This window comes from Aedes albopictus, chromosome 1 (genome assembly GCF_035046485.1).
Source record: "Aedes albopictus strain Foshan chromosome 1, AalbF5, whole genome shotgun sequence".
NCBI classification, from domain to species: Eukaryota; Metazoa; Arthropoda; class Insecta; order Diptera; family Culicidae; genus Aedes; species Aedes albopictus.
Window position 1 is genome coordinate 239,854,353 of NC_085136.1, and position 144,179 is coordinate 239,998,531.

Consider the following 144,179-nt stretch of genomic DNA (forward strand, 5'->3'; position numbering starts at 1 on the left):
CCAACCAAATACATGTTGAATACAAAGGACTGCAATTAGAAAAAAATAAATAAAAAGTCTACTCAAGAACATCTATTTTTATGAGCTCTACGGAAAAGTTTCGGAATGTATTTGATAAAAGTAATGATTGACCCTAGCAAGCCACTGCGATAGATGGATGACCCTTTACCCCAGTTTCATATACTAGGCGCCCCTCCGCCTTATACCAAAAATGCCAAAAACCCCTCCTTTTACGCCTTTTCTGTGCACGTCCCTGGACCCTAGTAATGATTGGACTAATGGCCTATGGCGGAACCACTGTGGAATGAGGACTACTAGGGCAACGAGGAAGTAAATTTAGAAGAAAACCATCGTGGGAAACCAAGACTATTCCAGCATCTGGACGACGTGGGAACCAAGATTTCGCCAAAACGAATCCTGCGTGGATCCTTTTGTAACCCGAATACAGCCATCAAGAAATCATCAAAACCCGGAAGCTGAATATCAATCTCGACCCGAAAATGCATGGTTCGGGTATCCAGAGAATTCAAAACTAGGTTGTGAATCTCGCCTTCAATTGACGACCAGTCACTGTTTACTTTAATTACCCCGGATACCAAATCCCCGTCTGTAAGTCCCAACATCAATCATTAGAAGACATCATTGTCATATCTCCTTTTGGCCAAATGGATGGAATTCACAGCTATCGACGAACTGCACTGTTTATGCTAAAGACATCGTTTTCTGATAGTAACTGAAGAGGGGTAAAGGAATTCCACCTGAATAAGTTCTCCACGAGAATCGACGAAGCTGCCATCAACCCCACACTGGGACAACATCAGTCCACCCTAAACACGGACAAAACTCCAAACAGGATTCTATTGTGCAGCCCGGACGAGCTCGTATGAGAGGTTAATCTCATTTGCGTCCCACGGCCAACACCAGTTCTCGAGAGTCATCCGACCGGTACAAGAAGACGTGGAGCGCAGCGAGCTAGGCGGGTCGACCAAGGAGGACGATCTGCGGACCCGTCGCAGAGTGCGGAACTGGAGACAAACAGCCATGGATCGAGTGGAATGGAGACGGCCACTATGTACAGCAGAGGCCAACCCGGCCTTAGCCTGATCGGTGAGTATGAGTCCCACGGCCAACACCGTCACTGTCATATCTGGAAATTCATGTCCACGACTTTCAACCAGTTGCCCCGGTTCACTAAAACTAGCGCTAACATATACCAGTCGGTAGGACCCAATTGTCGCGGTCGGACTTGCCTCTCCTGAACGGAAAGCTCCCGGATCTATGAAATCAGCTTGGAGCAGTCATGCAAAAGATCCTCAGCTAAACGATGATGGCGATGGCAATGGACAACACCGAACATGGTGCTGTCGAATCAGCAATACCAGAGGAAAATGTATCGTCGGCACCGCATGTAACAACAACATGGCGATACTGAGTCATGGCTCTCCCAGCAAAACACAGGGATAACCTATAGTGAAAACACTTGCGCCGATCTACAACAATACCTGCTGGCTCAGCTTGCGCAGAAGCCGGTGTATTACCTTCCCACCTACTCACCGGTTGTTTGTCACATAACACAGAAGACACCTTCTTTAATACTATTTTTGGAGAACATAAGATCGACCCTCGAGATTACCGGTATCGCGTTTGGCATTGACAAATGTCGGTCAATCCATCTTCGCTGGGGTCAAGTAGTGAACGCCAGCTGTTTCCGGCCAGCAGGAGATTCTGAAGATGGTTTGAAGGTGAAGCGTACGAACACCTCGGCTTCTTGCAACTTAGAGGTATTCGCCACACAGCGATCAAGGAGGAACTGCAGAACAAGTTCTTGCATCGTGCCAACTGTGTTCTGAGAAGCTTTCTGTCAACCGCCAATCAGGTGAAGGCGATCAACACGTTTGCTGTGCCCCTGTTGACCTACAGTTTAGGAGTGGTAAAGTGGGCCAAGACTGACCTCGAGGCGCTATAACGAGCCGTACGACTGGCGTTCACCAAGCACCGAATGCGCCACCCAAAGCCTTCCATCGAGAGAGTCACCATGTCACGAGCAGTATGAAGGAGAAGGCGTCTCTGGTATCCAGGGGCTATATGCTTCCCAGATCCAGCAGCTGCGGGAGTTTTTCGCGGAACCGCATGAAATGTATCGCACTGGGAAATTGATTCCGGTTACAGCGCCTTGCATCTGGCACAGGAAGATTACTAGCTGAACTGCAACTTCAAGACCGTAGACGTTTGCCGGGGACCATGGCGCAAGTGGTCACACGTTCACTTCAAGTGGATCATCATGGCGTTCGATCCCGGCCCCGGCACTTACAATTTCTCGTCAGCAGCTCTTCCACACGAGAGCAGCTGTCGCTGACCCTCTTGTGAGCTAGCTAATAGTTCTAACGGACTCAATTCATAATGGGCAATAATTACCCCAATGCACAAGGAGGGTTAAAGCCAAGGTTAAAGCACAACGTGGTCGAAACATTTGTACCCTACCACAAGAACTAGCCTCTTCACAGCATGTCTGCAGCGCAGATTACTTACCTGGAATGTGCCTTCCGATGTTCCAATCAATACGAATTCAGCAAGTTTCACTGCACAATGTCATTCACATTCACTCAAATTCAACCTTCGCCCGATTCCGTTTTGATTCGAATCACTTCCTTCGTCAAAAGTTTCCGTATTTCACTATCCTGCCCGGTTGCTCTCCGTTTCCACATTACAGTGCTGCGTATCTGGTGCGGTGTGTCTGCTGCGTATCTGTACCAGAATTGTCGCACAGCTCTTCTCGGCAGATGAATGCCCACAGTTCAGCTTCAGCCGGTGAATTAACGCTGCTCCAGGTTTCCGGCGGGTCTTATAAATAGTAATCCGTCGCTGCGGGAATTTGAGGCTACCAACGCACAACAATAGTTTATCCACAGACAAACAGACGTTATTGCGATGAAAAATATTGCGCCACGAAAAGATATACATCCAAGGCTCATTGGGCTGTGTTTTACAAAGCGTTCCCTTGTTGAGCGGACATGGTGTGATGGTTAGAACACTTGACTACCACGCCGAGGACCTGGGATCGAATCCCACTCCCGACAGACTCACAAAATGTGAGTTCTTCCTTCGGAAGAGAAGTAAAGCGTGGGTCCCGAGATGAACTAGCCTAGGGTTGAAAATCTCGTTAATAAAGATAAAAAAAGCATTCCCTAGGTGGCGGTAGTGAACAAACGTCAAACAGGAGCAAAAGCGATTCTAGCACTTCGATCGAGTCATTGACGAACTGCAGAGTATTGCATTGAACCGTTGAAAATATGAACGATGCGAATTGAGGAGAGTACAGTGGTAGAGTGAAACATTTGTTTGTCTATGGTTTATCAGTAATTTATTCGCTAAAACATTTTTTGACAGTGTGAGACGTAGGGAAGGCACGGTACTGTGACAACAGACCTTGAACTACCTCATGTACCATCTTCGTCACTCTTGTTGTTTCAAATGCCGTGGGTGGCGCCCTTTTGGGATAGGTAAGTATGTGCATTCTATGAGATAGTGGATGCTTGCTTTGTTAATACATGATAAGGGTTTCCATAAAACGTGGAGCACTTGTTTTGGCTTAAATGATCACATCTGGATATACAGAGGAAACCATGAGTTGATCTGAGCTAACTGATATGATTTCGTTGTAGGTACGTGAGATAACGCATGATTGCTTAGATATCGTTCTGGTGATAATGAATCATGATCTGAATCAGATTGTAACAAACACACATCCAATCCAAATCCTATTTAAATTCAATCCAAATCAAATCCAAATCCGATCCACATCCAAATCCAATCCAAATCCAACCCAAATCCAATTCAAATCCAATCCAAATCCAATCCAAATCCAATCCAAATCCAATCCAAATCCAATCCAAATCCAATCCAAATCCAATCCAAAACCAATCCAAATCCAATCCAAATCCAATCCAAATCCATTCCAAATCCAATCCAAATCCAATCCAAATCCAATCCAAATCCAATCCAAATCCAATCCAAATCTATTCCAAATCCAATCCAAATCCAATCCAAATCCAATCCAAATCCAATCCAAATCCAATCCAAATCCAATCCAAATCCAATCCAAATCCAATCCAAATCCAATCCAAATCCAATCCAAATCCAAATCCAATCCAAATCCAATCCAAATCCAATCCAAATCCAATCCAAATCCAATCCAAATCCAATCCAAATCCAATCCAAATCCAATCCAAATCCAATCCAAATCCAATCCAAATCCAATCCAATCCAAATCCAATCCAAATCCAATCCAAATCCAATCCAAATCCAATCAAAACCAATTGAAATCCAATCCAAATCCAATCCAAATCCAATCCAAATCCAATCCAAATCCAATCCAAATCCAATCCAAATCCAATCCAAATCCAATCCAAATCCAATCCAAATCCAATCCAAATCCAAATCCAATCCAAATCCAATCCAAATCCAATCCAAATCCAATCCAAATCCAATCCAAATCCAATCCAAATCCAATCCAAATCCAATCCAAATCCAATCCAATCCAAATCCAATCCAAATCCAATCCAAATCCAATCCAAATCCAATCAAAATCCAATTGAAATCCAATCCAAATCCAATCCAAATCCAATCCAAATCCAATCCAAATCCAATCCAAATCCAATCCAAATCCAATCCAAATCCAATCCAAATCCAATCCAAATCCAATCCAAATCCAATCCAAATCCAATCCAAATCCAATCCAAATCCAATCCAAATCCAATCCAAATCCAATCCAAATCCAATCCAAATCCAATCCAAATCCAATCCAAATCCAATCCAAATCCAATCCAAATCCAATCCAAATCCAATCCAAATCCAATCCAAATCCAATCCAAATCCAATCCAAATCCAATCCAAATCCAATCCAAATCCAATCCAAATCCAATCCAAATCCAATCCAAATCCAATCCAAATCCAATCCAAATCCAATCCAAATCCAATCCAAATCCAATCCAAATCCAATCCAAATCCAATCCAAATCCAATCCAAATCCAATCCAAATCCAATCCAAATCCAATCCAAATCCAATCCAAATCCAATCCAAATCCAATCCAAATCCAATCCAAATCCAATCCAAATCCAATCCAAATCCAATCCAAATCCAATCCAAATCCAATCCAAATCCAATCCAAATCCAATCCAAATCCAATCCAAATCCAATCCAAATCCAATCCAAATCCAATCCAAATCCAATCCAAATCCAATCCAAATCCAATCCAAATCCAATCCAAATCCAATCCAAATCCAATCCAATCCAAATCCAATCCAAATCCAATCCAAATCCAATCCAAATCCAATCCAAATCCAATCCAAATCCAATCCAAATCCAATCCAAATCCAATCCAAATCCAATCCAAATCCAATCCAAATCCAATCCAAATCCAATCCAAATCCAATCCAAATCCAATCCAAATCCAATCCAAATCCAATCCAAATCCAATCCAAATCCAATCCAAATCCAATCCAAATCCAATCCAAATCCAATCCAAATCCAATCCAAATCCAATCCAAATCCAATCCAAATCCAATCCAAATCCAATCCAAATCCAATCCAAATCCAATCCAAATCCAATCCAAATCCAATCCAAATCCAATCCAAATCCAATCCAAATCCAATCCAAATCCAATCCAAATCCAATCCAAATCCAATCCAAATCCAAATCCAATCCAAATCCAATCCAAATCCAATCCAAATCCAATCCAAATCCAATCCAAATCCAATCCAAATCCAATCCAAATCCAATCCAAATCAAATCCAATCCAATCCAATCCAAATCCAATCCAAATCCAATCCAAATCCAATCCAAATCCAATCCAATCCAATCCAAATCCAAACCAAATCCAATCCAAATCCAATCCAAATCCAATCCAAATCCAATCCAAATCCAATCCAAATCCAATCCAAATCCAATCCAAATCCAATCCAAATCCAATCCAAATCCAATCCAAATCCAATCCAAATCCAATCCAAATCCAATCCAAATCCAATCCAAATCCAATCCAAATCCAATCCAAATCCAATCCAAATCCAATCCAAATCCAATCCAAATCCAATCCAAATCCAATCCAATCCAACCAAATCAAATCCAAATCCAATCCAAATCCAATCAAAATCCTATTGAAATCCAATCCAAATCCAATCCAAATCCAATCCAAATCCAATCCAAATCCAATCCAAATCAATCCAAATCCAATCCAAATCCAATCCAAATCCAATCCAAATCCAATCCAAATCCAATCCAAATCCAATCCAAATCCAATCCAAATCCAATCCAAATCCAATCCAAATCCAATCCAAATCCAATCCAAATCCAATCCAAATCCAATCCAAATCCAATCCAAATCCAATCCAAATCCAATCCAAATCCAATCCAAATCCAATCCAAATCCAATCCAAATCCAATCCAAATCCAATCCAAATCCAATCCAAATCCAATCCAAATCCAATCCAAATCCAATCCAAATCCAATCCAAATCCAATCCAAATCCAATCCAAATCCAATCCAAATCCAATCCAAATCCAATCCAAATCCAATCCAAATCCAATCCAAATCCAATCCAAATCCAATCCAAATCCAATCCAAATCCAATCAAATCCAATCCAAATCCAATCCAAATCCAATCCAAATCCAATCCAAATCCAATCCAAATCCAATCCAAATCCAATCCAAATCCAATCCAAATCCAATCCAAATCCAATCCAAATCCAATCCAAATCCAATCCAAATCCAATCCAAATCCAATCCAAATCCAATCCAAATCCAATCCAAATCCAATCCAAATCCAATCCAAATCCAATCCAAATCCAATCCAAATCCAATCCAAATCCAATCCAAATCCAATCCAAATCCAATCCAAATCCAATCCAAATCCAATCCAAATCCAATCCAAATCCAATCCAAATCCAATCCAAATCCAATCCAAATCCAATCCAAATCCAATCCAAATCCAATCCAAATCCAATCCAAATCCAATCCAAATCCAATCCAAATCCAATCCAAATCCAATCCAAATCCAATCCAAATCCAATCCAAATCCAATCCAAATCCAATCCAAATCCAATCCAAATCCAATCCAAATCCAATCCAAATCCAATCCAAATCCAATCCAAATCCAATCCAAATCCAATCCAAATCCAATCCAAATCCAATCCAAATCCAATCCAAATCCAATCCAAATCCAATCCAAATCCAATCCAAATCCAATCCAAATCCAATCCAAATCCAATCCAAATCCAATCCAAATCCAATCCAAATCCAATCCAAATCCAATCCAAATCCAATCCAAATCCAATCCAAATCCAATCCAAATCCAATCCAAATCCAATCCAAATCCAATCCAAATCCAATCCAAATCCAATCCAAATCCAATCCAAATCCAATCCAAATCCAATCCAAATCCAATCCAAATCCAATCCAAATCCAATCCAAATCCAATCCAAATCCAATCCAAATCCAATCCAAATCCAATCCAAATCCAATCCAAATCCAATCCAAATCCAATCCAAATCCAATCCAAATCCAATCCAAATCCAATCCAAATCCAATCCAAATCCAATCCAAATCCAATCCAAATCCAATCCAAATCCAATCCAAATCTATTCCAAGTCCAATTCAATTCGATTTTTTGTTGTTTCCTAATTAGAGGAATAAAATATGTACCCTCATGCATTTCTTTGAATTCCAAATTGCAGGGGAATTTAAGAATTGCGCTCAGTTTTGAATAACAGCCCAAAAACATTCTTCTCTTCCCCAATCTATTTGCGGCCACAGTGAGGAATGAAGTACCGGAAAATATGAAATGGTGAATAGCTTACATCCCATCGCTCTGTTCGAGAAAGCTGATGTTTTTCACTTGATAGGGCACACATCAACGTCGACTAAGAACGTGAAGCTTGTGCATCACTGCTGCTGGAAAGAAATTGTATATGATTTAGCTCGTCGCTCTTTCTGGAACGTCTCTTATAGCAGGTAAGACGAAACCTAACCCTAGAGAAAGCTGAACATCGTCGTCATGCTTCGATAGCATCATCATCGACGTTCGACTTAATTCAATGGGATGGGTTTGAAGCCTGCCGGTTTTCCACTAAAGATGGTAATAAATTGAGCAGGATGAAGTTATCTCGGCTGTAGCCTGCCTGGGCGAGGTGTTGAGTTGCTTGCTCCATTATGTTGCCTCGAAGGCGGAATCGAAAGCAGGGAATGTGATATGTTCGACGAAAGCCGGCATATATGAAACCCAAGACACGGGTACGTCAAGAGTTGGAAAACATGTTTTATTCTAAAAAGGGGATATGCATTCTTACATAAGTTTTCTTGTTTGATTGCATGATAGGAGTCGTCACTCACCATCATCGATGGAAATTCGGATCCTTAACCTGGGTTTTGCGATTATTTCAATATCCTTAAACTCGATTTACGTCTTATCACAGTCTTTTGTGTTCTACATATTGTTACGGCTTAATAAACATAGGCTCATTAAATAATGATCTGCGGCACACACTTACATGGCTAATGGGCTACCCCTAGTAGCGGTTTAGGTTTTATCATTGCTCTTGCGATCAAAGAAACTGCTTCAAAACCACGATAAAACCTCGAATGTTACTCGGAAGTAGCCGTAGAGGCGAAGGCGGAGACTCACGTTCGGACTTCTTTCAGCTCGCTAACTTCCTCAGGTACCAGTCGGTTAGAGTCTGCAGCGGTTGGTTCAGCACTGGGAACACTGGACGGAACTTCGACGGGCACCGACATGTTGACGATGAAGACCGCCGGCTCCAGAGGAGACTTTTTCTCGTGGATCGACTCCAGGCTGGGCTCGAAGGCCGGGTTGTCCAGAGGAATCTTTTTGAAAGCACTGGGACAGTTTTTGGGGCGAATGTCTGGGTTGTTGACGTAACGGCGGGCCTTACCGGGTAGCATTCGACTCAGTCGGTACACTGCCGGATGGAGGAGCTTGTGGTCGTAGGCGTCGTCCCGGTGCCGGGTTAGGTAGCTGACCAGGGTACCGATGATGACAGTCAGGAAGGTGCCGATCAAGCTGTAGTACATGTACGAGATGGAGTACAGGGTTTCCGGGAATTGAGGAGTACGCGCGATATGCTCTTCCAGAGGTCCGTCTAAGTAGGAGAAGTTCGATTCAACCTCAAGGGGCGTGTTGGCGAGAAGCCACGATTTGGATGGTTTGACGATGCCAGCCGAGAAGGTTTCGTTTGTGCAGCCCTGTGGACAACAAAGATGGGTTAGAGAAGTTGTGGAAAACGCTTCGAAGTAACTACTTAGACTTACCTCAACGGAGGTGGGCAGCAGTACGGTCTCCTTATCGACGGTAAGGCTTCCAAACGTAATCCAAAGTGTAACGATATGGGACACTATCATTCCGGAGGCAGCTCCCTTCCAGTTGGCAACCGGGACAAGCATGGCTAACAGAAATACTCCCAGCAGTGGTCCAGATGTAGCCGAGGTCATCAACATACTGCTCTCGATCACTCCGGACAGAAGACCCACAGCGAACCCGACGCCCATGACCATAACTCCGTACACGGATCCGATGAATTTGATGATCGTCAACTGCTGTTTGTCGCTGATTCCCTTGAAGCGTGGCAGCGGCGACAGGAAATCCTCCCAAGTAACGGTCGCCAGCGAGTTCAGGTTGGACACGTTCAAGCTCAAAGCGCCGTTGAACAGCGATGCCATAAACAGTCCCAGCACTCCGGGTAGATAGCTGAACTTGTCCTCTACGAAGAACGGTAGAATTTCGTCCATCTTGTTGATGTAGCCTCCGGCCATCGGGTCACACTGAGCGTACACCGCGTACACTCCCATGCCGACGATCCAGGCCAACGAGAACAGCGTGATCACCACCGGAATGTTACTCATCAGGGTTCGGCGGACCTCTTTGAAAGTGCTCATGCTTAGATAGCGCTGGACGAAGTTCTGCTGACAGCCAAAGATGCTCAACGACATGAAGAGCTGTCCCAGCCAAGCCGAAGTGGTGTCCACACGGATCGTGAAGTCTCCGGTGAAGTTGAAGAAGTTCAAGCGGCCTAGCGAGGGTGAGAGATTGGATTAACACATTTAAAGACAGTTGAGAAATTCAGACTCACCATTTTCAGCCGGGACCGTGAAAATCTTATCGAAACCTCCAACGTTGATCATGGACTGGATGATTATGGCTATCGAGATCAGGATCATGGTAACTCCCTGGATAACGTCAGCCATGATGGCGGCCTTCAGCCCTCCCAGCAGGTTGAAGATGATACTGATAGCGGAGATCCCAAGCAGCGAAGCCCAGTAGGGAATTCCGATGACCGTATTCAGTGCCACCGTTGGAGTGTATACCGTTACGCCGAGATTCAGTAGGGATCGGATCACGTAGGTTCCCGACGCTAGACAGCGAACCAGGCGGCTGTTGAATCTGTTCAAATGATAGTGATCGTTACAAGTCTCCATGTTTCGATAGAGTTACCGAAAAAACCTCACCTCAAATCCAGATACTGGTAAACGGACGTAACACCCAAGTTAAAGTACACCGGGATGAACACGAAGCACACGATCGGATAGGCCGTCACCATCCCGTACAGGGTTTCCCACATGGCCGACCCCCGGTAGAACAGTTCACTCGGGTAGCCCAGGAACGATCGGACGCCGAGCGTTCCGCGCGCGATCGACAGCATCATGGCGCCCATCGAGATCGTGCCCAGGCCGAAAACATAGTCCGCCTTGGTTTTTTCCTTCTTGCCGAAAAATCGTCCCCACAGGGGCACCAGCGTCGAGAAGATAATGAACACTACGAACACGCCGTAGTCCCACAGCAGATCCATAAAGGTACGTGCCATCTGAAAGGAAAAGAAGAAATGGAAGATGAGTGGTTAGTCATTGATTTGATTGTGGAATTCACTAATTAGGTATAGGAACATGTTAAGATGGTAGCTGATTTGAATACATATTCTATAGCTAAGTGGCGTCGGCGAGCCTCCTCAAAATATCAAGACTCTGACCACAGAGAAGAATTGCATTTGTTCAGAATTTTTCCACAATACATTCTTTGAATATCGCACGACTGTTGCAATCAAAGGCAAATAATGGCATTTTGTCAAAAATATTTGAAGCTTGAGAAGATTCTTGTGATAATCATGAGAGGATTCTAACGCGAATCCTGAGAGGATTCTGACGATAACCCTGACAAGATTTTGACGAGAAAAGTGATAGTAGTTTGGCAACAAAGGAAGAGAATCCTGAAATGATTCTAACGAGAATCCTGAAATGATTCTAACGAGAATCCTGAGGATTCTGACGAGAATCCTGCAAGGATTCTGACGAGAATCCTGCAAGGATTCTGACGAGAATCCTGCAAGGATTCTGACGAGAATCCTGCAAGGATTCTGACGAGAATCCTGCAAGGATTCTGACGAGAATCCTGCAAGGATTCTGACGAGAATCCTGCAAGGATTCTGACGAGAATCCTGCAAGGATTCTGACGAGAATCCTGCAAGGATTCTGACGAGAATCCTGCAAGGATTCTGACGAGAATCCTGCAAGGATTCTGACGAGAATCCTGCAAGGATTCTGACGAGAATCCTGCAAGGATTCTGACGAGAATCCTGCAAGGATTCTGACGAGAATCCTGCAAGGATTCTGACGAGAATCCTGCAAGGATTCTGACGAGAATCCTGCAAGGATTCTGACGAGAATCCTGCAAGGATTCTGACGAGAATCCTGCAAGGATTCTGACGAGAATCCTGCAAGGATTCTGACGAGAATTCTGCAAGGATTCTGACGAGAATCCTGCAAGGATTCTGACGAGAATCCTGCAAGGATTCTGACGAGAATTCTGCAAGGATTCTGACGAGAATCCTGCAAGGATTCTGACGAGAATCCTGCAAGGATTCTGACGAGAATCCTGCAAGGATTCTGACGAGAATCCTGCAAGGATTCTGACGAGAATCCTGCAAGGATTCTGACGAGAATCCTGCAAGGATTCTACGAGAATCCTGCAAGGATTCTACGAGAATCCTGCAAGGATTCTGACGAGAATCCTGCAAGGATTCTGACGAGAATCCTGCAAGGATTCTGACGAGAATCCTGCAAGGATTCTGACGAGAATCCTGCAAGGATTCTGACGAGAATCCTGCAAGGATTCTGACGAGAATCCTGCAAGGATTCTGACGAGAATCCTGCAAGGATTCTGACGAGAATCCTGCAAGGATTCTGACGAGAATCCTGCAAGGATTCTGACGAGAATCCTGCAAGGATTCTGACGAGAATCCTGCAAGGATTCTGACGAGAATCCTGCAAGGATTCTGACGAGAATCCTGCAAGGATTCTGACGAGAATCCTGCAAGGATTCTGACGAGAATCCTGCAAGGATTCTGACGAGAATCCTGCAAGGATTCTGACGAGAATCCTGCAAGGATTCTGACGAGAATCCTGCAAGGATTCTGACGAGAATCCTGCAAGGATTCTGACGAGAATCCTGCAAGGATTCTGACGAGAATCCTGCAAGGATTCTGACGAGAATCCTGCAAGGATTCTGACGAGAATCCTGAAAGGATTCTGACGAGAATCCTGAAAGGATTCTGACGAGAATCCTGAAAGGATTCTGACGAGAATCCTGAAGGGATTCTGACGAGAATCCTGAAAGGATTCTGACGAGAATCCTGAAAGGATTCTGACGAGAATCCTGAAAGGATTCTGACGAGAATCCTGAAAGGATTCTGACGAGAATCCTGAGAGGATTCTGACGAGAATCCTGAGAGGATTCTGACGAGAATCCTGAAAGGATTCTGACGAGAATCCTGAAAGGATTCTGACGAGAATCCTGAAAGGATTCTGACGAGAATCCTGGAAGGATTCTGACGAGAATCCTGGAAGGATTCTGACGAGAATCCTGGAAGGATTCCGACGAGAATCCTGAATGGATTCTGACGAGAATCCTGTAAGAATTCTGACGAGAATCCTGCAAGGATACTGACGAGAATCCTGAAGGGATTCTGACGAGAATCCTGAAGGGATTCTGACGAGAATCCTGTAAGGATTCTGACGAGAATCCTGAAAGGAATCTGACGAGAATCTTGAAAGGATTCTGACGAGAATCCTGAAAGGATTCTGACGTGAACCCTGAAAGGATTCTGACGAGAACCCTGAAAGGATTCTGACGAGAACCCTGAAAGGATTCTGACGAGAATCCTGAAAGGATTCTGACGAGAATCCTGAAAGGATTCTGACGAGAATCCTGAAAGGATTCTGACGAGAATCCTGAAAGGATTCTGACGAGAATCCTGAAAGGATTCTGACGAGAATCCTGAAAGGATTCTGACGAGAATCCTGAAAGGATTCTGACGAGAATCCTGAAAGGATTCTGACGAGAATCCTGAAAGGATTCTGACGAGAATCCTGAAAGGATTCTGACGAGAATCCTGAAAGGATTCTGACGAGAATCCTGAAAGGATTCTGACGAGAATCCTGAAAGGATTCTGACGAGAATCCTGAAAGGATTCTGACGAGAATCCTGAAAGGATTCTGACGAGAATCCTGAAAGGATTCTGACGAGAATCCTGAAAGGATTCTGACGAGAATCCTGAAAGGATTCTGACGAGAATCCTGAAAGGATTCTGACGAGAATCCTGAAAGGATTCTGACGAGAATCCTGAAAGGATTCTGACGAGAATCCTGAAAGGATTCTGACGAGAATCCTGGAAGGATTCTGACGAGAATCCTGAAAGGATTCTGACGAGAATCCTGAAAGGATTCTGACGAGAATCCTGAAAGGATTCTGACGAGAATCCTGAAAGGATTCTGACGAGAATCCTGAAAGGATTCTGACGAGAATCCTGAAAGGATTCTGACGAGAATCCTGATGGATTCTGGCGAGAATCCTGATGGATTCTGACGAGAATCCTGAAAGGATTCTGACGAGAATCCTGAAAGGATTCTGACGAGAATCCTGAAAGGATTCTGACGAGAATCCTGAAAGGATTCTGACGAGAATCCTGAAAGGATTCTGACGAGAATCCTGAAAGGATTCTGACGAGAATCCTGAAAGGATTCTGACGAGAATCCTGAAAGGATTCTGACGAGAATCCTGAAAGGATTCTGACGAGAATCCTGAAAGGATTCTGACGAGAATCCTGAAAGGATTCTGACGAGAATCCTGAAAGGATTCTGACGAGAATCCTGAAAGGATTCTGACGAGAATCCTGAAAGGATTCTGACGAGAATCCTGGAAGGATTCTGACGAGAATCCTGGAAGGATTCTGACGAGAATCCTGGAAGGATTCTGACGAGAATCCTGGAAGGATTCTGACGAGAATCCTGAATGGATTCTGACGAGAATCCTGTAAGAATTCTGACGAGAATCCTGAAAGGATACTGACGAGAATCCTGAAGGGATTCTGACGAGAATCCTGAAGGGATTCTGACGAGAATCCTGAAGGGATTCTGACGAGAATCCTGAAGGGATTCTGACGAGAATCCTGAAGGGATTCTGACGAAAATCCTGAAGGGATTCTGACGAGAATCCTGAAGGGATTCTGACGAGAATCCTGAAGGGATTCTGACGAGAATCCTGAAGGGATTCTGACGAAAATCCTGAGAGGATTTTGACGAGAATCCTGAAGGATTCTAACGAGAATCCTGAAGGATTCTAACGAGAATCCTGAAGGGATTCCGTTGAGAATCCTGAAGCGATTCTGACGAAAACCCTGAAGGGATTTTGACGAAAATCCTGAAGGAATTCTGACGAGAATCCTGAAGGGGTTCTGACGAAAATCCTGAAGGGATTCTGACGAGAATCCTGAAGGGATTCTGACGAGAATCCTGAAGGGATTCTGACGAGAATCCTGAAGGGATTCTGACGAGAATCCTGAAGGGATTCTGACGAGAATCCTGAAGGGATTCTGACGAGAATCCTGAAGGGATTCTGACGAGAATCCTGAAGGGATTCTGACGAGAATCCTGAAGGGATTCTGACGAGAATCCTGAAGGGATTCTGACGAGAAACCTGAAGGGATTCTGACGAGAATCCTGAAGGGATTCTGACGAGAATCCTGAAGGGATTCTGACGAGAATCCTGAAGGGATTCTGACGAGAATCCTGAAGGGATTCTGACGAGAATCCTGAAGGGATTCTGACGAGAATCCTGAAGGGATTCTGACGAGAATCCTGAAGCGATTCTGACGAGAATCCTGAAAGGATTCTGACGAGAATTCTGAAGGGATTCGACGAGAATCCTGAAGAGATTCAGACGAGAATCCTGAAGGGATTCTGACGAGATTCCTGAAGGGATTCAGATGAGAATCCTGAAGGGATTCTGACGAGAATCCTGAAGGGATTCTGACGAGAATCCTGAAGGGATTCTGACGAGAATCCTGAAAGGATTCTGACGAGAATCCTGAAGGGATTCTGACGAGAATCCTGAAGGGATTATGACGAGAATCCTGAAGGGATTCTGACGAGAATCCTGAAGGGATTCTGACGAGAATCCTGAAGGGATTCTGACGAGAATCCTGAAGGAATTCTGACGAGAATCCTGAAGGGATTCTGACGAGAATCCTGAAGGGATTCTGACGAGAATCCTGAAGGGATTCTGACGAGAATCCTGAAGGGATTCTGACGAGAATCCTGAAGGGATTCTGACGAGAATCCTGAAGGGATTCTGACGAGAATCCTGAAGGGATTCTGACGAGAATCCTGAAGGGATTCTGACGAGAATCCTGAAGGGATTATGATGAGACTCCTGAAAGGATTCTGACGAGAATCCTGTAAGGATTCTGTCGGGAATCCTGTAAGGATTCTGTCGACAATCCTGTAAGGATTCTGAAGGCATTCTGACGAGAATCCTGAAGGGATTCTGACGAGAATCCTGCAGGGATTCTGACGAGAATCCTGAAGGGATTCTGACGAGAATCCTGAAGGGATTCTGACAAGAATCCTGAAGGGATTCTGACGAGAATCCTGAAGGGATTCTGGCGAGAATCCTGAAGGGATTCTGACGAGAATCCTGAAGGGATTCTGACGAGAATCCTGAAGGGATTTTGACGAGAATCCTGAAGGGATTCTGACGAGAATCCTGAAGGGATTCTGACGAGAATCCTGAAGGGATTCTGAAGAGAATTCTGAAGGGATTCTGACGAGAATCCTGAAGGGATTCTGACGAGAATCCTGAAGGGATTCTGACGAGAATCCTGAAGGGATTCTGACGAGAATCCTGAAGGGATTCTGACGAGAATCCTGAAGGGATTCTGACGAGAATCCTGAAGGGATTCTGACGAGAATCCTGAAGGGATTATGAAGAGACTCCTGTAAGGATTCTGACGAGAATCCTGTAAGGATTCTGTCGAGAATCCTGTAAGGATTCTGTCGAGAATCCTGTAAGGATTCTGTCGAGAATCCTGTAAGGATTCTGTCGAGAATCCTGTAAGGATTCTGTCGAGAATCCTGTAAGGATTCTGTCGAGAATCCTGTAAGGATTCTGTCGAGAATCCTGTAAGGATTCTGTCGAGAATCCTGTAAGGATTCTGTCGAGAATCCTGTAAGGATTCTGTCGAGAATCCTGTAAGGATTCTGTCGAGAATCCTGTAAGGATTCTGTCGAGAATCCTGTAAGGATTCTGTCGAGAATCCTGTAAGGATTCTGTTGAGAATCCTGTAAGGATTCTGTCGAGAATCCTGTAAGGATTCTGTCGAGAATCCTGTAAGGATTCTGTCGAGAATCCTGTAAGGATTCTGTCGAGAATCCTGTAAGGATTCTGTCGAGAATCCTGTAAGGATTCTGTCGAGAATCCTGTAAGGATTCTGTCGAGAATCCTGTAAGGATTCTGTCGAGAATCCTGTAAGGATTCTGTCGAGAATCCTGTAAGGATTCTGTCGAGAATCCTGTAAGGATTCTGTCGAGAATCCTGTAAGGATTCTGTCGAGAATCCTGTAAGGATTCTGTCGAGAATCCTGTAAGGATTCTGTCGAGAATCCTGTAAGGATTCTGTCGAGAATCCTGTAAGGATTCTGTCGAGAATCCTGTAAGGATTCTGTCGAGAATCCTGTAAGAATTCTGTCGAGAATCCTGTAAGGATTCTGTCGAGAATCCTGTGAGGATTCTGTCGAGAATCCTGTAAGGATTCTGACGAGAATCCTGTAAGGATTCTGACGAGAATCCTGTAAGGATTCTGACGAGAATCCTGTAAGGATTCTGACGAGAATCCTGTAAGGGGCTGTCCATAAACCACGTGGTCATTTTTTTGGGACTTTTCAATCCCCCCCCCCCCCCCCCGCGTGGTCATTAGTCCATACAAAAAATTTTATTTGTCCATACAAAATGTGGCCGAAACCCCCCCCCCTCCCCCTTATGACCACGTGGTTTATGGACAGCCCCTAAGGATTCTGACGAGAATCCTGTAAGGTTTCTGACGAGAATCCTGTAAGGATTCTGACGAGAATCCTGTAAGGATTCTGATGAGATTCTCCTCCAATGAAGCAGCTTCACACTGACAACCTCGTCATGGTGCTAGCTCTCACTGATGCTTGTTAAGTGAAAGACACGCAAGGGGAATAACACTTAACTATATTCACACCCCACAGTTATTACATATATCAATCATGTTAAACAATGCTAAAATATCAACTTTTGATTCTTGTTAAGTGGAATCTTTTCTAAAAGTTCCCCAATCAAAGCAAGCGCGATCGGTTATACTGCGAATCGACCAAACGCGGAGAAAACCGGTTAGGTTTGGTGCTTCGCTAACGTTTCCGAACCCCTAGCGGCAAACCCAGTAAACATGTGCCCAAAAAAGAAGCGCGAAAACAACGACAGCCAAACGGTTCATTCGGTAGACGAAAAGTGAGTCACGCAGACGCGCGGTGCCTGCCGCGTCTACCTATTTCGCTGACGTTGCTGCGCAACGCGGACGGCTGGGGAAACCTGTTTAACCGGCGTGCTCTTATCAACAAAATACGGCCCGGCATTGGTGGCGCTTCCACAGCAATAAAGCCATCAACCAGTCAGTGGGGTAGCTATTTGAACGAATAGAATAGAATAGATGGTTGCACGAGTGAGTGATATGGATATCAGACGTAGTTCACTCGGCGGCGCGGCGGTAGGCGTTGATTGATTCTGATTGACGAACATAAGGCATGGAAACAGATCGCACGTGGTGGCGTGGCGACAGATGGTGGGATTACGTCTGCGCTACTGATCTACGCGCTGCGCTGGCTGCTACCGTTCGATTATTTTATAGATATTCATTTATGAGCAAACCAGTTAGTATGGTAATGGAGTTGATCCCACGTCACAAGAGCTATTGAACTCTTGACTCCGGCTGTCGTCGGTATAGAACTCAGAACAAAGCTTGGAAGGTGCGATGATCTAAGATCATTATCTCCCGGAGATGCCAGCGATAACCGAAGAGTCACATTTGCAGGGCTCGTTACTCACTCATCTTCCGTCCTATCTCGCTAGTGGCGACACACGGGTGTAATCATTGCATAATAATTACACAGTCATTATCACGGGCTTCTAATTGTTTGTTTTTGAAACGAATGATTACACATTTCTGCAACTGCAAACGCTGCTGTTGGAAGGAACCGCGCAGCAGTATGAATGTCTAATCAACGCACTCTCGCCAGTGTGCAGTGTGCGGAGCGGACCATTATCAAGAGACGGAAGGAGCCGGACCTGGACCGATCGCCGGAGTATTGGCGGTTGTGCACACGGTAGTAGTGCCCGGCCGATAATGGTGATGAACTTGGGACGACTGTTTAGAAGAAAAAAAAACAACTTTATCGGCTGAAGTGTGTGGATGTGGAAGGGCGGTACACAGCTGCCTATTAGGAGAAACTTTGTTCAGAACAAAGAAAGCGACGCTACGCGGTCCGGTGGCGTCAAACGTGACTGTATGTACTGACATCAGTTAGGTAAGCTTGAAAGGGCAATCGAACGGGACAGTTCAAGAGGGCCTTTGGAAGCATGCCTACACGATGGCAACGCTGCCGATGAAGCGTTGTTGTTTTCATAGTGGATGTGGTGACAGATTAGTAGCCATTTCATGTTTACGTTTTTTGCTCTATGAATTTATCTGATTAGAGCTTGTTTTGTTGTACTAATGAAGTGGGATGTTTTCCCCATTGATTTGTACTGTTTTGTTTCGGATGGACGCGGAGATAGAGAGCACTGATACGGGATTGGCATGTGTTGTGTTAGTCCATGGTATTCGAGATCGAGCTATAGGATTGTTTAGAGTTGTTCTGGTCTCCTTTACGACACATCCCAGCTGGGACATAGCCTGTTTCTCAACTTCAAATCTTTTACCGAAACCTGCGAGCTTTGATATCAATGATAATGTTGCATATTGTAAATCGTGTGACAGGCAAGAAGAAATTCTATTCCCAAGGATTTCAGGGAAATGCAATCGCATACGCAACTCTACAAAACTAATACTCATTCCTGACATCAACTCTGTTCCTGGCACATCTGTAGAGCTGAAGAGGCTCTAGCGTGTGCAGCTTTTTCTTCTTTTTTTCTCATTCACTCTCGTTAATAATCTCATAAAAGAGAAAGTGGTAGAGCACTGGTCCCCTCTTTTATCTCGCTCTTTCTAGTGTTTATCAAAGAAAATAAACGAGAAAAAAGAAAAAGGTTGTCGAATTAGTATGCTTCCCCATCCCTTATGGTGAAAATATCTTTCCTCGGCCTAGTCCTTGGTTCATTCCAAGATTTTGTGACTTCAAGTTGAAAACGGTATAACTAGACCTCGAACGGCTTGGATTGCGCTCGACCGCAAGGCAAGAAGAAAGAAAGTAGGCGAATAGGTAAAACACGATAAATCCAGTAAAAGCTGCTGCGGCTAGAACGAAACGGAAATATCCGGATCACAAACATGAAATTCACCCAAGCCCAAAAGCATAGAACTGTTGACGATGGAGAGAAAGCTGCTCAACTATTGCTGAAGTTTTGTATTTAGTAATTATGACGGATAGCTCGACGTTGGTATATGAACTGAAAGGGCATGTCTGCGTGGCTGATGGTCAACTTTATGATTAGCCGAAATACCGGTTCTAACAATTTGAACACAAAACCCGGATACATGGATATTGGCTAACGGCAACTCATAATGGACCCCCGATTGGACTGGAAAAGGAACAAGAGCCACATATCAATATCCTCGTGCTCATCATTCTATCAAGGACAGGGTAGAAAAGTGACAGCAGCGCAGAAGCAACCAGTTCGACATAGTAGAATTAGAATAGAATACATTTAGGCGCTTTACCAAGTGTAAGTGCCAATTGGAATCGCTCACGGAAAATCGTGATAGACCCGTCCCTACTGCGTGTCTCCATATCACGATGATGATTGAAAAGATGGAACAGTTAGCTGATCACTGATCAGTTACGTGAAGCATTGTCATCACAAGGGATATATGTACCAGCACTGTATATCGCTAATTCCTGATTCTGGTTTTGTATCTGCAAATGTTCGAGACTGGAAGGCAGTTTTTAAAAATATGCACTCAAATGGGCTTACCTCTCATCAACGTTCTGTCTGATACATGGTTATTAGCATGGTTCAAAAAATCGTTTTTGCTCCACACCGCTTATTTGATTCGTAACCAGATAATAAGCCTTCTCCCAAAAAATAAGCTGATTTGGTTGAAAATTGAGAGTACACATGCACAAGCCCTTCGAAGTTTGTATGGGAATTACTTTGGAAAATGGAAGTTTTTTATTCAATTGGCCGTAGCATTTCCCCAAGTGGCCTAGAGTGTTTGTTGACCCTTGGTACTTCTAGGCTACTCTATCAGCTACAACTTTGCCGAAGACCACATTCAAATCGGATGCCTCATTAATTTGTTATCGACCAGACGAACAATCAGCATATCTCCCGTGGAATCAATTGGTAAACATTCAAACATTTCCATCAATACAATTCAGCTCTACCACAACTCAAACACCCGATTTGGAGAGTGGAAAAGTGTAGTACTACCTTCACTTCTATCAGAAGCGCAGTAGGCAGGGGAAACCATCCGGGACGTTGTGCCCCAACCCGTCGAAAGTCTTGTTGAAGACCTGTGGGTGTGAATAATAATTAGTGACATTCCCCTTGTGTGTCCGTCCCCCAATAAGCATCGGTGACAGCAAGCATCATGACGACACAGTCAGTGTATTGCTGCCTCATTGAGGAGTGGAGCATTGGCAGAGTAAGTCGCCTGCCTTGCGAGGTCCCGTATCATGCCAAGTGATTCTACCTACCCTCAAATTAACTGCAAGAAATAATTATGCACTCCTGGCAGGATCGCCAATGTGATGCAACTTACTGGAACAATCTGTTCCCCACCCATCTTAGCAAACTACAGCAGAATCACTTGGCATGATACGGGACCTCGCAATGCAGGCGACTTGCTCCACCAAAGTTCCACTCCTCAAAGAGACAGCAATACACTGACTGTGTCGTCATGATGCTTGCTATCACCGATGCTTACTGGGGGACAGACACACAAGGGGAATGTCACTAATCATTATTCACACCCCACAAAACCATCTTCCACAACAGCAAATGTCGAAACAATTCAGGATTAATCACCTCCTATCAAATCTCCCAACTCATAAGGCCGATCCAAGGGGAATGACGTATCCTTTTCTAACTGGAAAGTTCGCATTTATCCTTTCCTAACCGCTGCTAACTGAGTAGCAGTTAGACGCGGTTAACGACGGTTAGCAACGGATAAATGCGGATTTTTCCGGTTAACAAGGGAAGTGTCATTCCCCCTGGACCGATCCTATCCTGAACCCAGCCATAGCAAACCCCAAAGGATTGGAATACCTTGGAACGTTACGTTACGTTGAATCTGTCTATCTACGTACAACATAACCTTAACCCGAGCAGAGGAGAATATCAAATTAATAACTACGAAAAAACGTAAACTGTTTTTATATCTTGGTTTGTTATCTTTATCTTATCAAAGTGTTACTTCTCCATAACATCTTTTGTTGGACAATCTTATTTTGTTATGAGCACGGTATTGGTTTATATTCATTGAATAATATTTAAATGATATGTTTTGTTGTAAAACAAATTTAGTTATTGTTGCAAATGGCAACACTCGGAAAGGGGGAGTTCTTCCGTAATTATAAAGCTCAGCCCAATTGCGCTCAGGAATGTGGAGATTTATAATTTTCCTGCAATTAGTTCATTGGATGATATAAATTAGTTAACAATTCCATTTTGTGTGTTGATATATAGCTATTAGTTTAGTTCACATTCTGTTTATGCTTTGTGGATATTATCTTGACCTACATCCACATCCACTGCTGAATGCATGCTAGATGTAAGTTTTTATAATAATTTTATGATTCAAGGAACTATAGATATAAGTGTCTATGATATATATGTTGCATGGTTCTAGATATAAGTTCATAAGACATTTTATGAGTATGTCCAGTGAGTGTCTATAGATGTAAGTTTACGAATCATATTGATCTTAAGTTTTAACCTTTTTCAATATATGTACTCACGTTTAGTTCCCCTTGTAATGTTATTTGTATCTGATAGCGGCCGTCAAATAGTTCATGTAAGCTGTAATTAATATCGATTAGCGTTGATATAAATGTTGGAATCGGCCGTGAATCTTACCACATGAGAAAACTTGTTTACATAGGTATAGCTTAACTAATTTATCGAATTCACGTTGTTTGTTGATATAGAACCTAAGTATACATAACAAATATTAAGGAACAGTGTCGTCGGAAGCATAATCTGCATACTCACTAGCATATTAATAGTATTAAGGTTGAAAACTAGCTCAATTTGTGTTCCACTGATAATTAAGAATGCACCACGTTTTACATTTGCCTTTGTTCTCTCTCTATTACTCACCGATCATCGAGGATAACATACCGGTCGAATGACAGTCAACCCATTGTCATCATTGTTAGAGGGTACTGCTGGAAGAGACGCGCGCCGTACGTATATAGTAGGCAACAGTCCCCACAGGTATGTTAACCTGCTGGTTGACTTACTACTAGTCGCGTCTTACGTCCAGCACGGCCAGTTTAGTAACCGGCCTTTCATAAATTGCATTTGGAGTTTTCACCGTTGCAGATCTTATTCGTCCATCCTTACCGATGTTGACCTTGATGACCCTTCCTCTTGGCCAAGAATTTCTTGGCAGATTGGGGTCCACGATGATGACAACGTCGTCAACAGCAATGGGCTTAACGTCTGCAAACCATTTCGTTCGCCGTGTTATTTCCGGCAGATAATCGGATAGCCATCGCTTCCAAAATTGGGCTGCTAAGGCATGAGACATCCTCCAGTTCTGCTTCAACAGCGCCCCGTCGTCGTCTAAGGGAACCAAGGGTTTCGAGCCATTTGATGATCCCAATAAAAAATGGTTCGGCGTTAGAGCAGGAGATGCGTCGTCGTCAATGGGAACATGGGTTAGCGGGCGTGAATTCAACGTATTCTCCACCTCCGTGAGCATATTCCGTAAGACCTCTTCGGTTGGCGTTCTAGTCGGGCAAATAGCCATCAAGTTTCTTTTCAGGCTTCGAATGAGGCGTTCCCAGCCGCCGCCCATATGAGGTGTCAAAGGGGGATTAAATGTCCAGCTGATTTCCGCACTGACGATTTCTTTCGAAATTGATTCTGTATCAACCGTGTGTTGCAACTTTTCGAGTAAGCGGCTTGGCCCAACAAAGTTTGTTCCTCGATCGCTTCTAATTGTTCTTGGAACACCTCGTCGAGACCTGTCGAGACATGAAGTTTCTTAGTGCGATGATACAGGAATCGGTGCTTAAGGAATTTGCCAACTCCACGTGCACTGCTCGAGTTGTAAGGCAAATACAGTCGGACCTCCATGAGTCGATGTTCCTTGACTCGATATCGATTCATGGAGGTAATTTTTTCCATACTGAAAAATAATTTCTTGGCTACTGTGATGGTCCCCCCAAAAAACTTCCCAAAGGATTTTTGTTCTACTACTCGATATTTCCTTGAGTCGATGGTCCCTTCAATATCGACTCATGGAGGTTTTACTGTAACTAACATTCCCCATCTTTTCTCTCGCCTTCTTCCAATTGCGACTTCCATGGGTCCGAAGAAGTCAACACCCACATGGGTAAAGGGTGGTGCAAACGTTGCTAGTCTTTCGGGTGGTAGATCAGCCATCATAGGGGGCTGTGGAACTGATCTTTCGTTCTTGCATTTTTGGCAGTTATTTCGTACTGTTCTGTAACGGCTACGGAGGTGGGAAATGACGAACTTTTGACGGATTTCGTTTATTATGGCTTCGTGGTTCTGGTGATTGAACTTTTTGTGATAGTGGGTGATTAACAAGGTGGTCACGGGGTGATGGCTTGGTAAGATCACTGGTTTTTTCGTTTCGTCGGTTATATACTGACAAGCTGTTAGACGACTCCGCATGCGCATCACTCCGCGATCGTCCATCCATGGTGACAATTTGAACAGACGACTGGTTTTTGGCAGTGGATTCGACTGGCTTTCGCTGCAAGCCTTATTCAAAAGCAGTACTTCATCAGCATAATCATCCCGCTGAGCTTGACGGAATAGAAGTCCTTCGGCATGATACAGCTCTTGCATAGTCAGTGGCCCTGTTGTTGTTGTCTGCTTCTTTGCTTTGAGGCGGCAGTTTGTGGTGAAACGGTGAACGAAGGCGATCACGTTGTGAAGCCTTCTCCAGCTCGAGAAGGTCGTCACATCGATCAAAGGATCAAGGTGTGTATGATGGGCGAGAAAACAATGTCGTAGCTCATTGTCCGTTGGAGGGCATTTGACTATAGGGGATGGCCATTCAGATTCACATCGATATAGGAAACTGGGACCAACGAACCACCTTGATTCTGGTGAGAGATCTGGTTGCGACTGCCATTTAGTTCCATCGTCCGCTACGTTTTGTTTTGATGGTACCCAGTACCAGTCCTTAATGCCCGACGTATCGAGGATTTCGCTAACTCGAAAAGCCACAAACGCGCTGTATCGTCGATGGTCTGAGCTAATCCAGCTTAGGACGTCGCGGGAGTCCGTCCAGTAGTACCGCTGGTTGATTTGATAGGAGAGAGTATCTGCGACGGTTTGAGCTAACCTAGCTCCAATTAAGGCTGACTGGAGTTCTAAACGAGGTATTGAGTGGTATTTCAGCGGGGCTACTATTGTTTTTGCTGCTGCTAACGTACATACAACTGTACCGTTGAATGAGAAGCGAAGAAATGTTGTCGCTGCCATGCCAGTTTCGCTAGCATCTACGAAGGTATGTAGTTGTACCACACAAGAGTCAGGAGTCTCCACCGACCGAAACCAGCGTGGGATTTTGACACTCTCCACTTGTGGCAGCACTTGTAACCATTTGCGCCATTTTTCGAACAGTGTATCCTCAATCTTCTCATCCCATTGAGTACCACATCGCCATACTTCTTGCAAGAGTACCTTCAGATACATAAGGAAGTGCGCTATAAGACCCAGAGGGTCGAAAATAGACATAAGGATTTGAAGCATCTGACGTTTGGTTGGCCGTAAGTTTCCCGTCAGAAGATCTGGTTCGTAGCGATCCCATCGGATTTTGTAGACGAAGGTATCGGAAGCGGTACACCACCACATCCCCAATACTTTTTCGGTGGCCATGGGGCTTGTGGATAAATCCATACTTTTTTCCTCGGTGATGTCTTCATGAAGCGCCCGAAGAACTTGCGGCGAATTACTCACCCAGTTGCGTATTTCGAATCCACCAGAGGAGTGTATTTGACGTATCTCTCTTGCAAGTCGGGTGGCGTGTTCCGGTGTGTCTGTGCTAAACATCGCGTCATCGACGTAGTGTTTGTTCACGATGATGTCCACTGCCTCTGGGAATGCAGAAACAAATCGTTCAGCGTTGACGTTTTTTATGTATTGTGCGCATGCTGGTGAACAGTTAGCCCCAAACGTCATGACATTCATTACGTAGACCTGCGGTTCGTTGTTTTCGCCTTTCCAGAAGAACCTTTGGCACTGTTGATCCTCTTCGTTGATGAGAACCTGATGATACATTTCTCTGATGTCGCCGGTGACGCCCACAGCATGCTCACGAAATTTGAGTAAGATAGCAAATAACGAACATAGTTGGTCCGGACCCGTGATAAGAGCTGAGTAAGTACCAGACACGCAAATAGTGGTTGCTTAACTCCTGGTTCGTAAGTTTGCGAATGTAGTCCTTTGCCTGATATTCCGACATTTTGTTTTGAAGTGTGGTTGCTAGCTCGAAATCGTTCTGCATTCGTTTTTCGAGACTAAAGTATCGACGTAGTGTCATCTCCTTATTGTCTGGTAAGCGAGTTCCGTCGTGCCGCCACAGTAGTCCAGTTTCGTACTGCTTCCCGTTGAACAGGTAAACAGGGTGGATATCGTTGAATCATCTGCTCCATGTCGAATGACTGATACGGCAGCATAAGCTCCTCGACTGTACGAACTCCACTCAACTGGAATTTCTGCGCATTGGTGTGTGTTCCAGTGATATGTAAATCCACTACGCGTGAATTCTTTTCGCAACGCTCAGTACCACCCGTCCATCGTAGCCCAAGAGGTGTTACGGGGCCGGAAAGACCGAGCTTATCGGCTAGTTCCTGATCTAACAACGTCATCGCAGATCCTTCATCCAAGAAGGCATAAGTTTGGACGGATGCACTCTTCCCATGCAGGATTACGGGCAAGTATCGAAACAGAACTGCATTATTGGCTGATTCGTGTGTATTGCATCCTTGCATAGAGTTGGAATCTTGCGGAGTCCTTGTTGTTTTCGTCGCTGGTGGGGTGGTAGGAATGCTCTGCTGCGATTTTTTGGCGTTATGTAGAAGCTCATGATGATAGTATGTGCATCCATTTATGCCGCACGGTTTCGGTTCACATCTACCTTCATGTTGTTGCAGACAAGTACGCCACAGACCGAGATCTCTCACTGCAGCCCACTTTGAGTCACGCGATAGCTCCAGAAACTTTTTGCAGTTGACGGTGGATTTGCAGCCTTTCTTGCATACCAGACACAGTATATCATCGGTTGATGAACACCCTGAAGATGCTTCGTTGGTCATCGTTTGAGTATGAAGAAACATGCTCGTCCTTTTGGAGGAACGAAGATCACCTTTTGGCTCTGGAATCATAGGCGGAACTGCAAGAGTGCTGGCTGCTTCAGCAAGTGCGTATAGCCAATTACCAAAGGTCGCCATGTTGACCCTCGGCACTGTCTGGCGATAGCGGGCCCAGTCGAGTCTTATTGTCGGTGGTAGCTTATTGATCAGTTGGTGAAGAAGCGACACATTATACATGTAGTCGTCCAAGCCGCATGCATCGACAGTTGCGCAGAAATTCTGAACATTTACAGCCAAGTCAAGTTTATCATCCTTCACCGGTGGGATTGCGTTAATCTTGACAATCAACGAATGCACAATTGCTTCGGGTTGGCCGAATAGCAATCTAAGTGTATCCATTACTCCTGGTACATTAGAAGGGTGCATCAACCGGCTTTTCACCGCTTCATAGGCTTTTCCTTTTAGACTTTTCTGAAGTCGTATCACGTTCTCCTCGTTTGAATAGCCGCACATTGTGGTAGAGCTATTGAACATCGAAAGGAAAATAGGCCATTCCTCTGGGCTTCCCGCGAACGTTGGGAGATCCTTGGGTACTACCTGCCTTGCTGCTAGATGACTTCTCGTGAGCGAGCAGGGATCCTCTCCCACTGAGGTCTGGCATGTCAAATGCTGATGACGTGACGGAACAGAGGGCTCGCAAAATGCGTCGTAGTGGTGATGATCCAATGCATTATGGCGGCGATCGATTGATCTGTCGAAAGGTGGAGCCCGTTCATTGCAACTTCTTCCAGATGGAACGGTCGACGCGTGCCGCAAGCTGCCGGCCACGGATTCGGAAACTATGACTGGAGGACTTCGATCGCCGTACAGAGGCGTGCTATTCGGAATATGCCGATGCTGGATGTGATTCAGAGAGAGATGACTCGACTCCGGTTCATGAACAGGAATACTGATGGTGGAATGTCCTTTGGGGTTGAAGGATTGCGTAGCGCCTTCTTAATTGCATTCGTCCTGTAGAGCGTCGTTAACGTTGTTGACCCACCTTCCTACTCGGCTCCCGGCGTCGCTGCAGGTCGTTTCCGTTCTGATAGACATCTGTTCTAGCAACCTGTACTTCTGCTTCAAGTAGTCTCGGAACTTGACAGCCTCCGCTTCCTCAAACGCGCGTTCTTCTTCCAATTTCATCAACTGTAGCTTGAGCAATGACTGGGATGACTTTGATGATCGTGATCTGCTACCGGAGTGGCTGGACCGAGCATCGGTTGCGGGCTGGATTACTACGAGAGGGATGTTCGGCGTCTTCACTTGCTGGGATTGCGGATCCGTTGCTGGAGTGATTTCTGCTGGCGTTGTTGACGTGAGGTTGAACTTGTTGATCGGGTTTCCTTGGCGGAGTGGCATTTCAGGCAAACCCAACTATGTTCTTTAACTTCCTCAGTGACACCCACACATGTAAAGTGTGACCACTTGTCACACTCATCACACTGCACCATAGCTTCTGTATCACACATTCCGCAAGCTTCACATTTATCACCACTTTGAGTTTCCTGCTGACCCGTTGTGACCACCAAAACCACACTATCATTATTGTTCATATTCTTCTTTTCATCACCTTTTGGCTTCGCACCTTTTCTACCGACATTGTCGGAATTACCACGGCCTGACATTACTATCAACGTATGCTTAAACGAAAATTATAACTTGTTGCAAATGGCAACACTCGGAAAGGGGGAGTTCTTCCGTAATTATAAAGCTCAGCCCAATTGCGCTCAGGAATGTGGAGATTTATAATTTTCCTGCAATTAGTTCATTGGATGATATAAATTAGTTAACAATTCCAATTTGTGTGTTGATATATAGCTATTAGTTTAGTTCACATTCTGTTTATGATTTGTGGATATTATCTTGACCTACATCCACATCCACTGCTGAATGCATGCTAGATGTAAGTTTTTATAATAATTTTATGATTCAAGGAACTATAGATATAAGTGTCTATGATATATATGTTGCATGGTTCTAGATATAAGTTCATAAGACATTTTATGAGTATGTCCAGTGAGTGTCTATAGATGTAAGTTTACGAATCATATTGATCTTAAGTTTTAACCTTTTTCAATATATGTACTCACGTTTAGTTCCCCTTGTAATGTTATTTGTATCTGATAGCGGCCGTCAAATAGTTCATGTAAGCTGTAATTAATATCGATTAGCGTTGATATAAATGTTGGAATCGGCCGTGAATCTTACCACATGAGAAAACTTGTTTACATAGGTATAGCTTAACTAATTTATCGAATTCACGTTGTTTGTTGATATAGAACCTAAGTATACATAACAAATATTAAGGAACAGTGTCGTCGGAAGCATAATCTGCATACTCACTAGCATATTAATAGTATTAAGGTTGAAAACTAGCTCAATTTGTGTTCCACTGATAATTAAGAATGCACCACGTTTTACATTTGCCTTTGTTCTCTCTCTATTACTCACCGATCATCGAGGACAACATACCGGTCGAATGACAGTCAACCCATTGTCATCATTGTTAGAGGGTACTGCTGGAAGAGACGCGCGCCGTACGTATATAGTAGGCAACAGTTATTATTGAACTATAGAGTGAGCATAAATATTTAATTATCAATACCACAACGATAACAAGTTTTGAAATCAAAACTACATCATTAGATTTACCTTGTTTTCAGCATTTCGTGATGGGGAGCTTATGCATAATTTCTCATCTGTTCACCTTCCTCTTCTCTCTGGCCGTACAACCTAATTGGTAGCATATCAGCTTCTCAGCTTAATGTTTTATAGAGTCAACATTGATCAGCGGAGATGAGCGACCCGTATCCAAAACAACATGATTTCACGATTCCTACAACGCCAACGAGCCATTTTACAAGATGTTTTCAGATCAGTGGTAAAATTCCAGAAGGAACTTATTGAAAGGTTTCTTAGAAAAATACCATAAATTTCTGGGGAAATTCAAAAAAATGGGTCGATTATAGGGAGAGGGGGGTACTCTGTCTGCCTCATGGCATTTACCATAATTAATATTAAACATGAGGTGCATTATTATAGTTCAGGCATATTAAAGAAATTTTGTTTAACTTAATTACACAAGTTTACAAAATAAAACGAAAGTCGTGAACTTCTGTTAACGACCAAAATTTTTGAAGCACAATTTAGTGCTGATTTCGAAACCGACCTTCAAAAAATTTTAAGTAGAACAGTTTTTGAGTTTTAGCTCAATATCGAGTTTTGTAACTTTTCAAAATATGTAATTTACTAAAATTTAAATAAATTGCGTTTTGTTCAACCAATTTTAAATCTTTTTCCATAAATTAAAAGCTGAATACAATACCATTCGATCATCTGAATACAGGTTTTGCGTCAGATTGATGAAATTCAAGATATTGGCGAGTTTTGGGGACGATCTTCTTAAATTTTAGCAAAATTCACAAAATTTTTTGAAGAAATGTATTTTTTTCAATAAGAAAAAACTAACTTAAAAATTCTTTCTCGACGTTTATTTGACATATCATGTGTAGGCGAGTTACAGTAAAAATTTCAGCTCAATCGGAGCATTGATTACGGAGAATGAGATGTTTGAAGTGAGCGACTTTGCTTAAAAATAGAACAAAAATCGATTTAAAATCATCAACCTTGTATGGAAAGTCGAAAAAATTTCCGCTCCACTGTAATTTTTTTCCTTCGCGTTTTCGAACTCAGGGCATGATTCTACACCAAAAATGATCATCAGCTTACCGAGTTCAAAAATGCTGTAAACTAGTGTTATCATTATTGTAATCATAACTCATTTTGTTATTAAATTATTATCAATAACTTCGATACATCAAAATTTGTTATTGATTTTTTTTATATTCATTATTATTAAGTTGTTATTGAAACCAACAAAACATGTTATCAAATTGGTCTTCCAGAAACATTTTTTTGTTATGATTTTTGTTATTTTGCCGCTTATAACAGACAAGTTTATAACATAATATATTATGCTAATAACATGAAAATAACTGATTCCATTGTTCAGTCATTTTGCCAAAATAACGCATTTTATTATGGAATTGTTATTTCCTTCTGCTCGGGAACAATCAGGAGCTGATCGGTAAGATCAGTGGTGCTCAAACTGCGGCCCGCGGGCCGCTTGCGGCCCTCGAAGCTTTTGAATGCGGCCCACACAGTTCATTGAAAAAAAGTAACTGATAGGTAAAAATGTTGATAAATATTGTAGCAATGCTCAATGTTATGAAAATATTTACTTTAATTTATGATAATTTTAATTTTAAATGACAATATGAAAAGTTTACAATATTTTTAATGATTCATGAAAAAGTTTTGAAACTTTAATTTATACGAGTTTGTACTAGTCTTTACGGTGGGAAATTTAGTATATTTCTTATCATTATTTTGAAACATTTAGTCTTATCAAAATAAGAACGTAAGAACATAAGAAGTATAAACAAACTCCAAATTCCAGTTCTTTCAAAAATGTACTCCACAAAACCTTAAGTAATGGCACAAATCCTTGCAATTAGTGGGATGTAATAAGTTTGAACAAACACTTTGATCAATTTTGTTTGTAACATAAAATTAGCACCAAAATGTGCTGTGATGTGATGTTACATTTTGAAAAGGTTTGACAGTGAAGTAGCAAACGATTCGCTGCTTCAAATGAATCAAATCATACTTCTTTTAAATTCACAAATGAATTGAATGCTCAATGTTCAACACGCTTGCAATGGTTAAACTGAGATCTTTGTGGCATAACTATTGAAGTGCAAGAAAAACTTGCTGGGACAAAAGTTAGTAATCGAATGTTATTTTTCATACAAAGTGCACTACTTTGCAACCTTGTATCTCAGCGTAAAGTGGTGTAAAAGTTACAGAAGGTGGTTCAAAGACAAATTTTTGATTTTCGTATACCAAAAATGCATTTGATTTCATTATTTTTACTCTGCGGCCCGCGGCTCTGATGCAAAGTCTCAAATTGGCCCGTGGTATGCTTTAACCTGAGCACCACTGGGTAAGATGAACCATCTATTACGATCGAGTCACCGTTCTTGTTCTACGGGACTTCAATGAGGTTCATGAAGTTTGGAGTGGGCTGTAGACAACGATCTGCTTGTGCTGAGCGGTGGGTCTCCAAAACATTACCATAATACAACGCAACGGGTTCCCTTACATCTATTGATGTCTCTTTTGCTTCCAATTCACTGGCATCTAAACTGTTGTGGTACTGTGAAGATGACCTACATACATGGGAGTGATCATTTTCGCATTTACATAACAACCCAGAATCCAAACACCAAACTTGTTATAAGCAAATGCTGGCTTTACAAAGATGCTGACTGGGAAAAATTTAGATAGAGTAGATAATATCTCAGAAAGTTCCAGCCGATATTAGTCATATCACTAGGAACATATTTGGAGCAGCATTGAAATCGATACACAGAAAAAAAGGCGTACAGGGTAAGAAAAGCCAGATTTGGTGGAATCAAAACGTTGCAGGAGTGGGAAAGCGTAGAAAAGCTCTGAGAAGACTACGTAAAATGCGCGACGATGATCCAGCAAAAGAAGAAGCGAAACTACAATTCTACACTGGAAAATGTGTAGCTAGAAGAGAAGTAGAAGTAGCCAATGCGAAGTCCTGGGATAACTTCAAGGAGATACTTTCAAGCACCTCTTCAACATCCGAGCTGTGGCAAAATTTTAATCGCTGAAACAATTGAAAAAAGGTCGGCCTAGTCATCGATCAAAAGCTCTGCACCTGCACCAATACAGCAAAAATTTCAGACAAATTCGCTGAATTGTTCGCCGCAAACTTTGCAACAGCCCAGAAGAATTTCGAAGATTATTATTATTACTATTAATTAACGACACTTTACCATTATTGTGGCATTCGTGTCAATGAATTTCGAAGAGGAAAGCTGCAATTTGAAGGAACAACAACTGACCTGGAAAGCAACGATTAAGCTCCACTCAATGATGATTTTTTCATCCAGGAACTATTCCGTGCCTTGGAGAGCACAAAAGGAAAATCGGTGGTACCGGCGACCGCCACGGTACAACGCGCAGAATTTCGAGGCAGCGTTGCCAGACGAGGGCGAGCTAGATGTGGCCCCTCGAGAGGACTGCTGAAGAACAGTAAAAGCAGCCATTAACGACACAGCCGAGAGCACCATCGGATACGTGGAAAAAAATCGACGAAACGAATTGTTCGACGAGGAGTGTAGAGCGGATTTGGAGTAGAAGACCGCAGCACGGGCGGTAATGCTGCAGCAAAAAACCCGGCAGAACGTGGAACGTTACAAACAGAAGCGGAAACAGAAGACCCGCCTCTTTCGGGAGAAAAAGCGCCGTCAGGAAGAAGTGCGAGGGAGTTGAGCTGCTAAGCCGTTCCCATGAATCACGGAAGTTGTACGAGAAACTCAACGCATCCGGCAACGGCTTTATACCGCGAGCCGAAATATGCAGGGATGAGGACGGAGGCCTTTTGACGGACTGCAAAACGGTGAGTCGAAAAGGAGAGCGTCCAACATAGCTCTGGTCCTCACAAGTTCCTACCTCATGCTTCCACGAGTCAAGCGATCACAAAGACCGCCAGCTAAGAGTTGTGTGCTTAGCTGGTAGTGCAGCCTGGGCACTGTTGTACTTATGACTTCAGCTAGATTGAGGAAATACGTCTCGAGCTTCTGTTCTCCAAGGAGGTCCGGTCAAACAACGTCTGTTCTGGCGTCCAGCGGCTGAGTATGAAATGCTCCTCCACCGGAAGCTAGGTGGCAACCCCAGTACGGTGGATAGGGAACCTTAGGCCAACAACCTACTGTTTCCGAAATCCAAAAAACGTTACAGAAACAACGGACAAGAATTGGAACTTGGAATGTATTAACCCTAGCTCAGCAGGGTAAACTGGCACAACTAGACAATAAGCCATGCCGTACGAAGCTTAAGATCCTAGGACTGAGCGAAGTCCGTTGGCCGAACTTTGGAAAACACAGATTAGCGTCGGTTCAAATTCTGCTATACTCTGGCCTACGAGGTGAAAACGCTCCTCGCCACCGTGGAGTTGGTTTCCTGCGCAGTGCTCATGAAGTGGGAACCTATTAATGAGGGAATAATTGTAGCCATATTCAGAACACGGGTTCGAAATCTTACCATGATCCAATATTACGCACCAACCGATGCTGCCGAATAAGATAAAGGTAAACAGAACTTTAAAAGTCAACTGAATGCTTTCATGGACATGATTCCGAAAGGTGATATCAACATCCTCATGGGCGACTTCAACGCGAAGGTTGGTTCCGACAACTCGGACTATGAGCACGTCATGGGACGCCAGGGTCTCGGAGAAATGAGCGAAAACGGAGAGCTGTTTGCAGAGGTTTCTGGCAACAATGACATGGTGATTGGGGGATCGCTCTTTCCTCATCCACAAGTGCACAAAGTGACATGGGTTTCCCGTGATGGCGTCACGGAAAATCAAATCGACCACATCTGCATCAGCCGAAAATGGAGACGGAGCCTTCTTGATGGGCGGAACAAACGTAGCGCCGACATAGCGTCTGACCATCATCTCCTAATCGGCAAGATCCGACTGCGCATTACCAGGATCCAGCGACAGGAGGAGAAAATCGGGCGCCGGTTCAACGCACGCCGACTGGAAGACGCTGCGGTGAAAAGGTCCTTCGTCGAGGAGCTAGAGAACCGTGCTGCGAATATCCCAGTAGGTGGAAGCGTAGAAGATCAATGGAGCGCCATCAAGAACGCCGTCATCGCCACCGTCGAGAATAATTTGTGTAAACTACGCACCCGAAGAAAGCTGTGGATCACAGATGATACCTGGAGGTAGATAGAGGAGCGTGAAAGCCAAAGCCGCGACAGAGCGAGCAAAAACACGAGGAGCCAAAGCCGTAGCCCGTCAGCGCTATTCAGCTCTCGAGAGGGAAGTGGAACGCTCGTGTAGACGGGACAAAAGAGCGTGGGCGGACTCCCTAGTCGACGAAGGCAAGAAAGCCGCAAACACAGGCGACATCCGTCTCCTCTACGATGTTTCACGTCGCCTCAGTGGGACTAAGATGAATGCTACGATGCCAGTGAAAGACCCGTGTTAACACCGAAGCTCCATCCGTGCAGGAGATAGAAGCAGCCATCCGTAGCATGAAATCGAACAGGGCCCCAGGGGTCGATCGCCTATCAGCTGAGATGCTCAAAGCTGACCCCGTAGTATCCACACAACTACTGCATCAATTATTCTGCAACATATGGGAAACCGCCACATTTCTGGCCAACTGGATGCAAGGTGTCTAAGTAAAGGTACCCAAAAAGGGTGATCTGACTGTATGCGATAATTGGCGGGGCATCATGTTACTGTGTATCGTTCTCAAAGTCCTCTGCAAAGTGATCCTTAACCGGATTCAGGAGAAGATTGACGCAACTCTCCGACGGCAGCAAGCAGGATTCCGTGCCGGACGATCCTGTGTGGACCATATTGTCACGCTCCGTATTACTCTGGAGTAAATCAATGAATTCCAAGAGTCTCTCTACCTGGTGTTCATTGATTACGAAAAAGCATTCGACCGACTCAATCACGGAAACATGTGGGAAGTCCTCAGGCGCAAGGGTCTCCCAGAAAAAAATCATCGGCCTCATTGAAGCACAGTACAGGGCATTTTCACGCGGAATACTGCACGGTGTTTTGTCGGATCCCATCCGGGTCGTTGCTGGATTGAGGCAAAGATGTATACTATCACTGCTACTGTTCCTAATCGTAATCGACGAGATCCTAGTTGCTGCGATTGATCGTGACTCAAATCGTGGATTGCTGTGGCAGCCCATTACCATGGAGCACCTAGATGACTTCGAATTGGCTGATGACTTTGCTCTCCTAGCTCAACGGCGCTCTGATATGCAGAGCAAGCTCGATGATCTTGCCAATCGCTCCTCAGCGGCAGGTCTTACCATCAACGTCAACAAGACCAAATCGTTGGATGTAAACACGGTCAATCCTTTCAGCTTTATGGTAGCTGGGCAATCAGTGGAGAATGTTAAAAGTTTCCAATATCTTGGTAGCCAAATGGCGGCCGATGGCGGCACCAAGATCGACATAGGTGCAAGGATCAAGAAGGCAAGGGCTGCTTTTGCGTGTTTAAAAAATGCATGAAAAAACAACCAGATCAGTCGACACACCAAAATCCGAATTTTTAACTCGAACGTGAAATCTGTGCTGCTATATGCCAGTGAAACCTGGTGTGTATCACTCTGCGCAGGGGTGGAAACGAAATTTGCAAGCAAGCGTTAGATTGGAATCCAGAAGGACATCGCAGCAGAGCAGGCCCAGAGGCTCATGGCAGCGCAGCCTCAACAACGAAATCAAGCAAGTCGACAGAAATCTGAACATGCCACAGGTCAAGGCGATGGCTGGCAATCGCCCAGGATGGAAATCTTTCAATTCGGCCCTCTGCACCACCGTGGGCGCCCAGGACTGAAAGTAGTAAGTAGTAGAACTTATCAAATACCCTTGACTTCCTTGGGTATAGAGCATGGCAGAACGGCGCCACCGCAACAAAGTCTGCTTCTCATCTCAGTGTTCCACACGCAATTCCACGGTTATTAAATAAGACCTTCCTCTGTCAATAACTATTTTGCCTTCGTAGTGGCGTGGCAGGTACGAAGGTATTGTATGCCCAAGGATATTTCAATACGAAAAGTTCCTGAACACTTCCAGTTAATAACTGTGTAAGTGCTCTTAGAATACTAACAGGTCATCCTTTCGTCACTAATCACACTTTTTTATTCGTAACTCTTGCAACTTCTTTCACTACTATGAGATGTAAACATGTTTAACTCCTAATTCACATTTATTTATCCAAAAGCGACCTAATTCCAAAGTTTTCAATCACACTACTTATTTACTCTTCACAGCTCACAACACCCCCGAATGGATGATTCACCGCGGAGGTCGCGTGGTCTTCATTCGTAAACTTCGTAAACATCCTTGCACTAACTCACCGTCACCATTGCTGTGTACCCTGAATCCCTGAATCACTTCCAGCTCGCGTCCAGAACCGTACGTCCCAGACAAAGATTCAAATTTTTGCCAACCACGCGTTAAACGGCCGCCCGTATACTATGCCGAACCTGGCCAAATTCAGTCCATTTAATAGCGTTTAGCGGCGAACCGCGAAAAGTCTGTCCCGCATGACGAAGATGCGAGGAGCATGATGCCAAACGTTGGCCATATTTGCGGATCTCGTTCACGGCTTGGTAGGTATACTTACAAATCCTCCCGAAGACGTTGTTGTTGGCAGAGGAGGCGCCATTTCTTTCTGCGCACGCGTCAAGTGCTGCTACAGATTCACGACTGGTGCTTGCGTAAGATTTGAGGGGTTTCCCGGTGAAAAACAAAAGGCAGGTTTTGCTCACAGAATGTCGGGGACAATTTGGCCGGATAACATATCTCACTAAGGTCGACCTTCACCTTTACGGGCTAGAGGCGAACAACAGATCTTAACTGTCTTGAAAGGTCACTTGAATGCAATACGTTGAGAAAAACTGCGACCGAACTTTGACCGTTGAACGACTTGGTATCCTGGAGATCACGGATCGCGACGCGAAAATCACTCGACCCGAATATGCGGAACTCTACACGATAGCTTCCGTTGGGCAACCTGTTCGCTTGGTCTGACCGACGATCAATGAAGAGCGGGAAACTTCGCAGTTCAGCATTGGCCTCATTCAGCCCAATCTCATCATCAGCAGACGGACGGGGATGATCCGGTTCGTGCTGGGCAATGGGAACACATACCTGCATGTTCAGTTTAGTCGGCGTGCTCTCTCCCGATTCGACCCACACACTAGTATCTAAGTAGTTCTAGTTCTAACGAATGGTGCACGCCGCCGAACCGGCCCTTCAGTGGGATAGTACCTATCAACTAGTAGTTGGTCTTGGTAGGCATAGGTACCAGACCGTGATGGAGACTAATAGCTATCCAAACAAAATCGCCAACTGCGAGGTGACGGTGATTAGTGGAATTCTGTCATCAACCTACAAAACCATCTGCTATCGGGAAAGCGGGACAAAATGCGCTTTTGGTTTCTAGCTCATGATGTTTGATGTTTTTGTTCTTTTGTTGAAATGGTTAAAAGTTTACGAACCTTCTATGTATTGGATAATGCCAAGAATACGGCGCTAGAGTTTTATCATTGAAATATTTTGTCCATGAAATATTTCAACCGCTACAGCGCATTTGTTCCGCAAAAACGCATCTCCTTCCGCTTCCCCGCAAATACCAGTCACTCGGTAAACACCAACGGAGATAATACTGGGTGACAGATTGAATAATGTACCAACAGTACACCGTGTACATACCTTCCTGCCGCTTAGGGAAGCGAACAGACGGGATACAGATGACCTTTTTTGCGAATTTTCCCCTAATCGAGCTAATTTTATTGTTGCAAATGTCGTGTACAAAAGTACACCGTCTCGTCGGTCGATCGGTCGTTCAACGTACCAACCGGGTTGCTAATGACAGGGCATCACTACACAACAACGCCAACCATCGGTTTGATTCGTTCACATATTATTTGGTAGGTAGCCCAGTCAGTAACGACGGCGCGTCGGCAGTGAGGGCACGTGCTTCTGACGGATGTTCATCGCCGAGGAAGGACGTCACCGTTGTTGTCGCCGATGGGCGGTGATTTTTCACACTTTCAATCATTAGCGAACAATTTGGAATTGAGATCAATGGGATTACTGATATTTTATGATTTAACGATTTTTTTATGGTCTGCGTTTTTTGTCTGGAAATGAATGATCTGAAAACTAATATGTTAGTTTTTGTGACAACCCGTTTAAAACAGCGCATGGGCTGAAAAAAATGGTTGTAGTTTATACACCGATATAGTCATCTGGTTTGGTGATCATAATCTTTGAAGCGAAAATTGACGCCTGTTACGTCAAAATGCAGTCGAATGAAATTCGGAGTAGCAGGCGTGGTGATTCCTCCCAATGTTAAACAACATGCACGAAAGACCATCACCTTGCCGTAACCCTCCGCGAGATTCGAAGGAACCCGAGAGTGTCCCTGATACTCGAACTACACACATCCCTTGATCCATCGTCGCCTTGATAATCCGTACTCGTGCATAATTTGCCATAGCTGGTCTCGATCGATTGTATCATACGCCGATTTAAAATCTATGAACAAATTACGTGTGGGAACGTTGTATTCGCCGCATTTTTTGCAACGCTTGTCGGATGGCGATTTTCTGGTTCATTGTCGCCCGTTCACCCATGAATCCAGCCTGATTTTGCCCCACGAACTGTCTTACAATCGATGATAGACTGCGGAATAAAATGTAAGTGAGTATCTTGTAGGCGGAGCACAGTAGTAGTATCACACGATGGTTCCCGCAATCCCACTTTTGTAGATGAGACTCACGATACATTCCATTCATTCCTTCGGTAATACTTCCTCCTCCCAAATCTTGGTACCAGTGTAGTGCTCTCACCAGGGCTTCTCCACCGTATTTTAGAAGCTCGCTTGGTAGTTGATCTGCTCCAGCGGCTTTGTTGTTTTTCAACCGGCCAACTTCCTCCTCAATCTCTTGGAGGTCAGGTGCCGGAAGTCTTTCGTCCTGTGCACATACTCCTAGATCTGTTACCACGTCACCTTCGGTACTTGCAACGTCGCCATTGAGGTGCTCATCGTAGTGCTGCCGCCACCTCTCGACCACCTCACACTCGTTCGTGAGAAGATTCCCGTCATTGTCTCGGCGTATTTCGGCTTGTGGCACAAAGCCTCTGCGCGAGCGGTTCAGCTTCTCGTAGAACTTCCATGTGTCCTTAGCGCGGTACAGCTCTTCCATCGTTTCACGATCTCGTTCTTCCTGCTGGCGCTTCTTCCTCCTGAAGACTGAGTTCTGCCTGTTACGCGCCTGTCGTTTCTGTTATTCCAGTCGTTTCTGTGATTCGGAGTCACGAAGCCTAGTGCCGTAGCCGAGGTACTATCTATGGCGGATCGGATGTCCCTTCAGCCGTCTTCAAGTGTAACTACGCCAAGCTGCTCTTCCGTTGGTGGGGCCACTGCTAACTGCTGCGCGTAGTCTTGAGCCACTTCTACGTTACGCATCTGCTTGATGTTGAGCCGCGGCGTTCGATTTCGAGGCATGGTAATAACCGTAGAAAGTTTTGAGCGCATGCATACAGCGACTAGGTAGTGATTCGAATCTATATTCGCACAGCTGTATGTGCTGCGGACATTGGTTATATCCGAGAAGAATTTACCGTCGATAGAACGTGACCGATTTGGTTTTCTTTGGTTAAATAGTCGAGTGATCTCCAGGTGGCTTTTTGGATATCTTTGCGGGGGAAGGAAGTGCTTCGGATTACCATACCACGGGAGGCTGCAAAGTTCACGCATCGCTGGCCGTTATCATTCGATACGGCGTGCAGGCTGTTTCGCCCGATTACCGGTCTGTACATTTCCTCCCTTCCCACCTGCGCGTTCATGTCGCCGACAACGATTTTCACGTCACGCGGCGAGCAACCATCGTATGTTTGCTCTAACTGCGCGTAGAACACTTCTTTCTCGTCATCAGGTCTTCCTCCGTGTGGGCAGTGCACGTTGATGATGCTGTAGTTGGAGAAACAGCCCTTATCGTTCAACTTGCACATCTTTGCGTTGATCGGCTGCCGATCACACGTTGTCGCATCTCGCCCAACACTCTAAATCCTGTTCCCAGCTAATTGGTGGTGCCACAGCTTTGATAGAAGGTAGTTGCTCGATTCCCGCTTTTCCACCTTTCTGTCCAGCCCAACAAAGTTCCTGCAACGCCACAATGTCGAAGTTGCGGGTAATTCGTCGTAGATTATCCGGTCACATGCTGCGAAGCCAAGTGACTTGCAATTCCATGATCCAAGTTTCCAGTCGTAGTCCTTTTTTCGTTGCGTTGGTCTTTGCCGATTGTATCGAGTCGTATTTTCTCCTATGTTATTCGTAATGGGGATTTTCAAGGGTGGCTTATTGGGCCTACACCAAAACTTCTGTCAAAGTTCGAGCGTTCCAACCAACACTGGGACGACCACGCTGATAAGGCTACCACCTTGAATCTAGCTGGGCATGATGCAGCTCTACTTCTTCAGCCGCTGGATGCCCGAACAAACACTGTTTGAGCCGCACCTCTTTGGTGAACATGCGCTTGGGACGCACTTCCTCAATCTAGCTGAAGTCAGAAGGACAACAGTGTCCAGGCTGCCCAAACAGCTCAGCACACAACTCTTAGCTGGCGGTTTTTGCACCGATTGACCCGTGGAAGCATAAGGTAGGGACTTATGAGGACCAGAGCTATGCTGGATGCTCTCCTTATCGACTCACTATTTTAAAGCCCTGATATTCTACTTATACATTGTGAAGATGAGAAAAGTTTTGATGGTGAAGATCTCTGTTTCCAAATTTGATAAAATCAGTGAAAATAGATGAAAATACAAGTAATTCAACATCCTTATTGTAGCTAAACAGCCTGTAAGAGGTTACTCTTACCCTTCTTAACTGCTCTTACTCTGCTGTACTTGGAAATCCACATTGGGTAGCTGGATAGCTTTCAAAGCATCTTATGACGGAACTTCCTTTAAATGGATGTAGGAAAAGTGTTCTGGTGTAAAAGTGTTGCTGGTACTGTTTGGTATTAAAACCTCCATATAGGGGAAATTACCTATTCTCGGCCGTTTTGTTCACTTCGTCTTTGGGGGTTTTTTGAAACCTCTTGAATTCAGAATTGGTCTCAAATCCTTCCCAACTAAGCTGAATTATGTGGCCAAGTTTCAGGCAATTTGGCTGACAAAAAACCCCCATGACGAAGAGAACAAACCTGCCGATAATACCCATTGTCACCCTAGGTGCTGAGTTACTTAAATAGATATCAAGGTTGCAAAGCAGTTGGCTAGGTAAGTAGCTAGGAGATTTTAAGGTTAAGTTATGCAGTGTTTCAGAGGGGTTTACGGGCTTGGCTGCCGGAATCCAAAGATTGCTACCATAATGGCCACCTTCAAATTTATCGATATTTTCGAAAGCACAAAATTGATTATTGTACAGACAAAAACGACTAAAAATAGTGCTTGTTGCTTTCTTGCCCACTCGCAAAAAACATCAAGAAACATTTTCAGCACGCTTTACTTGACTCCAGATTTGAGCCTCCGAAAATGTGATGGACAATATTTAGAAAGTGGATACAGGGAGTTTCACGGATATTTCAGAGGCGTTTCAAGGCATTTCAGAGGGGTTATCAGGGATATCAGAGGTTTTCACAACTTTAGGGGGTTGAAAATGCTTTTAACAGCAATTCCAAAGCGTTTCAAGGTATCTCAGGTGGATTCAGAAGCTTTCTTAGGAGTTGCCAGAGATTTTAGGATGAGAGGACTTTCACGTTAGTTTAAGGGAGGCTTCAGGGTGTTAAAGAGGCGTTATGATGCATTTCGGAAAATGTTTCCGGAGGTTCTAGAGGGCTTCACAGGCTTCCAGCTAAGGTTTCTGGGGGTTTCTAGAGTTTTTAATTCGTTCCAGGTGGTTTTAGAGGAATTCATAAGTATTTTATGGGGCTTCACAGGCTTTCAGGTGAGCTCAAGGAAGAATTTCAGGGAATTTCAAGGCATTTCAGATCGTGTCAGGTGGTTTCAAACGAATTCCAGTTACATTTGTAAATTTGTTTACTTACACTCATGGGAGTTCTTGGAGATCTTCAGACAGACACTAAACGCACCACTTGATTACACATACACAAAATCCCTTATTTGCACGATTTTTTACGCGATTGTCTCGAAGTTACCCGACTTTCACTCAGTTGTGGCTGTTTGCAAAAAGCAAATTGCATAAAAAAAAATTCCTTCGGATTTTTTTTGCGCGATTTCTTGAAAATACGCGACAGTTTTTGGTGCGATTCTTTTTTTTTGCGTGCTCGCATCCATCGCGTAAAACCAAAATTTAGTGTAGAAATTTTTTTGTGAATCCTTGAATAGTCTCGAAGGACGCGGTTCTCGTTATCTCCTCCAGTCCAGAGCAGCTCAAGTAGTGTTAGCTTAGCTTAGCTTAGCTTAGACTGACTGCACACATCTATGGTTGCTATTCCGTGATTGACCCGAACCAATGACAGTTGCACAATGAATCAACTGAATAATTGACTGGGAGTGGTCAATATTCTCACTGTGCACGCTTCAGAGACTCTCTTTAACGGTACAATAACGGCGCCGGCCACGTCCTTGCAGTCAGGTTGGAAGAGGGAAGGAATATTAGTAACAACCTTTGTTAAGTGAAGGCCCGCGTTTACCGCTGCGACTCCACCAAAGGCTGCAGGAAGGAGTGTTTGTTAGTGGGAAAGGTATCGTTGGGTCTGGATTCACTTTGATAAGTAATATGACCTTCGTGTCATGCTGGTTGCCGCGCTATTGTTTGCTTTACGCGGAAAGCAAACAATCGACCACCCGCGTCAGGTAGTCGCTTAATATTTACTGCAAACGACGCGACAAAATATGCAATCTAACACACTATTATTCGCTTCACACGGAAAGCAAACAATCGATCACCCACGTCAGGTGGTCACTTAATATTTCGAATCGAACCGCGGAAGCTAGTCACCAAATATTTAACTGCAAATGACACGACCGAACATGCAAGCTGACGCACTTCATGTGAGAAGCAAACAACTGATCACCCACGTCAGGTGATCATTCAGTGTTGCTACAAAAAACGCGACACAACGAAATGCTCATTTCCGAATAGGGAAAAAGAAAAATCGAACCGAAGCAAAAGCGCGCGACATCGGCACCCGGACGAAATCCCATTACACACTCTCCAGAGCAGCTCAAGTAGTGTTGTAGAAAAACGCATGCAGAGCAGATCACCGAACTGTCTGATGGTACTTGAGTGGACATATTGTAATGCATTCCACCATGAACATCGTGCAGGGTGTAGTAATCGAATCTGACTCCATTGGCGTCGAAGAAAAACGGGTCTAACATGGACAGGGGTATCTCACTCACCAACCGGCTTTATGAATCGATTCGCGAAACGGGGTAACAAAACCAGAGCTGTACAGAAATCGATACTTTTTGTCTCTCAACGACTATGGAGTAGTATGACATGCACTAAATACTAAGGATACGGGTAATGCCACAAAAGATCAAAATACTGGTCGTAGTGGCTCACCCGAACAGAAAAAAAAACAAGAATTTAAACCACAGGGAGTATTCGCAGTGCGCCGAATCAAGAAAGGGGTAATGAAATATTCCTTCTATTGTACTTATCGATCGGTGATACAGTACAGTATCCTTCACTGATGATATTTGTGGATTCTACGGTCGTTCCTGGAAACAAACATGAGTTTGACTACACTGTTCTATAACGCACCATGTCCCTGAAGGAGAAAAATGCCACAATGAGCCCTAATGTCTTCTTTATAAAGTCTAATATCAATGCATGGCTGTCCTAAATATATGGAAAAATACAAAATGCAGCAGTTGAAAGCAGCCATGGTTTAAATCACTCATTTCCTGAATGCCAGGGATTTAAAATAGCAAAAGAACGCCAACCACCCAATATAAAATCGAGTTCATCAAGCAAAGTCTCACGAACCGAGTGAATTGGGTTCATCGGTGGATAAGTCCATAGACGAGTGCTCATCACTGGCGTAGTTCACTCGAAAATGTTGACGCTACAGCGGGATACACTTCCACCATCGGCACTAAGCACATCTTTTGGATATTGCCTAATTTGGATTGGATTGTTCTCACTTTGCCCTTTTACCTCCACACACGGCGTTCTGGTCGAACAGCAGCTGTGTAAATCCATTGGGTTGCACAGTGGTGCGTTGCTGAACAAAAGCCAGCCAAAACCTTTTACCCAAAACTCTCAAAAACATATGAAAATCATGAAATCTATCGCAAGTTTTCGCAAAATAAATCATACACCAATCGAAAGCACTGGTCTTAGGCTTACAAAATCGCACAACCACATCGCGGGCGCGCACGTCCTACTATAGTTTTAGATCAATTTTGACTCAAAAATGGGTAATTTTCAAGAACATCGAAGGATAACTCATTTTTAGGCAGCTTTTTCACAACTTAAATGCCATACAGATGATCTTCACATATCTACGAACAAAGCCTTCAAAGCAACTATTATAGTTCATGCGTTTATTAAAGCACGGGACACTGGCATAGCTGTGAATAAACATTATAGATTTTGTATGAAGGCCTTAAACCATAGTCCGTTCAGGAGGCTGTCAAAAATTCAAATTTCAATGAATCGATCTGAAATTTTGGATTTCTACAGTTGAAATATTCAGGGATCTGACAAATATATTATATCTACGTGAAAAGTATTAGGTTTCGACCGCCCTCGCACCACTGTGGGTTGTAGATCCCAAGTTTTACCGAAAGTTTGCCGGCATTAGCCGAATACCATACAAGCTTTCTTGATTCTGAGTTCAATATGAGGTGTTCAGGAAAGCTTGGAATCAAGAATGACTCCAACGTACTTTACCTGTGCGGCCACATTGATTTCAGCATCAAAGAGGCGCAAAGGTTGAACGCTTTTTCGGTTTCGACTATGCGTGAAAGGAACACTAGATGTTTTATTCGGATTTACCGAAAAGCCATATTGTTGACACTAACCCTCAACTACCTATTACAAAACTGCACAAAAGAGGAGGTAAGACTCCCCCTTGGGAGCATCCACAAACACTCGGTTGTTTACTAATCGCTGCTGGAAATAATGTCGAATAGAGTTTTCGGGTTTTGGGCATTTTTTGCATCAAATTAGGAATCTGCGGCGCGAAAGGCACATTGTCGAAAGCACCTTGATGTAAATAAAGTCACATTGCGAATCGAGAAGGTAAGTCTATAAGTTCACATGAAGAGGAATTTTAACCAGATTATCACGGATGTGATGATCGCCAATATGTTCCAAGCACTTTAGAAAAAAAAAAGTTGAAACTGATGGGTCTAAAATGCTTTGTTTCTTCATGCAATAGCTGAACCATAGTTTATGCCGTAAAGATACTGTTTCAAGAATTCCTGAATAAACTCTAAGTGAACTTGAACTTATATAAAAAAAATCTGTCAAGCCCCTGATCAGTATAAATAATATACATACATCGTACTAGACAGCGGCTTTGGAAATTATATCACACTTCACACATGCCCTCAATTATTACGCACTCGAGTTATCTTTGAGAACCAATCTACAGTCAGTCAGTATAAATGCCTAACATTCAGAAATCAGTACAAAATGTTACACAATAATCAACGAGCAAATTGCTCTTGTTCCAAATGTATGTTACAATCATTTTCAACTCGTCTGTAACACACTATCTTCATCATCTGACGTTTCATTCACTAAGAAACAATCGAACTACTACAATAATGGTTGACGCGGTCATCGCCATCGTTGATACCTGCCCAAGTACCTACTTATGTAGGTACATCAACTATACTAGCAACGAGCAGTTCCTATTTTCAGCGTAGCGCATCGAATAAAAAAATCGCGCGAGTAAACTTGACCGTGACAGTGAATTGCACACTAGATACTCGGAACCTCTGTCAATGGCTTTGCGAGAGACAAGAAAATATTCTCACAAGATAGATACCAACATTCAACGATTTCCACTAATTAGATGCCCACATCAATTGCAGTGGCGGCCGACTATTGGAATCTTGGTAGGATGTGGGGCAATCAGGGTGGGACAATGTGCTTCGTTAGTTGCAACGATTGATGAGAAATTAGTTCCCAAGTATTGTCAGCTGAATCATTCTGTACAGGTGAACATATTCATTTTTGCGAATATGTCAAAACCAAAAAATGACTCCTTCTTTTGCTCCCAAACTATAACCCGTTAAATAGTCATTGACGGTGACACGTGAATTTCTTCGTATCCCACTCTCTCTGCAGCACACCCACGCCCTCACACGAACCACTAAATCAGTACAACATCTCGTTAAACTCAATTACCAGCATTTTGATGTGCCCTTCCGTTAGCTCCGGAATCCAGACAGCAGTTACACCAACTATTGTGGAGGTTTTTTTTCCGACCACCACTACTGGGATTCACCGCTTGCAACGCCAAAGAACGTTTCCACTAGGTACTGTTTGGTCCTAATAATTCGACGCACCGAACCGTATTTGCTGCTACTGCTGCGCGCGCGCCCGCCGGTAGTTGATCTACTAGAAAGCTGACAGGGTAGAATAATGGACCGCGCGCGGACCGATAGTGATCTGCACTGACTGTGACTAGCGAGCTAGCGGCGAGCGAGCGAGCGGGCGGCGATGATAGATGGTGATATAATGTGGACAACTAGCGTCACTACTTAGTGTGCAATGTGTGTAGCAGCAGCAGGTTCGTATCACATATTTAGCACTCTGATGGGTTGTATAATTAAACGGTGGTAATGAGGGGAGGGTTTCATATGAGGAACCTCCTGTATTGTGATGATGATGATGTGCTCCATTTCGTGACTGTTTTTGGTGTAATCACGGAATAAACAGGAACCACTAAAATTGATTTCTTTTGCGATATTTCTCGCGCCGTCATGGGAAATACAATCGAATAAACAATTTTTTTCTAAGCAATAAATAATCTGCTCATCCCCAAGCGGGAAGCTCAGGTAGCGTATAGTTGGGGACTGCCACAAACAGCCATCGAAGGAGACAGGACTTCACCCACTAAACCATTTTCATTGCCACCAAGCCCTACGTCTTTTAGGGACCACCAATTTAGAAGGCATTGCTTCGGAGAGGGGCTAGTGCACATCGCAACATCAAGGTTAGCAGCGTAGCCTTTCAGAAACATCGATGAAACGCTCTGACGAAGGACATTTAAGTTATGTGTTGGCGTATTGCCAGTTTTCAGGAAGGCCGTACCACTCTCTTTGTCCTCGAAATGTGGACAGGGTCTATATAACCTCCTGAATGCTTAGGTCCTACTAGTTATTACACAACAGGACTTGCCGACATCTGTCCCGACTTTACCAGGAATCCCTTTTCATCAGCAGGCGCAGATCCAACCCAATAGACCGACGCAACTTAGGTAGGAGCCTAAGATTCTTTCCTAAGCGAACTATATCCGCACATCAGTGTGGACTTCCGACCTTTGGCATCGGGAGGTTACCGAACACCGACACATATCAGGTATCAGGTATCAGAAGGCCGACTCCAGAGGCACGTTATCCTCCATTTGGGGCATTTGTGCCATCGCCAAAATAACAGCCTATTTCATCATCTACCTGAGGGAAAAGGAAGGAAAAAGGATTTGGATGGGGATAGGGACAGAGAGGAAAATAGGGAAAATACCCTGGAAGAGGGTACTAACGCACGAGCGTACCACAATGGGTTCAAACATCGCCCTGAAAAGGGCACTGTAATGACGCATAAAGCGAAAGAGAGCCTATAGCTCTTTACCACAGCGGGTTAAGAACAACAGAATATCCTGAAGATTCAGGTTTCTGAAGTCAGTTTCACTTAATAAGTGTTTCCCTAGTACTCGGAAACGCAGTTGCGCAAAAACTGGACAGTAACATATCAAATGATACGAAGTTCCATAATCGGATTCTCAGCTATCACATGCAAATGAATCAGCTTGCTGAATATTCGCCATGTGATAGCTGAGTCGGCAGTGGCCAGTCAATGCTTTGACCAGCATGCTGCAATTCTGCTTTGACAGATTTGTAAGATACTTCGCCACCCTTGGAGATGGCTCAGTACAATACAATTTGGTTTGACGACATGACTCCAAACTATTCCAGTATTGTCTGTGTTGAGTGGCAGCCCAGGTGTGAATCTGAAGCTTTACCCAACACTTGGGTATCGGAATAGCTGGCTCAGGGCCAATGAGGTCATGTGATGCCCCAGTGCGAGCTAACACATCAGCCAATTCATTTCCAGCGATGGAAGAATGGCCTGGTACCCATACAAGGTGAACAGCGTTTGCTGAATTCAGCTCCTCGATTTGAGTTCGACAAGTGATAACTACCTTCGACCTAGAGTTGGCCGAAGCAAGTGCTCTAATAGCAGCCTGGCTATCTGAACAGAAGTATATTACTTTGCTCATTACGTGCTGCTGAAGTGCTGATTGCACTCCGCACATAAGAGCAAAGATTTCGGCCTGAAAAACGGTGCAGTGTCTACCAAGTGAGTAAGACTGATACAGCCTTAGCTCACGAGAATAAACACCAGCACCTGCTCGACCTTCGAGAAGGGAGCCATCAGTGTAATATTCGATGCCGTCTGAAATACTTCTCTCCAGATAACCAGATGTCCACTCTTCCCGGGAAGGGAATTTCGTGGAAAATGTCCTATGTGGAAAATTACAAGCAATTGTAAGATCACTTGGAGCAAGAACAATTTTGTCCCAATCCACCAAAATTGAAAACAACGAGGTGTGTGTTGAACTGCGGTTTACAGAAGTTTCCTCTAGTAGACCGAGTACCCGTAGCCGGTAAGTGCAAGAAAGTCCTTCTTGTTTGAGATGAATGTGTAGTGGGGCACCGTCAAAGAGAACTTCAAGCGCGGCCGTGGGAGTTGAAGAGAGCGCTCCAGACATCGCCATTAAGGACATCCTTTGGAGATGGCCTAATTTTGATTGGACTGTTCTTACTTCGGCCTTTTGCCACCACACAAGACATCCATAAGCCGATATTGGCCGAACCACAGTTGTGTAAATCCATTTGATATACTTGGGCTTTAGACCCCAAGTTGTATCAAAAGTACGCCGGCATTGCCCGAAGGCCATACAAGCTTTCTTGATTCTGAACTCAATACGAGGTGTTCAGGAAAGCTTGGAATCAAGAATGACTCCAACGAACTTTACCTGTTCAGTCACATCGATTTCAGAATCAAAGAGACGCAAAGGTCGAACGCCATTACGGTTTCGCCTTTCCGTGAAAAGAAAAATAGATGTTTTACTCGGATTAACCGAAAGGCCATATTGGCGACACCAACCCTCAACTACCTGAAGGGCGTTTTGCATCAGGTCGAAAAGGGTGCTGATGCACATACCAACTAAAAATGTTAGGTAGTCGTCGGCAAAACCATAAGTAGGAAAACCGCTATTATTGAGTTGCCTCAATAGCGTATCTGCTACGAGATTCCACAAAAGCGGTGATAACACTCCCCCTTGGGGGCATCCACAAACACTCAATTTCCTAATCCCTGCTGGACGCAATGTCGAGAAGAGATATCGGTTTTTGAGCATTTCGTGAATCCAATTGGAAATCATTGGAGATATACCATGACTCCGTGCGGCTTCCAATATGGCATCGAAAGGCACGTTGTCAAAGGCACCCTCGATATCTAAGAAAACACCCAGACAAGACTGCTTTTGAGCGAATGCTTTCTCGATATCGTAAACAAACTTGTGTAAAAGAGTCACAGTAGACTTACCAGATTTGTAGGCATGTTGGTTCACATGAAGAGGCACGTTGGCCAGATGAACATCACGGATGTGATGATCCACAATGCGTTCTAAGCATTTCAGAAGAAAAGAGGTCAAACTGATAGGTATGAAACTCTTTGCTTCTTCATACGACGCACGACCCACTTTTGGAATAAACTTTACAGTAATATTCCGCCAGGGTTTGGTAATATACCCTGTAGCAAAACTGCAAACAAGTAGTTTTTTTCAAAATATGTTTGAAATAATCAAATCCCTTCTGAAGTAAAATAGGATAAATCCCATCTGCCCCAGGAGATTTGAAAGGAGCAAAGCTATTAAGCTATTGCGAGCCGACCTGAAAGCCTCCGAACCAGCCGAACGTCGTCTGTTCCAACTCTTTCTACATTTTTTCCTGAGTTTCGCCAGATCAGAGTTCCACCAAGGGGTTCCTCTTGTGGTCTTCACAGACCGTAGAGGGCATGCTTCTTCAAAAGCTTCCATGATGAAGGTCGTTGTAGTATCAACGGCATCATCTAAATCACTTGGAGTGTCAATGGATGGTAAGTATCCATGAAATTTGGCCGCAACCAAATCAGTAAAAACATCCCAGTTTGTTGACCGAGGATTCCTGAAACGCAATGTTTGCGAAGTAACATTTAAATGTTCAAAAAAGATGTAGCGATGGTCAGATAAAGATTCTTCATCTAACACATGCCAATTGGTCAGCTCGTGACTAATTCTGATAGAGCAAACCGTCATATCTAACACTTCCTCTCTAGCAGATACAATGAAGGTTGGGCGGTTGCCTATGGTAAGTAATGCAAGATCTGTACTACTTAAGTACTCCATCAAACTGGAGCCTCTCAAGTTAATGTCTGAGCTGCCCCAGATGATATGGTGAGCATTAGCATCATTGACAACTATAAGCGGAAGGCCTTTTGAAGTACAGTATGCGATGACTTGTTTGAAAGCATCCGTGGAGGATGGTTCATCATGCGGTAAATAAACCGAACAATATAAGTATTTCCTGTTGAGGTTTCCAACAGATACATCAATTGTGATAGCACATACATCTCTGGGGGTTAGTTCAGAGATGAGTGTAGCAACTATTGCGTTGTTGACAAGCACACAGGCTCGAGAAAAACACCTCCTACAAAGCACTAGCCCAAGTGGTACTAGGAGAAAGAGTACAGGTAAGAGCCCTGACGGCAGACGAGACTGCCAATGCAGAAGAGGTCGCAGCCGCACTTAAACAGCAGTGCGAGATGTACCAAGTGCATCGATCCGCCTGCGAAAGGGTCTGGCTGGTCAGTGTGTGCGCTCAGCATATACGAACCGCCAGTGCTTTGAGCAAGGGCATAAGCCCTGAACGTGCAAAGGCCCCGATCGGAGTATGCTTTGCAGGAAGTGCGGAGCAGAAGGTCATATTGTCAGAGAGTGCAACTCGCCACCAAAATGCTTGATTTGCACGGCGACCAAGGGCCACACGACAGTTGCCCCCCCCTATAACTGGAAATGTGTAGTGGATAAGGCTAAGCCAGCGGCGATCTATACAACCGGTCGTTTCCCGATCCAGGAAATAATTTCCAGGTCGCACGAAGGCTTCGCTATAGCGAAAATCAATGAATAAATCTATTACTGTAGTTGTTAGGCCCCCACCCAGGGGGCCGATTCATTAGTTCTCAGTAATGCTATATGTGCTAACAAGCGCACTAATAGGGTTGAGTCCTCTGGTCATCGGTGGAGACTTCAATGCCAAGTCGATCAAGTGGGGTAGCCGATCGACTAACGGGAGAGGTTGGACACTACTTGAAACCATGGCGAGACTGAACGTGGATGTCGCGAACGTAGGTGAAAAAACTACCTACAGCAGGAACGGTTCAAAATGCATCATTGACGTGAACTTCTGGAGCCCGGGTCTAAACCCTAGCTCATACTGGAGGGTTGACGATGGGTAAACGCACAGTGACCACCTGACGGTACGATATAGAGTAGATCATGGAGAAAAGAGGACACAGCTGTTACTGGTAGGTAGGGTAGCACACGTGCTACCAGAACAAAAGACCTCGGCAAGCTTGGCAGAGCAACGGCTTGTCGTGTGAGGCCGGGTTCTACAACAACCTCTTTTCCTGGCTAGCGCGATCTGGAGCACCTCTCTGGTCTCAAGGTCGGCTGGAGTGGAATCTAGTCGGCTAATCAGACCTCGGATATGTGGGTGTATTGGAAAAAGCTAATGAATTACAATTTCAAGATTTATTACCCTAGCAATTACAGAGCTGTGTGAATGAGTGTGTGTGTGTGTGTGTGTGTGTGTGTGTGCGTGTGTGGATTGTGCACTTATTAAATAAATACCTATGGGGCCGGCCGGGAACTGCTGGAGAATTGGCGGGAGCGCTTGGTGGTTACTGGTCTCGATCTGCGGGTTGGACCAGCGACAACTACGGTTGCCTGGCGTAGAGGGGTTACGGCAGAACTCAATGACGTCCGAAACTCGGTGTAATTCGCGGTGTGGGGACACAATGAGGTTATGTCCACTGCCCTATTCGTTCTGGAGCTTCACGGTGGCGGGACTCTCAGCAAGCCCTACGGTATGTCGCGTCGGCCAAGCTCTGCGGGCCACCTCAGCACGTCCGGGAACTCCGGGAAGCCGGTTGTATCCGTAACACCGGACAAAATCGGATTCCGAGTTAAAACTAACGGGTCCTAATATCGGAAAAATGCCGCCTTAGATTTCTACACCACCTCAATTTCTTCACTAATTTATTCCATACCTGATTCTCCTCGTTTAACTCTAAAGCGTATTCACAAACTTTTTCCAAATTATCTCTGAAATTTAACTTTTTCAACAACCTTTAAACGACTTTTTCGAACGAGGGCCTCTCGAGAAATAGGCTGAATCATTCCCTCAACGCTGCCTAATCCCCCTATCGTTCAATAGCCATCTTCTCCTTTTCCCTTTTTCCCTTTTTATTTCTCTTTTTCCACTGAACTATAACTATTTCATTGGTGTTTTTTTTTATTGCACTGTAGTGTGGTGAGTTTGCATGAATAAGTGTAGGGGTATTTTTATGGCATTAGACTAATTTAAATTATTTGAATAAATAACACGAAAACATGCAATGTATATTTTTTTTAACAATAGAATAAACAAATTAACACAAATACACAGACTTACTGTTACAAACGGTAACACAGCCGAGGGTCATCGAGGATGGTTGACCTCACGCTTCGATAGGGCGACATTTATCGAGAGACTGCTTATGAAGAAAAACACCGACGATCTGTCCAGTGAAGATTTAGTCGGAACTCTAAGCCGTGCGTGCGACGCTGCGATGCTTGGGCGCTCACTACCCGGCAATGGATAGAAACCAGTATACTGGTGGTGTCCAAAAATCGCGGAGCTCCGAGAATCTTGCCTAAGAGCAAGGAGAAGGATGCAAAAAGCTCGTACCGATGAGCGTAGAACGAACAGAGGTGAGGTCTACAGGGCGCATAGCTAACCTGGCATCGAACAGAGAGATTAAGACACGAAAACGAGCGTGCGGAAGATGCCTACGACACCCTGGGGAGATGCCTACAGAGTAGTCATGGCCAAAATGAAGGGAGCGTCAGCACCCCCAAAGCGCTCACTCGAGATGCTGCAGAGGACCGTGGACCGTGTTCCTGCGCCACGATATCAGACCATGGGTTGCCATTGTGGGCTGTGAACCGACCAAGGGGAGGTAGCCGCAGCGACGAACAACGAGTTCATCGCAATAGCGAAGTCGCTTAAGGACAAACGTCTTGAAATCCCGCTTCAACAATGCATCAGAACTTCAGACGCACAAATCTCAAGAAGCAAGCTTCAAACAACAGAGCATTTTATTATTCTACTCTTGCTCACTTGTAATAAGCTTAAAATGAGAAACTCAGGTGTGCTGGTTTTGTTTACGAAGAGATTTGTGCCCTCGAAATCGTGAGTTGGTGCCAAAGTCGGCCATTGTGGCGGCCATTTTGGGATTCTAACAAGTCTGTCCTTAAGTTGAACAAGGCTCCGGGTCCGGACGGTATCTGGACAGTAGCCATCAAGGCGGCCATCGAGGCTAGCCCTAACATGTTCAGAATGGCTATGCAGATGTGCCTAGACAGAGGTGAATTTCCGGAGAGGTGGAAAAGGCAAAGATTGGCTTTACTGCCCAAACCCGGGAAGCCACCTGGCCATTCGTCGACAAACGGACCCATCTGCCTTCTGGACACCAGCGGAAAACTGTTAGTAAGGATTATTCTGTCGAGGTTGATGGTCTAACTCAAACTCTAACTGAAATTCGGAAGCCACGTGGAATATACCTGCAAAAGGGCAGGCATGGCGATAATGGCATTGTGAAAGATAATATCAAATAGCTCGGCAATAGTCTCGATCAAGCGTATACGCTTATAAGCTGCTTGCGACAGTATTGGTCCATGGCCACTGCATGGTCGAGTGTGCGATTTAGTAGTCAACCGAAATGTGAAGCTACTCGAGAGCAATGACAGGCTGATGTGCCTTAGGGTTGTATAAGAGGCGCGAGACGGATCACCAGAACATCGTCTATGTTGAAGTGGTAGAGGGAATGGGATTCCTCCTGCAAGATCCAAAAAACCTGCAAGTCATCACTTTCCCACCATTTGATTGAATCGAATCACAACAATAAAAGAGGAGACAACACTTCTGGAGCAACATTTGAAAAGGGCATACAAGCATTGATAAACAATGACTTCACACGTCGCTCCTGAGCCCCCCTCAGCTTATTCTCAAAAACTAAGACCGTTATCAGATAGAGCAAACATCGGTCTTTCGGATAACGGTGTTCGTTTGCGTGGACGGGCTGCTGTTATGCCCTACGGAGCGTTTTAGAAAAAAGACACAAGACCTCTTGGGCCCTTTTCAAATGTTGTTCCAGACTTGTCATTCAACGGGTTCTGGATAATGGATAACAAATTGTTGTAGGTAGGTAGGTAGGTAGAGGTACGTATGACAATCGGGCGTGACTAAACACACCCATCATGTGGCACTAATTACCCCTCATCTGGGTTGTTAAGTGCAAGATCCTAATCAACAACGGATGAGACCGCCGCTGCCACCGCCATGACAGTGAATTTGAGTTTTGATGAGTGATGTCTGTGTCGTTTGTGGAAAACATTGCGATGTAAGTACCGTTGTGGTTCCGATTGTTGATGTATTCTGCATTTTGTCACTAACGTAGGAGAGAAAAGTTTACACATCAAAATCTGGAAGATCGGCACTATAAAGGTTAAAGCCACATTTACAATGAGTCGAATTTGTATACATGTTATATGTTTAACAGTCCGCAATCGAACCCAGAACGGTACCTTCTCGCTTGAGAAAATTAATCCGTTTCGTATTAAGAAATTACCCATCTGCCGGATGTTCTGTTCCCGACTGACTAATTGTTTCAACAGAAGCACCTTGATGAACTACAGGAGCTGGAACGCGCTATCCCACGGAGTGATTCACCGCACCGTCCGCAGAGGGGACGGTCAAATAAAGGAGATGTGAGGTCAAGTGATAAGCGTGAATAATCGTTTGTGCTGTCCCACTAATCACTGGTATTATCTTAAAGTAGGAAAAAGTACAGAGTAGTAATGAAGATGGTCCTTATAACTGACAAAAAATGTTATTTTGATAGCGATACCGACCGAAGGAGCATTTCGGGTTTGAATGGATTGATTTAAAATTTGCTGTATGGTAGAATGATTTCTGCACAGATGTGGACAACAATGTACAATGTACATGATACCGTTTGTTTAAAAGACACTTTTGTCTGCCTAGAGCTAAAAGAGAATTTTCTGGCGGAATCCAGGTGAAGTTTCTTAAATTTTGTCCACATTGTTTAAGAAAATTAAAACACCTACGGTATGAATACCTTTCTTCATGCTATATTCCTACGTTCATAGTCTGTCTGTTTCTGTTTTTTGTAGTTGCCTTTCGGTCATGGCAATAAACCACTGTTGTAAAAGGCCACAATCAACGACCGAAACGTCGAGCAGAATAGTTGAATCATTTGAATATCATGATTGGATTTAAGGGGTCTCCAGTTAGCCTAGTGGTTGAGGCAATGGATCGCCAATCCGAAGACGGAGGGTTCGATTCCCATTCCAGTCCAGAAAATTTTCTCGATTCCCTGGGCAGGGCATAGTGTATCATTGTCCTCGCCTCACAATGTACAAATTCATGCAATGGCAGGCAAAGGAAGCCCTTCAATTAAAAACTGTGGAAGTGCTCAAAGAACACTAAGTTGAAGCAAGGCAAGCCAAGTCCCAGTGGGGACGTAGAGACGTAAAGAAGAATAAGAAGAAGAAGAAAAGGAAGACTGGATTTAAGGAATTCCTTCGAACTGCCTGATAAACAGTGTAAAATATGTGAAAAGCTTCAAAATAACTGGGAGGGCAATTGAATAAACAAGTCCAGCAAAATATGCAGATTTTAGCGTAACGTAATAAATGATCGCTACCTAAGAATAATCGGGATAAAAAATCTCAAGCACTGAAGCGAGCAGCTGCTTCAATCAATCCAGGGGAGGGTGAAGAGTTGACTGCCAGCTAGTTGGATGGCCGCGTATGTTAAATCTTGAATGCCAGTTACAGAGAGGTTACCCTTCAAAATTTTTCGTATAATATACTGTCATGTGTATGTTCAAAAAAATGTGACATTGTAAGAAGTGCTTCGTTGGCGGAAACGAGCCTGGAAGCAATTCGTGAGGACCGATCAACGTCGGATCACAGTGTATATCGTCATATCACCGCCATGTGGAGCACTGCCACACGGTGGTGCGAATAAATAGTAAAGTTCAGTAGTCGTGTATCACTTCTGTTCCGCCGTCCGGGCAATTAAAAGTACACAACGTGGGGCAAGACATCCTGGCCGAAACATGTTTAACCTTCGGTAGTATAACTTGTAGATTCGCCATCTGTTTATTGGTCAAAAGCAGCATAGGAGTCAGTGAACATAAATTTGCTCTAGATGGTGATGTCAGAATATGGTTTTCCGGCGAAACAAATTAGGCTGGTGCGTATGCTGGATGATTCTAAATCAAGTGTTTGGATGACAGATGAAGTGCCTAACTCGTTTGTGACATTCGGTGACCTCCAGTACTTCATTTAGCTCGCCGGTTTGTCACAATCGGTTTGGCTCAGAATGTAATAGATAATAGTTGATACTCTAAGGAATTAATTTGTTAAAAGTGCCTGTAGGGATTGAGGTGGATACCGAGAAAAGAAAGAATAAACAGGACATATAGCATTAGCAGCAAAGATACGCTTCCAGATAAACGAAGCAAACGATCAAGATGAAATGAAACTTCAGTCTTGTGAAGTTTTTCGTACGAGTAGGTTGCGTCATTCGCAATCTTCCTCGTAGGTGCAGAGTTTCGGTCGTCGGAATTGGCTGGACCGGAATGCCACGGTCTCCGTCCGGACACGACAGTGGCTACCTCGATATAATTTAATTGCGATCTCAGCATTCGAGCATTCGAGCACGACAAACTGCCGTTCTGAACGAAGGAATAGTGGTCATCCCATTTCCCATGTATTCGCCCTGAAACTCCCATTCAAACTTCAACTCGTTTGCGCCAGCTCAGTTTTTAATCGAATGAGCTTTAAGGACAAACGTCTTGAAATCCCGCTTCAACAGTGCATCAGAACTTCAGACGCACAAATCTCAAGAAGCAAGCTTCAAACAACAGTGTATTTTATTATTCTGTTCTTTCTCACTCGTAATAAGCTTAAAATAAGAAGATCAGATGCGCTGGTTTTGTTTACGAAAAGATTTGTGCGCTTGAAATTGTGAGTAGGTGCCAACGTCGGCCATTGTGGCGGCCATTTTGGGATTCTAACAAGTCTGTCCTTAAGGTGACTCCCTGTATCACTCCTATTTCAGCACTTCTTTTTCTATTCTTATTTTTAACAATCATCGAACGCAACAGTAGTGGTGTTGCCTTTTTAGGATTTGTTCTATAAACAAACAAACAAAAATAGCACCTCTTTGTTTCGCTTTCACCAATGTAAACATTTCAAGATTAATCATTTAAAAGCAATTCAAGCAGTAGACTACTCTGTTTTGCTAAATAACAATGAAACATGTTCCAATATTACGAAAAACATCGAATTTTATGTGTAATAAGCTAAAAATGATCGAATACTCTTAGTATGCTCCCCCGTTGTTGATGTGTGCAAGCAGCAGCAGTGTTGGCGGACAGTGCGGAGGAGATTTCACAAATAAAAAATGATTTGCTTTTATTACTATCATATGTGATTCAAAGTACAATAATAATCATTCGAAGAATAGTTTTCGATTTTGCGACGTATAATCTATAAATTTGAGTTGACCATTTCAATGATTTTGATTGATTTTATTGATGAATTGGCCCGCAAGATCGACATCACTGCGTTCAATGATCGATGATTGTACGCCGGACGGCACCGTCGCGTCGCGCTGCTGCCGTCGTTGTTGTACTGTGGTGGGTGGTAAACATTGCCATCGAACTCTTGGTGCGGTTGAGACAAATTTAAATAATTTTCAAGTTTGAGTGAAAATAGTTCGAAAGATAATTTTAATTGGAATAGTGTGTTCTATATTTCTTTTCAAAATATCTTGCGTGAAGTGGAGAATTTTAGAGAAAAGGTAAGCGTCGATTTTCTTACGTAAATGTATTAGTGCAATACTGTGTAAAGTTGAATTTGGATGATGATTCTGAAGAAGCCATTTTATGATGACACAAGAAAAGGCCTTAACCGCGTGTTAAATGTGCTCATATCGCCTCCGCTTTAGCATCCTATTCAAAAGCAAATGCGATCGTTTGTTAGTTGAGTAAAAGGCCCCCATGGAACTGTTTGACATTTGTGTGTTAGGGTTAGTCTACTGAGAGTATTTAAAGAATACCTGGGATTCCAAAACTTTCGGGGGAATTGATGAAACATTACCTAAGACCGAGGGGGACGACATAAGTTTTTACAAGCCGAAATATAAAAAAAGCCGAAAAAACGTAAAACCCGCACAAATTTTACCATCTTTCAGTGGTTGTGATAACTTGTATCGTCTCCCTGGCTTACACCGACGGAGATGGTGTGGTACTCGACAATGGACTGAAGTTGCATTATAGCCAACAAGGTACAACGTTTGTATTGGAGGGGCAACTGGGCCTTACACCTTGATCGATCCAGAAAAAAAGGCTCACTAGTCGAATATCTATAAAGAGAAATCGATTAATGCAGTTATGCCCATATGACAGCAAACGCAAGGCATTAAAGTAAGCAAAGCATATGTAAGATTAAGTAAAGATTGTTATACCAGTAAATAAAATAAAAATAAAGTCAATGAAGCTTTTTTCCGGAATGCACCAGTCCCAAAACAAACTGCACCGTGATGGGGCGCCTAAGTGGCTGCTAACTAAGCATCAACCAAAGCCCAGTCATCGTTTGTTACCGCATTGACGACCATTTGCTTAGCAGCTCAAGTTCTTAGCGGGTCGCATTGATAGTGAAAATCGTGCTACAGTTACACATGGTGATAACACTCCACCTTCGTCGTATTGCTGCTGGGAAGCTCCCGGCATCAAATATTTGCCCACTATACCGTAGTTGCGCGCCCCGCAGCAGATATCGTAAATTGCTGCGACGAGTGGGTGCCTCTTTCTAATTTTACGACTTCTGAGTAACTTTCCCAGAGACTGCGACAGTTGACTTTGGACGATTCTGGCTGTCTAGTAGGTGGGTAGTTAGGTACATTCTAGTCGATCACTTCAGCTGAACTGATAACGGGACTGTTGTAGCAGGTGCCAGCCGGTTTCAAATGGCTTCCGAGAGCACGCGTAAACGTGATTGTGGCTTATCAGAGATCTTTTGCCTCCTCCAGAACTTGTTGGTGGATGGATGCAGTGCTGCCATTTGAACGGGTGCACTAACATACATGTTAGCTCCTAGCAGACATTTGCATGATCCATTGTGTAAGTACCTACGGTACCTACAGCTAATTTGACGAAACTTGAATGGCAGCCGGGCGAATACCAAGCATTATGATTTGGCATCGCTGATTCTGGATCTGTTTCTAAAAACGATTAAGTGGCTTGACGTTCACTTGTTGCGTGAACCATCTATAAGCAATCCAACTCACAACTCGATTGATTCGCTTGATTGTTCATCACAAATGTATATTTCAGCGATCGTTTGCAAAATAGGTGACAAATATTTGGTCCAGATCGCCACCCCAACCGTCGAAATCGTGCGTGTTGATCGATTGTCATCACAGCAGTGCTGGCGACTGCTGCTGCTGCGCCATTTGTGCGTCACTTGATCGCGAGATCCGCGCTAATTTGCAGCACATCCAGTGGAAGCTAGTTTTCCAGAAACGTGACCAAGCCCATTAACAACCGGCCTTGTTTTAGCAACAGCAGGAGCAGCAACAGAACAGCTAGATAGGCACGCAGAAGTGCGTCAGGAGCCAGTTGTGGAGAAAAAGATAGCAAGTTATTTCTTTGCATCATTCCGGGCTGTGATCGTGCTTCATTATTTTGAACCTTATTTCGCGAGTTGCAAAAAAAAGCTTTTTACTATCAATGAAGGATTTTTGGGGGAATCCTTTCGAATCTTGTGCTTTATTTGAAGGATTCAACAATTCCGTGCAGGTGCAATATACTCTGAGCCAAAGATAAGGTTATTTATGACAAAGTGAAATAGTTTATCATTTTTGATCATTCCGTTTTCTTATTCGATGAAATGCAAAAGATGATTCGAAAATGTTGGGTTAAAAATCAGAAACGGCGAATCTACGAAGTAAGTTTCGATCGATCATAAACGATCAATTCTGACTATACAGTGACCCCACACCGATGAATCACCTTAATTTTGTACACTATTTATAAATCACTAGTAATCCTACATTATAGAGATCTGCGGAGGCGGCCATTGTGAGCCAATCGTGCAGAGAGAACTGTCAAAGTGTGAGCCAAATGAACATGCTTATCGTTCGTAGGAAGGCGTCGTTTGATCGGTATTGCAATCGGAACTAAATAAATTAAAATTATTTATTTTTAATATCGAGATATTGGCGGCATATGTATGTTTAGTAAAAAGATAAAAATTTATTAATTATGCTTTCAAATGCTCATGCTTATGACGACACTTTTGTTGTTGCACTTGTCGAAAAAACTTCCATTGCTGCTTCTTGCTTCACTTCTGCCGATATGATTAGCGTAACACTTTTGCAATGAATTTCAGATTTCTTCGATTGCTCCGCTATTTCAACAAAATTTTGAAAAAAAATTCTACCATAATTAGAAAATATAAACAAAACAACTTGAACCACAACGAAGTCACGCACAAAGTTTGAACATCTAGCTTTGTAGCAAGTGTTGGCAGCTGTTGTAAACAAAGCAAACAGCGTTGCCGAATCGACGTATGTAACTTCCGCTCATCTCTATGTAGAGGATTTCTATAAATCACCATGTTGGTCAAATGGGTGATCCATAAACTGTGGTCGTTTTTGCCGATTCATAAATTGTGGGGTCACTGTACATGTCAATGGTTGTTCCTCCGTGATTGATCTGAACTGGTACCAATTGCACTGAGATCCAACTGAATAAGGGGCTGGGACATTCCACTTATTCTCAAAGTGCAATTTTAGCAGCTCATGCATATTTGATCAATAACGGCGCCGGCCAAGTCCTTATAGTCAGCTGGGAAGGGAAAGGAATGTTAGAGTGTACTGGTTGTTGCTACTACAGACCGAGAGCACGCTGCGTCCCCACAACCCTGGGGGGGGGGGGGGTTGTTGTTAAACGGACTGGGGTATTTGTTGTTAGACGGAAAGGATGGGAGATCTGGGAGTCACCGTTGGGTCAGTGATGCGATCCATGGATAGGGGTTATTTATAGTGTTCGTGATAGATTGTGTGGTGAATAAGGTGAATAAGGTCAAGCGGCACAGCACGCTTTGGTTGCATAACTTATAGGCGTTATATATACACTGTGCTGTGAGTGGAAGTTGGAAGGGAGGGAAACGACTTTTTTCCAATTCGTTTCTGGTTCTAGCGATGGCTATGAACATATGAATATACATGAGTTGTATATGTAGAGAAGAGAGAACGAGGGAAAGTGGATAGAAAGATACAAAGTAGGATGAAAAGGACGAGCCAGGGATTGAACCCATGACCTTCTGCGTACGAATCAGAAGCGGTAGCCACTAGACCACCAAGCCCGTCGCGAATCTACGAAGTAAGCTTCCGGTGAATAACTGAGAAAGTGTTCGTAGAAGAGTCTTAAAAGTTATACGAAGGTTAAGCTGCAAAGCATGCTTTACGTCCCATTTGGAACGTCACACTAAGAAAAAAATAATAATATAATTCATTTCCGTTTCGTTAATAACTAGTACATCTACCTTAGCTCGAGAAGAACAAAACGTGACACTGTTACAAAAAAAATAATGATTCATACAGGTTATTGTCAATTCCAAAACAACGCGAAAATGAATTTTACCAAAACCTGTTTCACCCGACGGGAGGGAATTTTCGCAATTATCACTGACGACTCAGATGTGCCAGTTAATCAGGTTTTACTGCCATTCAGTTATGATATTATATGAGTACGAATTAAATATGACCAAACACGTCATTGGATGTCATTGTCATAACAGAAGGTCGCAAGCAAACCAGTTTTCAACGGATTGACCTTCAAAAGTAATCCTAAATGGTTTTCTGTTTTGGAAACTTGCGATCAACATTAGAACATTAAAACCTTTCGTTTCCTATAGGACCTCTACTTTCCTATTTTTCCTTATGTTTCTTTCTGGCCACTCCAGTTTCAGTTCTGGCCTGCCTCTCTCCAACTTAGTGTCTTTTGCACACTTTTACCTTACATAAAACTTTTACAGTTATCCAATTCAAGGGCTTGGATGTCTGCTATTGAAAGAAAGGAAAAGAAAGCAAAAGGAGATTGAAGATTGAAAAAACCTTAATCGGTGTTGATGCGATCAAATAATAATTTTTGATGAGATCGCTTTGGTCACAATTTTGTTCTCTTGTGTGTATGAAGACTTTGCACATTTCTTCACTTACACAGCGCAACATTTTTTTGTCTCAAGAGCAAACTTATGTGTCTCCGAAGGATTTTGGGCCGCTGAATCCGAATCCGGGCTCAGATTTGCTCCAACACGTCACAATTTTGAGCTATACCTCAATTTATAGGGCAAAATATGCGATTTTGGGCTTTTTTGACTGCAAGCCATTAAGCATGGAAATATTTTTTTTAAGCAACCAAAAGGTTAAATGGTCAATTAACAACTAAATTAACGACTCATGCAAAATATTTCATTTTACCTAATCAAATTTGATAGATTTAAGCATTTTATGTTAGTATAAAAACTTGCATGCAACTTTTGGAGGGTGACTTGTATGGGAAATATCGTACCTAACATAAATCGCCTAAAACTATCAAATTAGATTTGGTAAAACAACATATTTTGCATGAGTCGTTAATTTAGTTGTTGATTGACCATTTAACCTTTTGGTTGCTTAAAAAAAATATTTTCATGCTTAATAACTTGCAGTCAAAAAAGCCCAAAATCGCATATTTTGCCCTATAAATTGAGGTATAGCTCAAAATTGTGACGTGTTGGAGCAAATCTGAGCCCGGATTCGGATTCAGCGGCCCAAAATCTGTCAGAGACACATAAGTTTGCTCTTGAGACAGACCAAAAGCAAATTTTTGTTACGCTGTGTTATTTATAATTTTACCCAACGTTTATAGGCTGTCAAGAAAGCTACGATTTGATCTATTGCTTAGACATTTATTTTGTTCACTTTTATAATTCCGCTATTTGATGTGCAGCTTGCATGGGTTTTGTTCAATTTTACGTTTGACCACTTCCGGCGGGACACCTGGAACCGATTCCGGTTGTCTCAAATATGGTCTGAGACTAAAGACTAAAAAGCCGAATGCTAATGTGATCTGAGGCTATTTTCTTGCTAACTGTTCGGAAAATTTTTGAGGAAGCCGCGATTTTATGTGTCGCATTCGCATGCATGATTTTGATCCACTTCTATTTAATCACTTTCGATGGAACACCCGCAACCGATTCGGAAATACTATTAAGTACTAGTTTTAGATGAGGCCTGAGACTATTTTCTTGTTGACCGTTCATCAGATTATTAAAAACACCGCTATGGTTTGGTTTCCTTCTATATTTTACCACTTCCGGCGGGCTACTCGTCTCGTAACCAGTTTTGGAACACTACCGGTTCTCCAAAATATGGTCTGAAATTATTTACTGGCTAACCATTTATAATGTTACTGAATAAGTCATTGGTATGTCGCATGTATTGGTTCTCTTTTAAATTTGACCATTTCTGGCGGGACACCTGGAATCCGTTCCGTATCACACTGATAAGGCTTGCGTCTATTTTCTTGCAACTGTTCATCATGTTACCTAAAAAGCCGTGATTTGAGGTATCGCATGTATAGGTTTGGTTTCACTTCCGGCCCGGAACCGGATGCGGATCGCTACCGGTAGTCTCCACAATAGTCTGAGTCTATTTGCTTGCTTACGTTTATTAGGTTATCAAAAAAGCCGTGCTGTGTCTCATGCATGGGTTAGATTGAATTATATGTTTAGCCTCTTTTGGATGGAAACCCCGAAACTATTTTCGGCATTACTGGTAGTCCCTAATGTGGCCTTAGCCTACTTCCTTGATAAGCGGTCATCAAGTTGTCGGAAAAGCCGTGATTTGATGTGCCGCATGCATAAGTTTTGTTCACTTATATATACGGCCACTTCCGGCGGGATACCCGGAACCGGTTCCGAAACACTACCGGTTCAGATATGGTTTGATACTATTGTCTTGTCAGCTTTCATTAGGTTATCAAAAAACGCGCTTCGATATGTCGCATGCATGGTTTTGGTTCACTTTTATATTTGACCACTTCCGGCGGGGCTTCCGGAACCGGTTCAAATATGGTCTGAGACTGTTTTATTGCTAACTGTTCATCAGGTTATCGAAATTGTCGGAATTTGACGTATCGCATGCATATATTTGATTCACTTTTATATATGGCCACTCCCGGTGGGACATCCAGAACCGGTTCCGGAACACTAACGGTTCCGATATGGTCTCAGACTGTTTTCTTGCTAACTGTTCATCAGGTTATCGAAAATGCCGCAGTTTGATGTGTCGCATGCATGGGTTTGGATCACTTTTATATTTGACCATTTTCAGCGGGACATCCGGAACCGGTTCCGGAACACTACCGGTTCAGATATGGTCTGAGATTGTTTTCTTGCTATCTGTTTATCAGGTAATCGAAAATGCCGCAGTTTGATGTGTCGCATGTATGTGTTTTTTTACATTTTTATGCATGACCCCTTCCAAGGGTACTGGTCCGGAGCACCTAAATGGCCATAACTCCGGAACGGCTGGATCGATCCGAACCATTTTCAATAGGAAACAATGGGACCAGATCCCGCGTCGAATGAACCGTCGGTCATTAAAATCGGTTGAGGTTTACTGCCAAAAAGTGATGTGAGTTTTTTTGTACACATACACACATACATACACACACACACACATACACACACACAGACAAAACGGCCTTGCTTTGGCTTAGAGCGTCAGTCGATGAGGCCAAGCAGGAGCACGCGGTCGCGTTGCTGGCTGCGGCAGCGGCGGAACCCGCAAAGGAGAAAGCCTCTAAGCTTACGCAAACGGAGGCCTTCTCCTTCGCGGGTAGTCCGAAGAGTGTGGAAGCGAATGCTCGTGACAAACGTGACAAGCATTCGCAGAAGCGGGCGAGGCAGCCGTCAGGTGAGGAGCTGTCTGGCGGTGCCCGCAAGGCCAGGCGCATAATAACCCCGAAAGCCGGTGGTTATGCCGGAAAGTCGGACCCCAGCCAGGGTTCCCGGAAAGCTGGGAAGGGTGGGCCTGAAAAGGCCGGCCCGTCTCGGATTGATGGGAACAAGGGGTTGCGACCAATGGTGGGCCCTCAGCAGCCACAGAGCAGGGCGGTCCAAGGAGAAGACCCTCCTTGGACAAAGGTGGAGCGGAAGAGGAAGAAGAAGGGGAATCCGCAGGTAGAAGCGCAGGTCGCCAAGCCAAGGCGTAGGAAGGCAGGTGCCAGGCGCGAAAAAGGTGACGCAATCGTCATCAAGACCGAACAGTCGAAATACTCGGACGTCTTGAAGGCGATGAGGTGCGACGCCAAGCTCGAGGGTCTTGGAGCTGACGTACGCAGTATCAGACGTACTCGTACGGGCGAAATGATCCTGGAGCTTAAGCGCCAGAAGGATCACAAGGGCGCCGCCTACAAGAGGCTGGCAGAAGAGGTCCTTGGAGATGGAGTGGAGGTGAGGGCTCTTACGCATGAGGCGACTCTGAAGGTCAAAGACCTAGACGAGATCACCGAAGCGGAAGAGCTCGTCACGGCACTGCGGCAACAGTGCGATGTTCAGGTGGCCGCCACAGCCGTCAGGCTGCGTAAGGGGCCAGCAGGGACACAGATAGCTCTGGTTCAGCTACCTGTGGCGGATGTTAAAAAGTCCGTTAAAGTAGGGAGTATTAAGGTGGGCTGGTGTGTTTGTCACCTGACATTCCACGAGCCACCTGAGGTTTGCTTCAGGTGTCTGGAACCAGGACACAAGTCGTGGGACTGCAAAGGCCCCGACAGGCGCAAACTGTGTAGGCGATGCGGCGCTGAAGGTCATAAGGCCCAAAGCTGCACGAGTCCGCCCATCTGCATGATCTGTACCGGGAAAACCTCGAAAAACAGACATGCGATGGGTGGTCCAGGGTGCCCGGCCTTTAAGAAAGCCGCAGTGAGCAACAAATCACAGTGCAGGTAACGCAGCTGAACCTGAACCACTGTGATGCGGCTCAGCAACTGCTTTGTCAGGCGGTTTCTGAGTGGGAGACGGATATCGCCATCATTTCGGACCCATACCGAGTACCCGCTGGCAACGGCAACTGGGCCTCGGATGGGACCAGGAAAATGGCGGCGATATGGACGACGGGTAAATACCCCGTGCAGGAGTTGGTGTCTACTACCTATGAGGGCTTCGTGGTCGCCAAAGTAAACGGGGTCTTCTTCTGTAGCTGTTATGCGCCTCCGCGGTGGCCGATCGAGCGGTTCACGCAAATGCTGGACCGCTTAACGACCGTGCTAACAGGGCGAAGGCCGGTGGTAATAGCGGGTGACTTTAATGCCTGGGCTGTGGAATGGGGAAGCCGTTTCACGAACCAGCGGGGTCAGATCCTGCTAGAAACACTGGCCATCTTAGATGTCGACTTGGCTAACGTCGGTACCAAGAGTACCTATAGTCGAAATGGAGCGGAGTCAATTATTGACGTGACCTTTTGTAGTCCTGGCCTAACAAGTAGTTCGAACTGGAGAGTAGATGATGGCTACACTCACAGCGACCACCTGGCGGTTCGCTACAGTATCGACTACAACAACAGCAGACAGCGGATAGAAGAAGAGGCGGCTAGGCCAAGGCCAAGCCCTCGTAGGTGGAAGACATCATACTTCGACGAAGAGGTATTTAGGGAAGCGCTCCGCCGTGAGCGAAACTTACTCGGTTTAGACGGCGACGAGCTGGTAGCGGTGCTCTCACGTGCGTGTGATGCGACCATGCCTAGGAGAGTCCACCCTAGAAATGGGAGGCCACCGGCTTACTGGTGGACCGACGCGATTGCGGACCTGCGCCGCGCCTGCCTACGGGCTAGGCGGCGGATGCAGCGAGCACGATCAGAGGAAGAGCGAAACGAACGGCGGGTGGTGTTCGCCGCTGCAAAAGCCGCGCTCAAGACCGAGATAAGAGCAAGCAAGAAGGCCTGCTTTGAGGGTCTCTGTCAGAGTGCCAATACGACCCCGTGGGGTGATGCCTACAGGATCGTTATGGCCAAGACGAGAGGTGTGATGGCTCCTACAGAGCAATCTCCAGAGATGTTGGAGGGGATCATTGGAGGACTTTTTCCGCGTCATGATTCTAGTCCTTGGCCTCCTTTCGTAGGACAGCCGGGGACTGGGGCTGGCGATGAGGAAAGGGTCACCGATGTGGAACTTGCGGGGATAGCTAAGTCCCTTAGCGTAGGTAAGGCCCCAGGTCCGGACGGAGTTCCGAACCTGGCCTTAAAAGTAGCTATTGCAGAAGCTCCCGAGATGTTCAGGTCTGCTATGCAGAAATGCCTGGACGAGGGAGTTTTCCCAGAAGCTTGGAAGAGGCAGAGCCTGGTACTATTGCCAAAGGCGGGGAAACCACCCGGAGACCCGTCGGCATATAGACCAATATGCTTGATTGACACGGCGGGGAAGGTGCTCGAAAAGATCATCCTCAATAGAATGTTGAAGTTCACTGAGGGCGTAAATGGTCTCTCGAGCAACCAGTATGGCTTCCGGAAGGGGAGGTCCACCGTAGACGCTATCTTGTCGGTTACAAAAACCGCCGAGAAAGCACTCGAGCCTAAGAGGAGGGGAATTCGCTTCTGCGGGGTAGTGACTCTGGATGTAAGGAATGCATTTAATAGCGCCAGTTGGGCTGCTATTGCCGATGCGCTCTTGCGTCTGGGGATACCGGAGTACTTGTACAAGATTCTCGGAAGCTACTTCCAGAATCGCGTACTAGTATACGACACGGAGGTGGGTCGGAAGTGCTTTCACATAACCTCAGGAGTCCCGCAAGGTTCCATCCTGGGTCCGGTGTTATGGAATGTCATGTACGACGAGGTGTTGAGGTTAGAGTACCCAGTGGGAGTGGTGATTGTCGGATTTGCCGACGATATTACGCTCGAAGTCTACGGTGAAACGATCGAGGAGGTGAAGTTGACTACCGACCACTCGATCAAGGTTGTGGAGGCGTGGATGCGGTCCAGAAAACTGGAGCTGGCTCACCACAAGACAGAGGTGACGGTTGTTAACAACATGCAGTCGGCGCAGCAGACGGAGATCAGTGTAGGAGAATGCACTATCCTGTCGAAGCGCTCTGTCAAGCACTTGGGCGTGATGATCGACGATAAGCTTACCTTCGGTAGCCACGTCGATTATGCCTGTAAAAGAGCCTCCACAGCTATTGCGGCACTGTCCCGGATGATGTCCAATAGCTCAGCGGTGTACGCCAGTAAGCGCAAGCTTCTGGCTAGTGTTGCTACGTCCATACTTAGGTATGGCGGCCCGGCGTGGGGTACCGCGCTAAGTACTGAATGCTACCGACGGAAGCTGGAAAGTACTTACAGGCTTATGTGTCTGAGGGTTGCAAGCGCGTACCGTACCGTGTCACACGACGCTCTCTGTGTCATTACTGGTATGGTGCCTATCAGCATTCTTATCAGTGAGGACATGGAGTGCTTCGAAATGCGCGGCACAAGAGGCATACGCAAAACTGTCAGGATGGCCTCTATGGTCAAATGGCAGCGCGCGTGGGACAGTTCCACCAAAGGAAGGTGGACCCATAGGTTGATACCGAGGGTAGATAGTTGGATTAATAGGCGCCATGGGGAAGTTTCATTCCACCTGACACAGGTCCTTACAGGTCATGGTTGCTTCCGACAGTATCTACACCGTTTCGGGCATGCGGATTCTCCCGAATGCCCAGTGTGCAATGGTTTAGAGGAAACGGCGGAACACGTGTTGTTCGTGTGCCCGCGTTTTCGCACAATGCGTGACCGCATGCTTGCCACATGCGGGGAGGACACAACTCCGGACAACTTGGTCCAGAGAATGTGTAGGGATGAGATTAGCTGGAATGCCGTTTCAACGGCAATCACCCATATCGTCTGGGAGCTACAGAGGAGGTGGCGCGTGGACTCAGAGAATGGCTAGTCCAGATGCAGTACAAGAGGTGGTCCAGGGGTTCGAAGTCGGCTTCGTAGGTCATACCGGTGCCCTGCGGTCGAGATCGACCCTTACAGCGATTAAGTGGCCGCGGAGAGGAAGTCCCGGTAGCGGTGCTGTCGTGGCGTCGGTCTACTGGGTTGGATCTGAGCCCGCGGTTGGAAAGGGGTCCCCGGCAAGGGTCGGGGTAGGTGAGACCCTGCTGTCTGCAACCTACGGGTGCATCTGATAGGGCCTGAAGGGTAGTGATACCCTTCCTTTGCGGGCAGGTCAGATCGGGTTGCACGTGGGCATCAGTTCTTGATGTCCGCTCAGCAGTAGGGCGCGGGCGGGGTTGACCCTGCCCGCCTTCCGAGGACAAAGGGAGTGGCGAGGACCACTCGGGAAACTGGCTAAGCGCCAGCATGCTACCGTGATGGACTCTCCAGTGCGAGTCATCGATGTTCGTTGCTGCTAGGCTACGGCAGCTAACCTTGAGGGTGCGATATGCACTAGCCCCTCTCTGAAGCAATACCTTCTTGGTGGTTCCGGAGAGACGTAGGGTTTGGCGACCATAGGAATGTGTTTTAGTGGGTCGAGGAGAGAGTAGTCCTGGCTTCTACCGGCATTGTAGAAGACGGCCTCATCCCCACACTACCCTAACCTTCCTGTTAGGGTGTCTGATGAGCAGATTTATCCCCCTATGGTTTAGAAGGAAAAAAAAAAAAAAAAAAACACACACACAGACATCACCTCAATTCGTCGAGCTGAGTTGATTGGTATATGTGACTCGACCCTCCGGGCCTTCTATCAAAAAGTCATTTTTGGAGTGAACATATAGCCTTTCCAGTACACTTAGTGTACGAGAAAGGCAAAAAGGTTCTTCAACACTTACATCCTCAACCCCCATTTAGACAAAAAATTTAAAATTCAAATAGCCGGTTTTCATTTTTCAACCTTCCTTTCAGTCCTGAGCACCCTTGGTGGTGCAGAAGGCCGAATTGAAAGATCCCCATCCTGGGCGATTGTTCGCCATCGCCTTGACCGGTGGCCATGAAATATTTCTGTCGACTTCCTTTGTTTTCTTGTTGAGACTTAACTGCCATGAGCATCTGGGTCTGCCACTGCTGCTATGTCCTGCTGGGTTTCAATCTAACGCTTGCTTGCAGATTTCGTTCCCGCCTCTGCGTAGAGTGTAGCCGACCCACCAAAGTGGAGGTGGGTCCCGAATTTCTGTCACTATCGGCTTTTGATGACATCGACTATAGAGCTCCACATTGGAAATCCAATGGTGAGGCCTCCATGTACGAATTATATACCGCAGGCATCTATTGATGAAGACCTGCAGACGTTAAGTGTTCTCCACTGATACACACCAGGTTTCACTGCCGTACAGTAGCATCGATTTCACGTTCGAGTTAAAAATTGGGGTTTTGGTGCGTTGACTTATCTGATTGTATTTCTATACATTGCTCAAACTTCCAAAGGCTGTAATCGCCTATTTGATCCGTGCACCTATGTCGATCTTGGTGCCATCATCGGCCGTCATTCGTCCAATAAGATATTGTTCGTGCAGTTAAAAATCGGAATGTTTGACACGCGAAAATCGTCACCCAAACCGTGCATAGGACGTACGTCGGGCAGCGTGGGCTGAATAGAGGGCCAGATCCGCTGCCCAGCGCACTACGTCCGACGTTAGGTTTCATGTATGGATTTGGAGAAAACTCTATTGTCGCATGTGAGGAAACTTCGGGTTTCAACCACGACAACAATATTGAAAGCTTACAACATTCTCCACTGCTTGCCCAGCTACCGTAAAGCTGGAAGAGTTGATCGTGTTTACATCCAACGATTGGATCTTGCACAAACCCCACAGCAACCCACGATAAGGAACAGTCGTGTAAAAAATAAAACACTGTTGTGCACGAAAATGCCCTGTACTATGCTTCAATGAGGCCGATGATTTTCTCAGGGACCCCTTTGCACCTGAGGGCTTCCCACACATGTTTTCGTGATTGAGGCGGTCGAAAGCTTGTTCGTAATCAATGGACACCAGATAGGGAGACTCCAGCATGATACGAAGCGTGACAATATGGTCCACACAGGATCGTCCGGCACGAAATCTTGCTTGCTGCTGTCGGAGAGTTGCGTCAATCTTGTCCTGTATCCGGTTAAGAATCACTTTGCAGAGGACTTTGAGAACGATACATAGTAACATGATGCCCCGCCAATTATCGCATACAGTCAGGTCACACTTTTTGGGTACTTTTACTAAGACGCCTTGCATCCAGTCGGCCGGGAAAGTCGCGGTTTCCCATATGTTGCAGAATAATTGATGCAGTAGTTGTGCGGATACTACGGGGTCAAGGGTAATGCGTCGAATCCTTGGCGGATCATGCTGAGGTGTTAATAGCGTGGCCGACACTTGAAAAAGGTTTCCAAAGTGCTCGAACCAGCATTTCAAGTGGTCAGCCGGATCGGTCAATAACTGTATAGACGTGTCTGTCACGGGAATCGTAGCATTCATCTTGGTCCCACTAAGGCGACGTGAGACATCGTAGAGGAGACGGATGTCGCCGGTGTTTGCGACTTTCTCGCCTTCGTCGGCTAGGGAGTGGGATTACCTTATTAATTCCAAACGGAATACTCGGAGAAATTGCCGAAAGAACTTTAAAAGAAGTTTTCTAAGAAATTCTCAAAGGAGTAGCGGGATTAGCGAATTACCACCACCTCAACAGGGCTCCCAACTAACATTTTTGCTGTATAAGAGCTTAATCAACCACTTTCACATAAGCATTTGTTCCATAAGCTCTTATGCAGCTGCTTTTGTTACTTGGGCTTCTAGTTTGGGCACTTTTCCGCTGTAACTCAGTTCATTTTGAACCAATTGAATTAATTTTTGGCACCTATAGTATCTAGCCGTATACGAAATTCAAGTCAATTGTTTTGAAATTTATTGAGTTGTAGCGGAAAAGTACCCAAAGTAGCAGTCACTGCACAAGTGGTTCGGTACCCTACCTGTAACGTTTCCAAACGAATCGCTGAAACTGTTCCAAAGAGTATTAACGTTGAAATTTTTAACGGCATTTCCAAAAAATTGCCAAAGAATTTCCCAAAGGAATTGACATTTTCGAAGAAACGGCAAAACAAGTGTTGTTATCAATTACCGAAAGAGTTTTCAAAGAAATTGCCACAAAAATTGCCAAGGTGTTTCCAAAGAAACTATCGGAATATATCAAAACGAAAGTGCAAATAATATTCCGAAGGGATTTGCTAAGTAGAGATGGAATGCAAAAAGTCAGGTTTACTGGATTAGCTAGGAGTTTCACAATACCCGTTTTTTTTTTTTTTGCTTTTTGGATAAAGTTTCGAACTACTTGGGCACCCGCGTCAATTCCCGGCACCTCACAGCAAAACAAATCAAAATATCACTTGCCGCATATTTTCCAAACGCACTTCCGTAGGTAATCATCTCCAGCAACATTTCCGCAACGGGATCCACAGTCAATGACCTACAATTTCACTCTGAAGTCGCACAAGTGCTCAAAACAAATATTACACGCAGACGAGTGCACTTCGGCAGCACAAAGATGGGTGCCGAAGTGATTCCCCATATGATTTTGCTGGTAGTTCGGCACTGGTGCCGAGGATTGGCACTGGACTAGGTGCAGTAAACTCGTTCAAAATCAACTTTCCGGCAGAAAATCTTCACTACAATCACTGTTAACAACAAGTTCACACCATAAGTTATCTGATTCAGATGGAAGAAGTGGACGAAAACGGTTGTTTCGTTGTGAATTTAGGCAATGAAAAATTTTGTTTACCTGTTATGCCGGAAATAGGGTCGAAAACCCTATGTCTGCTCAAAACAATAATGTCGCCTCGATTCAACACAATGATTTTGTTTGTACAGAAAAAAACAACGAAATCGGTAAATGAATTCCTACTATGCAAGTGCAATGCAACGTCACATTTTCCGTTCATGACTGTACAAACAAGCAATTGCTTAAGTTCTTTGTTGGGCGTGGAGAAGATTTGGATGAATGTGGTCCAATCTGGTTTGCATCTGGATGTTCATGATCAGTCACAAGCTAAACCACAGACGAGACGGTAAACAACTCGGTTGGTTGGCAACAGAGAAATGCTTCAGCGTATGAACAACGAAACTCTTTTCATCGTGAAAAATGATACACTTCATTGTAACGTACCATTCACAGAGGGAAAAACAGAACCCAAAATCGCAACTTTCAGTAGCTACTGGTTTAGAACGACATCAAATAGGGGTTTTGACCCCATTCCCGGCAATAAAAAAATGTAATTTACCTAAATTCACAACGAAACGACCGTTTCCGTCCTCTTCTTCCATCTGAATCAGATACCTTATTGTGTGAACTTGTTGTTAACAGCGATTGTTGTGAAGATTTGCTGCCGGAAAGTTGATTTAAACGAGCTTACTGCACCTAGTCCAGCGCCAATTCCCGGCACCAGTGCCGAACTTTCAGCAAAATCAAATGGGAAATCACTTCGGCACCCATCTTCGTGCTGTCGAAATGCACTCGTCTGCGTGTAATAGTTGTTTTGAGCACTTGTGCGGCTTCAGAGTAAATGTGAATTAACTGCGGATCCCATTGCGGAAATGTGGCGAGAGAAGATTACCTACGGAAGTGCGTTTGGAAAATGTGCAGCAAGTGATATTTCGATTTGTTTTGCTGTGAGGTGCCGGGAATTGGCGTGGGTGCCCAAGTAGTTCGAAACCCTAGCTTCCCACTCTTAAGTACACGCAGAAAAATCTACGGTAAAAATAACCATATTCGAAGTAAATTCAAAAGGAATTTGACATTGTTTTGGCCACAATGATAATGTATGATTGTTTTTACAATTCTGTATGATTGTTTTAACAATCCTGTATTATTGTTCCTCAATCGGAAATCTGACTGAAATAACAATAGTTTCAGGCTTTTGACGAGGATGTCAAGCTTGACATCTACGATATTATGGTACTTTCAAAAATAGTTTTCTTTTACTTTCAATAATATATTTATTAGAAAACAACATGCTTGTTTTTTTTTCTCTGGGTTGTTATTAGTTATATTAAAAAAGAGAAAAAAAAAATCTCATAGAAAAATCAGGAAATCTCCTGATTAATCAAATTTACAACTTTTCACAAGGGTCTTACCTTGTCTAACGCATGCCGCACTAATTCAAATTAATTTTCAATTATGCTTTTCATGTACAACAGCTTTGCATAATTTGAAAGCTATCCATTTTCCAGCATTAGAAAAGTTGTAAATGCTTTTTAAAACAAAACATTCTGCTTGGTTTTACAGAAGTGACCAAGGGATTTATCAGTAAAACTTTTGCATCAAAATACTCTGCTTGATTTTATGTTAATATTGTGGTTTTTACAATCCTATTCGATGCCGAGGGATAGCTCAGTTGAATTGACTTAGAAACAAAGTTGAAATATTTTAGTTTCCACAAGAGTCGCCACAAAACACTGGATTTTTAAATCAAACATAATTTCATATGGATTTTAAATTAGCAAATCTATTTGAAACTATAAGAATTCACATATTTTCAAAAGAATTTCAATGTTTATATTCAACAATCGTTATTTTAGTTTCAATGTGAACGCTTTTCTGTCCGTGTAGAAATTGATAAGAAATCAAATGATGGTGGTCCATGTGATGGTTGATTGTTCACATCACAGAAAAATCCCATTTTGCCCCATTTTCTGATATTATGTACTTCTACAAAAGGCACAATTTACATCACTAAAAATACTCTAAAGTACCTACTACAGTCTTACCCCGATTGTTTGGCATATTTTGATTCGTACCTCACTTATTCGAAATTTGACAAATTGAAATGTGCTTAATTATCACAGCCAGAGATGGGAATGTTCTCATCGTGATGCAACTCACGAGTTAAAACCCAGCATACGGCTAACACATTGTTCCGAGAGTAAGTATGTGAGTTTATTCGCACCCGCCTGCAAAACAAAAAACACTCACGGGTTTTTACACACGAAGAACTAACGTAAGTACGGGAAGTGCATTTAGATGAGGTTTTAAAACTAAATTAAGCAATAATTCATCATAAACTAAAGTTTTGTGTCTCATTGTTTCCAAAAAGATGAACTGCCAGTCGAGTAAATGCAATTTTCATCAAACTGCAAAAACTCAGACCTGCTTCGCGAATCACAAGCAGGTAACGAATTCACGGGTAACGAAGTGCGAACATTCTCGATTCCCTGTTGTTGACGAGAAGGTGTGTTTAACGTTCATTTCTGCTCAGCTGCAATCTTCACCATTTTCCAACCCTGACGCATGCTAGTATACTTCCCTGTCGTAGAGCGATTAATTCTAACTAGGAATAAATAATCTTTTGGTCTTAACATTGCACTTCTAATTCACGTATAGTTTCTTCACTTGACGAGCGGGAGTAATTTATTGAGTACAGTGTCGATCACAGACACAAATCAGGCCAAACATTTCTATAGGTCGTAAGTGCAGATGAGAGGCTCTCTTTAAGTCTCCTTGTTTCGAGTACAACGTACTTGTATTTAAATTTTAAATTTTGATTTACTTCTTGCATTGGAAGGTAGATTAAACAATCCTTTTCCGATCTACACATCACAAATTGTCAAAATGTCCATTGTTCCATCGTAATTATTAAAAGAGAATCGGAACAAAGAAAGCCTCTCTTTTGCAGATTGGACCTTTAGATATGTTTGTCGCCAAATGTAGAGTTCTCCAGAAATTTGGTATTCATTTCTTATTCATGTTCAACTACGACTTATGGATTCCAGAATGATCACTTTTCCCTTATTAGCTAGGACTACTCTAACAAAAACCATTCAGCAGAAAATTCTTGAATGATCTACGTTTGAAAAATGTAACCAACGCAGAAGATAAAGCCATTAACTTGAATATAGTCTAGATATGATAGATACTTAATACATCACTCACTTGTTAAGATTATCCCAAGGCACCAGCTTAGTTGCGAGCCACTTCAAATAATCTAGCACTCGAACAGTTCTGTTCACTAAACAAATGCTCCGCTACTGCTACTTCAGCTTTTCACCGGGCACTTGTCACACGTAAGAACAAAACAAACCGAAATCTTAAACGCGACACGACACTTTCCCAGCTAGGGAACACCTAACAAAACACAAATATTTTCCTACCAACGTCTGAACCGGGAGTTCAAACAAGTAAACCAGCAGCGCACGTCAATTGCGAATACAGGTGTTTTCCGAATTGTACCCCTGGAACGATCTCCCCAATCGCTTATATAGACACCATTCCCGATTTCTGAACAGGCCCTTATCATCTCCATCCCGTGGAAAGCTACCGTGCGCATCAACCATCATCGAATGGCATAAGTGGGTATACCTATCGCAACCACTTCGTAAGTTATGACGTCCTCGCCATCAACTTCGAAGATCGTCGGCTGCCGCCAAAACACCGAAGTCTCGCGAAAAAAGATAAGAAAAGAGTTACCCTTTCCGAATGTCACCAATAATTATCACCGCCCACAATAACGCTGAAGCCGACGACGCAATGGTAGACCGACGAAAGTGATTTACCCCCGCATAGTGGCGACGGCCCGAACACGAAGAGATGCTCCTTCGGCGGCGATGATGGGCGATGAAGGCTCAGTCACTCATTCATAAATTAACTTATACCTACCTACCTGGTCGCACTCAACAGTGTCACGTTCGAAACAGGTGAATGAAAGGCATTCATATTATGGTAGGACGGACAGCGCACAGTCACCCACCTATGCCCAAGTGGAGATCAATTCGACTGATATGGGTTGATATTGATTGCCATTGTGCGGATCTTCCCATCAATCAGGTTTCTTTGCACGCTGTGAACTGATGATGGTTATGCTAACTGATGGACGTTGGAAGGTAGGAAGCTTAGTGTTACAAATGGATTTTGCTTAACTCTCTCCAGCAACCTTGAAGCGGTTTCTCAAGATTCCTTTAGACAGTCTTCCTGCAATCTTTAGAGATTCTGTCATGGATTTCTTCTGAGATTTCTCTAAAGATTCCTTTCAGAATTCTAGCATGGATTTCTTCAGAAATTTCTCTAAGGATTCTTTTATAAAATCATCCATGGTGTGCTACATACATTCCTTCCTCGGAAAATGCTTCACAACTAGCTTCAGAAATGTTTCCTTAGATTTTTTTTAATCATTCGAGAATTCCTACAAAAATTCTTCCAGCTACTACTTACTTCCAGCTACTACTCCTGAGCACCCAGGACTGAATTCAAAGATCTCCATCCTGGGCGATTGCCCGCCACCGCCTTGACCTGCGGCCAGGTCAAATTTCTGTTGGCTTGCTTTATGTCGTTGTTGAGACTGCGCCGCTATGAGCCTGTGGATCTGCCTCTGCTGCGATGTCCTGCTGGGTTCCAATCTAACGCTTGCTTGCCGATTTCGTTTCCGCCCCTGCGTCGTGGCTGATCCACCTCCACTTTCACTCCAGAATTTCTGTCGCTATCTGGTTTTGGTGACATCGACGAATTATGTGCACCATGCACGAATTATATACCGACATCCGTTGATGAAGACCTGCAGCTATTAAGTGTTCTCCACTGATACACACCAGGTTTCACTGGCGTATAGCTGCAAAGATATCACGTTTGAGTTTGCAGCACGTGGAATATGGGATATATCATGATTCGTTCGAGCATTGTGATTTAACGTGTCAACCGGCATCAATAATAAGCAGGATTATTGAGCACCTTAGGCAAAACACACCCACTACCAATGGAAGGAACTTATTAATCAATTTGAATTTTGAGAGACCAGTCTTCATCAGACTACAATTTCAAAAGCTTCATTGTAGCATTGTGATTCATAAGTAACAGATGAAAAATAAAGAATTTCTGGTAATTCAAGTAATCAAAGTTTATCAAAGGGTCATCACGCATTGATGCGTAAGAGAAGACATCAGAAGATATCATTCGTCAGGAGCAACAACAGCAACAACGTAGATCCATTCAGAAGCGGCGAAAATTCCTGACTTTCAGGAGGGAAGAATACATAGAAATGTCAGGATAGGAATCATGGACTATCTTGGAGGGAAAAAGAAAAAAAACAATAGCAAAGGTTGTACGTGCTTGACTTTAGGAGCGGAAGATATGACGGATTAACTAGTGATCGGGTTCAAGGACAGACTTGGAAAGAAGCGAATAAAACAAGGATAGGTATCCTTTGGCAAGTCTTTGAAGTTGGTGCTCAGCGTAAATGGGTTGAACAGCAGCTTCCGCAAAAGCCTTGATGAAAACGGTTCCATTTCTGGTGTAGACGGACATTACACTAAGGTCTTTTTTTACACGGGTAGTTTTTCTGCTTTAACTCGGTCAATTTTGAACCTACCTAGGGTAAGAAATCAAACTTTGAACTAGTCAAATTGTAATCTTAATTTGAACCATTTCGAAATTCATTAAAACGACGTACTTTTTAGGCAAATATTGTCCCGAAAAAGATGTTAAACAGCTTTCCGTAATATAACCTGATAACATGGACTTTAAAAGCATTGAAAAAAGCGTTTTTGTCATGGAAAACAGGCAATTGAAAAATCACTGTGATTCCACCCATTTCCCCCCAGATAAAGCACATTTTCGGTGCACTCGTACAGCTCATGCATTGTATCACACGCAATATGTAAACACGTCAAATGAAAGCTTATTTATCGTAGAATCGATCAACCGAATAATATTCTGCATTATTTGTCATAAAATTATCAAATTTGGGTAATTCTTACTTGGAGAATGTTATCTTAAGTTGAACCATTTGTAATCTAAATTTGAACAAGTAAACGGGGGCGAGCTTCCAGTGTTGGCCTGCAGACTGCGCTAGTGGTTGTTTTGTTTACTCTAGGGGAATGAAAAATTCCAAATTTAGTTTCCAAGTTCCTGAAGAGTTTAGAACATTCTTAGCTGAAATTCCACTGCCTAATGAAAAATAGTTATGGGAATTAGCAGATCCATGTGTTTTTCTATTGTTCAGCACGAAATTGGTTGTTGTGGGAGATGCTCAAGCTGCTGCCGCCAGTAGTTCAAATTAAGATTAAAATTGGTTCAAATTATGATTACGATGGCTCAAATTTAGATTAAAATCATTGTTGACGAATAATCGAATTTTTCAATGAAATTCGGTGCAAATACAAACTTTTTACCACTTAACAGAGAGCTTATACCCGTGGCTTTCATGTACATACGATTTTGCCGTAGTAAATTATTTCCATGTGGGAGAAAAAATCACTCAAAATTTGCACTACTTCGGAAAGCCGCAATTTGGTTCAACTTTTGATTACCTACCCTATCTGAATTTCCGTACACAGGTAGTACTAACCGTGTCTACCTGTGTAAAAATTTTCATGTGAATTGGCTCAAAATTGACCGAGTCAAAGCAGAAAAACTACCCTTGTAAAAAAGAGCTTAGGGGCTGTTCATAAACCACGTAGACCAAAATTTGGCCATCTCAGAACCACCCCCCCCCCCCTCGTAGACTTTTGTCCATACAAAAATTTTGAAATTTGTATGAAGCGTAGACTATGGCCCCTCCTCCCCCCAAAAAGTCTACGTGGTTTATGAACAGCCCCTTAGTGTAGCCTTTTTTCAATTTTATAGCCAATGCCTTGATTTTTCGTGCCTCCTCGGTTATAACGAGAATCTAAGTTGATGAAGATTCGTTTGTTCACGTCGAATCCCAGGTGTGATAGAGAAAGGTCCCGAGATGATAGATACCGATTGTAGAACTCATCTCTTGCAAGCTTGAATGAGAATTGCAGTACGATCGGTGGAGTTGCTCCAGCTGGAATCAGGGTCCTTGCCAAACGTTACGAGTAGATATGCGGAATGCAATCGTGACCGTAGCCCAAAGAACTTGAAATGCTAGTAACGTAGCCCATTAGATCCTCCGCAGCAAGGTAGGGAACTCCGGAAAGCAGCAAATCATTCCTCTTCTCACCGACCAAAATACGTTGCTTGTTGTTGCTAACATCAACACCGATTTCCATTACTGAATCAGATAGGCACCTGATTTCAGATGAACATTCTGATTGGATTTTGCGCACATCGGCACGCAGTGCACCGAGAAAAATTTCTACTCAATGACTGAGTTGGCCTTACTCAGAAATCTAAAAATCCTTTGTTTTCTTACTCAGTTTCGGCTAAAAGTGGGACAACCCATTGGCAATGGGTTGTCCCACTTTTAACGGATACTGAGTAAGAAAACAAAGGATTTTTCGATTTCTGAGTAAGACCAACTCAGTCACTGAGTAGAAATTTTTCCCTGTGTGTGTTTATCTCTGCCTGTAGATCACGTTTACAGCTATCTACTGCAGTTTCAATCTTGGTGTTAGACTAATGTTATCAAACATGTTTTGCATCCTCAGTAAAAACTCGTCCAGTGATTTTACATGTCCATCAGCAGCATCCTCTCTGGAACGTTTCAGTTTCTCTGCTTCGGTCAACACAGGTGTAGACACCGACAGGATTGTTTTGGTTTCACTCGTCATACTCTCTGGTTGTGTGAGATTAGTTTTAGAAACCGCCGACCGAGTGGAACATTGAGTGCCCAGGCTGACTGATGAAAGCTCGAATGAACCAGTGTGATAAGATGGCAGCTAATAGCAACAAAAACTACTATCACCGATTTTGGCAGAATTAATCTGAAGACGACAACCGATTAAACTGCCAACCTTCACTGTCTTCGTCAATAGACGCTACTACCGAACACTACCGAACGACGATGCTTCAGTTTAAATCGGGTTTTAATCGAAAAACGGGACACAGAATCACAGCGCTAGGGGTTTCACTCGCAATTCACGATCATCCCTTCAGAAACTGAATTAGGTAGAGAGACTCTTGGAATTTATTGATTGTGGAAATGTTGCGGTTTCTCATATGTTGCAGAATAAATTATTCCAGCAATTTATGTTAAAAAATAAAAAATTCAGATGTTTTCCAACAGAAATCCTGTATTTTTTTTTAGAACAACTTCCAAATTTTCCTCCAATAAGTAAGGGATTCCTTAGGGACTCATAAAATAATCAAAAAAGTTTCCTTTAGAAATTCTTTCAGGGATTTCTTCAAGAAAATTCTCCAGGGATTGCTTTCGTTCATTTAGGAAGTTTTTCATTGATTTCTTATGAAACTTCACCTGGGATTACTTCAAAATTTCTTCTAGGGTGTCCTTCAGAAAATCCTTCAGGAGGAATCGAAAGTTGTACTAGGAATTTAGGCCCAGGCTAATTTATCACCGCAATCAGAAGTTCTTTCAAAGATTGTTTCACAAATAATTCTTGTCAGCAACTTTAGTTTTCAGAAAATATTGAGAACCGCCTTCAGGAATTCACACAAAGATGTTTTCTTGAGTTCCAGTTGTATTCCTCCATATATTTGCCCAGAAATTCTTCAAGCTGTTCTTTCAGACTTTGCTCCAGTAATATTTTCTTGGAATTTCTACAGCAATTCCAGAGGAAATTTCGCAAGAATATCCTTATAAAAAGTGTTTCAATCAATTTATCTTAGAGTTCCTGCAAGCGTTTCACAAGAAGTTCCTTTCGGTATTTCTCCAGAAAATTCATCAGAAAATTCCCTTAAGTTTTCTTTAGAAATTTCCGTGAGATTCCTTCAAAAAATACCTTCAGGGATTTTCACAAAAATCAGACTGGAGATTTAAAAAAAATATTTGTGGATTCTTTGAGTATTTTCTCCATGAATTCCTTCAGGAAATTTCTTCAGTGACTTCTTCAAAAATACCTTCAGGAGCTCTTTCAGTATTTTAGAGATTCATAATGAATTTCAACAAGCGATTTCTTAAATCGTTATTCCATGGATTTTTACTTCATAAAATTAACCTACCTTAGAAAAATCCTGTAAAAACTCCTTCAAGAGTTCCTAAAGCAAATCATTGAGAAAAAGTTTCAGGGATTCCTACGGATGATCCTTCTAGAGTTTTTCCGGAGCTTCGTTCCTTGACACTTTTCCAGGAATATTCCAAAAAATAATTCTAACAATATCTGCAGGGCGTTCTTCAGCAGTTTTCAGGTATAATTCCTGTTCTTCACAAAAAAAATTCCTTAGTGATTCCTTAAAAATATCCTAAAGGACTTCGGTGTTCAAAAATGTCAGCATAATTTTCACTCATATCTTGATAATTGTACATCTTCAAAGCATTTCTCCCAAGGATTTTCCAGGAGTTCTTTAAGGTATTGTTCCAGAAATTTCTCCTGGGACTCCTATAGAAACTCCTGAAGAGTGTCCTTCAGAAATTACTTCAGGGATTTCCGAGGGAATTTCCTCGGAAGCTCTTCCAGAAATTCCTTAAGAAATTGCTCCATAAATCAAAATTACCATCAGAGTGTGAACACTGAGCACTTGCCCTCGTATATTTTCAAGATATGGCGTCCCTACCAGTGCTGAAAAATTCATTTCGTCATATCTAAATTCAATCACCTACAGCTCATTTTAGAAGCTGTACCTGAGAATATGGTATTTGAAAAACTTGTGCGGCTATAGGAAGTCACGGAAAATACGATATTTTTCGAATATTCAAGGTAAATGTCACGGACTACCTTCGAAAAATGCCAATGATATTCACGGTGAATATCATTTGACATTTTTCAAAAATAGTCCGTGACATTTACCTTAAATATTCGAAAAATAGCGATTTTTCCGTGACTTTCTCGTAGAACTGGTCTAGCCGCACAAGTTTTTCATACACCATATTCCCAGGTTCAGCCTCTAAAATGAGCTGTAGGTGATTGATTTTAGATATGACGAAATGAAATTTTCAGCACTGGTCCCTACGCTCCTGCACTGTTTCTTAGTCTTCCGCAATACTTTGGTACAAGGGGAGTCCTCCCTCTGACCAGCCGTATCTTGTCGCAACCCGGGTTTTTTTTCCGATCCGGGACGGGCCGGCCTTTTCAGACCCACCCTTCCCATCTATCCGGGCCGCCTGGCAGGGGTCGGACTATACTACCGACCTTCGGGGTTAAGTACCGCCTGGCATCTTCTCACCTGACGGCTACCTCAAACGTATTTGCGATTATTTGTCGCGAGCAGCAGCATCCGACACACTGAAACTGATACTTAGCAGCCCTGGTAAGGGGCTGTCCATAAACCACGTGGTCATTTTTTTGGGACTTTTCAACCCCCCCCCCCCCCCCCCCCGCGTGGTCATTTGTTCATACAAATTTTTTTCTATGTCCATACAAAATGGTCATTGGCCGAAACCACCCCCCCCCCCCCCCCTCATGACCACGTGGTTTATGGACAGCCCCTAAGAGCATGCTTACTTAACACGCTTGTGCATTTGAATTTCTGGTGCACTATATAACTGATATTTCAAGACGTTCAAGATTCCTTGATCTCCTCCATCTTGACCGCTGTAAGATTCTCTTGACAAATACGCATAAAATCCAGCGGCAGACCCTCCTCTTTCGGGAGAAAAAGGGCCGCCTGCGGAAACGAGACATCTGACATGGGCCATGCTCGATGAGGACCTGCAAGTACTCGGAGTTTTCGTGCAACGCGTGCTAAGGACGATCTTCAGCGGTGTGCAGGAGAACGGTGTGTGGCGGAGGAGTATAGCCACGAGCTCACTGCACTCTAAGGCGAACCCAGCATCTAGAAGGTGGCAATAGCGGGAAGGATACGGTGGGCAGGGCATGTTGCAAGAATGCCGGACAACAATCTTGCAAAGTTGATGTTCGCATAAGAAGGCATGGAGCACAGAGAGCACATGGGCGGACCAGGGGAGCGTGATCTGGCGAGCGTTGGGCGTGACCTAGGATGGAAAGCGGCTGCCACAAAATCGAGTATAGTGGCGTAGTATGGTAGATTATGTGTTGATTATGGGTCATTACCAAGATTTGGGAGGAGGAAGTATTACCGGAGGAATGGATGGAAGGTATCGTGAGTCCCATCTTCCGGGCGACAAGTTGGATTGCGAGAACTACCGCGCGATCACACTACTGAGCGCTGCATACTCTTTCAAATTTTATGCCGCCGTCTATCGCCGATTGCAAGAGAGTTCGTGGGGCAATATCAGGCTGGATTCATGGACGAACGCGCTACAACGGACCAGATGTTCGCCATCCGCCAAGTGTTGCAGAAATGCCGCGAATACAACGTGCCCACACATCACATGCTCATCGATTTCAAATCGGCGTATGATAAAATCGATCGAGAACAGCTATGGCAGATTATGCACGAATATGGATTCCCGGATAAACTGATACGATTGAACAATGCGACGATGGATCGAGTGATGTGCGTAGCTCGAGTATCGAGTCCCTTCAAATCTCGCAGAGGGTTACGGCAAGATGATGGTGCCTGCTGTGCAACATTGCTTTAGAGGGTATAATTAGGAGAGCGAGGATAAACACGAGTGGAACGATTTTCACAAAGTCCGTTCAGCTGCTTGGTTTCGCTGATGATATTGATATTAATGCTCGTAAATTTGAGACGATGGCGGAAACGTACATACATCCGACTAAAGAGTGAAGCCAGGCGAATCGGATTAGGCATTAATGTGTCGAAGACAAAGTACATGATGGCAAAGGGCTCCAAGGAGGAATCTCCGCGCCCGCCACCCCGAATTCCAATCGACGACGGTTATGAAATCGAGGCGGTTGAAGAATTCGTGTACTTGGGCTCACTGGTGACCGCCGACAACGACACCAGCAGAGAAATTCAGAGGCGCATTGTGGCAGAAAATTGAGCTTACTTTGGACTCCACAGAACTCTACGACCGAACAGAGTTCGCCGTCACATGAAGTTACCTATCTACAAAGCGATGATTAGGCCGATAGTTCTCTATGGGCACGATACATGGACCCTACGTGCAGAGGACCAACGCGCCCCTGGAGTTTTCGAACGGAAGGTGTTGCGTACCATCTACGGTGGAGTGCAGATGGAAGACGGGACTTGGAGAAGGCGAATGAACCACGAGCTGCATCAGCTGCTGAGAGAACCAACCATCGTCCATACCGCGAAAATCGGGAGGCTACGGTGGGCGGGTCACGTCATCAGGATGTCGGATAGCAACCCGACTAAAATGGTTCTCAAGAGGTTCTCAACCGACCGGTACAAGAAGACGTGGTGCGCAGCGTGCTAGATGGGTCGATCAGGTGGAGGACGATCTGCGTACCCTTCGCAGAGTGCGGAACTGGAGACACATGGACATGGACCGAGTTGAATGAGGAGACGACTACTATGTACAGCAGAGACTACTCAGGCCTTAGCCTGACCGGTAAGGTAAGTATGTGTTATCCAAATTATGATGTTTTACAAACAAATGTTTGTATGGAATCTGTTGTTGCCTTTAAAGAATAAAATTTTCTCGGGAATCTTAGTTCTGAGTCACATTTCTATTTTCTGTGCCAAAGATTACTCATGAGGGCTATCTCCGTGCATTCAGCAACCTCATATGTAATGCTCCAATCATCGAGCTTATTATCTCGACAACAGTGAAAAGCCAAGCCAGACATTTTCAACCACAGAACCTGTCCCACGACTGATAGCTGGAGTGAACAAGAATGTCGTTGTCAACCAACCGTCTACCATGTGGCCGGCAAATTTTGATGGAATGACCGGTGGTTTACAGGTATCAAAACACCTCATATATAGAACCTTCTGAAGAAAACAGGTGACTCACGCTTTTTTTTTTTCAATCCCTCTACGCACCAGACGCCTACCAGTCATATGTAATCTCAGAAATCAGTTGCTTTCTAGTTGAGACATCATCATTCTAGTTGTCAGATGTCTGATTGCACCTATACGAACCACTACAAGCGTTTAGTCTCATGCGTTATCACCTCACCAATCCAAGTCGTGCCTCCAAAATCGCCAGATATCAACGAGCGAGCCCATCAGCCAGCAACAAGCATCGCACCGTTCACCGCACGCAAAATCGCGCACTTCCATCAGCCAGCCAGCTCCAGCGTCCCCATGAATGACCTTAACACCTTCTGCTTCTGGTCAGCACGTGAATGATGGAAACCACCTGGGGACGCCCTTTTCAAAAGGCCCAAACAATACAATGGCAATCACGCTTTTGTCGAAAATATTCGAGTGATTTGTATTGTCCACTCGACCGGGCCGGAGAGATAAGAAAACCGGTTCCGTATGTTGGAACGCGTGACACCGATAAAGTTAGGAGAGACAGACGACGACGACGGGGCAGACGATCGCTGTGTGCTGGTTGTTTTTTTTTTTTTGTGGCAAATGTTGATGATTAGGTAGCTTAAGGTATCAACATACCCTGGTCAAACCTGGTCGAACACTACAGGCCAACTCGATAAGCTCGGTGCAATAGCATCTTTCAGGAATCCTCCTGATGTTCGATTAGAAATTCTTCCACAGATTCCTGCAGAAAGGTATCGAAAGATTTTTTTCAGAAAATTTTTGATGGTTGAAAATTTGATAGGTTAAACAAATTGTAAACTAACTAGGCAGGGTTGAACCTGAAATACCACAGAATGCAGTTGTTATAAATTCCTACGTAATTTTCTTAGAATATTTCTGTAGGGATTTCCCATTAGAATTTTCATAAATTCCTTAAGGAAACCTTCCATAGATTTCCTCATTAGTTCTTTCATGGCTTCCTTGAGGAAAAGTCCCCAACTATCGTTTTGGACAGTATTTCAGGATTTCTTGAGAACTTCATCCAGCGATTCCATCGCAACTTCTTCCAGGGCTTTTAAACGAAATACTTTGAGAGATTTCTTAAAAAAAACTTCCACAAATACATTGAGAAGTCCCACCAAAAATTAAATTCATCCAGTAACCGCTTAAGAAAATCCTCCAGCAATTTCTTTACGAAACTTTTTCTGATTTTTCATGATCTTCTAGGGAATTCTATTACAATTCCTCCAGGGATTCCTAAGAAAATAACTTAAGGGATTTTTTCTGATTTATTTTTCCCAGAAACTCCTGTTCAAAATCTTCCGTTGATTTTTCCAAAATTTCTAAATGTTGGGTTTCATTTGAAAATCTTTCATGAATTTCTTAGAATATTTCTCAATGGACTTTTTGAAAATCTTGTATGGGATGCCTCAGAAATCTTTCCAGAGTTTCTTTCAGAAATCCCTCCAGCGATTGCATCAGATAATGAGAAATTTAGATTTCCTTCAGAAATTTCTCCGAAGCGTTCTTACACAAAAATGTTCCAATGACACCTGAAGAAAATCCAACAACAAATTCCTTAAAAATCCATTGCTCAGTTACACGCACCAGCTGGTGACGATATCACACGAAGCACTGAGCTTCGCAAAATCGTCAACTGCAGGCGCTAGTGTGAAACGTCAAACGCGAACAAAAACGATTCGCGCGCATCTGGTTGTGAAAGTAAAAACTGCGGAGATTTAAAATGATCGTTAAAACCGTTAACGATGGAAATTTTGTGTTATGTGTTATGTGTTATGTCTGTTTGTCTGTGGATTTAATTTATACCCTGGATACCAGGACAGTACGCTCCATAACATCGGGGTTTTGTTCCCCTTCCGTGTGAATCCAACCCTGACAAATGCCAAACATTCAAACTGAGATTTAAGCTCATGCAGAACATTGGCTATGATTTGAGCCGATATAATCCAACCCGCTGTTACATATGTGACTATGGAGAATCTCATTAATTACAGCATTTTGTCATAATGTTCCCATTTTATCTGCAGAGGTGAGCTATTTTACATGTCACAGTAGATCTAAAAACTGGTCGCAGTGACAGACCCGAACAGGAATAAAAACAAGCTATTTTACATCATAAATTTGTACCCGATTGCTAATTTCGTAGGCTAAGTATCATTGGCGCATGCTTGCGCTTAATTTGAACTACTCGAACATTACTATAAAAGGTATGCAACTTCAGCAATTTTTTGCTGTATTGTTGTGTTTTAGTGCACAAAAACCATCAAATTTATCTTACAGACAGGTTTCATAAATAAAAGACCTCGTAAAGTTAATATCACATTATACATGATGGGCTGGAGGTGTATACAGTCCGGATTCGCTGGTTGGGTCACGACTGCGCCCCGATTAGCGAATCGTGTTCGTTCGTTGGGGCAACTGACAACTGATCAAAATGCTCTAGACACACGCAAGTGACGAGAAATACGTCACGAAACACTCACATACTTGCACAAAGGTTCTGTATATAGGAGCTGCGATGCGACGGCGGTCAGACGTCAAACTCGTTTTGACATTGATTTTGACATTGACAGTGCTTTTTAGTTGGGGTTTGCCCCAACCAGCGAACATTCAACCATCGAGACAGCCCATCTAACGAGCCACCAACGAACAAATCGGGTCTGTACATTTAAAATGATCATAAAAAGAGGAAGTTTCGTGCATAACTTAAGACAGCACTTCAAATGATTTAACTTAATTCTAGAGAAAAGATTTATCTCCTAGGGGTTCGGGATGAGGCCAAAGGGGTTTCAGGAGAGCCTAAAAGATGGAGGCTCCAGGGTAATTTAAGAGGACTTAAGATGGTTTCACAGGGTTTTGGGTACGCTTCCGAGGGGATTACAGGGGACTTCAGAATGGGTTTGAGATTTGTGTCAGAGGGATTAAATCCCTTTCAGAGATATTTCGAGAGAAGGTCGTAAATGAAATATCCCTGGAATCCACATGAGATGCCCGTGAGCATCCTTGAAACTCCCTGAGGTTCCCTGAAACTCTTTTGGACAACAGGAAACGCCCATGGGACCCCCTGAAATCCCCTGAGGCCTCCTTGTACCCCTCTGAAACTTCCTGGACTGCCCTGAAATCTCATGGATCCTTACTGAGATCCTCTAGATCCCTCTTGTGAAACGCTCTGAAATCCGTGGATCCTTTTTGAATCCCTTGGAAATGCCCCTGAAGCCTCCAGGTAACCCTATCAAACCCGCTCTGAATCCCCCCTCCCCTCAGGGACCTCCTGAAACGCTCCCGCGACCCTTTAAAAACAAACGTCTGGAACCCCTCTGACTCCTCCTGAAATGCCTTTGATGCCCCTAAAACGGCCCTGGAATGTCCTTGAAACCCGTTCGAAGCCCCTGAACCCTCCCCTGAATCCCCTGGAACCCCCCAGAGACCCCCTGAGTCACCCTGAAACACCCCTGAGACGTCTTGGTGCACCTTGGAACGTCCCTGAGACCACTAGGTATCCCCAGGGGAGTTCAGGCGATACCTGGTGGTCTCAGGGACGTTCCAGAGGGTACCAGGACCCCAAGCAACACGACTTGTTTCAAAGCCAGTACCAGCAACATCAGTGCAATTTATTCGCTGCTTGTATTAAGGACAACAGAGCACAATTACTTCTTCTTTGAAACGCAAAAAGCGCAAATTCTTAATCGTTATGCATCTTGAGCTAAGGGGAATGGTAAAAAAATGGAAAAAAATATGTCCAGACTTGAACCATGGACACCAGGAGTACTAACCACTGTGCTTTTATTGCAACTCTTTTAGACCAAAGCATAGAAAGCCACATTTTGGATGATGTTACAGGTGCTGCTTGGGACATCTCAGGGGTGTTTCAGGGCGTCTCAGGGGGTCTCTGGGGGGTTCTAGGGTGCGTTTAACCCATAAACGCCCGAATTATGCCACAATCACAGTAGATGTCTGATTTTTTCTGGAGCACCTCAACCCCATAAAAGAAAGTTATTGCAGTCATTTCAACGGAAATCTACGGTGAAATTTTCGTTTTATTACACAGTGGGGCATATGCACGTGAAACATTGAAAATATATGTTTTTTTTTTTGCGCAGCTATCTTATGTCTATGAGTTATGTAAATGGGCTTCGTGGCCGAGCGGTTAGCGGTGTCAGTAGTTTAGGTGTCTCGTATGCCTCGGAGTGTGGGTTCGATTCCCACTCCAGTCGAGGAAAACTTTTCGTCAAACGAAAAATTCTCCACTGGCCCACTGGGCGTTATATGTATTGTCCGTTGTTAAATGTTAGTATTGTTCAGTCTGTAGAGGCTGCAAGTTCGAAGACGGTGTAATTGTCTTTATTTTAGATGACTGATCATAGTTGATATTCTCCTAATAAAAAAGTTACAGTTTGAAATGTTCCAGAAATGGATTACATTAGTAATAACTAAAACAATCTGCTAGTAGCTTATCAATGGATAGTTTTCAACAGTTTTTAGGCATTTCAATATGCATCATTCTAATAATTTCTATATATAATGGGTTGATATTCGGCATTCTAGTAGTATATCCTGCCCACCGTATCCTTCTGGCTTTGCGAGCACGTGGTTTACCCTCTCCCGCCACACACCGTTATCTAGTACAGTGCGAAAGATTACCTTAGCACTCGTCATTCGAAAACTCCAAATATTTGCAATTGTTCTTTGAGCTTGGTTTATGTTTCATTTTTATAAAGGACCACCTTATGAGCGTTCCAATCAGTAGGTCGGCTCCAGAGGCATGTTCGACCCAAACGAATGTCTTTGAGATAAGAGTCACAATGAACCTGAGTAAAGATAACAAATTGATAGCACATAGCACGTTATCGAAAATTACGTTATCATTAGTTCAAGTTGATAACTTATTTTGACTTTATTATGATTGTAGGCATTTGCCCATTATCTTAAACTATTACAACACATACATTCATTTCAGGTCAATTAATCTAAAAAATAGATCTACTTATTATACTATACTATATTTTGTTCAGTATTATATTTAGTAAAATGAGACGGCTGTTTGATACCTAGCTGGTTTTGTTATCAATCAGTAGCCGTGCAGTTCTATTTCATCGTAAAATTTATTCATATTTGTTCAGAATTTTTAGAGCCCACTTGCGCTACGTAGCGGACAAACCTACAACCAACTTGTTCACTATAGGATAGCTCTTGATGTCCTGATCGACCTTGTCGAAGTCAAAATTCTTCTATGTAGTCTGATTCTCGAGATACAGAAGTTCAGAATGTTTAAAGCTCACTAGCACCACCTAACGAATAAACTCAGAACCAACTAGTTCACTATGCGTTAGCCCTTGATGTACTGATCAACTTTGCCGAAGACGAAATTCTACTATGGGGCTGTTCATAAACCACGCAGTCATGAGGGGGGGGGGGGGTTCGGCCAATGACCATTTTGTATGGAATAATAAATTTTTTGTATGGACCATTGACCACGCGGGGGGGGGGGGGGGTTAAAAGTCCCAAAAAAATGACCACGTGGTTTATGGACAGCCCCTATGTAGCCTGATTTTCGAGATACAGCAGCTAAGAATTTTTAAAACTCACTAGCGCCACCTAGCGGATAAAGCTAAAAGGAACTAGTTAACTATCCATTAGCCCTTGATGTCCTGATAAACTTTGCTGAAGACTAAATTTTTCTATGAAGCCTGATTTTCGAGATTCAGCAGCTAAGAATTTTTAAAACTCACTAGCGCTACCTAGCGGAAAAACCTTTAACCAACTAGTTCACTATCGGATAGATTGTGAAGCCCTGATCGACCTTGCAGAAGACGAAATTTTTCTATGTAGTCTGATTTTCGAGATCCAGAAGTTCAGAATTTTTAGGGCTCACTAGCACCCACAGAGCCCACTTGCGCCACCTAACGGATAAACCTAGAACCAACTAGTTCACTATCGGATAGCTCTTGATGTCCTGATCAACTTTGCTGAAGACAAAAATTGTCTATGTAGTCTGGTTGTTGAGAAACAGAAGTTAAGAATTTCTATGGCTCGCTAGCACCACCTAGTGGATAAACCTAGAACCAACTAGTTCAGTATCGGATAGCTCATGATGTCCTGATCGACCTTATCGAAGACGAAATTTTGAAATTCTTCTATGTAGTCTGATTCTCGAGATACAGAAGTTCATAATATTTAGAGCCCACTTGCGCCACCTAGCGGACAAACCTACAATCAACTAATTCTCTATCGGATAGCTGTTCATGTCCTGATCGACACTGCCGAAGACGATATTTTTCAATGTTGTCTGATTCTCGTGATACAAATGGCTGGAATTTTTAGGGCTCACCAACGCCTCCTAGCAGATAAACCTAGAACCAAGTAGTGCGCTATCGAGTAGCTCTTGATGTCCTGATCAACTTTGCCGAAGGCGAAATTATTCTATGTAGTCTGATTCTCGAGATACAGAAGTTCAGAATTTTTAGAGCCCACTTGCGCCACCTAGCGGACAAACCTACAATCAACTAGTTCACTATAGGATAGCTGTTGATGTCCTGATCGAGATTGCCGAAGACAGAATACTTCTATGTTGTCGGATTCTCGAGATACAGAGGTTTACATTTTTTGGACTCAAAAGCGACACCTAACGGTTTAGCCCAGAACCAACTAGTTCACTATCGGATAGCTATTGATGTCCTGATCAACCTTGCCGAAGACAAAATTCTTCTATGTAGTCGGTTACTCGAGATATAGAGGTTTAAATTTTTTAGGACTCACTAGCGCCACCTAGCGGATAAATCTAGAACCAACTAGTTCACTAACGGATAGCTATTGGTGTCCTGATCAACCTTGCAGAAGACGAAATTCTTCTATGTAGTCGGATTCTCAAGATACAGAGATTTATTTTTTAGGACTCACTAGCGCCACCTCACGAATAAACCTAGAACCAACTAGTTCACTATCGGATAGCTCTTGATGTCCTGATCAACTTTGCCGAAGACAAAATATTTCTATGTACTCTGGTTGTTGAGAAACAGAAGTTAAGAATTTCTATGACTCGCTAGCGCCACCTAGTGGATAAACCTAGAACCAACTAGTTTAGTATCGGTTAGCTTTTGATGTCCTGATCAACCTTGTCGAAGACGAGATTTTGAAATTCTGCTATGTAGTCTGATTCTCAAGATAAAAAAATTCAGATTTTTTTGAGCCCACTTGCGCCACCTAGCGGACAAACCTACAATCAACTAGTTCACTATCGGATAGCTATTGATGTCCTGATCAACCTTGCCGAAGACAAAATTCTTCTATGTAGTCGGATTCTCGAGATATAGAGGTTTAATTTTTTAAGGGCTCACTAGCGCCACCTAAAGGTTAAACTTAGCACGAACTAGTTCACTATCGGATAGCTATTGATGTCCGGATCAACCTCTCCGAAGACAAAATTCTTCTATGTAATCGGATTCTCGAGATATACAGGTTTATTTTTTAGAGCCCACTAGCGCCATCTAACGGATAAACCTAGAACCAACTAGTTCACTATCGAATAGCTATTGATGTCCTGATCAACCTCGCCGAAGACGAAATTCTTCTATGTAGTCGGATTCTCGAGATACAAAGGTTTTAATTTGTTATGACTCACTAGCGCCACCTAGCAGGTAAACCTAGAACCAACTAGTTCACTATCGGATAGCTCTTGATGTCCTGATCAACTTTGCTGAATATATTTTTTTTTCTATGTAGTCTGATTCTCAAGATACGAAGGCGACAGTATTGGCAATGGCTGTTGACGAAACACCTGGCAAAGCACAATGTTTCGTGATCATTGGTGCCACCTACTGGAGCGAATACGTACTAAATTACGTACTATCGAAGAGTCCTTGATCTTCTCAACAACTTTGCTGAAGACACCAGTCTTCCAAAATGCTTCATTTCTCCGCAGTTATCGCAAAAGTTACTGATCTATAAATAGATCACTGGGCGTTTGAGGCATCTGATCTATAAATAGATCACTGGGCGGAAATGGGTTAAGAGGGTCTAAGGGAGTTTCAGGAGTCCTGAAGTGAACAGCCTTATATGGCGGCCTTATAGGGCTATTATACGGCCAATATAGAGCTGGTCAGTTCTACACTAGCACTGTATTGGCACGCAAATCGAATAATAGTGGCATGTGGCTACTTGGAATGTGCGTGAATGATTGGGAAAACACAGTCGCGAGAAGCTGAAGTTTGTAATGACTGTTCCGCCCTTTTCACATGTTGATTTAGATTTTTAACTTTAAGTGTTTGAATTTTGAAAATATGATTATGACAGTCATAACCATATGAATATCTGAGGCACGAATTTGAGGTCTTCAATATAAATATGCATTGAAAGCTTCAAAAATGATGCAAAAAATTACGTGAAAATATATTGATAGAAACTCGCATATATTAGATAGATAAAAGTTGCAATCGAAAATGATAATTTGATGATGATGAACCTGGGTTTGTTATTGAAATACTTGTAAAAAACCCGATTTAATCCACCTATGGTGAACAGAACCCTTCTTACACTTATTAAAATTATTGTTGTATTATTTGTATTGTGGAATTGACCAAAAGTTCTAGAAAATATTGTGGATTTGGCATCTAGTGGATTGGTTTCCAAAATAGCATCATGGACCATGGACTAAACTACCAGAAATGCCAGATACTTCCTAGAGTCCCATATGGAATGTTTAAAAAATAGCTTACATATTCTAGAATTTTGTATCTTTTATTAACTGCTAAAAGATCTTGAATCGATTAACAAATGGGTAAGAAAATCAGCGAGATACACTTTGTCTAAATCAGTCAATTAAATTAGCTCCGAAGTACTTCCCAACTAACATTTTTGCTGTATAAGAGCTTAATCAACCACTTTCACATAAGCGTTTCTTCCATAAGCTCTTATGCAGCTACTTTTGTTACTTGGGTTGGTATTCATGGTTATGGTGTAAAAACGACAAAAATGATATATCTACTAAGTTAATCAGTTTTGGCATTAGCTATTTATTTTGGCTGTCTGGTTCTTCAAAGCTTTCATTTAATATATTGTTAGTTTCCATAAAATTCCTGTGTATTTGTAATTTGTTATTTATAATTTTGTTGAAAACAATAACCTGCTAGTATATACTTTGTATGAGGTCAGCATCATTTATTGAAAAATAAATTCCCACAGACTGGTCAAAAACAAATGCAAGATAACATGTGAATATAATAAAAAAAGAATTTATTGAAATACTCTTCGTAAGATATCTCAGTAACCAAATGTCGAATCGAAATAAAATTTCAGGGCCTTATACAAGCATATTGTAGCTTTCATTTGGTTCTTGGAGAACCCAAATCGGTTGACAGATGGCTGAGATATTTATTATGGTACCCTTGGTCAAAAATCTCTCAAAAAGTTAACCTGTATTACTCCCAAGTACTCTTTGAAAGATATCTCGGTAACCAAATTTCCAATCCTAATGAAATTGTATAGGGTTCTACTAGAATGTTGTAGCTTTTATTTGGTGCCAGGATAACCGAAATCGGTTGACAGACGGCTCAGATATTTATTATGATACTTTTGGTCAAAAATCTCAAAAGGTTTAGTTGTATAAATCCGAAGTACTCTTCGAAAGATATCTCTGTAACCAAATGTCCAATCGAAATAAAATTTCTGGGCGATCTACTAGGATGCTGTAGCTTTCATTTGGTGCTAAGAGAACCCAAATCGATTGACAAACGGTCGAAATATTTATTATGATACACTTGATCAAAAATCTTAAAAAGTTTAGTAGTATGACTCATAAGTACTCTTCGAGAGATATCTCGGTAACCAAACGTCCAATCGAAAAAAAATTCAATAGCGTTCTACTAGGATGTAGTAGCTTTCATTTGCTTCCAAGAGAACTCAAATCGGTTGACAGACGGCTGAGAAACGTGCGTGACTTTTTTTGTAACGCACATACACACACACACACATACACACATACACACATACACACACACACACATACAGACATTTGCTCAGTTCGTCGAGCTGAGTTCATTGGTATATGAGACTCGGCCCTCCGGGCCTCGGATCGAAAGTCGGTTTTTCGAGCGATATTTATACCCTTCTTATGGGTGTAAGAAGGGTAAAAAAGGCTTTTCCTACATACATTCCGTGATATTTTTGCTACTGTTTATTAAGCTCAAATATTACAAAGAGATAGTAGCTTTTATGTATTTGTTGCAATTGCATTTTCATGCAGAGCTCCTTGAGAAACCAAATATGATCATAAAAAATCTGTTGACAAACGTCTGAGAAATGTATTATGATACATTTTATCAAAAATCTCTCAAAAGCGTAAATTTCATTACTCCTTAGTACTCGTGGAAAGATATCTCGGAAACAAAATGTCCAAACGGCATGAAATTTAATAGCATACTACTTGGATGCTGTAGCTTTCATTTGATGCTGAGAGAACTCAAATCGATTGCACACGGCTGATTCATTTATTATGAAGCATTTTGTCAAAGACCTCTTAAAAAGTTAAGTTGTATTACTCCAAAGTACTCCCCGAAAGATATCTCGGTTACAAAATGTCCAATCGGAATGAAATTCAAAAGCGTTCTTCTAGGGTGCAGTAGCTTTCGTTTCGGGCCTTAAGAACCCGAATCGGTTGATAGACGGCTGAGAAATTTATGGTGATACACTTTGTCAAAAATATCTAAAATAATTAAGTTGTACTACTCCCTAGCACTCTTTGAAAGATATCTCGGTAACCGAACGTCCAATCAAAAAAAAAAATCAATAGCGTTCTACTAGGATGTAGTAGCTTTCGTTTGGGGCCTTAAGAACCCAAATCGGTTGATAGACGGCTGAGAAATTTATGGTGATACACTTTGTCAAAAATATCTAAAATAATTAAGTTGTACTACTCCCTAGCACTCTTTGAAAGATATCTCGGTAACCGAACGTCCAATCAAAATAAAATTCAATAGCGTTCTACTAGGATGTAGTAGCTTTCATTTGCTTCCAAGAGAACTCAAATCGGTCAACAGATGGCTGAGAACCGTGAGTGACATTTTTTTGTAACATACATACACACACACATACACACACACACACACATACACACACACGCACATACAGACATTTGCTCAATTCGTCGAGCTGAGTTGATTGGTATATGTGACTCGGCCCTGCGGGCCTCGGATCGAAAGTCGGTTTTCCAAGCGGTATTTATACCCTTCTTATGGGTGTAAGAAGGGTAAAAAAGGCTTTTCCTACATACATTCCGTGATATTTTTGCTACTGTTTATTAAGCTCAAATATTACAAAGAGATAGTAGCTTTTATATATTTGATGCAATTGCATTTTCATGCAGAGCTCCTTGAGAAACCAAATTTGATCATAAAAAAAGGCTTTTCCTACATGCATTCCGTGATATTTTTGCTACTGTTTATTAAGCTCAAATATTACAAAGAGATAGTAGCTTTTATGTATTTGTTGCAATTGCATTTTCATGCAGAGCTCCTTGAGAAACCAAATATGATCATAAAAAATCTGTTGACAAACGTCTGAGAAATGTATTATGATACATTTTATCAAAAATCTCTCAAAAGCGTAATTTTCATTACTCCTTAGTACTCGTGGAAAGATATCTCGGAAACAAAATGTCCAAACGGCATGAAATTTAATAGCATACTACTTGGATGCTGTAGCTTTCATTTGATGCTGAGAGAACTCAAATCGATTGCACACGGCTGATTCATTTATTATGAAGCATTTTGTCAAAGACCTCTTAAAAAGTTAAGTTGTATTACTCCAAAGTACTCCCCGAAAGATATCTCGGTTACAAAATGTCCAATCGGAATGAAATTCAAAAGCGTTCTTCTAGGGTGCAGTAGCTTTCGTTTCGGGCCTTAAGAACCCGAATCGGTTGATAGACGGCTGAGAAATTTATGGTGATACACTTTGTCAAAAATATCTAAAATAATTAAGTTGTACTACTCCCTAGCACTCTTTGAAAGATATCTCGGTAACCGAACGTCCAATCAAAAAAAAAAAAAAAATCAATAGCGTTCTACTAGGATGTAGTAGCTTTCGTTTGGGGCCTTAAGAACCCAAATCGGTTGATAGACGGCTGAGAAATTTATGGTGATACACTTTGTCAAAAATATCTAAAATAATTAAGTTGTACTAAAGACTGCCCCAGAAAGTATGGACGCACTTAGTCTTCAGTTGTCTGGGTCTGATCAATGGTTCTTGTTTCGGGCTTCGTTTTGGCTGTTTCTGCTTACTATAGGATCGAAAATTCAAACGTTCTTTGCAACGATGAACATTGGAATTCGAAATGGTAACTTTTTTGGTTATATCCCGATCTGTGTTAGTAAGAAGGTTTTTTCTTGTGCTCAAACACCTTCATTGTTTGTTTATCTAAACGAGGGTTAGCAAGATCTTTATTTTTTACCAAATTTTTGCCTATGCTTAAACGTGTTATCCCCACCGTGGTTACTGATTGCTGCTTGCACGATTTTCTCACTTTCTCCCATCATATTTGGTTCATTCCCTAAGTGACCTTTCAAACTCTGTACATCGTTTGTGCACATTTTTTCAATGATGTTCCGCTGAAAGTTCTTGTATTTAGAAACACACAGTTGAAATCGCAAAAACCGCTATATAAATGCTGAGAAAATAGGTTGACCAACAGTATGTAGCTTTCAAAAAGAACTAGTCATTAATAGTTTTGAAATGTCAGTATTTTCTTACTGCGTCCATACTTTCTGGACCGGTCTTTACTCCCTAGCACTCTTTGAAAGATATCTCGGTAACCGAACGTCCAATCAAAATAAAATTCAATAGCGTTCTACTAGGATGTAGTAGCTTTCATTTGCTTCCAAGAGAACTCAAATCGGTCAACAGATGGCTGAGAACCGTGAGTGACATTTTTTTGTAACATACATACACACACGCATACACACACACACATACACACACACGCACATACAGACATTTGCTCAATTCGTCGAGCTGAGTTGATTGGTATATGTGACTCGGCCCTGCGGGCCTCGGATCGAAAGTCGGTTTTCCAAGCGGTATTTATACCCTTCTTATGGGTGTAAGAAGGGTAAAAAGGCTTTTCCTACATACATTCCGTGATATTTTTGCTACTGTTTATTAAGCTCAAATATTACAAAGAGATAGTAGCTTTTATGTATTTGTTGCAATTGCATTTTCATGCAGAGCTCCTTGAGAAACCAAATATGATCATAAAAAATCTGTTGACAAACGTCTGAGAAATGTATTATGATACATTTTATCAAAAATCTCTCAAAAGCGTAAATTTCATTACTCCTTAGTACTCGTGGAAAGATATCTCGGAAACAAAATGTCCAAACGGCATGAAATTTAATAGCATACTACTTGGATGCTGTAGCTTTCATTTGATGCTGAGAGAACTCAAATCGATTGCACACGGCTGATTCATTTATTATGAAGCATTTTGTCAAAGACCTCTTAAAAAGTTAAGTTGTATTACTCCAAAGTACTCCCCGAAAGATATCTCGGTTACAAAATGTCCAATCGGAATGAAATTCAAAAGCGTTCTTCTAGGGTGCAGTAGCTTTCGTTTCGGGCCTTAAGAACCCGAATCGGTTGATAGACGGCTGAGAAATTTATGGTGATACACTTTGTCAAAAATATCTAAAATAATTAAGTTGTACTACTCCCTAGCACTCTTTGAAAGATATCTCGGTAACCGAACGTCCAATCAAAAAAAAAAATCAATAGCGTTCTACTAGGATGTAGTAGCTTTCGTTTGGGGCCTTAAGAACCCAAATCGGTTGATAGACGGCTGAGAAATTTATGGTGATACACTTTGTCAAAAATATCTAAAATAATTAAGTTGTACTACTCCCTAGCACTCTTTGAAAGATATCTCGGTAACCGAACGTCCAATCAAAATAAAATTCAATAGCGTTCTACTAGGATGTAGTAGCTTTCATTTGCTTCCAAGAGAACTCAAATCGGTCAACAGATGGCTGAGAACCGTGAGTGACATTTTTTTGTAACATACATACACACACACATACACACACACACATACACACACACGCACATACAGACATTTGCTCAATTCGTCGAGCTGAGTTGATTGGTATATGTGACTCGGCCCTGCGGGCCTCGGATCGAAAGTCGGTTTTCCAAGCGGTATTTATACCCTTCTTATGGGTGTAAGAAGGGTAAAAAGCTACCTTGATGAATTTACCTATTATTTTTTTGCGATGGATCTCTTCAGTCGAGTTAAGTACAAGACACTAAAGACGACCTTACAGTGGAGGTCGAAATACACTCAAACCTCCATTTAGGTGAAATTTATTAAGGTCCCTCCATTTAGGTAACGCTAAATGGAATCTGATTGTGCAGAGCAGTTGAAGTGTTTTAGATTAGGGATAAGGTGGGTTTAAGGGAATCAAGCTGCAAGTGGAGTTCAGGGGAGCAATGAGGGGGAATGGGAATGGTTTGGGATTGTTTAAGGTTTTCTACAAACTTTCTTGAGCGTAAGTCATCGAATCTACATGCACAACTTGTGTGCTTAAGTGATTGAATAAAAGTCATGCTTACACAGCCTCATGCAACTTTGTGCTGACAAGTGGTAAACTTCACCACGCTCGCGCTGTATACGACAAGCGACGTTTTTTGTTCGTGTTGTACTTTTTACAACGGCGCACGTCCAGAAGAGTTAAAGCGCCGCTGAAATCTCCCTGAAGCTTACTTATGAGCTGTGATCCAGAATGTATTTTCAGAAACTGTAGGACCCCCTCAAATACCCCCGAAACGCATGTTTAACGCCTCTAAATCCCGCCAAAAAGCATCTGAATCTTTCTGAAATACCTTCGAAATCCTAGTAAAGCCCCCTATGATTCCATGTAACGCACCTGAGACCCTCAAACGCCTACGCCTACGTAACGCCTGACTAACGCCTCTAAAGCTCGCCAAAAATCTTCTGAAGCTATCTGAAATGCCTTCAAAATCCCCCTTAAACCCGCTCGGACCCCATGTGACGCACCTGAGACCCTCATAAACCCCAAAAAACGCCTACGTAACGCCTAAGTAACGCCTCTGAAACTCGCCAAAAATCATCTGAAGCTGTCTGAAATGCCTTCGAATCCCCATTGGATCCCATGTAACGCAACTCACGCCCTTCGAAACTCCCCAAAAATTAACTGACTTGACTTGACTGGAAATTGACTGAGTTATAGCAGCAAGTGCCCAAAATAGGTCCCCCAAATGGTCCCAGACCCTATGTAGAAAGGGAGCAGAAATTAATTCTATTAGTTGCCGTGTGCCAATCAAAGGAACTCTGTACTTAAAGGACATTGAATGCCGCGGTTTCTCACGATAAATTTGTCTGTATTTGACGTTTCGTGGCAGTTGCTTACGATTCAACCTTAGGAAATTTTCATTAATTTCCCATGGTTAGATTGAATTTAAAATAAGGGGTTATCATGCGTGGTTGCTGATTCGTGACTTACTATTGACATTTCATCCGGGATTCCTTGGACATTGCTCCACAACAGTTTTGCATAAGATTCTTAAAAGGGATTTATTATGGATTCTTTCAGAAGCTCCATCTAGGATTCTTCCAGGAATGTCTCCTGAGATTTCAAAAGCGGTTTCATCTGGGATTCCTCCAAGCGCTCTTACCGGGATTCCTCCAAAAGTATTCTTTTCGGATTTATTAAACAATACATAAACATAATTACTTCTGAAATTTCTTAAGGAGTTCCTGGATTATTCTAGAAATCCTCTTTGAAAATTCTCTTGAAGTTTATTACCAGACTAGTTCCGAGACATCTCCAGGAATTTCTTCTAGGATAACCCAGTTATTTTATATCTCCATCTGGGAATCCACCAGGATTTCTTTCTGAGAATCTCCCAAAAGGTTCTTTTGGAATGTCTTCTATAGTTTTTTCTATAGTACGAAACTATAGTAAAATAAACATGAAAGAACTCCCGAGGGAGGGAGTAATTTCTTGCAAAGCTGCTGGAGGAGTTCCTTAAGAAATTGTGGGAGGAATTCGTCTAGGAACGCCTAAGGGTAAATCCACAAAAAATACCATTAAAGAACCTCCTGGAGGAATTCCCTAACAAACTCCTGAGGAATTTCCATAAATAAAAAAGCATCTGGGAAAATTGAAGAATGAACTGAAGAAGGAATTCCAGAAGGAACTACTGGTGGAATCTAGAAAAGAGTTTCTAGAGAAACCCAGGAAAAAGTTTCTGAAGAAGTTCCGGAAGCAGTTACTGAAAGAATCTTGGAAGGAGTTCCTGGAGGAATCCCGGAAGAGGTTCTTGGAGCAATCCTGGATGAAATTCTTGCAGAAATTTCCGCAGGAATCCCGGAGGACATTCACGAAACGCGACGCGAGACAAGACACGACACTCATGGTTCTTACAATCGTCCCGGAGGAGTTTTGAACCTATTTCGAAAGTAATTTCTGAAAGAATCTCAAAAGTCGTTACCGAAAGAAGATCTTGGAGAAATACCAGAAGCAGCTTGTAGCGTGGAAGGATTTTTCAATGAATCTCAAAGAGAATTCCTCGAGAAATACCAGAAAAAACTCCGGGAGAAACCTCGAATGGAATTCTGTGAGGAGTCCTGGAGAAATTCCATAAAGAATCACGAAAGGAATTTCGAAAGGAGTTCCAGGAAGAATCCTAAAATTCATTAAGCAACTCCAGAAAGAACTTCTGGAGAAACCCTGGAAAAATCACGGATGAAATTGCTGGAAGGATCCCAGAAGTAGAAAAAATATCCTTGATTAATTCCAGAAGGAACGCATTCTTAATATTAGGTTCACTTCACGCTATTCGTGTGCATTATGGGATTAACCATAAATGGTACACTATGACGATACCTTGCAATCTTGTTTCTTCATAGTCTACCAGTCATTATATCAGCCAAAATTTAAAAGAAAACGTTTTATTATGAATATTGTTGAGTTTTTATGAGTGCAACCATACTATACCTGCAGGCAAGTGCACAGAAGTGAAGCCAAGGGGGGGGGGGGGGGGGCTTCCAAATTTCGGCAAAAGGCGGAGGGGCGCCTAGTGTATGGAGCGTCGATAATGGGGGGGGGGGGCTTAACACCCAAAACTCCCCCTTGTGCATGGGCTTGTACACCTATATAAACGTGATCTTTATTCACAAAATGTTTCATGTTGATTTGCATCATTAAATGTTTAACATCAACTATGACCAACGGGGATGAACCAGCATCGGGCTGAATTTCCCCATAATAAAGATCTAATAATAATAATAATAATAATAACTATGACCAATTTAAGGTTCTATAGCCATAGCTGGTATACTTAATTTATGCCAAATGTTTTTAAAAGTTGTCTCGTTATACTCCAATGCACGGTGACGTCATGAAGAAAAAGTTATCTTTCTCTCTTTAAAGAAATTAGACAACAACATGACCAGCACCTGTCAAATTCGACAGGTGCTGGTCCTGTTGTTTTCTAATTTCTTTAAAGAGTGAAAGAGAGAGAATTTCAGTGAGGTCTATTCACTATCCCTACAGCTTTCAAACCATCAAGATACTGATGGCTTATTTAGTTTTACTAGAAAAACCATCAAGATGATCTAAACAAACGATCATATGCCGCGAAACATCACATGATGTTTCTAAATGTCCAATCATGCTTTTCCTGTTGGTCACGTTTGTTTATCAACATTGGACATAGCATCCAAAACTGAAAACCAGTTCATCCATTCATCCGGCAGCCACAAACCTAATCAATAAACATCATAATTAATCGGGGAAAACGCTTAATCACCTCTATAGGTGATAGCCGTAGTATACATGCAAATCACCATTCAGTCGTAGGTATCTCCGTTTTGCTTGGGAGTTCTTTTTTTATTTTCATTCGGACTTATCTTGGCGAATGACTTGGACCACTGATTGGCCTATCGTGCCTAGCTTAGGAGTTTACTAGTGGCGACCCGCAATCCAAACCGATGTCGATCGTCTAACATTGTAGGCCGTTGATGATGGAATTTTCCGATGGTTATTGCCATGGTGAAGGCGAAAACGTAGGAGATCATCGGTCACCGTGAATAACCGAACGCACGAACAAGTTATTTCTCATGCTAGGTTGTCTTATTTCCGTCAACCAATTCAAATTTAATGAATAATATCAAAATCTTCCATAGAAATTTGTTTGCATTATTTGATGTTAAGGAAACGTCAAGTATTTAAGTAGTTGTTTGACTGAAATATTGAATTGAAAACGGCAAATCGATTTTTAATGTGTCAATATGAGTGCGTTCTTTTGACGGGAATCGAACCCGTTGCTTCGATTTGGATACACTGGCGCTTTAACCAACTTGGTCAAACATTGGAAGTTATGACTCAGCATATTACAAAGGCTAACTGAACAACAACTCAGTAAAGATTGATTGGCTATGCGAGATACCTTCTACGCATAAAAGGTATATGATATTTGCAGACTATTGTAGAACCGAGCAATCATCCTAGCAACAGCACAAGCCCACCGCACCGCATCATCGCCTTATGATGGGCCTCTTTTGCTAGCCAATCTTTGCGTGCGTGAGGTCATATCACTTATCGCACTCACTCGATCATGGTTCACTAGGATTAATTTGCATGATTTATGTGGGGCCATGCGTTGAAAGCATCTACTGTTTGTTTGTTTCCAACTGGTAGGAACCGGTTGTTACTTACAGCAGAGCTTTTCTATTCAACCTCAAGTCTTTGGGGTCACTTGTTTTGGTAAGTGTTCACATTGAATTGACCGTACCTCGGTTCTTGCGTTTCGCCTCGTCCCTTCATAGTTCGATGTAAACAACAAAACACTTCAACGTGTCAAATTTCTGTAAGCTAACGATGTTTGTGATCTCATCTTAACCTCAACTTATCAATCAATTTGGCAAGGCAATTTATCAAAGCTTTTTTGTATTCTTTTTGTCCGGACGTACCTACGCACAATGTTTCACATATACATATACATATGAGTTCTATGAGGGCATACTTAAGTTTTACATCCAATTGTTGCCATTTTTTTTCTTTTAAACATCGTGATGAAAACATGAAGATAGTGGACAAAAGAGCTTCACTTAACAGCGTAAACTGATCAAACGTCGAGATCATCGAGGCAATCTTTGATTATTTCATTCGCAAAATTATGAAACATTTCAAATAAACAGAAAATCATTGCTTACGCAGCAATTTAATCTGTTTAGTGAGTACCCTAATAATCAAATGTTCAAAGTTTTTTTTTAAGCTCCGTTAACTAGAATCCAACAAGAAACTCGATACTTTGTGAAAAAAATCGTCAATCTGGAGCAGACTTTATGAGTGCTGATTGTGAGACACAGCAGACTAAAATTGTAACCTACCATTAATAGTCTTCTTGTTCTACTACTAACCGATTCTTTTTCGCATGTTGATAATTGGCAAACTCAGCCATGCGTTGTTAATAATTTGGGATACTTTTGTGACATTAGTTTTTTAGATAATGTTGTTGGAGTTTGATATCCGGGAAGCATGTCAATCAAACAAGAAGATGATAAAGCGTTGTTGAAGTAAACAATGAGACAGTGAAAAAGTGGAGCCTCGTAGCCGTGCGGTTAGGGTCACCAAGCTTCTAATCGCACCATGCTGTGGGGTGAGGGTTCGATTCCCGCTTCGGGCGATGAAACTTTTCGTGAGAATAGTTTCTTCTCCGTATCCACTGGTGCATGTCCCGTGTGTCTAGTGTTATGTTTCGTTCAGTCTGTACAGCTTCTGGCTGAAGACGGTGTCCGTGTATTTTAAAAATGTTGCCGGTTACTGCCGAAAAGGAAGTAAGTCGTTAACCAATTGTGAGTTCGTTTTGACAATGTTTTTCCATTTGTCTTTATTTTTAGTTAGTATGACATCTCAAAAAAGAATCCTTGAAGCTAATAAAAATTATGAAACGTTTAAATGCTCTGGGCTTTGTCAAAACATATAAGGTGTTCGTCAAATGAATAACATGCCAGCTGATTCGAATTCAAACCAAATATTATGGGATTTACATGGTTTAAAGAACAGCATGTAGAAAGCTATAAAAATAAATTATGGCCACATTGCGCTAGTTTCAAACGATTGACGTTAAAATCTGGTCCTACCACATAGCAAAAACAAAATCCAAAATGAAGGATAACGTGCCGCTGGAGCCGACCTACTGAGAATTGGTCCCATCCAACGATGTTTCACACCATGGACGTTCCTTTTTAATAGCTACTAAATCAGCAAGTTTACGTCATTTTGCTAATGGGTGTTTCGCATTATGCGTGACATGGAATTGACGTCATTGGAAAAATCGTTTGTGAGAGAGAGATTTAGAATGAGGAGAATAAAGTTTTTGTTCGATAGTTATAGAATAGGAAAGGTTACATATTCAAATAGCTACTGAATCATAAGTCTAAAAAACTTTCACAAGTTCCCGAAAAACTCTCCTAGTTAGTTTAGGATTTTGGGGACATGTTGACCATATAGTTCCGGAGTTGACGTGTGCGTCGCCGCACCGCATCGCCGACACCGATTTCTTTTCCACGCCACCACCACCACCACCAGGTAACTTCCACTGGTTTTTCCACGACACCGACTAAAATTTCCCACGACGTCGGCAGGAAAACGACAGATTTTTTTTCTAGCCTGTACTTAACGAACCGACCTAAAAGAAATAAAAGTGATAATTTTAAACCAGCGTGTACATTTTATCCTTGCCAATTATTGACGTTCTTCTTCTTCTTTATGGCTCTACGTCCCCACTGAGACTTGGCCTGTCTCTCTTCAACTTAGTGTTCTTTGAGCACTTCCACAGTTATTAATTGGAGGGCTTTCTTTGCCAGCCATTGCATGAATTAGTATATTGTGTGGCAAGCACAATGATATACTATGCCCAGGGAGTCGAGAATTTTTTCCCGACCGGAACGGGAATCGAACCTGCCGTCTCCAGATTAGCGATCCATAGCCTTTACCACTAGACTAACTGGAGATCCAATTATTTACGTATTTCTCTATTAGTAATCTATTGCAATATTTTTTTCATTTCTGTTAATGATTTCTTACTCCAATATATTCATTTATTTTTTTTTTTTTTTCAAAAGAACTGAGCGAGTTTTTTTGTAAAAATTAATGGGTCATCAATAAAATTCATGGAGGTAATCATGAGGTCCACCAACACATTCTTGGTATATCTCTTGGAAATTTTTAATGATAATTTACGTATGGCAATCATGAGAGATTTCCGTTGGTTTTTGGGGACTTATTAACAATTTCCTCGAAAAAAGTTAGCCAAATGGTTGGATCTTTGAATTGCCTGCCCAATGATGGATAATTCGATTCATGATCCTATCGAATAGTCAATATAGTGCAGCAATTTTTAAGTAATTCATGTAGAGATTCCTCCAATAATTCCTTTCAGATAATTTTCCGCGAATTTATTCAAAATTTTTCAATGAATTTCTTTAGAAATTTCACCAAAATTTCCTTCAGAAATTGCTATAGAGTCTAGCAGGGCTGCCCAACGTACGGCCCGCAAGCTGAATCCGACCCGCGAGGACATTTTGTGCGGCAAGCGGCATGAATGGCGAATAATAATGGCATTTGGCTCTTCGTACAACAACTCTGAAAATATCAATTTCTCAAATAATAAAAAAAACATGCCAGTTTGAAAAGAACTGCTTTTGTTGCAATAAATTCTAAAATATTTTCATAAGCTCTATGAATCTGTTGCGGTACCTTTTGTGAAACATTAAACGCCTAAAAGTAGGCAATTTCTTGTAAAATCGTCTTACTTTCGTGAAAAACATGATTTTTCTAACGAAAACAGTATGTTACCATCAAATTTTACTTATAGTTTAATTCAATATGCTTAAGACCTAGCTTAGGACAGAAAAATCTGCTTCATGCGTGCCTCAAAATCTTTCACAAGCGCATAGAAATTAGACTCAAAATTGAAAAAAATTTGGAGGCCTGGAAAAAGTTCTACACGACCTATATACTTCTTAACCCCCAGGCCTGACGTAATATACAATAATACATAGAACTAACAACTTTCCAGTTGAATTCATTTGAATTCCGACTAATGGGGCCTTGCTAAAAGGAAGGTTATGCAATTTTTACCTCTCCTGACCCAGACGTCCACCGGAATAAAACTGTCCTGGTGGCTCCAATTTTTGTGGCTCCCAGCATATTGAAACTACAACTAATAGTGAAGTGAACCTCAAAATTTCAATAAAATATATTGATGTTTGCGTCTTTGGCAGCCGTTTTTAAATTTTGTTGTAAGCCCCGTAGCCTACGGGTTAAATATTATTTTTTTCTTTTTTTAATATTCCTTCAAAAATATTTTCTTGTTTGAGTATGTTTAACGTTCCTCCTTGAAGTTTCCAAAGAATTTCTATAACGAACCTTCTATGGCTTTCTTTTAAATTGGTTGTTAACCCCACCCCCAAAATGACTACAGGAATTCCTTTGTGAAGTACTTAATCCAAGGATTCATTTGCAAATTCCGCCTTCCAAGAACTGTCTAATTTCGCCAAGGTTCACTTCGAATATTCAAGAATCTCTTCAGTTTTTTCAAGAATTTGCTTTTCTATGGAATTTATCAAAAATCTTATGGGGATTTTTTTAGGAATCCCTCCAAGGATTCTTTCAAAAATCTCTCCAAATATATCTTAGATTTATCGCTAGGGGTTCCTTCAGAATTTCTTTCAGAAATCCCTCCAGCGTTTTTTTTTCTTAAGTCAGAAGTTTAAAGTTTTTCCAGTTTCCAGTTTGGTATTCTTCCACGGATTCTCTCAATAATACTTAAAAATACGTTTGCAAATTCCTTCGGGAATTGTTTCAGTATATCGTCCATGAATTTTGATAAAGTATTTCATCAGGATTTTTTCAAAATATTTGTGGTCCAAAGATGCAAAGTGACCATTTTGTCGATTTCAAGCTGAGCATATCAATTATTCTTCAGATTTCAAGCTTTTAGGTACTCTTTTAACATATTTTTTACGATGAATAGAAAAACACACAATATATAAGAGAAAATTGGGTCGATTTGGAGACTCCATACGTTTTGTATGGGATGAAAAATTGGAGAAAAACTTTAAGCCTCTTTCATTCGTGAGTATTTTTTTTTCACTTACACCCTTTTTCTTCTGACCCCCTCATCTATATAAATAAAAATGGAATGGTGTTTGTATGTCACGAATAGACTCAAGAACGGGCCAACGGAACTACACCATTCTTTCAGTATTTCATTCATGCAGGGCTCCGACGTGTTCGTACGAAAAAAATAATTGGGAAAGTTTAAAATCCCATTTTCAGGACAATTATACAACAGAGCTGCATGTCAAAAACACAGTAGGCAGGCAGAACGACGTTTGCCGGGTCAGCTAGTTTATCAATATTGATTCATGCAAGAATTCCACCATGGGGTTTTCCCGTTATTCCTCCATGAATTCCTTCAGCAACTCCCTGAATAACTCCAAGGATTAGAACAGGACACACAACATTCGTTCCTCTAAGTATTCCTTCAGAAATTCCTCTACGGATTCGTTCTAAAACTGGAATTTTCCTTGATATCATTTTTTTTCAGAAATTCATCCAGATTTTCTCAAAAATATCAAAGAGTCTTCCGGAAACTATTTCAAAGGTTCCTCCAGGGGTCCGTTCGAAATTTCGACAGAGATTACAGAAGAAATCTCTCAAAGATTTTGTTTCAGAATATCTCTTGTAATTTTTTCAGAAATGTCCCGAGCAGGAGAAAATAGCTGAAGAATAACTAACTCAGGTATGGAAAACCGAATACCTACAACCTGAATGAGGTATTAAGTAGCCCTGCATAAGAGGTAAAATACCTAAAATAATAACTGGTGTGTATTCTGTGCATAACGCGTGAATAATGACATCAGGTATGGCAATATCTAAATAATAATCGGAGATTTTTCCATACAAATAGCGATTTTCCCATAATTGAATAATACCTCAATCAGTCCTCAACACCAAATCAATAACTCGTTGAGGAATTGTATGAATACCTACCAAATACCAAAATAAGTTATTTTCAATACCTGGACAACCGACCAATACCTTGTCTTGGTATGATACCTGACTTTGGTATGCTCCAGTTATGTGGCAGTTATTCATTCCTGCTCGGGGTCTCCTGAGATTCCTTCCAAGATTCCTCCAAGAATTCTATATATTCTCAGATAGTTTTCCGTAGATTTTTATAGTACAGGAGGTGACCAAAATGACTGGGATAGGCAACTTTTTTTTCTTACATAAAAAAGTTCAACATGCTGTAACATTTCATATAGTGCATCAAAATTCTCAAATTTTTACTGTTTGTCAACCTTGGTAAGAACTTGAGCTCGATTCGGTAATTGTTTGTCAAACTAGATCCGTTCTCGTAAAACCCTATTTTTAGATAACTTATTTTGAACTGTCTTATTGGAAACTAGTGAACCAAATTGGATAAAATTTCGAACGTTTATCAACAACAGTCAAAGGTACTGGAGGAGTTCTTGAATGAATCTTTCAATAAATTTCCAAAGAAAGTCTTGGAGGATGTTCGAAAGCATTCACTGCATTCTGGAAAAGAATATATTTGCGCAAAAATAAGTGAAAAAATTAAATATTTGCCCACAGTTTTCGCAATTTTAAATTTTTAGGTGTCCAAAATTTTAAAAACATATGTGCAATCTTTGAGATAAAAGTCCAAGTTAAATGACTATTTTTGGAAAATCTGAACTGCCATTCTTTATTTAAGAGATTTATATAGTATCTCCAAAAATAAAGTTCTGTTTATTTCGAACAGATTATTTTTCAGGCAATTGTAAACGTTTATAGTTTATTTCCGATACAGTCCTTATGTACCCAAATATTGGCTCATTAATAAAGTGACGTCAAAAACATCGAAAAAGTGTAGTCATCAACATTGCTTGCGTAGGAACCAGAAAGAACGAACAGGAAGAAAGATGTTGTGTGCGGTGATTGTAAATATATAACACAATAATTGGCAATTTTACTGAGGCTCAGTATGTACACCAACTGTCAAAACCGGGTGCAAAAGGTAAACAATGCAGTATAGCTGTATTCAGCTGTTCTATTTTCGTCAAAAATTTACCGAACACGGTATTCCAAATTTGGTGTGTATAAATTTCGTAAGATTTTTATGTTCCCGCAAAACTTTAAATTTATCGTGATGACTACATGATTTTTATGGTGAATAGCCCACACGAGTATAATAAAGCTATCAATGTGATTTAAGTGATTTTTTATCACTCAAAGCATTGCAATATATTCACAAAACTACGTATAATACCGAGAAAACCATATTTTCTTATGTCACTTTAAATTTATCGCTATGAGCATGGTATTTATTTATTTTTTTATCTTTATTATCGAGACTTTCAGTGCGCAAATACGTGAGGAAGAAATTCTCAGAACATTGTTGATATTTTTCTCTTCAAAAAACTACAAAAAAAAATCAGAAAAACTTAATTTTTCAGGAAAAATATACAATTTTGTTATAACTTCAAATTAATCTCAATTTCCCATACATTTTATGATTTTTAAATATTTGCGTATTTATCTAGAACAAGTTTGCAGATCATTGTTGATAGTTTTCGCATCAAAAAGCTAGAAAATTATACATAGCTATGCATCGCATAGCTGACTGCGATCATTGTATGGAATATTTCCCGCAAGCACCCTTCGAATTTTCCTGGATTCCAATTTTTTCTTGCAACGCGTACCAAGATAACCTCTGAAACCACTGCACTCAGCTACCAGAACCATTTGTCAATGCATACCTATAGAATTTGTAGAATTTGTTAATATGAACTATTTATACATGAGGTTGAAGATTTCTTTGAAAAGGAATAAAAAATTTCGCCCTTACATGCATTGCATCTTATGGACACTAAAAGTTTCTGCAGATTCAATACAGGAAATAGAAAAAAAAATATTTACAGCGTAGGCTTACCTTTTTGATTATCGTTTATTCAAGTTATTTTCTTCGAAAAATGGATTTCCCACTGCACGAACGCACATAACATACAATCTTTAGCACTAGTTTTCAGCAATTTTGCGTTACATTCAAATAAACATAACCGTAAACAAAACCACCAACCGCGCACCTCTGATTCATTGACCGACTTTTTCTTTATATTCACGGATTCTTTCACCTTTCCTTCGGCAACGATTTCGAAAAACCGGAAAGTCACGTAATACACGTTTGGAGCCGATGCACAGGCAGCCCACACACTACTGGTCGAATATTCTAGTTCTGCACGTTATCTCCTTCAAGCTTTCAAGTTGTTATTCCGTTCTCAACCGTCACTTGCAAATTTCCCGCCAAAAAATGCTTTTCACTGGTTCACCGATTCACCATTCCATCACAACGTGAGAAGCGCGATCTCGATGTTTACAGCAAAACTCCGAGAAGTAACGCACCCCGAAACTGCAATTGGCCGATGATGCGCGAACCAAATCTCCGCCTTTTCGGAAGCGACGAACGTTGTGTGTGCTTTCCGTTGCAAGTCCACTCTGCGACTGCTAGGGACGCCTAGGCCGGGGGCATGGATAAGTGGCGACGACAACGACGACGACGATTAAACCAAGCGTGCGGTGATCTCGGATCCACTCTGCTGCAGCAGCACTATTATTGGTACTAAAACCGGTGTCACCATCCGTGCGCGAGACTATGGACTGGACTGGAGGAATGGAGGAAACTGCTTGGCTACAACTATGCTACTTGGTTGGTACGAGTATGGCGGAGAAGTCGATGTACTCGCAGCAATGCTCGGTTCTGAACTGACTTATCATCGCTTTGGCACCTAGCCCTTGCTGGGTTAGTTGCTATTCAAAACGATAGCAGAAGAAGTCAACGTGTTTGTAACATTTTTTTGTTTTGCGCAAAACTTCTCTGCCAATGGTAGGGCATGATTAGAAATAAATTTAGACACACGTGTGTGGTTTTCGATGGACCGAGTAGCTGAAGCGGGACTTGTATGTGTAATTGTATTCAGCAATAACGGCAACAATACGCTGATGGTGTCTGGGTTCGATTTTCGGCAAGGATTAGGATCTTTTCATATTCAACAAATTCTATGAATTGTGTAAAATTGTAAAAAAAAAAATCATTCAGTAAAAGTAACTTGCTTGATTGTTGGCTTCAAAGCATTTCGGTCTTCAATATACACAAATTTTTAACAACTTCAAACTCATCCCCACCAATCACTACCACATCACTAACACCATTAGTACATCTGTATCTTCCCGCAAATGGGCTGCAAAACGGTGAGTCGATAAGGAGAGCGTCCAACATAGCTCTGGTCCTCACAAGTTCCTACCTCATGCTTCCACGGGTCAAACGATGACAAAGACCGACCGCCGGCTAAGAGTTGTGTGCTTAGCTGGTAGTGCAGCCTGGGCACTGTTATCCTTCTGACTTCAGCTAGATTGAGGAGGTACGTCCCGAGCGTCTGTTCACCAAAGAGGTGCGGCTCAAACAGCGTCTGTTCTGGCATCCAGCGGCTGAGTATGAAATGCTATATTGCGTCAGCTATACGCAATGTAGGCAACGCGGCCCCGGTAAGGTAGCCTGCTGAAAACCTTCAAACACCCAGAAAAGCAATAGTAGAGTAAACGGATTGATTCAACGGCAACAGGCCCGGCAACGAATTAAGGACAACGATTTCAAAGTCGGATCTTGGAGCGTGAGAACTTTGAATGAACCCGCACGTATTGGGCTCCTGGCTCGTGAACTGCAGAATGTCGGCGTTAATGTGGCCGCTATCCAGGAGATACGCTGGCCCAAAACTGGAGAACGCGAATTCCGAGCGGTGGATCCCATCGCCAACACTTCATTCAAGTACCACATCTACTACAGCGGCGGCGATAAGGCAGAACGCGGAGTTGGCTTTATAGTGATCGGGAAGCAGATGAAGCGAGTTATTCGGTGGAAGCCGATAAGCAACCGAATCTGTGTGTTGAGGATGAAGGGCAAGTTCTTCAACTACAGCCTGATCAGCATCAATGCGCCAACGAACGACAAACCCGATAACATGAAGGATGAGTTCTAGGAGAGCCTTGATAAGGCCTACGGAGAGTGCCCAAAACAAGATGTCAAAATAGTCATCGGAGATGCAAATTCGCAGATCGACAGAGAAAGTTTCATTCGGCCTGTCATTGGAACGGACAGCCTGCGCCTTGTGACATTCGCTGCTGCTAGAGGGATGGCAATCAGCAGTACCTACTTCGCACGTAAGAATATCCGAAAACACACCTGGCGACACCCGAGTGGTGACACTTGCTCCCAGATAGACCACGTGCTGGTCGACGGGCGACATTTTTCGGACGTCATAGATGTGAGGTCCTACAGAGGCCCGAACATTGACTCGGATCATTATCTTGTAGCCGCAAAAATTCGGGCGCGATTATCCAGCGTCACGAGTTCAAGAAACAACAGGAAGATGCGTTTCAATATCCATCGCTTGTCAGCCGAAAGGGTTGCTACACAGTACCATCAGAAGCTAGACGAGAGGATAGGAGAGACCAACGGATCTGGAGATGTCAACAGCTTATGGGGAGTTATCCACAAAGCAGTGACAACAACAGCGCAAGAGGTACCACGTAATGGTTGGTTTGACAAGGACTGCCAACGAGTGGCGAACGAAAAGAATGCCGCCAGAAGTCGAATGGTAGTGGCCGGTACCCGGCAGAACGGAGAGCGGTACAGGGTTGCAAGAGCAGAAGAGAAACGAATCCACCACAGAAAAAAACGGCAACATGAAGAGAGTGTTATTGCTGAAGCGCAGGAAAGTATGGACAGGAACGATATGCGGAGGTTTTATGCAACTATCAATGGCGCGCGGCACAAGACTGCGCCAGTGCCCGCCATGAGCAATGACCGGGAAGGAAATTTGCTGACAGACAAAACAATGGTGGCAGTCAGGTGGAAGGAGCACTTCGAAGATTTGTTGAATGGTAGCAGCGAAGGAGCACCCAGGAACAGGATTAACATAATGGATGTCAGTCAAGCAGTGGAACCACCAACAATGGATGAGGTTAAAAAGGCCCTTAAGGAGCTGAAAAACAGCAAGGCTGCTGGGAAGGACGAGATCCCGGTCGAACTTCTTAAGCACGGAAGCGAGCAGCTATATCAATCAATCCACTAGATTATTATAAAGATTTGGGAGGATGGAAAATTGCCCACCAATTGGTTGGATGGCCTCATATGCCCAATCTACAAGATAGGGCACAGACTGGAGTGTGCCAATTACAGAGGGATTACTCTTTTAAATTCAGCGAATAAGATACTGTCGCGTGTCCTGTTCAACAGACTGCGACGTCTTGAGAAGTCCTTCGTCGGCAATACCAGGCTGGTTTTCGTGAGGGCCGATCAACGGCGGATCAAATGTTTGTCCTGCGGATGATCCTAAATAAATTTCGGGAATATAACTTGCAGGCTCACCATCTGTTCATTGATTTTTATAGCAGCGTACGATTCAGTAAAAAGAAATGAGCTTTGGCAGATAATGTCAGAACATGGTTTTCCGGCGAAACAAATTAGACTGTTACGCGCAACACTGGATGGATCAAAATCAAGTATTCGGATCGTGGATGAAGTGTCTACGTCGTTTGTGACCTTGGATAGATTGAAGCAGGGAGATGCTCTTTCAAATTTATTGTTCAATATTGCACTCAAAAGAGCGATTAGGAGATCAGGCGGAGGAATGGCTCTATCACCACACGGTCGCACATGCTCCTCGGTTTTGCGGACGATATTGATCTCATCGGCATCGATCGTAGGGCAGTGGAGGAAGCTTATGCTCCTCTGAAGAGAGAGACAGCGACGATAGGCTTGACGATTAACTCTACCAAGACAAAGTACATGATAGCGGGTAGACAGAAGCAGACCTAGTGGTGTTAGTGCTGAGGTAGTGATTGATGGGGAAGTGTTTGAAATTGTTAAAGAATTTGTTTATCTTGGAACAATTGTGACATGTGACAATGACGTTTCCCGTGGAGTGAAAAGGCGTATTGCAGCTGCGAATAGGGCCTTTTACGGATTGCGTAGCCAGCTAAGGTCCCGTAACTTGCAAACGCAAACAAAATTCGCTCTGTATAAGACGCTGATTCTTCCGGTTGCCCTCTACGGTCACGAAGCGTGGACGTTAAAGGAGGTAGACCGAAAAGCTTTTGGAGTTTTTGAGCGCAAAGTGCTGCGGACAATTCTCGGTGGGAAACAAGAAAATGAAGTGTTGCGCAGACGCATGAATCACGAGTTGTACCAAGTGTACGAAGATGCGAATATTGTTAAACGTATAAAATACGGCAGACTTTAGTGAGCTGGACACGTAGTGCGAATGTCGGAAGAAAGAATAGCGAAAATAATATTCAGCAGAGAACCTGGTAGAGGTAGGCGACTTCGTGGGCGGTCGCGAACTCTCTGGCTGCACGCGGTTGAAGAAGATCTACGATCCCTTCACGTTCGGGGAAACTGGGGGAACATCGCTCAAGAACGACGAAGATGATGCTCTACTATACGCTCGGCGTTGGAGTAAAGTTACTTTGTAGCCAACAAGGTATCAAGGTAGGTATCTTCCCGCAATCATTTACACAAATCCAAACACATTAACACCAACAGTCTAATCTTCAAGAGAGTCTAGTTAGTTTTGCCAGAAAACCATGTTCCTACTGATACCATTATCTGCCAAGACTCATTTCTTTTTACTTTAGTACGCTGATTGGAAATCAATGAATGAATGGTGAACCTTCAAGTCAAACTCCCGATCAGCTGAATACACGCACCATGAAAAATGCACGCTTGTGGTACACAGCGTGAGTGTGAAGTCGCTGAAGGGGGTCGAAGGCGCAACTGCTCGAGGGTTAAACATCCTTCTTTTGTATAAACCAGGGGGAAATCTGCTCAACAGACACCCGAACAGTAACATCCGTGTAGTGTTGGCTTAAGGCCGTCTTCTACAACAAAAGTAAAAGCCAGGACTACTCTCTCCTCGACCCACTGAACACATTGCCATGATCGCCAAACCCTACGCCTCTCCGGAACCACCAAGAAGATTGGCTAGCGCACATCGCACCCTCAAGGTTAGCTGCGTAGCCTGCAGCAACGAACATCGATAACACGCTTTGGAGTGTCCATCACGATAGCATGCTGGCGCTCTGCCAGTTTCCCGACTGGTCCTCACCACTCCCTTTGTCCTCGGAAGGCGGGCAGGATTAACCCCATACCCGCGGCAAACTGTTTTGCAGACATCAAGAACTGATGCCTTCGTGCAACCAGACCTGACCTGCTGAAGGCAAGGGTATCACTACACTTCAGGCCCTATCAGCTGCATCAGAAGGTTACTGACAGTATGGTCTCCATCTGCCCCGGCCCTTACCGGGGCTCGGATCCAACCCAGTAGACCGACGCCACGACAGCTACCAGGACTTCCGCTCCGCTGCCACTTAATCGCTGTAAGGTTCGATTTCAACCGAAACCCTGAACCACCTCTTGTACCACATTTGATCTAGCCATTCTACGAGTCCAAGCGCCATCTGAGATCCTGCTGTCTGCAACCTACGGGTGCATCTGATAGGGCCTGAAGGGTAGTGATACCCTTCCTTTGCGGGCAGGTCAGATCGGGTTGCACGTGGGCATCAGTTCTTGATGTCCGCTCAGCAGTAGGGCGCGGACAGTGTTGACCCTGCTCGCCTTCCGAGGACAAAGGGAGTGGCGAGGACCACTCGGGAAACTGGCTAAGCGCCAGCATGCTACCGTGATGGACTCTCCAAAGCGAGTCATCGATGTTCGTTGCTGCAGGCTACGCAGCTAACCTTGTGGGTGCGATGTGCACTAGCCCCTCTCTGAAGCAATACCTTCTTGGTGGTTCCGGAGAGACGTAGGGTTTGGCGACCATAGGAATGGTTTAGTGGGTACGAGGAGAGAGTAGTCCTGGATTTTACTTTTGTTGTAGAAGACGGCCTGTCAGACCTACACTACCCTAACCTTCTGTTAGGGTGTCTGTTGAGCAGATTATCCCCCTATGGTTTAGAAGGAAAAAAAAAAAAAAAGCGCCATCTCCTCTGTAGCTTCCAGACGATCCCAAACTCATCCCTATACATCCTCTGGACAAGGTTGTCCGGAGTTGTCTCCTCTCCGCATGTGGCAAGTATACTGCCACGCATTGTGCGAAAACGCGGGCACACGAGCAAAACCAGCACAAACAGAATATTCGGGAGAACCGGCATGCCCGAAATAGTGTAGATACTCTCGGAGGCAACTATGGCCTGAAAGAACCTGAGTCAGGTGGAATGTTACTTCCCCATGGCGGCTATTAATCCATCTATCTACCCTCGGTATCAACCAATGGGTCCACTTTCCATTGGTGGAACTGTCCCACGGGCGCTGTCATTTGACCATGGAGGCCATCCTTGCAGTCCTGCGTATGCCTCTAGTACCACGCATTTCGAAGCTCCCCATGTCCTGCCTGATGAGGATGCCGATAGGCATCATACCAGTGATGACGCAGAGCGCGTCGTGTGACACGGTACGATACGCGCACACAACCCACAGGCGCATCAGCTCGTAAGTACTTTCCTGGTTATTACGGTAGCTTCCAGTACTTAGCGCAGTGCCCCACGCCAGGCCGCCATACCTTAGTACCCAAGCAACACACATGTTATATAAAAGTTACGACAGCGCAAGTTTTGGTTGTATTGAAGTAAATTTTACGTAATTTCAACACAATGTTAGAATAACGTCAAATAAACTTCTATACAACCAGAACTTGCGCTGTCGTAACTTTATTATAACATGTGTGTTGCTTGGGTATGGACGTAGCGACACTAGCCAGAAACTTGCGCTTACTGGCGTACACCGCAGAGCTATTGGACACCATCCGGGACAGCGCCGCTATAGCTGTGGAGGCTCTTTTACATCTTTTATCATCACCCCCAAGTGTTTGATGGAGTGCTTCAAAATGACAGTGCAATCGCCTACACTGATCATCGCTTGCTGCTCCGACTTCCGGTTGATCACAACCATCACCCCAGTTTTAAGGGGAGCCAACTCCAGTTTCCTGGAACTCATACACTCCTCCACAACCTCGATCGAGTATGTGGTAGTCAACTCCACTTCTTCAATCGACTAACCGAAAACTTCGAGCCCCAAGCAACACACATGTTATAATAGAGTTATGACAGCGCAAGTTTTGGTTGTATAGAAGTTTATTTGACGTAATTTAAACATTGTGTTCAAATAACGTAAAATAAACTTCTATACAACAAAACTTGCGCTGCCATAACTTTTATATAACATGTGTGTTGCTTGGGGCGTAATGTCGTCAGAAATATCCACTCTCACCTCGATCTTTAACCTCAACATCTCGTCGTACATGGCATTCCATAACACCGAACCCAGAATAGAACCTTGCGGGACTCCTGAGGTTTTGTGAAAGCACTGACCCACCTCTGTGTCGTAAACTAGTACACGGTTCTGGAAGTAACTTCCGAGAATCTTGTACAAGTACCCGGATATCCCAAGACGCAAGAGCGCACCGGCAATACCTACCAACTGGCGCTATTGAACGCGTTCCTCCAGAGTCACTACTGCACAGTAGAGAATCTCCCTTCTCTTACGCTCGAGTGCTTTTCCGGCGGTTTTTGTAACCGACAGGATGGCGTCTTCGGTCGACCTCCCCTTCCGGAAGCCATACTGGCTACTCGAGAGACCATTTACACCCTTGATGTACTTTAACATTTTATTTAGGATTATCTTTTCAAGCACCTTCTCCGCCGTGTCGATCAAGCATATTGGTCTATATGCCGATGGGTCTCCGGGTGGTTTCTCCGCCTTTGGCAATAGAAACAGGTTCTGCTTCTTCCATACTTTCGGAAAAACTCTCTCATCTAGGCATTTCTGCATAGCAGGCCTGAACATCTCGGGAGCCTCTGCAATAGCTACTTTTATGGCCATGCTCAGAACTCCGTCCTGACCTGAGGCCTTACCTACGCTAAGGGACTTGACTATCCCCGCAAGTTCCATATCGGTGATCCTCTCTTCATCGCCAGCCCCTGTCCCTGGTTGTCCTACGAAAGAAGGCCAAGGACTAGGATCATGACGTGGAAAAAGCCCCTCGATGATCTCCTCCAACATCTCTGAAGATTGCTCTGCAGGAGCCATTATACCTCTCGTCTTGGCCAGCACTATCCTGTAGGTATCACCCCATGGGTTCGCATTGGCACTCTGACAGAGACCCTCAAAGCAGGCCTTTTTGCTTGCTCTTATCTCAGTCTTCAGCGTGGTTTTTACAGCGTCGAACACCACCCGCCGTTCGCTTCGATCTTCCTCAGATTGTGCTCGTTTCATCCACCACCTAGCCCGTAGGCAGGCGCGGTGCAGGTCCACAATCGCGTCGGTCCACCAGTAAGCCGGTGGACTCGCATAAGCATGGTCGCTTCGCACGCGAGAACATCGCTACCAGCTCGTCACCGTCTAAACCAAGTAGATTCCCCTCGCGGCGAAGCACCTTAAATACCCCTTCGTCGAAATATGATGTCTTCCACCTGTGAGGGCTTGGCCTTAGCCTAGCCGCTACCTGCTGTTGTTGTAGTCGATACTGTAGCGAGGTGATCGCTGTGGGTGTAGCTATCGTCTACTCTCCAATACGAACTACTTGTTAGGCCAGGACTACAAAAAGTAACGTCAATAATAGACTCCGCACCGTTCCGATTAAAGGTACTTCTAGTACCGACATTAGCCAGGTCGATATCTAGTATGGCAAGTGATCTGGCCCCGCTGGTTCATGTAACGGCTTCCCCATTGCACGGCCCAGGCATTATAGTCACCCGCTACTACCACCGGCCTTCGCTTTGTCAGCACGATCGCCATGCAGTCCAACATCTGCGTGAACTGCTCGATCGACCACCGCGGAGGCGCATAACAGCTACAGAAGAAGACCCCGTTTACTTTGCCGACCACGAACCCCTGGTAAGTAGTAGACATCAAATCTTGGATGGGGTATTTACCCGTCTTCCATTTCGCCGCCATTTTTCTGGACACATCCGCGACCCAATTGCCGTTGCCGGCGAATACTCGGTATGGGCGGGTTCGCTACGATGGCGGCAATATCCGTCTCCCACTCATAAACTGACTGATAAAGCAGTTGCTGAGCTGCGTCTCAATGGTTCAGGTTCAGTTGCGTTACCTGCTCTGTGATTTGACCGCTACGGCTTTCCGGAAGGTCGGGCACCTTGGACCACTCGTTGGGTGCTCGTTTTCCAGGAACAAACCAAACACGTGGGTGGAAACGTGCAGCCTTGTGCCTTATGGCTTTCGCCACCGAATCGCTTACACAATTTGCTCCTGTCAAGGCCTTTACATTCCCATGACTTGTGTCCTGCTTTCAGACACCTGAAGCAAACCTTCGGTGGCTCGTACAGGGTCATGCCAACTGACCTTCTCTACTTTAACAAACTTGTTTGCGTCCGCCACAGGTAGCTGTACCTAGGCTACATGTGCCGCTGCCAGACTCTTCCGTAGCCGAATGGCTGCGGTAGCCACCTGCACTTCGCACTGTTGCCGCAGTGCCGTGACGATCTCTTCCGTTTCGGTGATCTCGTCTAGGTTCTTCACCTTCAGATTCGCCTCCGCTGTAAGAGCCCTTTCCTCCATCCCTTCGCCTCTTCCGCCAGACTTTTGTAGAAGGTACTCTTGCACTCCTTGTCGCTCTTGAGGTCTAGGATCATTTCAACCGTACGTGTACGTACACGCCGGCTCCCAGATCCACGAGCTTGGCGTCGCTTCGCATCGCATTCAACACGTCCGTGTATTTAGAGTGTTTGGTCTTGATGACAAGCGTGTCGCCTTTCTCACGCTTGGCACCTACCTTCCTACGTCTCCTAGGCACGGTGTCCCTTCGCTCCTGCGCATCATTTTTTTTCTACTTCCTCTTCCGCTCAACTTTCCTCCAAGGGAGGTCTTCCCCGTGGTTCGCCCTACTTTGTGGTTGCTCAGGGTCTAACAACGGTCGCCACCCCCTGTTCCCTTCCACCCGGGACAGGCTAGCCTTTTCTGGCCCATCCTTCCCAGCTTTCTGGGGCGCTGGCTGGGGTCTGACTTGCCGGCATTACTACCGACCTTCGGGATTAGTATCCGCCTAGCCTTGCGGACACCGCCACCTTACCTGACGGCTGCCTTAAAAAAAAACAGTCGCATTCGTCACACCTTTTGGGCATTCAGCGAAAGCGAAGGCTCCCGTCTGGGTAGATCATCATTTTCTTCACTTAATGGTTAAGAAAACTCAATTTTTCAAAAAATGGTCTTTGGTTCGGTTTAGCAGAATCCCGACCATATAGAGATAGATACAGTGAAGCGAAGAAAACACGGCAGGCTGCGGTGGGCTGGTCACGTAGTTTGTTTGCCGGATGAACGACAAGTTAATCATATTCAGAAGAGAACCAGGTAGGGGTCGTCGACTTCATGGAAGGCCGCGCTGACGCACACTAGTTCCAGCCCCATATGAGGGCGGTCATATATAAGATTTTCTCTAGTGTTATGATGAAACTGCTAAATTTGATGAATATTTGCATTCCAAATGCATTGTTGTATTCTTTATTAAAAGTAGTCTCAAACGAGTTTTTAGTTTTACGGAGCCGAAATTCAATATTATGCAGTTTCGATAACTAACTACTTAATTTGTATATACTTTCGCTAGTTTAGGTGGTCCACGGTATTCAACTGCTCAAGAATTGTGAAACACACATAATGTGATAGATAGAGGGGGTAAAAAGTGTGCTTTGCAATGCAATGTGGGAGATATTTGTTAGTTTTTGAGTGTACGACACTTCGCCAGTAAATAACTGTTTAAGATTATAGGAAAGTTTTATAGAAGAACGTTTGAAGGGGTCGGAAGGGGAAACATTTTTTCCGGTTTAATGAAAATTTCCAGCTTTTAATACTTTGTGGAAAAAGCATTTAATTGAATTACACTTTAAAATAAAATTATAAAAAACGGCATCAAAATTTATGATAAACATCGATTTTAACTATGTAAGAATCGAACACAATCATCCAAATATATGTCCAATAGGGTGTCCCAAAATAGAAAAAGTGTCAAAAAGTTAACTTGCTCACCCCTAGAATGATAGATTAGGACCATAGAAACAATAGTTCTATACACGAAAACTCAATCAAAAAATATTTAGAGGTTGCACGCATCGATTTTATGAAAAATGGACGATTTTTGGTACTTTTACCAAAAATATGCTCATATGAGTTGAAAAATAAAAGAAATAAAAGTCACCAATTACAGTAAATCATAGTTCTAGATCCCGCAAATAAAGTTTGGAGGGAATTTAGGTCATTAAAGTTGATTATATATGTATGGCATAAGTTCAAATATCAAAAAGTCCTGAATTTTTTAGCAAATTTTTCAAAAATGCTCTATTTATAAGGATTTTAAAATTTTTCCTATGATTGGCAATACCCTTATTTTGTAGCAAATTTTGTGTAGATCATTTCGGCTGAAGACGGTTTTGAGCTATCTCCTTCATGGGTTGAGATATTGGTATAATAGTGATAACACAATCAATGAAAAAATTGAGGTTTCTCACGTTATTCGTTTTTGTTTACTAGTTTCCATGACTACCATATGAATAAAATAGCACAAGTGGATGACATATTATGTTATGCAAGTACAATTTTTTGTGGAATTTAAGGAATTATTAGGTTACTTTGATCGTTATTATCTCATACTACATGACGGTAACAATATGTACCGGGTTTGAGAGTTAACTAAGCATCGTACGAAGCTACATAAGCTAAACTTAACTTTTCACATCCGCTTATATCCCTTTCGTGACGAATCAACACTATTGTGCTGTTGAACAACAACAGTTTTGAATATTTGTTCCATCTGTTTAATCATTATGTTTTGTAATGTAAATTGTTTTAATAATTGAGCCATTACTTTTACTTGTATGTGTGCAAAAAAAAAGTGTTTATGTTGCATGTGAGATTTGCCACAACAATATAAACAAAAAGTGAACAAAAGCTATGAAACATGAAAAAGTTTTATCTGTCCCAATTTTTTTATTTCTGATCTTTCTGGGTGGGCAAAGCTAGAAATCGAAAGATAAAGAGTATTTCTTCCAAATGGATAAGAAACAGTGTTGTGTTGTTAGAAATTCTAAGAGTTCTGGGGAGACAAAGTTTAGCATTTTCTATGGAAATTTCCCTTGTTTTTGCTCCGTCCCGAAAAGGATATACATATAAACGAAAAGTATATATTTTTACTAAGACATCATTTGTTGATAAATTAAAATGCGTAGTAAGACGCCGATTCAAAACTTTTGGTTTCGGTTACAAATTATGTTTTGTCAAGTAAGCTGTGCATCAAAAATGTTAACATTGACATTTTATAGGTTATCACTTGTTGTAACAAATTAGGTCAGGCACTAAGTCATATATATTTTATATATCATTAATGGATTCCAAACATTTTGATGCTTCCTGAAATCCAAGTCCAGCTCCAGCAGCAAATATGTGCGCTAATGGTTTGCTATCAATCTCAAACCATATAATAGATCTCGGCATTCGTAAAATACCTGCAATTACATGGGCATGTTTTAAATGTTGGAAAAGATTTTTTAAATCATATGATTTACAGTTCTTACAGTTTTTGTTAGCTATTTTATTTATTTTTATCTTTTTTTTTACTTTTAGTTGTTTTTAATGTAAGAGCATAAGTTTCGGTATAACTAGAAACATCCGTTATGTTTGCTTAACAAGCGACCTTAATCTATTTAGAAAAGGTTAACATTGTTGAACGATCATCCTATCGCTCAAGAGATATCCAGAAATTTTACACATGGAATTTGGTTGTCTGACATGCGGTCACTTATATGATTCAAATTTCACAGCGAATCACTTTTTGATAGAGCTTGTTTTTTGAATCGGTAAGTACAATTGATGTAAAATAATCAAAGCAACCCAATTATTTCTGAAATTCTTCAAAAATGTGTACTTGCATAACATAATATGTCAAACACTTGTCAAATGCTATTTTATTAATATGGTAGTCATGGAAACTAGTAAACAAAAACGAATAACGTGAGAAACACCAATTTTTTCATTGATTGTGTTATCACTATTATACCAATATCTCAACCCATGAAGGAGATAGCTCAAAACCGTCTTCAGCCGAAATGATCTACACAAAATTTGCTACAAAATAAGGGTATTGCCAATCATAGGAAAAATTTTAAAATCCTTATAAATAGGTCATTTTTGAAAAATTTGCTAAAAAATTCAGGATTTTTTTTATATTTGAGCTTATGCCATACATATATAATCAACTTTAATGACCTAAATTCCCTCCAAACTTTGTTTGCGGGATCCAGAACTGTGATTTACTGTAATTGGTGACTTTTATTTCTTTTATTTTTCAACTCATATGAGCATATTTTTGGTAAAAGTACCAAAAATCGTCCATTTTTCATAAAATCGATGCGTGCAACCTCTAAATATTTTTTGATTGAGTTTTCGTGTATGGAACTATTGTTTCTAAGACCCTAATCTATCATTCTAGGGGTGAGCAAGTTAACTTTTTGACACTTTTTCTATTTTGGGACACCCTAATGTCCAATGTTTAGAACTTTTTAATAGAGTGATGAATGCTTAGGACTGAAATTAGAAGAAATCAATTAAAATGTCTACTCAAGCACATCTACCTTCATGAGCTCTACGAAAAAATGTAATGAACAATTAGTATTGTAGCGGTTTTCTGAACCGTCATAAAACCTTATACCTTTTATTTTGGTTTTATGGTAGTTCTAAGAACCTCTTCTAGTTTATTTAACTAAAAAATGTTACTTGAGGACTGTCCATTAATTACGTAAGGGAATTTTAGCCATTTTCTGACACCCCCTCCCCACCTTGTAAGATTTTTTGTATGAAATCCCAAAAATTTTTGTATGGCGCGTAAGATTTCTCAATCCCCTCCCTCCCCCCATAAAGCCTTACGTAATTAATGGACAGTCCCTTGGGACTAGTTAAAGTATTAAACCGCAATCATATCACAGTTTCATTTTGGTCAAGTTTATGGATTAATGAACTATGGCGGAACCACTGTGTGACGGTGGCTTTTTGTAGTTGAGGAGGATAAGGATTCTAAACGTTCAGGGCGACTAGAAGCGCTTGACCTAGAACCGAGACCAATGCAGGCGAATGCTTCACTCGACTTAACCTTTTGGAGCCGATTTTTTTCGCCGCTGTCGACGCAACCTCGCTGGTGTGGAACACGTTTTTTATGCTCGGTTTCATCGCCGGGGTCATATATGACCCCTCCGGCTCCAAAGGGTTAAACTCCCTGCTACGAGTTGTAGGTCATCAAGCAAGTAAATAAGATAATTAGTATAGAATCTAAAAAACATAAACCCAACAAAACATAATTTTTATCATAATTCTTCCAATATTTTTTATCCGGGAAATTCCTCCCTAAGATGTAAACGACAGTGAACGAACCGTTATCTTTCATCACCAGATTTAACCAGTTAAGGGATCTCGCTTGACAACTAGCAGCAATCTACTCGTCCACAGCTACCGGTTAATAGATTGTCAAAGTTCTTTGGCAAACTCCGTAGTGCCTCTCATCGACGAACAAAGTTGTTTGGCGATCGCGATCAACTGAAAGCATGCGTAGATAGTATATCCATACTAGTCACGTGCTCTCCATGTACGGAGATGATAGCGTCCGGCTTGTTCTCGAATGCGGCAACAGGTTTCATTTCTGCCAAGTCAAGCTTTCTTCGGAACATGCTCGACGGAGATAATAAGCCGCATCGCCAACTAGAGACAAACTATGGACAGTGGAGGCCACCTGTTGGACCTATTTTTATCACCGGATTATAAATAGAGTCTGTCAATCGCGCATACATTCATCCCTAGACAAGTTTAATGAGATATCGAGCGTCAGTCAGCTCCAATACATTACAACTGTTTAAATATAAGGCGCCAGCAATCTCACAATTGAACTTAAGATTCAGAACGGCGCTCATAAAATCGTAGTAAATACCAAATAAGAGCGTTAGATGGTGCATACAGTGGATTTGCTAACGTACGATTTCGGGACAATCGGGAGTAGCACGGAGCCGATGAGTCGCCCGAGGGAGTACGTGACAACATTCATCGCTTCACCTCGTCTTCGAAGAAGGCAAAAACGAAAGCAACAACAGTCAGCACCTTCAAGGTGGTTAGATGTCACTAATCGCTTAGCGCACTGTTCTCTTCGGAGTAAACTTTCTGCGAATAATTATCAGTACTTGTTATTTTATTCCGGTTCTACTACGGCTCGTCCATCAATGTGTCAAGGTGTTCTGAGGTTATATCAATTAGCATTAGCATATCGTTTTGAAAATATAAATTTGCACAAAAAGCCATTAAGAAAATTAGCTATCTTGTGATAATGCTTCTGTATATTAATTTGCAAACAGTCGCACTGCTATAACAATTAATTCATTATTTATTTCGTAATTTCACAATGTGTATCTACTGTATTTATAAACAACCCATCATACATATCATGAATCACTCTTTTCCACAAAGCATTCTGCTCCTGTCTGTCGCTGACCGTTTTTGCCATCATTAGAGCACAATCTGAATGTTATCTGCTGCACAACAGAATGTGACATTGGACAAACACCCAGCAGCGGCACAACACTGATAAAGACCTTCCTTTTCCGATTTACTTAGCCAATCAATGCCAGCCACAAATGGTTCACTTGATGACCGACTGTTGACTATGTTGATTTATGACTCTTTTATCTGCTGCTACCTTTACCTACATATCTACCAATACAACGCTTACCTTCCGAGGGCTCACTTTTATGATCATCCTCCCCTGTATACCATTATCTATGGTCCATCCGGTTCGAATTGGTTGTTTACATTCCGTGTTTTTTTTTCGTTTATTGAGCCCTAATCGCATCCCGGAGCTTATCTAATCGTCAAATGCTTTGCTTTGTTTATATGGTAGCGCAGCTCAGCGCTTTATATTCACGAGACCTAAACCTGATGAACGTGCTGCCGGTCACATGCTTGCACGTGTCTGGGTGTCTGTGGTGAACCGCGTACCACACCACGTTATGGTAGGTCCAAAAAATGTGGTCTCTTTGCGAGAAACGAGAAATCTCACAGACGAGCTTTGCTCGCGGTACACGATAGGCAAATGGCAAAGGGTTTTTGGACATTTAAAACACTACCTTCTATTTGCTAGATCTGACTAGTAAGTACTGGGAAATGTATTCCATTGGGACTTCGCGTACCAACGTAAATAACCAAGAGTACCTTTCAGCAGATGCGTGCACAGTAGTCAATTCTAATTCTTCTATCGATTCACCGTAGACTTCCAGCGTAATGTCGTCAGCGAAGCCGACAATCTCCACCCCCACCGGGAACGCTAACCTCAGCACCTCGTCGTACATGACATTCCATAACACCGTAATCAGGATGGAACCTTGCAGGACTCCTGAGTTTATGTGAATCCCGACCCACCTCTGTGTCGTAAACTAGTACTCGGAAGTAACTTCCGAGAATCTTGTATAGGTACCCGCGTTTCCCCAGACGCAGGAGCGCGTCGGCAATAGCCGGCCACCTTGCGCTATTTAACGTGTTTTTTTTTTTATATCTAGAGTCACTACTGCACAGTAGAGAATCCCCCTTCTCTTACCCTGAAACGCCATCTCGGCGGTTTTTGTAACCGACAGGATAGCGTCTAAGGTAAACTCCCCCTTCCGGAAGTCGAAATCTTTGCTTGAGAGACCATTGCAGCTCACATATTGGGGATGATCTTTTCGAGCACTTTCCCCGCCGTGCCAATCAAACATATTGGTCAAGCATTCCGACGGGTTTCCGGATGGTTTCCCCGCCTTTAGCAATAGAACCAGGCTCTGCCTCTTCCATACATCTGGGAAAACTCCTTCGTCCATAGGCATTTCTGCATAACAGACCTGAACATCTCGGGGGCCTCTACAATAGCTACTTTTAGGGCCAGGTTCCGAACTCCGGATCTGCAGCCTTACCTAGGCTATAAAGGACTTTGCTATCCCCGCAAGTTCCACATCGGTGACTCTTGCCTCATCGCAAGCCCCAGTCTCCGGATGTTCTACGAAAGAAGGCCAAGGACTAGGATCACGACGTGGAGAAAGCCCCTCGATGATTCCCTCCAATATTCCTGTAGAGTAGAGTCATTACACCTCTCGTCTTGGTAATCAGAAATCTGAAGGCATCACACCACGTATTCGCTTTGTCACTCTGACAGAGACCCTCAAAGCAGGTTCTTTTTGCTTTCCCTTATCTCGGTCGTCAGCGCAACCACACGTCATTCGTTTCGCTCTTCCTCATATCGTGCTCGCTGCATCCGCCACCGCCGCCTATCCCGTAGGCAGGCGCGGTGCAGGTATGCATGCGTATATCGTGTGGCAGGCGCGAAGATACTCTATGCCCAAGGAAGTCAAGGAAATTTCCTTTACGAAAAGATCCTGGACCGACCGGGAATCGAACCCGTCACCCTCAGCATGGTCATGCTGAATACCCGTGCGTTCACCGCCTCGGCTATATGGGCCCTGAACAATCTCATTTTGTTATAATCAAGCTATTGATATACATTCACTCAGGTACATTTCAATAACATACTTTGTTGAACTACAAGTTTTGTTATTGTTGTACTATTGATCAACTTATCAACAATAGCACAAAAGTAACAAGTTTTGAAATCAAAGCAACAATTCGATAACACCGTTCAACACTAAATTTTGTTATGGGATGAGAAAAAAAAAATAACAGGCGTTAGACAAAATTTAGGCGTTAGACAATAACGAAACTAACCCAAATACTGAAAACGCCTAAAAATATGCACGGCACGTTCTAATGCACATATAAATTGAACACCCCAAGTTCTCCATACAAACTTCGGTTTTGAACTGTGAAGGCCCTGTATAATATTTTTCAAAAATTCTTTTACTATGCCACTTCTAGGGTCCCAAACCCCTGCTATTTTTTTTTCTCATCCCATAACACCAAATTTTGTAAAATTTTGTCGAGCAGTGTAATAATTACCTGTCCTTTTGCTTTGTTCCATTTTTGTATACATTTAGGGCGGAATTTTATAATCGAATCTTCTGAAAATTCCTTAAATAATATTCGGAAAAACACTTCGAAGTTCTGAAGAAACCCTTCGATACCTTGGACAAATCTTCAAAAAAACTCCTGGCGCAATATGCTTGGAAATTCCAAAAGTAATTCTTCTGAGCAATTTTTACAATTATTGGCAAAATGTTTTAAAAAACTCCTGCAGAGTTCTTCGGAAAAAACTCCTGGATAAATTATCAAAGAAATTTTCAGATACATCTTAAGATGATATTCGGGACAAATAATCAGGGGAAATTCTGAGAAATCCTTGAAGGGATTCTGTTCATAATTCTGGAGGAATTTCTAGAGAAGTCTTTGAAAATCTGTGCATGATTTCGTAGAAGAACTTTCAGAGAAGAAGCTCACTCGGCTGTTCGAGTCCGTATGAAGTTGATCATCAATATTAACTTCTTTTCTCGATCAGCCTAGATAGCTGTGTAGTGTCGGTAGCGATTGTCTCAATTGGCTAAGAATAACACTACGGACCGCCTGTTCCGGTGGTAAGAATCCACCAACAGGTGACCCCTAATTCATGGTGTGATGCGGCTTTATGCTTACCGTGCCTAAGAATGAATGGCTAGGGGGGTCTAATAAAAACCTAACCGCTAACGGAGCCTGTGGAGTACCAGGGCGCCCTCCACAGTATGTAGCCCTTACTGCGCTAACCGGAGCAATGGTGCAGTGGACCTTGTGTTTCTCCGAGACAATCAGCTGCTCTTCTTTAGTCTCACTTGAGGCTAAATAAGGGCGGGATTATGAAGATGTTGTTAATAAGTTTAAATTTTCACCTATATGGTTTCGCATTATGCGATTTACACAGTGTATTCTGTGTATCCTCGCCTTTGGCGTTTTCCAATCGATACCGATTTGGTTTTATTGTTGCTGTTCTTTGTTGTGCTGTTGTTGCGAAGAGTTTAATCTTACCTAGTTTGGGTAGTCGCTACGGTTAGGATAGCTCAGATCAATCTTCAGCATAAAAGAACAGCAACGATTAATCTTTGCAGACTTATGCAAAATGGCACAGCCCAAGTGGCCTTGGTACAAGAACCTTACTTTCGTAAGGGAAATTTCTATCTAGGAAACCTTGTGAACCCGGTGTTTGCCACTTTCAGTAAACATGAAATGACAAACTCACGTGTCATGCCTCGAGCCTGTGTGCTTGTCAACAACGCAATAGTTGCTACACTTATCTCTGAACTAACCACCAGAGATGTATGTGCTATCACAATTGATGTATCTGTTGGAAACCTCAACAGGAAATACGTCTATTGTTCTGTGTATTTACCACATGATGAACCATCCCCTACGGATGCTTTCAAACAAGTCATCGCATACTGCACTTCAAAAGGCCTTCCGCTAATTGTTGGCAGTGATGCTAATGCTCACCATATCATCTGGGGCAGCTCAGACATCAATTTGAGAGGCTCCAGTTTGATGGAGTACTTAAGTAGTACAGATCTTGCATTACTTAACATAGGCAACCGCCCTACCTTCATGGTATCTGCTAGAGAGGAAGTGTTAGATATAACGCTTTGCTCTAGTAGAATTAGTCACGAGCTGACCAATTGGCATGTGTCAGATGAAGAATCTTTATCTGACCATCGCTATATCTTTTTTGAACATTTAAATGTTACTTCGCAAACATTGCGTTTCAGGAATCCTCGGTCAACAAACTGGGGCTGTCCATAAACCACGTGGTCATTTTTTTGGGACTTTTCAACCCCCCCCCCCGTGGTCATTAGTCCATACAAAAAAATTTATTTGTCCATACAAAATGGTCACTGACCGAACCCCCCCCCCCCCCCCCTCCTCATGACCACGTGGTTTATGGACAGCCCCACTGGGATCTTTATACTGATTTGGTTGCAGCCAAATTTCATGGATATTCACCATCCATTGACACTCCAAGTGATTTAGATGATGCCGTTGATACTACAACGACCTTCATCATGGAAGCTTTTGAAGAAGCATGCCCTCTACGGTCTGTGAAGATCACAAGAGGAACCCCTTGGTGGAACTCTGATCTGGCGAAACTCAGGAAACAATGTAAAAAGAGTTGGAACAGACGACGTTCGGCTGGTTCGGAGGCTTTCAGGTCGGCTCGCAAGGCCTACAGGAAAGCTCTCCGGTCTGCTGAACGATCCGGCTGGAAAAACCTTTGTACAAATGTTTCCAGCTTGAGTGAAGTCAGTCGGTTAAACAAAATCCTTGCGAAATCTAAGGATTTCCGGGTGAACGAACTTCGTTTGCCAAATGGCGATCTGACTTCCTCTGATGAGGAAGTTTTGGAATGCTTATTCAGCACACACTTCCCTGGATGTGTGGATATTACATCTTCCGATGATCCTGATGTCTTTTTTTGTAGTTATGATTCTTTAGCTTCGGCTCCATTGGCGTAGCTAGGGGGGGTTCCAGGGGTGCCTGGCACCCCCTAGAACAAATTTGGCACCCCTTAGAATTTTTCCTTGACAGTCACCTAAAATTTAAAATTTCGCACAATAAATTTCAATATTTATTGAAGGCACATTTGAATAAAACTTAAACACACCCGGAATTACTTAAACACCTGTTACACGTTTTGGCGTTTTGGATATTGGTAAGAACAATCAACAGACTTCTCCATGGATTCCTCCAGTAATACCTTTATCTATTCAAACAGTGTTTTTTCTAGGCTTCCTTTATGGATTCCTCCCGATATTTCTTTAATAAACTTCTCTCAGGATTCAGATGGGGTTGAATATACTAGAAATTTCAGCGCAGATTGATCCAGCAATTTCTCGTAGTATTTCTTTCGAAATTCTTACTATGGTACTTCTTGGAATTCTTCTAGAGATTTTTCTAAAAATTTATCTTGGGATTTCTTCAGGTGGGGTTATTCAGGACAACCTTCCTGTAATTCTTTCGGAAGTTTTTTTTTCGGTGATTCTTCCAGGAATTCCTTCAGAGATTTTATTCAGAGATTCTTCCTGAAATTTCTCTCGAGGAGCTTATATTGGCCTTCCTCCGGGAACTGTGGCTAGGATTCCAGCAAGTTCTTTTAGAACTCCTCCAATAATTCTCAAGGTATCACACCTTCAGGAATTCTGGTAGGGAAGATCTTTCGGAAATTCTTCCAGAAAATCATCCTGGGATTTTTCTATAAATCCCTTCGGTGATTCTTCCAGAGATTTCTTCAAGGATTTATCCAGGACTTCCTCCAGAGGTAATTCCACAAAATTCCGCAGGGGATTTCTCTAAGAACAACTATTGGCCTTCCTCCATGAATTCCGGCTGGAATTCTTCTAGCAATTTCCATTATAACTCCTTCAGAAATACTTCTAGGGATTTCACCTGGCATATTTACATGCTGCAATACTTTCGGGAAATCTTCCTGAGATTCTTCAAAAAAATTCCTGCTGTGATTCTATCAAGGATTCCTCCAGTATACTTCTACCGATTCTTTCAAGGAGAACTGTAGGTATTCCTCCGGGCGCTTGGTAGAGGAACTTCTTTTAGGATACCCCCGGCATTCCTGATTCAAGGATTTCTGTAGAAATTACTTCTATGCTAGGAATTCCTAAAGATCCGCGCTTCACAAACTCCCACGATCCGCTTCCCAATTTTGGGAAGCGCTGCTCCAGTTCTTCTAGCTATTCTTCCTTAATACATTCTAACTATGGTAGTTCAGAAATTATGTTACGGATTTTATCTAGAGCTTTCTCTTGGCTTTTTTTGCAGGAATCTTTCCAGGTAACCTTCCTGGAATTCTTGCAGAACTTGCTTTGGTTGTCCTACCAGGGATTTCTTCAAGGACTCATTAAGGAATTCCTCTAGAAATTCTTCATGGATTTCCTGTTGAAGCTCCCTTTGGCCTTCCTCCAAGAATACCTCAAACAACTCCCGCAATTCCTTCAGAAATTCTTACTATGATACGTCCAGATATTCTTCTTGTGATTCCTTTACGAATTTATCCTAGCATTATAGCTGGAATTCTTCCGAGAAATCTTCCTGATATTTCTTCAGAAACTCCTCGCGATTCTTTCAGGACCTTCTCTAAAGATTTTTCCAGAATACCTCTACCGGTTCTTGCAGGGACTTCTCTTGGCATTCCAAGGATTTTTTCTTTGGATTCCGCCCAGCATTCCTGATTGGGTTTCTCTATAAATTCTTGTATAGTTTCCTCCAGCATTACCACCTAGGATTTCTGCTGAGATTTCTACAATGAAACACCCCAGAATCCTATGAACAATACCTCCTGAGATTTTTCCTGTGATTTCTTCAGAAGCTCTCCGGTGATCCTCCAGGCATTGTTATGGAAGATTTGATTGATTGATTTGTCTTTATTAAAGAAATTTCAGCCCTTGGCTGGTTCGTCTCTACATTATGGAAGATATTTTATCTAAGGATTCTCTCATAAATTTCTCATGGGATTTCTCCAGGAACTCCACTTGGTCTTCCTCCAGGAATTTCAGCTGGATTTTTTCTAGGAATTATTCTAAGAATTTCTCCAAGGATTCCTTCAAAACTTGCTGGGATTCTTCATGGCAATATTTCTAGGAGCATTGCAGAATTACCTTCAGTGTTTCCTCCTGCAAATCCTAAAGGTTTTCATGGAATTTCTCCAAATATTTCTTATTGGATTCTTCCAGGAAATCATCTTGACTTTCATCCAGGAATTCCTCCTGGGATTCCATAAGCGATTCCTGTTTAAGTGTAGAATTAGCATAAGTTAAAATACACAATAATAAAAATTTAAAAAAAAGATTCCTGCTGCTTCTTATGTTTCAGGAATGCCTCCTGTAGGTCTCGTCAAGAAATTCTCACGGTGATACCTGCAGGAATCCCTCTAGGGATTTCTCCTGGCCTTCTAGCTAGGATTCTTCTAGGCAGTGTTCCTAGGATACTTCCAGAAATGCCTTTGATCCTTCCAGAGATTTTTCTAGAGACTCATCCAGGAATTATTCTTAAGTTTTTATTTATGGATTACTATAGAAATTTATCACGGATCACTCCTTGAACTTCTCTTGGGCTTCTTGAAGGGATTCCAGTAGAAATCTCTACAGGAATCCCTTATCGAATTACGGGAATAGTTGGAATTTCCAGAGAAATCCTAGAAGGTATTACTAGAGAAATCTCTAGTGAAATCCTATAGGAATGTACGGGAAAAAACTTGTAATAAATAAGAAGCCACAGCATGTTGCTAATTGACAAATTGAGAGATGAATTTGCGAAAAACACGGCATTCTGGTGGGATTCGAACCTACGACTCCTTATTCGCTATACCGTAGTATGACCATTTCTTTGAGGATTTCTTCGACATGGTTATTATTCTTTTTTTTTTTTAATTTCTGGTAGTTTCATTAGAATTTCATCAGCAAATTCTTTGGATTTTTTTGCTTAACTTCAATGGCTATTCCTCTGAAATTATATCAGCAATTTATTTTACAGTTAGTTTTGCGGATTTATTAGGCAATTTATCGTGATTATTTTTGAAATTCTTTATGATTTATCTGCATTTATATTAATTGCTTCCAAAAGTTGCTGAATTGGAAAATTTAAAATTCTCAACTGGTATTGGTCAAAGAAAATCCCATGAAATTCACGAAAAACTTACTGAAAAAATTCCCAAAGAAATTGTCGGAAAAAAATCCATCAAAATTACATTAGAGCTTTCAAAGTGGTTGCCAAAAGAATTCATATAAGAATTGCCAGAGAAATTCTTGAATAAAAAATACATTTTATGGAAATTGGCCAAAATGAATTCCCGAAATATTCTATATATTCTTTAAAAAAAACAAAGAAATGAATTCGAAGAAATTCTCAAAGAATTTTCCAAAAGCATTAAAGGAATTTCTGAAAGCATTAAAGGAATTTCTGAAGAAAATTCAAAAAGAACCCCAAAAGTAATTTCCGTAGAATCACCGTGACAAAATTTTTAAAGAACCGTAATTTTTTTTTTCAAACATATTCCCAAAGGAACTAAGAAAATTGCCGAATCAATTTGCAAAGGAATTACCAAAGAAGCTCCCAAAAGTAATAATCGAAGTTGCCAAAATTTTCGAATGAATTGCTGATGAAACTCCAGAATAAATGTTCAATGTAAGTAACATTGGAATTGCCGAAGGTATTCCGGAATCATCTGCTGCAGGAATTCCTTACATAAAAACTGAAGAAATCTAGAAGAAAGTGTTGATTTTTGAATAAAATTATTCCGAAGGAGTTTTCAAAGGAATTGGCGAAGGAATACCGAATAGCATAAATAATAAAAGTCCAAAAAATAGACGAAAATCCAAAAAAAGCGGAATGATTTGCCGAAGATATTTAAAAAAATGTGGGGAAGTTTCCAGAGTCATTGTCGAATGGCTTCACTATATTATAGACGTTTTTAGATTGTATCCTATTGTATCTTTCTGTAACTTTTGAACTGTGTTTGTTATACTCTGTAAATGATACTCTGTGAAATAGTTTTAAGAAGAACTTGTGTAGTTTTTTCAGGCGAACCCTTCTGGATCGTCTTGTTGATCGAGACTCGGGATGAACCTGCCTACGGCAGAAAATCCCTAAATAAAAAAGAAAAAAAAAAGAATGGCTTCACTAAAAGAATTCCCTAAGGAATTGCCTGAAGAATAATTGGAGAATTTTTAAAAGCAAATATCAATAGAATTGCTGACATTAACAAAACAATACTATTTAAATACTATTTAAAAAATCAGCTTTATACAGCATTCCATTCACCAGATATATTAATATATGGTAATTACCAATCCAGTCGAAATCGGAATTTGGTGCGAACATCAGGATCCCGATGAGAAAAATCGAAGTTCGCTCGCACCAAATTCCTGATTGATTGTTATGTTGGGTTTTGTTGGATTGATAATATGTTAGTGAAGCTTCAGAATGGAACTCAGGATAATCGAATGAGAATTTTGTAGTTTTGGGAATCATACTCACAATTTTTCTGTAAAAGTATTTTCGTGTCCACGTGGTAATATTCAACTAATTTAAAAAACGCTTTTTAGTCATTAATTTTGTGCCCAAACCAAAAACGCAAATATGTATTCTGATTTTGAAATTTTAAGTACATATTTATATTTCTTAAAATTGTTCTTGAAAGCTATTTCTATAAGGGTTGTTATCATGCAAAAAACAAAACGGATGTCACGATGAATACAAGTTACACGCAAATTTGTGGATATTTTATAGTTTCCGAGATTAACACGTCCAATAATTGCTTCGAAAATGTATTCTAATGGACCTGATTGTTTTCAATCCACAAAACAGGGGTTGTCGTGATGATAGTAAGGACTTAAGTTCAAACTGAAAATTCAAATTCTTTTTTCCCGCGACGCAGTATATCATTATTATAAGAAATTGAGGTCGGATCGGTATTTCCTTAAAAAAAGCAACCTGAGAGCCACTGAAACTGGCACCCCCTAGGGACCCCCTAGGAAAAAATCCTAGATACGCCAATGTCGGCTCGGAGTATTGTAACTATAGAATCGATTGAGTGGGCTCTTAATAGCTTTGCTCCTTTCAAATCTCCTGGGGCAGATGGGATTTATCCTATTTTGCTTCAGAAGGGATTTGATTATTTCAAACATGTTTTGAAAAAACTACTTGTTTGCAGTTGTGCTACAGGGTATATTCCCAAATCCTGGAGGGATATTACTGTAAAGTTTATTCCGAAAGTGGGTCGTGCGTCGTATGAAGAAGCAAAGAGTTTCAGACCTATCAGTTTGACCTCTTTTCTTCTGAAATGCTTAGAACGCATTGTGGATCATCACATCCGTGATGTTCATTTGGCCAACGTGCCTCTTCATGTGAACCAACATGCCTACCAATCTGATAAGTCCACTGTGACTCTTTTACACAAGGTTGTTTACGATATCGAGAAAGCATTCGCTCAAAAGCAATCTTGTTTGGGTGTTTTCTTAGATATCGAGGGTGCCTTTGACAACGTGCCTTTCGATGCCATATTGGAAGCCGCACGGAGTCATGGTATATCCCCAATGATTTCCAATTGGATTCACCAAATGCTCAAAAACCGATATCTCTTCTCGACATTGCGTCTAGCAGGGATTAGGAAATTGAGTGTTTGTGGATGCCTCCAAGGGGGAGTCTTATCACCGCTTTTGTGGAATCTCGTAGCAGATACGCTATTGAGGCAACTCAATAATAGCGGTTTTCCTACTTATGGTTTTGCCGACGACTACCTAACATTGTTAGTTGGTATGTGCATCTGCACCCTTTTCGACCTGATGCAAAACGCCCTTCAGGTAGTTGAGGGTTGGTGTCGCCAATATGGCCTTTCGGTTAATCCGAGTAAAACATCTATTGTTCTTTTCACGGAAAGGCGAAACCGTAATGGCGTTCGACCTTTGCGTCTCTTTGATTGTGCTGATTGTGGAAACGACCGACGGATTGGCAGAGTTATCCCTCTATGGTTGGCTTTTCGGTCCGGATAAATTATAAGCGGGGTGATACTATTTCATCCGACGTTTCGACCCTTGGTTTGGGTCTTCTTCAGGGAGGTTATAGGGATACCGCTACGTTTGTATGTATCGCCGGTTGCTTTGATTGTGAAATCGATGTGACTGAACAGGTAAAGTACGTTGGAGTCATTCTTGATTCCAAGCTTTCCTGGACACCTCACATTGAGTTCAGAATCAAGAAAGCTTGTATGGCCTTCGGGCAATGCCGGCGTACTTTTGGTACAACTTGGGGTCTAAAACCCAAGTATATCAAATGGATTTACACAACTGTGGTTCGGCCAATATTGGCTTATGGATGTCTTGTGTGGTGGCAAAAGGGTGAAGTGAGAACGGTCCAATCAAAATTAGGCCATCTCCAAAGGATGTGCTTAATGGCGATGTCTGGAGCGTTCTCTTCAACTCCTACGGCAGCGCTAGAAGTTCTCTTTGACGTTGCCCAGCTACACATTCATCTCAAACAAGAAGCCCTTTCTTGCACTTACCGGTTACGGGTACTCGGTGTACTAGAGGAAACTCCTGTGAACCGCAGTTCAACACACACCTCGTTGTTTCCACTTTTGGTGAATTGGGACAAAATTGTCCTTGCTCCAAGTGATCTTACAATTGCTTGTAATTTTCCATATAGGACATTTTCCACGAAATTCCCTTCCCGGGAAGAGTGGACATCTGGTTATCTGGAAAGAAGTATTTCAGACGGCATCGTATGTTACACTGATGGCTCCCTTCTCGAAGGTCGAGCAGGTGCTGGTGTTTATTCTCGTGAGCTAAGGCTGTATCAGTCTTATTCACTTGGTAGACACTGTACTGTTTTTCAGGCCGAAATCTTTGCTCTTATGTGCGGAGTGCAATCAGCACTTCAGCAGCACGTAATGGGCAAAGTAATATACTTCTGTTCAGATAGCCAGGCTGCTATTAAAGCACTTGCTTCGGCCAACTCCAGGTCGAAGATAGTTATCGCTTGTCGAACTCAAATCGAGGAGCTGAATTCAGCAAACGCTGTTCACCTTCTATGGGTACCTGGACATTCTTCCATCGCTGGAAATGAATTGGCTGATCAGTTAGCTCGCTCTGGAGCATCACATGACTTCATTGGCCCTGAGCCAGCTATTCCGATATCCAAGTGTTGGATTAAGCTTCAGATTCACACCTGGGCTGTCACTCAACACAGACAATATTGGAATAGTTTGGAGTCATGTCGTCAAACCAAATTGTATAGTGCTGAGCCAACTCTACGGGTGGCGAAGTATCTAACTAATCTGTCTAAGCAGAATTGCAGCATTCTGGTCAAAGCATTGACTGGCCACTGCCGACTCAGCTATCACATGGCGAATATTCAGCAAGCTGATTCATTTGCCTGTGATAGCTGTGAATCCGATTATGGAACTTCGTACATTTGATATGCAACTGTCCAGTTTTCGCGCAACTGCGTTTCCGAGTATTCGGTAAACACTTATTAAGTGAAACTGACTTCAGAAACCTGAATCTTCAGGATATTCTGTTGTTCTTAACCCGCTGTGGTAAAGAGCTATAGGCTCTCTTTCGCTTTATGCGTTATTACAGTGCCCTTTTCAAGGCGCTGTTTGAACCCATTGTGGTACGCTTGTGCGTTAGTACCCTCTTCCAGGGTATTTTTCCTATTTCCCTACCTGTCCCTATCCCCATCCAAATCCTTTTTCTTTCCTTTTCCCTCAGGTAGATGATGAAATAGGCTGTTATTTTGGCGATGGCACAAATGTCCCAAATGGAGGATAACGTGCCTCTGGAGCCGGCCTTCTGATACCTGATACCTGGATAAATTATCAAAGAAATTTTCAGATACATCTTAAGATGATATTCGGGACAAATAATCAGGGAAAATTCTGAGAAATCCTTGAAGGGATTCTGTTCATAATTCTGGAGGAATTTCTAGAGAAGTCTTTGAAAATCTGTGCATGATTTCGTAGAAGAACTTTCAGAGAAATTTCTGGAAGTTTTTTTTTAATTCTTTCAGAATGATTAGGGGTCTCCAGTTAGCCTAGTGATTAAGAATATGGATCATCAATCCGGAAACGGCGGGTTCGATTCCCGTTCTGGTCGAGAAAATTTTCTCGACTCCCTGGGCATAGTGTATCATTATACTTGTCACACAATGTGTAAATTAATGCAATGGCAGGCAAATAAAGCCCTTCAATTAATAACTGTGGAAGTGCTCTAAGAACACTATGTTGAAGAGAGGCAGGCCAAGTTTCAATGCTAACGTCGAGAAATAAAGAAGAAGAAGAGGAATGATTAATTCATTCTGATTCTGAATATGAATATGGTATTTTTCGATCATTTAAAGTACTGTTACTCATGTTATTGGTGAGTTTGTGAATAATTTTATATAATAAGTATCATAATTTACTTAGTTACGATTTTGATACAATAACAAATTTTGCTTTCCGATTATTATCAATAACATATTATTATCTAAATTTGTTATTGAAACATATTCCAAATTCACTGTTATTAAGTTGTTATTGAAACTAACAAAACAAGTTATTAAAATGGTTTTCCAAGAACATTTTTTTTTTGTTATGATATTTGTTATTTTGCCGCTTATGACAGCCAAGTTTATAACATAATATGTTATGTTAATAACTTAAAAATCCTCGATTCTATTATTCAGTTATTTTACCCAAACAACACAGCTCCTTATGCTGTTGTTATTCCCTTTTGCTCGGGTGATCTTATCTAGGTTCAGGTTCTTCAGGTTCAGAGTCGCCTCCGCTGTAAGAGCCCTCTACTTGAACCGTCGAAAGAACGGGGCCGAAGAAACGATTGGCTCAACGATGAGTGTAGAGAGATTTTGACAGAGAAGCGCGTAGTAAGGGCGGCCAAACTGCAACACGGGACTCGACAGAACGTGGAACGATATATGAAAGAACATGAAAACAGCGAACCCGCCTCTCCCGGGAGAAATAGTGCCGCAAAAAATAGCGGAGTGCAAACAAATCAAACTACTGCGTCGTTCACAAGAAACACCGATGTTCTACCAGAAGCTTAACGCATCCCTCAAAGGCTTCGTGATGCGAGTCCAAATGTGCAGGGATAAGAACGGGAGCATCTTGCCTGACGGACGGAAGGTGAAAGCAGTACTACAACAAACATCTGAATGGTTTGGCGGGCGCAGTTATGGAGGATCAATGCATCAGAATAATGACTACGTCAGTACAACAGAGAGCAACAACGAATCGACTCCCGCGTTGAGGGATGTTCAGGAAGCCATCCAGCAGCTCAAGAACTATTAGTTGGCTTATAAGGATGGTATCGGAACTAAGCTGATCCAAATGGGCTCAGAAAAGTGCTATCCAAGAGAATCTTCCGTCGTGTTTCACCTAAAGTGAATGAGTGTCTCGACTACGGATCAGATCATCACCGTGCTGCAAATCCTCCAAAAATACCGTGAATACCATATCCCAATGCATCAGCTATTGATCGATATCAAGGCGGCGTACGACAGTATCGATCGCACAGAGCTATGCAAAATCGTGGGCAATAGCGGTTTCTCTAAACTGATCAAAGCGACGATGGACGGTATAAAAACTGCGCAAGAAATCTGGCTAGTTTGTTCGAATCTCGCATTCAGCAGTTATGAATCTGAAAACGAATCTGTTGTTTTTACCTTTTTCAACAAATATAAATGAAGACATAAAAAAAGAAGTAAAAAATTATGATTTGAATATCAGCAGTTTCTACACCAAAAAACTATTGCAGCAATAAAACTAGAAAGAACAGCAGAGGAAACTCTCAGTGAATAACAGTGCTTATGGAACACTAGCTGAGAAGCAGTCTTTGTCTCTACACGCTAAGAAAAAGTTACTCTAAAATGAGTAAGATTCACACAAAACTGAGCTAAACTGGAACAGCTCAAAAAATGAGTAAATTGCATTTCCAGCGATAGTGCTGGCCCAAGCGCAAAAATCCAACTGGTTTAAGCCGTATAATATTCTTCGCATCATCAAGAATATTATACGGCTTAAACTGATGAGATTTTCGCACTTGGGCCAACGCTATCGCTGGAAAAAAAATTTACTCAATTTTGAGTTGTCCCACTTTAGCTCCAAAATGAGTGAATTTTCTGACCGTGTAATGACCTTAGGCCGAATGGCCTCCGGGCTCAACAGCCGGAGCATGATTTTCACGGAATCCGACCAATTTGTTTGTCTTGTGGATGGCATTAAGTTTACTGCTCGAACATTTGGAACGGTGGTAGAACTGTACACCCGCCTAAAACGTATCAAAAACGAAGTACAGGTGAAACCGCGAACGACAGGGCAAGCCTAGGCAGCAATGTTACGATAGACGGTGACACGTTCGAGGTTGTGGGATATATCAACGGCAGACAATAACGTTTGCCGTAAAATATGAAGGCACATCATCAGTGGAAGTCGGGCCTACTATGGGCTCCACAAGAACCTTT

The 144,179-nt window shown here is 42.7% G+C and overlaps 1 protein-coding gene across 6 annotated transcripts; it reads right to left on the reverse strand.

The window, feature by feature from the left end:
- Positions 1–8,266: 8,266 nt before the first annotated feature.
- On the reverse strand, positions 8,267–113,873 carry LOC115259537 (sodium-coupled monocarboxylate transporter 1). Of its 6 annotated transcripts, none has more exons than XM_029860200.2 (5): positions 113,055–113,873; positions 10,515–10,870; positions 10,139–10,449; positions 9,321–10,078; positions 8,267–9,254 (listed from the first exon to the last, which is right to left on the reverse strand). In XM_029860200.2, exons 2-5 carry the CDS (start codon positions 10,868–10,870, stop codon positions 8,673–8,675), a joined length of 2,007 nt encoding a protein of 668 aa, XP_029716060.1. In that variant the 5' UTR covers positions 113,055–113,873; the 3' UTR covers positions 8,267–8,672. The 6 variants fall into 6 exon arrangements, with proteins under 6 accessions (XP_029716060.1, XP_062702477.1, XP_029716059.1 ...); XM_062846493.1 differs by lacking the exon at positions 113,055–113,873 and adding an exon at positions 77,328–78,505; XM_029860199.2 differs by lacking the exon at positions 113,055–113,873 and adding an exon at positions 47,116–47,365.
- Positions 113,874–144,179: the final 30,306 nt, after the last annotated feature.

Coding starts and splice junctions, on each gene's coding strand:
- LOC115259537 (XM_029860197.2), bottom strand. CDS start 37,434: ATGGCGCCTCCTCTGCCAACAACAACGTCTTCGGGAGGATTT. Junction 10,450..10,514: donor TACCAGTATCTGGATTTGAG/GTGAGGTTTTTT, acceptor TCATTTGAACAG/ATTCAACAGCCGCCTGGTTC. Junction 10,079..10,138: donor CACGGTCCCGGCTGAAAATG/GTGAGTCTGAAT, acceptor CACCCTCGCTAG/GCCGCTTGAACTTCTTCAAC.